Raw genomic sequence first — 144,179 nt, forward strand, 5'->3', positions numbered from 1 at the left:
TAAACAAAATGACTGAGGAGTGACAGTGAGCAGGAGATTTGTGTCTCTATTAAGTAAAATAAAGATTATTTTTCTTGCAAATGGTCTTTTTGGAAAACTTTACATAAATGAACATGGACATTTTTGTCACTTCTTCCTTGAAACCATGCAAATATGCAACTGAAACACAGGGTATGATGCAGGTTAATAATACAAATCACCAAGCTCATTATCACTGAGAGTCACAAAGATGCAGAGAGAACACACACCTTAACCGATCAGAACTACTTAGCATGGTTTTCACAGTTAAATATTCTAGTTCTATGATAAATAGATAAAAAACTTTGATAATAAATTATTTTATAGATTTGTCACTTGTATGAAATAATGCACCTATGCCTTCAATATTTCTTACTGATGACCTCTTTTCTTTTTTTCTGTCAATATGTCATATTTCAGTTTTGACATTTTAAACCCTTTGGTTTGATGAGAGGTTTTTTCACCCTGGAAAAATGCATGTGGTTGGATTCAGGAAGAGTAAGGGGTTTGTTCTTGGGTCCATTGGGAGGAAAATGATAGTGGTGAGAGATAAGAGGAGAACTAGCAGAGGGATATCCTGTAGGCAGGTATGTTTAGGAAAAAGAACATATGGAGGGTAAGGACTTGGATTCTTAAAAATATATATTTAATAAATTCAACTTTTATTTTAGATTCAGGTACATGTGCAGGTTTTTTACATGGGCATATTGTGTGATGCTGAGGTTTAGGGTATGAATGATCCCATCGCTCAAATAGTGGGCATAGTACCCAGTAGGTAGACTTTCGTTCTCTTGCCTCCCTCCCTGCAACCCCTAGTAGTCTCCAGTGCCTATTCCTATGTTTATGTCCATGAGTATCCAACATTTAGCTCTCACTTATAAGTGAGAGCATGTGGTATTTGGTTTTCTGTACTTGCCTTAATTCACTTGAGAACCTGGATTCTTTAAAGACACCCCACACCCCAACTAAAGTCTCTTAGGGCAAATTTGCATGTGCTCTGATATACTCAGACTCTTTTGAAGAGTGCTAGTTTACATTATCTTACATTTGGTAATCAAGCTTTTTAATTGTTTATCCACAATGGGTTAATAGGCATTACACTGTCACAGCCTACAATGTTGATACATTCATTTCTGCCCAGGAAGGCTATTTTGTGTGATTCTCAGTTTTGTGACTTTAAATTAGATGAGACTTCAAATTTACACATTTTCTTCTATCTCTCTGTGTTTTATTACATGGTTAAGCGCTTTAAGATTTATTGAATCCAGGTGTTTTATTTCTCAATAATCACCAGAACTCACCTAATTTGATTATGCCAATCTGTTATTTTCAAGAATTGTGTTTAAAAATTTCGTTTCCCAGTTAATATTGTATTTATGTGGCTTTCTTGATTTAAAAATATATTAAGAAATGTAATTTTATGAAAGATCATTTGAGAAAGTTTGCTGAAGCATTTTTTTCCTTATGATATAACACAGCTTAATAACAAAGAATGTTTTCTAGAGTAATATTTGCAGCAAATTCTAAAACACATTGCTTGCAGTGATCTCCACCCTTTCCTCATGAATACAAAACAGAAACAGTGTGTTTCTGTTTTTCTGGGCATAGAAGTGGATAGCACAATGATGTAACTCCTTATTCACAACATCATTGGAGCCCCACATTAAAAACATTTTTGCTTAAATAATGAGCATTTTTGCTCTTCCATAAAGAACCCACATGAGACACAAAAAATGCTTTTCCCAGATGGTCCCTTTTGCATTAAAATTACTAACCCAGACATCAAAAGCAAACAATAAAAGTGTTGAAATATGTAATTTGGGCCAAAACAACAGAGCCTTGAACTTCCATGGGCTGCGCAATTTTAAGAGAACAGCTGGGTGTGCACAGGCAGTCAGCCCAGCTATGACTCTCAACCTTGTGTTTCTTTTTCTATATAGTCACTATGGGTACAGTTTCCTTCTTTTCAAAATGGAAACATGGTTATAATCATTCTTGAACTTGAGAAAGGCATAGGCATTTCCGTACCTTTTATAAAGGGGGAAAACCGTTTTTAGTATTTATGGTGTAATCAGTCGTTTTTGTTTCGCTATTCATTTGCCTTTTTGCGGGTAAAATAACCAGTATTTTTCTTGGGAAACTACCTCTTTCTCCACAGAATCAACCATGGGTGTTCCAGAAGACATATAGCCTAGATTTCAAGTCCTCTAGGAATCAGCCATATCTAATCTAATCACAACTTCAATCATTTTTTCAGGATACAGCCACAGAGCTGGAGGTACTGATCCAAGGAAGTTTCAGTATCAGCCATGCACTAAGTCCAGAATGAGTGCTCCTCTGTCTGATTAAGGCCCTGACACTGAGTTAGGGTTGTCAATGCAGGCTCTTCTCCCTTATCGCAAATTCTGTCTTGGGACTTAATTGCCTTTGCTGGTCATCTCCACCAGGGCTTTGGAGGCCCATCAGGCCATTTTGACAACTCTGAACTTGAGAGTGGGAGTCTGAGTTGGATACTCACTTGAGGAGGGCTATGAGACTCCATCAACTCAAAGGGTCAGAGCCCTGGGGCTAGAACCCGCAAAGATCCAACTATCTCTCCTTATCAGCTCACATGGATGGTTATTTTCTTTACATGTATATCATACAGGGGACTATTTTGGGATTTCCCCATCCATGCTGGAAAAGAAGCCAGCTCCAAAGACAAGCTGACCTTTCCATCATCAGAGAGAGAAAACTATCAACAGATTTTAAGGAACCTGTTACCAGTTTAAAAGAAAATAGTACTATATATACATATTATTTATAGTGCATCTTTAAAAGAGTAGAGTATAAATATTTAATTTTTAAACTATAATGATTGCTTCCTGCTCTTCTCCTCCTTCACGGGCTCCCTGGAGTCCTTGCAAGCTGGCCAGGATGTCTCAGGCTGAGTCTGAGAAAGCTGTGGAAGATGCTAAGCACCTTAAGACCAAGCCAGGGGATGATGAGTTGCTGTTCATCTATGGCCACTACAAACAAGCAACTGTGGGCAATGTAAATACAGAATGGCTTGGGATGTTGGACTTCAAGGGCAAGGCCAGGTGGGATGCCTGGAATGAGCTAAAAGGGACTACCAAGGAAGATGCCATGAAAGCTTACGTCAACAAAGTTGAAAAGCTAAAGAAAAACACGGAATGTAAGAGACTGGATTTGATTGCCAGCCATGCGTTTATCCTAAGCTGAGACAATGCCTTGCTTTTTCTAATACTGAAGGTGTCGGGAATTAGGGAAAATAACCAGTTAACCCAGCTCTTCAAGGCTGCTCACCACAGAACTCTAACAGATTAGGTGCTGAAATGATTACTGACCTTCCTTGAGTAGTTTTTATCTGAGATCAGTTAAAAGTGTATTTGTGACTTAAAAAATTATAATTAACAGAGGTTTTGGATAATTAAGGAGCAACCTCAACAAGTTTCTGAGATCCATTATTATAGAAGCATGGAGTAACAATAGGACATTCCAGCTAACAGAATCCTGAACACAAGATCATTTGTTGTATTTATTATATATTTGCATGCACACTGCAAGATCTTAATAAATTCACTAAGGAGTCGTAACCTTTGCTTTCTAGGAATCTTGAATACGAAGTTAAAAGAATGGCATTTTCATGATCATCCCAGTGTAAATCTGACACACCTCAGCATTATTAACATTCTTCCAGATAAGATCTGAATTTCCTTCCACTTTCACTGTGGGTATTGGAAGGGCAATGAGTAGAAAACAACAACTTAGGGAATGCGCAAACATGGAATTGGAATTTGTAAACCATATTCAGGAAGAGACAGCTTTGGCTAGAACAATAGTTTTAGTGGTTTAATGGTTTTTAATGTTTTTTGTAAGGGTTCTGTTTGGATGTTTCAGGCTTCTTTGAACTTCCCACTGGCACATGGGGAGTGGGCATCAAGTGGATGGGGCTGTGATGTTCTTACACACTACAATGAACTGAATGCTTACATTTCCCCCAAAACTTATATGTTCAAATCCTAACTCCAAATGTGATGGTATTGGGAGGTAAGGCCTTTGGAAAGTGATTAGATCATGACGATGGAGCCCTCATGAAAGGGACTAGTGCCCTAAAGTAACCCCAGTTAGCTCTCTGGTGCTCCTTCTGCCAGGTGAGGATATAATGAGAAGGCAGCAGTCTGCAGCCTGGAAGAAAGCCCTCGCCAGAACACAACCTTGCTAGTACCCTGTGTTAGTCTATTTTTGCATTGCTATAAAGAAATACCTGAGGCTCAGTGATTTAAAAAGAAAAGAAGTTTAATTGGCTCACAGTTCTGCAGGCTATACGGATGCATGGTGCTGGCATCTGCTTCTGGTAAGGAACTCAGGAAGCTTACAATCATGGCAGAAGGCAAAGAGGGAGCCAGTGTTCTCACGTGTGAGAGTGGTAGCAACAGAGAGAGAGGTCCCAGACTCTTTTAAACAGCCAGGTCTCACATGAACTAACTGAGCGAGAACTCATTTACTACCAAGGGGATGGTGCTAAACCATTCCTGATAGTTTCACCTCCATGATCCAGCCACCTCCCACCAGGCCCCATTTCCAACATTGGGAATCACAGTTCAACATAGATTTGCAGGGAACAAACATTCAAACCATCTAATACCCTGACCTCGGACTTCCAGCCTCCAGATCAGAAGAAATAGATATCTATTGTTTATAAACCAGCTAGGAGGCTGTCAACTTAGAACCTATCTTTTTGGAGTGACCTTGAATACATTTTCTCTTATCTAGAAGGATCTCTACAGTGAGTTGTTTCAAATATGTGGGCTCTAGAACCAGACTGATGGATTCAGATTCTGCGCTGCCACTTACTTGTTCTACTGCCTTGAGTAAGTTAAATAACCTTTCTGTGCCTTAGTTTTCTCATCAGTAAAATGACATTAATATTAGAATTTCCCTCATAAGCTTGTTATGAGAATTAATGCACTAATACAAGGATTGGCAAATTTTTTCTATAAAGAACCAGATAATAAATACTTTAGGCTTTGTGGACTATGTAGTCTCTGTGGCAACTACTCAAGTATGCCCTTGTATTAAATAGAATGGAAGCAACCATAGATAATACCTGAATGACTTGATGTGACTATGTTCCAATAAACTGTTACTTACAAAAACAGGCAGTGGGCTGAATTTGGCCTGCAGGATGTAGTTTGCCAATCCCTGGAATACTCGTGCACTAATACTTAGGCCCATTGTAAGAACTCCAAAAATATGAGCTTTTTAAAAAAAATTATCATGGTCGTTGTCATTATCATCATCATATACATTCACTCATTCAACAAAGGATAATAAATCCTACTATGTGCTAATTTTACAGTGTAGTTCTCAGCGTTTTCGACTTTGCTGTCACTTCTATGCATTTTCCACGCTCAGGGCTCGGGTTCTGAAACCTTCCACTAAAATTCCTCTACTGGCAGAAGGAGTAAAACTTCATCCCATGGTTCTGGTGCTGGCAATAGTCCTAAATGCAGAATCTGCATTTCAAGTGTCAGATTTTATCTTAAAAATCCATGTAGTATTTGCATTTTACTCCATGATATAGTTATGTTTCCTTTAATGCAAAAAATGGTGACTGAAACCATTCATCATTGAGTAAAACTGATCATGTTTACCAAGCATCTTCTGGTTTTCCATCACACGTACATTTACACAAATTTGAGAAACGAGGTCTATGATAACAGGAGCTTAAGCTTTGAGGTAGGTAATTTTCTTAGGGTTTAATAGTCTTGGTATTCTATGTGGATATTCGATCTTTCTAAAACACAAAGAGAGGGAATAAAATTAGGCAACGTAGACACCAAAAAGTTCACTGAAAAATTTAGGGAACTCCATTCATTGCCTTTCACTTGGCAGGTGACAAAGTATGTGTCTGGGTCCTGCAGCTCTGATCTTACCGTCATGGCTCAGGAGTGTGATGACATACAGGAAATCAACATGTGCCCATTAAGTAGTATAAAAAATAAAAGTATGAATAAATAGTAAAGAGAATGTGTGTGAAAGAGATCATTATGAGCTAAAGCATACAAAAATTTCAATATTTGACCATTTGTGGCAGTTTCTATGGTTCAGCCTAATACTTCTCCAAAGCTTGTTAACCAGCAATGTGCATAGCACTGGTTTTTAAGTGAAATAGTACCACTGTAGGTCATAATAAGAATAGCACTTTCAGACTGTTTAAAAAGTGCACCCAGAATAGAGAATGTGGAAATACAAAGCAAAAGTTAGTGGTTAATGCTGAAAACAATCAGAACATTCTGTTTTTAGTAGCCTAAGAGTTTGAATTGTGATCAAGGGTTCATAGAATCGTTTCAGACATTTTTGAGAAATGATCATTGTGGGTGGTTCTTGATCCAGCAGATGCTAAAAAATAAAACATCAGGACCAAAAGACTTAGCCTTGAGCATTGCATGAAAACACTTGGAAAGATGAAGTCACCTGTGTTCTTCATGGCCGTAAGCAAAGTGCATTTATTCAACCATTTTATCAGTGTGAGGTGATGAGAAAGCAGATATTGTTTCACTCTTCCTTTGTTTTAATCAGTTGCCAGACAATGCTCTGAAGACATATGACACATTTCTCTTAGCATTCCCATTTCCCTTAGTAGGCAGCTTAGCACCCACAGCAGACTTTTCAGACTCTTATATTCTAACCAAGACATATTCTTTCCTAACACTCATTTAAATTCCAGTTTTTTTGTTTTCGTTTTTGAGATGGAGTCTTGCTTTGTCACCTAGACTGTAGTGTAATGGCACAATCTCAGCTCATTGCAACCTCCACTTCCTGGGTTCAAGCGATTCTCCTGGCTCAACCTCTGGAGTAGCTGGGATTATAGGCTCCTACCACCACGCCCGGCTAATTTTTGTATTTTTAGGAGAGATGGAGTTTCACCATGTTGGCCAGGCTGGTCTTGAACTGACCTCGTGATCTGCCCAACTCAGCCTCCCAAAATGCTGGTATTAGAGGCATGAGCCACGTGCCTGGTCTTAAATTCCAGTTCTTATCTCAAATCTTAAGTTTTATATAGGAGTGAATAAACTGGTTATTAAACCATACAGAGAAAGTAACCAAACTCAACACCATTGACATATGAAGAGTGTAAGTATGAAATATGCATGAAATTTTGCAAGCTAGGGTAGATCAGCACTATATGAGTCTTCAGATAGTAAATTCCTGAGTCTAGATCTGGAGAAATAGAAGCTCAGAAGTGAGAATTTGGGATATCAAGAGCTTCTAAGCCTATGTGAGTGTTTCTACCTGTGAATTGACACGCTTTATGTAGCCTTGAAGTTTAGATTTGCTGCTTTCATTCTGTCTTAGATTTAATGACTTGAAGCTTCAACTGACAAGGCTGGGGGAGAAAAACAAAACAGTTAAACAATTTTAGAAGAAAATGTGAACAACTAGTCGACATTTTTTGATGGAAATAACTGTCAAGTTGACAAGAAACTTGGCCTTCCTCATATCAGAAATTTGATCCAAATGGAAAACATTTTTTAATTAGAATTCCTAAACATACATACACAGAAATTGAAAGGATAGTTTTAAAAACCCATCTATATTTGATTTTCAAAATGTTTCCCTTTTTGCTTTATCTACCCCTTTGGTTGTTGAGATATTTTAAAGCAAATCGCAGTTGCCTATCATTTCACGCCCATCCGTACTTTGGTTTGCATTTCTTAAAAATTAAGGATATTTTATTTTATAACTATATTGCCACTTGGGCAAAATTTTAAATTATAATTTATCACTAAATGTGTACTGACTTCCTCCTTATTGCGAAAATGCCTATAATAGGAGAAAAAGAAAAATAAGGGTAAGAAAGAAAAGTGAAGCTAGGAATAAAAGCATTGAATATCAGTTCAGTAACTGATTCTATAAATCTACTACATACAGAAGGTCCCATTCTAACCTTAAACCCAGTCGCTTGCTTCACTGGGGCCAAGGCAGGAGGGAAACTCTGGCAATCACAAGATTCAGTGTCTCTGAAGGGGCGCAGCATCATTTCTCTGGAGAACATAGCTTTTCCTGTCTGTAAGGCGTGTGAGGAATTTCTCCTGGAAATCTTCATGAAGAAGACAGTATGAGATAAAATATTGGACAATACACTTTACAAAATCCCCACAATAAATACAAAAGAGGTTTTGTGCCGCTCCTTGTTAGAGTGTCTTCGTTGCACACTAAGGTCTAACACTGAATCCAGCTGAGTAAAAGTCGTCTGACAAGGGGCCAGAGCCGTGTGTCCCTGTGTCATGTCCGCCTGGTGGCTGCCATCCTAAGGTACAACATAAAGCCCATTCATTTCAAATAAGCTTTTAATCTCCCTCTCAGACTCCCAGTGTCCCAATTCCCCCATTAATAATACAGTCCTAATTTTCAAAACTTGAATCCAGCTGTTACTACTTTTAAATGCTGTTTTCCATTGCAAGTCAATGTGACACCAAATGTGTCTTCCACATTCATTCATCATTTGTGAATTTGGCCCAGCCACTGGATTTTTTTCCTCTGTTATTCAGGAGGGTTGCAAATGCCAAAAGCAATCAATCTATGAAGAAAATCAATGTGAACAGCCATCACGGGGAGAGCTAACCCTGCAGCTATCTGGTATTTTTTTTTTAAATAGAAGCAGAGCTTGTCTTTGGATCTAATGACTGGAATATCCATGCACTAAAGGGACTGTTTCCCTTCAGTTTTTAAAAAATTCTCATACTCTGGGCCAGCTTTTGTGTTAGTTTCCAAGCTGCAGGAACAGCTTGAGGCTGGGGGCGGTGGTCCTGCTCTGTCAGTCGTGGGGACCAGGTGGCTCCCGGCATCCTCGGTTCTCTCACCTCCATGCTGCTGCTGCTGCTGCTGCATTGATCCTCGACAAACACTCTGACTCAACACTCTACCACCTACCAGCGATATCTCTGAGGACGGTGCAAAATGCAATTTATTTGTGCCCTTGGTATGTGTAACATAGCTCATCATGCTTTTAAAGATCTCCTCCTGGCTTCTGCTAACAGCCTTTGCTTGCTTCCTGCAGTTCTGTTCATCACACGACTAAATAAACCTGCTTGACGTTGCCATCTCTCAGGAGTCCAAACAGAAAACACACTGAAATCATATACTTAGGTGAGGTGACATCAAGAAACAATGAGAAAAAACAACTCAATAACTAGGAAAAAAATTTTGAATGCACAAATATTTTCTTGTCAAACTTTAAAAAGATAAAGAAAACAAAAATATTTTTGGAAATTTGAACATACCCACAGTGGTAAAATATGTCCTGCTCCCACATTGCATATTTTCCTGGGTATAACATTCCTATTTTAAAATCGTAGCAACAGATCCAAGAAACAAATGCCTTTGAAAATTCCATTTCATGGATGTATCACTGTATGCATTTAAACTTTTTTCCAACTGAAAATTATTGCAAACAGCATGAAAAATGTCAACACAAAGAACAGAATAAAAGTAATGGATGATCTTTAAAAAACAGAGGGATAAAAATGTCCGTTAAATACTATACTCAAATGATTAATGTTAATATTTAGGTTAAATTATTCCCTATAGGCAAGAAAATAAGTAAGATGCCCACAGAGTAATACATAAAATAATAGTAGCAGGGGAAATAAAGTTAGAAAAGTCAGTAACATATCCAGCTCATTTTAGAAATCTGGCAGAATATCCAGCAATAAAATAAAGTTCGTTAATATTGCAAAGGAACAGAAAATTTCAGATTGCTGTTGATTTTTCTACTATATCAAAAAACATTGTTAGGTGTTTTATGTTGCTTTTGGCCTATAATATCCAGATTACATGTTCTATTTCACTTTGCAGAAGTCTTACTTTAATTCCGTCACTCTTTCCAATGTACATACTCATTCACTTATTTTTAGATTTCTATGCATAATTAAACAGTAATCATTGATTTTCCTAAATACAGCCTTTTCTTTGGAATCTTTACCATTAACATGGTAGATGTTGAATTCTCCTTTCCTGCTTTCCTGTAGACATTTGCTTTCCTAGATTCCAAAACAGCAAGTATCTCAAACATGCCTCACCATCTCCATTTTAATTAAAGGCTTCCTTTTAGAATTATGTTCGGTACCCTGGGAGTTACAGTACAATGAACGAAGTCACAATTAAATGAACAAAATTAAAATAAACTGGAAAATATTATTTAGATATTTGTCTGCAGGAGGTGAAGTCCAAGCTCCCTGTTAAAGAACAGGAAGGAGTTAAGTGTAGAGAAAAGGGGAGGCTGTTTCTATGTCCCAAAATATATCACTGCTTATAGTTGCATACAGCCAATTCTCCATATTAATCTCCTTATATCTTTATATGTATATCCTAATAGTCCTGTTTCTCTGGAGAACCTTAACTAATACAGACAGTGAGCTATTTGTCATTAGCAGAAGGGCCTTACATGTCATAGCCTGGTACATAGAAAGGGTGTTACGTATACCACTTAGCCGCAGGGGAGAAACCTGGACACTAGAGGGATGCCTGGAAGAGAGAAGGATAGAAACAGTTTTTCTTTGCTTATGATTGATGGTCATAAAAGCCATACTGCTGACAAAGTCCAGTGCCAGCTCCACAAGCTGTTGTATCCACCTGCCCTCTTTAGTTCCACCGGGGAAAAGCAGGGTCATTTATCCACTAAATACACCCCAAATCACACTAGAAGAAATAGGACCCTGAGGTCAGGGCACATGATGAGCCACTCCAGGGGAGCCCTGGGCATGATGACAGTGTTTGGTAATGAAATGTTCCACACTACTCTAGATGTTACATTGCATATTGACTACCCGACTCTCAACATACCGAGAGCCCTTCTGGAACTCATCAGCACCTCCAACTACCATCGCTGAGTCTTTTTCATTCTAATTAAGGGTTTCCAATTCTTAATTGCCTAAATCTCTCTGGGGAAGTCTCAATACAGAAATCACAGATTGATTTGTTTGTGGTGGGACAAAATTACTGTTTTCCCCATAGTTTTAAATTCTCCTCTAAAGACCTATAAGAACCTATGATTGGGGTCATTCTTTATATAAAGTAGTAGTGTATTACAGGAGGGAAGATTCTGAACAACCCAATCCAACTGTAGACTCACTATAGGTACAAGATACCAAGGTTTACAACCAGGCTCCAAGAGTGGAATAAAGAGAGGAATGAAGATTAGAGAAAAGCCTTAGATTTTCTACTTGATATTCTAAGAAGTGAGGGTGAACATTCACTCTTTCTTTAAAATCAAGCCCAGAATCCTTCATATTTTTGTAGCGGCCATAGAATATGATGAATATCCTGGAAAGTCAGTTGTTCCACGGGCACTTTCTAGATCCTGTTGGCCAGAAAACTGTCTATCTTAAACCCAGAACCACAGCTTCCACTGAAGGTCTGTAGAACTAATTGTCACACAGAAAAACTTTTATCATTTTTTCTGCAATTTTTCCAGCTATCCAAGGTCATTTGCATTCTCCGTTACAATGAGTAGCAGGACATGGGGCTATGATTTTAAATTCTGGGCACCATTCTAGAAATATAGGAATTACGAATAATCTTTTGTTGAAAAATGTCTAAGTATTGCAGGGGTTATTTGGACATCAGTGACTTAGCCTGGAAAGTATTTCTAATTGAAATAGTTTAGAAATCATATACTAGCTTCCATTAGAGTTGGTCTAGCTAGGGCCTAATTTCCATAACCTACGATTTTGAGAGGCAGCAATTCTTTAAAAAAAGATTGGTTCTAAGTGTCAGATATGACAACTCATGTCAGCTACCTGTGTGCTAACTTTGGCAGAATACAAAGTTTTAGTACTAGATATGTTTGAGTCGCACACAATTGTCATGTGATTCGGTCATCCTAATGATTTTTCATTCATTTTTTCCTTCTCTCTCTTTTAATGGTTAACTGATTAAAACAAGATGAACACGGAGCATCCCAGCAATGAGTATCTCCTGGTGCCCTCAGCTCCCTGGCTTTTGCTTTGGCTTATCGTCTAGCAATGCCCCTGACTCAGACTGTCTCCCACCAAGGCTGGATTTTTGGCTGTCTGTTTCTACCACATGATTAAGATATTGGATGTGCCCAGATCCCATGGGCCTTTCGCTGCCCCAGACACTCCTACCTAATCAGTAGGAAAAACGTCCAATGCAGTAAATGCCACTTTAATTATAAGCTTGCTTCAACTGGATTAGAATCAAAATAGCATGCTTAAGACAAAAATTAGATCTGAAAAACAAAATCAGGAAAAGAGCTTCAGGGACAGGAGTCCGTTTCTATTTCATGATTAAGTGATTTTCTTCTCTAATTCTCATTTTAATATTCTCATTTCCACCATAAACCTACACTATCATCCAATCCCATGCATTTTTACTCAAGTAATTGTATTCTTTCTACTTGCCTTTCCGATATTACTTCAGGTATACTGCCTTTCTCCACTTCAGAGCACCCCTAGTTTTGGACGCAGATGCGAAGCATTAAAGCTGTAACAATAGAAGTTAGTAAGCAGTAGGAACAGTGGCTTTAGAGTTGGACTTGCTTTCAAATTCTGGCTCTGACACTCGTTAGCAGTGTAACTTTTCACACCATATTTACCCTTGTAAGCTTCAATTTCCTTAGCGATAGAATAGTAAGAAATAATAGTTATTTTGCAGGGTGATTTTAAAGACAAATCAACCAATGTTGATAATGCCTTTGGCAAGAGGCTTGGCGAATGCAGTATGCCACCTGACAAACGCTACTTGTTGATATGGGTAGAAAGATGCTCACCAAATCCATGTGTAAATCTGGAATCAGGAAGACTCAAGCTCAGACAACATCTCTAGCACTTAAGAGTTGTGAGACTCTAGGCAAGTCTCTTAATCTCTCTTTGTTTTGCTGGCTCTTCTGCAAAATGGCACCTATCTCACAGATGTCATTTCTGGGTGCTGTCTTGATTAATACAAGCTTCTTCCAAAAGATAAGTCTCAGCTGCATTTGTTTATAATGGATAAAGTAACCACCACAGACCTTTAAAATACGCTACTAATGAGAAATAAAACGGGATCATCATCTTCTAAAGCTTTCCAGCAGCAGTTATTCTTGTTCTGTCCTCATGGCCGTAAATGACACCTTCTATTAAACTTGCCCAAATTGTTGCCTGCTAGATTTCTGACTCCAGGCCAGGATCTCTGGCACTAAAACAGGCAGAGTAATGAACAAAGTGTTGTCTGCTTTTTATGCATTCTACAGATTTGGAGTACAGTAGGAGGGCAACCAGTGCTGCTGAGCCCAGGTCAAGGATGGTAAGAGACTCCAATAAACCACAGTGGCCTAATGTTGATAATGGTGAAGAACCAGATACCTCAGTTGTTCAAAAATAGGGTTCCTTTTTCTAGTCAGAGATACAAATGCCATCGAGAAACCAGCTATATTATGACAAGATATATAGAAGACAGTGTGATGGTTAATTTTATGTGTCGATTTGAATGACACATTAAGGGATGACCAGATAGCTGGTAAAACATTATTTCTGGGTGTGTCTGTGAGGGTGTTTCTGAGAGAGAATGGCATTTGAATCCATGGACTGAGGTAAAGAAGAGCTGCCCTTGTCAATGTGGGCAGCAGCATCTAATCTGTCGAAGGCCTAAACAGCACAAAAGACAGAGGAAGAATGAATTTTTTCTCTCTTTCTCCATGAGCTGGACACCCATTTTCTTCTCTGAAATACTGGAGCTCCTGGTCTTCTGACTCTGGGACTTATGCCAGCAGCTCCTATTGTTTCTCAGTCTGAATTACAGTCTGAATTCATAGTTCTCATCATATGCAGATGGCATATGATGGCACTTCTGGCTTCCATAATCATGTGAACCAATTCTCATATTAATCTCCTTATATCTTTATATGCATGTCCTACTGGCCCTGTTTCTCTGGAGAGCTCTAATACAGAGAGTGAGCTGTTTATCATTAGCAAAAGGGCCTTGTGACAGGTACACTATTGTCCCTAATTATTTGCTGTTACTCTCTGTGAGGAGACTGTACTTCACCCCACGGATGGCAGGCTTGGTCACATGACCTGATTTGGCCAGTGAAAAGTGAGAAGTATGCCACTTGCAAACACAGTCTTTGAGAGCCACTGGTAATTCTTCGCTCTTAGATATTTCTTCAAAAACTCTTCTCTAATGATTTCCTTAGGCAGGCCAGGAGTCCCTGTTGGACTTGACCGGACCCTTCTTAAAAAGGTTGCAAAGATAAGCTAGTATTAGCGTTTCACTTTACAATGTGGGTGCACATCATCCTCAACTTTGGTTTTCAGTCAACACAAACTTACACACATACAAATACACACACACACGTATCACTCACACATATTTATATTTATATTTTCTAGACTGTTGAATAAATTCCCTGTCTTTTGTTATTTTCTGTGAGATAATTTAACTTCTTAATGCAGTTGGAAAATACGGTGCAAATGATACTGTCATAAATGAAAGAACTTCATCAACCTCTAATTAGAAATTGAATCACTATGTGAATAGCATAATAAAATAGCCCATTTTAGTAATCCACAACAGAAATTAGTTCAGGGAAGACTTTATTGAAAGGATATGACTAACATGCCCTAATTAAATGCATTTTAAAATATTTCCTTAACTCCTGGACCAACACTGTCCAATGCAACTTCCTGCAACGATGGAAGAATTCTATCTCTGTGCTATATGATATGGTAGCTGCTAGCCACATGTGGACTACTTGAAATGTGGCTAGAACAGCTCTGATGATAAATTTTAAATTAATTTATATTTAAATTTATATAGCCCCACATATGGCTAGTAGCTGCTGAATTAGTGCACCTTAGAGCCTACATTGAAAGAGTATCTTTTCATAAAAACTGAAGTATTCTTTATGTTACTATATTTGGAACTAAGAAGTTTATGTTTGTATATGTATAAGCTTATATCCACATACATATAGGCTTCTTAATTGTACGAACACACAAACACACACACACACACACACACACACACACACACACGCATACCCATGTCTATATCCCTGTAGTTATGTATTTATGCAAGTACACACAACCTTGCCTTTTTTTTTAGGCAACCATACCATTGTAGAGCCAAGAAAGTATTGCCTATTTTATTCCTGACTTCCAGGGATTGTGGGTACTCCCACTGGAGAGCTAATCTAGCTTTAGGGAGAAAATCTTACAGCAACGTATTTTCTCAAGACAAAATTTGTAAAAGTATAGAACCACATCCTAGAATCATAAGTCAAAGATCTTCTTATTCAATCCATTCATTGATCTAGAAAGAATTATTATTATTATTGTTTGTTTTTTTTTTTTTGAGACGGAGTTTCGCTCTTGTTACCCAGGCTGGAGTGCAATGGCGCGATCTCGGCTCGCCGCAACCTCCGCCTCCTGGGTTCAGGCAATTCTCCTGCCTCAGCCTCCTGAGTAGCTGGGATTACAGGCATGTGCCACCATGCCCAGCTAATTTTTTGTATTTTTAGTAGAGACGGGGTTTCACCATGTTGACCAGGATGGTCTCGATCTCTTGACCTCGTGATCCACCCGCCTCGGCCTCCCAAAGTGCTGGGATTACAGGATTGAGCCACCGCGCCCGGCGATCTAGAAAGAATTATTACCAAATTATCCTGACAACTTCCAATACTACATTACCAAATCTCTATACTTTATTTCCTCATCTTTTCACTGGAAATTAGACTCCCAAGTTCTTCAAATAACCAGATTTTAGTTGCCCCTAGTCCTTAAATTGAAATTGAATTATATTTTTATTTCACTATACAATTTAAGGAGTGTATGTACCTCATTTTTAAGGAACACTACTGCCAAAGTATAATATTCTGGAATCTGCTGTAATTTTAGGAACATGGGATTTGGAAAATAATTTGGGTGTGAAGATATAATTATTTGGGAAGCCTGGAGAGCTGGAGGCAGGCCTACTATCAGGAACATTTAGACACTGACAGTCTTTACTGTCTGTGTTTATAAACTTCCTGGTGGACTTTCTCAGGGAGCAGAGGCCAGGGAAATACTTGTTAGTCAGGCCATATTGGTCCTGCCTCAGAGAGGTTTCTTTCTCCTTGGCTAATTAAGACATTCAAACTATTCTTAAATGGGGGTATAGTGTGTTCTTTATATTTATTTCTCATTTCATTATAGAACACTAGAAATAACTGATTCTACTTCCTAGTGTCAGTGAGAGAATTAATTCATTTACAGGATTTAGCATAGCTAATATCATGCCCTCAATAAATAACTACTGATTTTTTTTAACTGAGTTTTAAAACTAAAATGTAATTTTAACTAAAGAACAAAAATGCTTCTAAGAAGCAAAAGATCTTTTGAAATAGTAAAGGGCCATTCATTAGAAAGAGACAAATCTATACCAAGTATACTAGCAAGAAAAGCACCTACAAATTTAAGATTTTAGTTTTCTATTAAAAAATAAAATATAATGGAATGACTTAGTTCAAAATCAGGCTCCCTTCTGCAGATAAGGTAGGAACTAACAGCACTGACCTTTATTAATATGAGAAAAGGAAATTAATGAATATAAAGCAGAAAAGCTGAGACACACTGAAGTTTCCATGAATTGCTTATGATTGCTCACATGCCAGACTCTGGAATATTTCCCCGATTTCATCTCGTGTTTCCCTCGACCCAGTTGATTGTAATTAATAAAACTCTAAGGCATCTGCAAGAAGTTCACAGTATTGTTTTAGGGAATCTCCTCTGTAGGCTAGTGGAAGAGACTGCTAGTTATCAAGGCTTACTTCCATAAAGGAAGTAATGTCGTCAGTAGGATTAGTCTCAAATGGTCACTGTGCCATCTTTCAGTTGGATTTTTCTCAACTTGGAAACTAGGTTGGGCAGTTTTGAAAGTGTATTAACTCGTTCAAAAACAAACCTAAAGAAGGTAGTGACATTTTCCAAAGTAGCCGACCAGCATCACAGCTTTGCTTAAGTAATGAAGAATTCAGATGTGTAGCAAAAGAATATTAAAATGTGACAGCAGTTATTTTACAATGTTTACTGTAAAATGTCTATCAATCTTATATTATGTCTAATGTTAAAGACAGTACATCAAGATTATTTATTTCTCAAAACGTAAATACAGTAGGAATCAGAAAGAGTAGATTTATCAGGAATATGTTTTATATTTGTCATGCCTTTATTCCCTGGGAAAAATATAAAACTCTGTGCAGCTAAAGTGTCTACTTGACTGCTTGATGATGATTAACATTTAAGAATTTGCTCTGGGGGAAATAAGGTGGAAATGTAAGTAATGGTGCAATTTGCTGTTACTGCTATTTTTCACTATTTCCAAATAAGAACACAAGTGAAAGATAGTGGGGAACCTGCATGAACTATATAATATTCAGTCCAATCCTCTTCTTCTCATTGATTCTGTAGATACATGCTGGTTTAACTGCATAGATGGCTTTGTTTTTAAGCTGTTAGTCTTTAAAGAAGCTTTAAAGCTTCCTTATTTAGCAAATGTTCTTATAGGCTTTGGATGCAAAGTGTCTACATGTACATATAGACACCAAGATATATTTTATATTCATCAAACAGAATATCAATTCAGTCCAAGTTGCAGGGTCACATCCTCTAAGAAAACATTGACTCTTCTCATTGCTGATAATATACATCCTTCCTCCCTTGATGGATTATACCTTCTAGTTCCTTTACTTTTGAACCCAGGCAAAAGTCTACTATCCTGTGAGATGAATCTAATTAAATTTTAGGGCACATTCAAGTGCTAGAAATAAACAAAAGTAAGACAAGAGCTCACGTATAATAACAATAGCAATCCCCACAGCAGTCATTTAAATTAATGCTTGTAATCAAGCAACATAAACATCATAATGCAAAAGCAGAAATAAAATCAACATTCCACCTTATAAAACAGAGGGTGAGGGAGAGTGCTGGTAATATTGACAAAGATACTTTTACTTTACCCATGTAAACATCAGACTGTCTTGTTCTCCCTAGGCTTGCTTTTCATTCTTTGGCATGACAGTTCTGATTCTTCAGCTTCCCCATGAAGAAAAGAAAACTTCTCTTGAAGCTGAATTAAATTCATCAGCAAATGAAATTATATTCATTTGATAAAATGCTAAATGGAAAAGGCAGGTTTATTTTAAGCCGTCAACAGGCTGTTTTAGTTAATCATGCACAGTGCAGAAGACAGGAGTTTGGTTGCTAAGAAAATGGTTGGCATGTTTCCATGAGATCCATGTGACGTGGAATGCATCTGTTCATTTCAATAGCAAAATCGAAAAAATAAAATAAACAGTGCAGGGTATATTTGGTGAGTCACTGTGGAACACAGGGCCAAAATAACTTCTGTGTTGTCAGTGTATTCTATACAACCTTACTGTTGCGAAGTTAGCCTTTTCTTAAAATTCAAAAAAATTTTTAATAGTGATGTTTTGTTAGAAAAGTAATACATATTCATTGTAAATAAATCAGAAAATACAAAATAAGAAAATTAAAATCTGCTGTAACACACACCCATACAAATACCAGTATCTATATTGGTATGTGCATAGCAGGAGATGAATATTTATTTGCTAAATGAATTAATATATATTTTATTTATAAATATAAGATCATACTATAATACATTTATAATCTTTTTAAATTAAAAGACATCATAAACATTTTTTGCGTTATTAAATATTCTTCTTTAGCATAATTGTAATAGTTTCATTATTATGGAACAAGTAAGTTATCTGGAAGTCCTGCAAAATTTCTTCAGTAGCCAGGAACTGAATGCAAGCATCTTCCCAGTAAGACTGATACTGTGGTGCTGATATGATGAAATCTGAACATGTTCAATATTTTTTGCTGGGATGTCATACATATTCTCTGATTACTGAGTTAGTAAATGGAATCTTGGTTGTCTTGATTGTGTGTAATTCCATCATTTCTACCACCAGAGAGAGACCATCACTGCTTAGATAGATAACTTGCCATTCACATCCAGGTGTACTAATGTGAGAGAGAATGGCCAAAGAGAGCAACGTGCTTGGCACACCCTTGCATGCCATCATGGGCTTCAGAGTGAAGTAAGAATGGTTATCGACTTCCACAACATCTTCAAGGTTGCTGCTGCGAACAAAGAGGCCAGTCAAACAGAAGAGTATTAAATCACAATGTGGAAGAATATATTATTAATGAAGCTTTTAATTACATAATCCAAAAGGCTGAGAAGTTCAAAACATACAAAAAAAAGGGGAAGCAGAGAAACATAGTTGGTATCTCCTAAGAAAATCCACAGTCTTCACTAAGGACAAGGTGGAAAATAAGAAAATTTAACGTCAATGCAAAGACAGAGGGCAAACAGAAGATTGTTGAAGGTTCAATAAAACTATTAGTTAGCTGAACAAGAACCAGCCTGCTGAGAAGAAGAATCTGAATATCAGAAGAAAAGCTGGAGAAGTCTGCAAGATCATCATCACAAGCAGTTAACAAGGAGCTGAAGACATATCAAGAGAAATGGCTTACCAGGGGCAGAGCTCCTCTGTCACCAAGTGCTCCTCTGAAGCCACTATTAAAGCGGGCGACCATGCTGACCAGAAAGAAAGCACATTTCACAGACCTGCTGCAAAGTTTAAATATGTGACTAAGTCAGTTAAGTGGCAGTTTAAATCATATTTAAACATAAATTAAGCTGTAGATAAATAGATCAAAAGATGTGTAACAGCTCAAACAAAACAGAAGTTTATTTCTTGCTAACTTCACAGTTGAAGGCATGTGTTTCCTGGTTGGTGGATGGTTCTCTCCACATAGCAACTCAGGGACACAAAGTCATTTTGCATTCTCTTTGTTACACTTCATATTCATCATTCGCCTCCAGTCTGTGAAAGAAAATGAGGGCTTGGAGGTGGCACACCTACTTCTTTAAAGCTTTGTCCCAGAAATGGTATTCATTACTAGAACTCAGTCATGTGATCTAACTGCAGGAAACTGGGATATGTAGTCCAATTGTGTACCCAAGAACAGAACATGGTTTGGTAAAGAGGGGAGGAAATAGCAACCATTATCTGAGGTTGCTTAAATTTAGTCATATTATGAATACTTTAGTACACTCTGGCAGTGCTGTAAATAAGCAAAAATTAAAATCCTGCACCCGGATTCCCATTGCCACCAACGTCACGTAATTTTTTAAAGGTATATACAATTTGTGTGTCAATAAATAAAGATCCATTTTAAGTTGATACCATAAAAAACAAGTGGAATTTTTGGGTCAAATGTACCTACAGAAATCTATGGCTCTTCATTAAGTAGTATCTAACTGACCTTGAGAAACTGTTCAATTTACATTCTTACCTGCAGTAGGTGAGAGTAGCTGCCTTCTGTGCTATCATCCACATCATTGTTATCACTGCATACAGCATTCACATTTTAAAGTTTTTTAAGAGGCACATTATGATATGGTAATTGAGACCACAGACTCTAGAGCCATACTGCCTGGTTCTGAATTCCACCTTGTCCTTGTTCTTACTGAGATCTTTCTGTGTCTCAATTTTCTTATCAACAAAATAGGGTAATAATAATACCTACTTCATCAGGTACTATTCATATTTGTGAGGATTAAATGAGTTAATATGTAAAATGTCTTGAATAGCACCTGACGCATAATGTCATATGTTTTGCTGTTATCATTTTTAATCTGTCATATATGTTATGAGCATCTGATGCATAAGTCTTATGTTTTTGCTGTTATCAGTTTTAATCTGTCTTATATGTTACAAACATTTTCTTCTCCATATTGCTTGTCTTTCAGCTTTATTTTTAAATCGTTGCTTTCCATACAGACTTCAAAATGTTTTTATGCAATAAATAATATCTAGACTTTCCTTTATAGCTTTTGTGCTTCCAATTGTATCTTATAAAGGACTCTCTCTCTTTTTTTAAAGTCATTCATGTCACATATATGTTTTTAAAATTTTTTCCTCCTGTCTTAGCCTGTTGGTATTGCTATAAAAGAATATGTAAGTCTGGGTAATTTATAATAAAAAGAGGTTTATTTGACTCATGGTTCTGCAGGCTGTACAAGAAGCAGGGCACCAGCATCTCCTTCTGGTCAGGGCCTCAAGGAGCTTCTGCTCATAGTGAAAGACAGACATTACACAGCAAGTGAGAGGAGGAGGTAAGAAAGGCACTAGGCTCTTTTTAACAATGAATTCTTGTGAGAACTGGTAGAGCAAGAACTCACTACCCCTAAGATGGCATCAAGCTATTCATGAAGGATCTGCTCCCACGACCTTAACACCTCCCACTAGGCCCCACATCCAACATTAGGGATTAAATGTCAACATTAGATTTGGAGGGGATAAATATCCACACTATTTCACTTGTTTTCAGTTATAACTGAGAGCACAGGTTTTGGTGATTGTTTTGTAAAAACCATATCATTACTTTTCCTTAAAGTTTCTACATTATGGGTTTCTTAAAAAAAAAAAATCTTTGCCTCCCAATTACAGTTTAATTAATTTACTAACAATTGACATAAGTAGAGATATAACATTGCTTTCTAAGTTGTTTGTTAATTATCTCATCATTGTTTATTATTCTATGCTCTGATTAAAAGGGCTTGTTGAAGGTTGGTACCTCCATCACTCATCAGATGTTGACTTGACTGAAGCCACACTCCTTGTCTTGTTTTAGAGTCAGTTAAGAGATAGGTCTATATGTAGAGGCAACTCTCAACTACCAGCCCATAGATAACCCACTTTGGAGATCAATGAAATAAAAACCCAGACTGAAAAAAATCATCTGAGCCTGGGCTCTTCACACTGTTTTCTACTGGGCTCTGCTCAGAAATGCCAGCTAACTTTAACTTTACATATGTCAGCTCGGAAGAATGATTTTTTAAAGGTATATATATGTGTTACAGAGCTAATTACAAGTGAGTTTTGAAATTTCTGCCATCTAGCTATCTGTGCATTATGCTCTTCAACGATTACAAGTAATGGAAAGCTGAATGTTGTTTTTGAAAAAATGAAAACCACATGTCATTCCCGGAATCAGACACGGCTATGATTTTATAGAATAGAAATCAGAAGACAGAAGGGACTCAAGGAAATTTAGCGGAAGCAAGTCACCCAAAGTAGATATAGATTTTTGACTTTGAAATGTAGATTTAGTCAATCAACAGCTCATAAAACTTTTTCTATAAGACCATTCCTTGTCATGGGGGGCTCAACTATTCATGAATATTCTGTGAAAAAGGGGTTCAAAGAATCTCAGATGTCATCACAGCTTTTTTTTTTAATACAAAAAAATCTTTACAGAGGTATGTATGGACATTGGATTTTGAAACTTCGTCTAGGTTTGGCACACGGGCTCATGACTATAATTCAGGTACTTTGGGAGGCCGAAGTGGGTAGATCACTTGAGGCCAGGAGTTTGAGGCCAGCCTGGCCAACATGGCAAAATCCCAGTCTCTACTAAAAATACAAAAATTAGCCTGGCATGGTGGCATGCCTATAATTCCAGCTACTCAGGAACCTGAGGCATGAGAATTGCTTGAACCCAGAAGGGGGAGGTTTGCAGTGAGCCAAGACCATTCCACTGCACTATAGCCTGGGCGACAGAGCAAGACTATGACTCATTTATGATCTTCATCAGCTTCTCAAGCTATCTAAGGTGAAGAACCAGGTTTTTTTTCCCATATGAAAGAGAATAGTTCTGTAAAATATAATATAAATTGCTGGAAAGAGGAAATGAAAATATAAACTAATATAAACAGAAGCCCATTTGTTTATTATTAGATTTAGCAAACACAAAATTACTAAGTCAAATTGCTGTAACAGTTTGTAAATCCAACTTTTAATTTCTGCTTTTATTTCCTTGTCAACCTAGCAAAAGTTAGCAGGCTGTTATGGGTCCATGTATCACACTTGGAGCAGCACTGCTCTATGCCATTTCTGGCCCCAAATCAATGCATTTTTCAAAGCTAAAAGCTCCTATGACATTAGAGAATGATGAAGAGAGAACCAATTTAACTGTTGTATATGTATCTAGAACAAATGTTACAACTTCCTTGTTCCTATGCTCTAGTTAGAAAGACAGTTTCAAAAACACGTCTTTTGACCTGATATTTAGTTCTGAATTGATAAAATGATGATACACTTGGAATCTCTTACTTTGTAAGTAATGTCTAAATCATAAAAGTGCTGCTTGAACAGCATATTCCCTTTTCCAATTGTAGTTTATTCAATATTTGTTTTTATGCCTAATAATTTTTTTTTAAAAAAATCAATGCCCATGAGTTTAGTGCCATGTGGGATGGTATATAACATGAAGCTTTACATTCTGGTTTTACTCCAGGTAAGAATTCTTTAGACTCCCTTTGTTCTTTGGTTTCCTAAATGAGGTGCTCTTGGCCTCTTAGGCACTGGCTCAGCCTTTCTGTTCAACACTGAAAAAACTCCTTGGACCCAAATAAAAACATTCATGGAGATAATTTTACTGACTTCCTTCCCTCCACCCCTACTTCTGCCTTTAAGTTTTCAGCGTCTTGGGTTTTGCTTCTGATATGTACCCTTCATGGGATTAGACTGGGGAGGGTACTAATAAGCACAGTTATGTTATCAAACTGTAGGGAAATCCATTTCTCGACTCTCTTTGAAGAATGTGGATTTAATCTCCCAGAGTAAAAAAAGCTTCCATTGTTATATAGTTTATTTTATGGTATGATAACTCCATTTTACTGTTTAGACTTCAAATAGAAATTTTCTTCAGCAATATTGCTTCATGTAACAAAATACTGGCCTTTAGAATATCTTTAAACATTTGTACAGATGAAAAAAAATTAAACCAGTTATTCACCTTAAGGTATAGTTCTTTCAACCACCTTTGATTAAAGCATATTTAGAAAAAGTCAGTTTATGGTTAATATAGTAGGTAAAAGAATCAAGCAAAATTTTAATGTCAAGTTTTCAGTAAAATGTCATTGCACACTGTTAATTTTATCACAATCAATCTTAGCTCATTGACCTTACTGACAGCTCTATCTTAGCATTAACCTAGTAGCTGACCTTGTTTTTTATTAATTGCCATCCTCTTTCACTCCTTAAATTTGTTATATTATTATTTTAAAAAGAAAAATCTGCTAATGTTAAGGTTCACATTTACCAAATAGATACAACTCTGAAAGCATTTGTATGGTGATCGAAATACATACTATGCATGGTTATACATATTAATTAACAACTATAAACAGATAATTTCTAAGCCCTACCCAAGGTAAGTTTTAATCACTCACCAGAAGAATAAATTCCATTAATAATCTTAATGGTCTCTTTTGGTCTGCTTCAGAGAAAAGGTTGTACAGCTGGAAGAAACAAAGTATCTGAATACCCAGAAACAACACTCTCCACAGGGAAGGGGAGAGAGGATGAAAAGACCATGGTGGAGTCAACCACACATACCTGGAGCTGTTAATTAGTAAAGCTTGGCTCCAATGTCAACAATGTTATGGCCTAAAAGACTTCAGGCAAATGACAGGCTTTATGTCCAGCCCCAAGGCATCCTCCTGTTGTCCAGGACCTGTTCTACCACAGGGATGCCTCCATTAGGCATCCCATCCCTTAAAGCCTCCATCCTCATCTGGGACCTTATTCTTTCAATATCTTGGACACATGGCTGCATAGTAATCAAGCCTAGGGAGCATCACCATGTTCTTTTATCCTGTTCATGAAAAAGTGAGAAGACCTCTAAAGCATTTCTAAACAATCCACACATCTCCAATACCTGGAATTTCACAAATGAAAACCTACTTCTCACATTCATTTCACTAATTATCAAAATCTCTTGTGTTAGAGATAAAAACCAAGGCATGTATAGCTGCCTCTGAAATTTAGTGTTTTGATTAAATGCTACCAAAAACCATTGCTGGAGTATATATTTTCAATTAGAATAACTGCCTGCCCTAAGGTCTGGATTAAAATGAAATACAGTAAGTATTTACACATAGATTGTTTGTTGAAGTATTTTAAAGTAAATTACAGACCACAGAACACGTTCCCTTTAAAAAGTCAAGCTTTGTGAAACAGGATTACACTCAGGATGTTCTCTTGCTCATTTCCTGTTCATTCTTAACCCACGGCTTTCCAGCTCCCAACCCTACTATGACCTTGAAGGCTCCTGACAAGGCCCTTTATAACTTAGATGCTAAATCCAGTGTCGAGATCCCAGCACAGGTTCTGATATATACTTTTAAAGTGTTAGTGCTCTTTTCTGTAACTTTAGGCACAATCAAATATGTCTCAATCCTATTTTTCCCTTGCCACATACTCTGAATGTTTTAATTATAATTTTGAGAAACCTTGATTCAGATATAAGACAGAAGAGTCTGGAAAAGTAATTAAGTGGAATACACCATGCTCACTGTTCAGCAAATGAATCTCAACTCCCATGTAATGACCAAAAAAAAAAAAAATCCATTTATTTCATTAAATCCCCAAGCTGTTCTGAAAGTGCTCAGACTGACAACCCAAATACATAAAAGCACCTGAAGATAATGACTAATAAATGTCCCTGGAAAAAACATAGCTAATATAGATGCTCTTATGGGCAAATTAGGTTCCACATTTTACTAGCAAAATTTGTAAAACAGAGTCTACTAATTGTTAACAACAAGATTCTTTTCTGTATTAAATGTATAATATTTTCCTGTACATATTAGTTTTAACTTCAAATCCTCTAGACCAAATAAAAGAATTAGATGTAGGTGATAAGTTCATAGAGGCATTTCTAGGCAGGCAATGGTTATATTATAATACATACCGTTCTGAAGCTGTCTGAGTTTTAATTGAATACAACAGGAAATGCACGCTTTCCACTCAACACATTTGAGTGCTTTCCCTCCCATAGAATGGAATTTTGGGAGTGCTTTTATTTTCATTCAAATGGGTAATATATATGTGCATGAGATGTGGGAAATGCCACTAGTAATAACTGAAAATTTAACTTGAGAAAAGCTTCAATTGCAAGGAAATAAGAACAGATTCAGAGTGGTTTTGGGAAGCTGCCAAATCATGAGTAGAAACATGTTAAAAAAATCCTTCTCCTGTTTTTTCTGACACTCAGAATTTTGAAATCTCCTTTGATTATCTTTGAAGCAGCCCCGCCATTCTCAGAAAAAGCTGCAAGGAGCAGAAAGGATAGCTGTGTGAGTGAAAGATCTTTTAGGAGGGAAAGAGATTCAGATTCAGATTCAGCTAACATTTAGGGTGTTGCTGATAAGTTTGAGACACCATGGTTAATGATTTCTCAAATAATCATATGTTATTGTGTACTATTGTGTACTTGTATTCAAATAACCCAGCTCAGGGAGAGAATAAAGAGAAAATGTGCAAGTGCATATACATTTATATTTTTCTTTTGCATTATGTGTATATGTGATATGGGCAGGAGGCAGAGGAATACTGAGTAGAAAAGGGTGTTTTCCCAGCAAAGGCCCCATTCTCAAGCCTGGAAACCCATGGCACTAAGTGAGAACAGGTTTTTGTGCCCAAATGTTGTCTTTTGTCTGGCTACGTCCCTCTATTCTATATTCATATAAACCCTAAACTCCTGTCTCCCTGAGAAGACAAACAGAAGAGCAGCAGAGAAGGAGAGAAGAGAAGTAGCATCTGAACATCTAGAGGGGTTCAGCTGGGGAAGGTTGGAGAGCAGATCGGCCACAGGACAGTCCAATTTCAGGGGAAGATCATCTTCCCGCTCGGTCCCCTTTCCAGCCCACCATCGATCCCACTGAGCCACCTCCACCACTAATAAAACCCCTGCATTCATCATCCTTCAAGTCCATGTGTGACCTCATTCCACCAAAATTACCCTTTCCAGTTTTCATCCTGGGTGTTTCTGGATAGGAATATATCTCATTGATATATTTACACCTCTACCTACAGACAAGGAAAAGGTTTGGAGCACCTCCATTCATTGTGCCAACAGGACGTGAATGACTTTACAGATCCCCAAGGAGAAGTAAGTAGAAGAGCCCTGGACTTGGATTGATGAGTCCTGCTTTCTACTCTGCTGCTAGAAGTGAGATCCTAGAAGTCAATAAATGCATCTGAGTCTCCAGGTTCTCTTTCTTGAAATGTAGACATGATAATCTACTGCAAGGAGCTGTTATGAGGACTAAGGGTTCATGCTTCATGACAATGAAGCTTTATGCTTCATGACATAAAGTCTTCATGACAATGAAGCTCTTTTAGAGAAAAGATCTTTGTAGATTCAACAATTGTGATAGGATTTGTACAGACACCTATTTTGGGCTCAGTTTTCATCATCACCATTAAATGCATTTGCATTGGATAGAAAAAAAAAAAAAAAAAAAAGAACCAGCAAGAACCGGGCATCAAGAGGGTACTGAACTGTTTAACACTTAAGTTATTTGTGGATGGCAAAGCTAAAGGAGCACTGTAACACGCCTTCTGGGGCTTCGGGAGTCACAGGCACCCATCCCTAGACACTACTGTGGGGCTGGATCCCAAAAGCCCTGGCTCGGCGCCTGCACCTGCTATCTGCGTGCTCCCGCCAGGGTAAGGGGTTTGAGCATGCGCATGACGGCCGAACAGACAAGCCACACCCCTGTTGCACGTTCTGTGAGGGAGGGTCAGGAAACGCTCCCATTTCATACGTATTTATATACAGATATGTATATATGTATGTATATATTCATTTAACAATTCCAATGATTCACATTGTTTTAATAATAAGTAAACACTACTGTGGAGTTTATACCTGGAAAAGGCTTAGTAAAATGTGGTGAAGTCCACTCTCCCTTGGCTAATCTCAGTTCCTAATTACTTCTCATACAGTGAGCATCTCTGTGTACACGGTGACCCGGGTGTTTAAAGAAAAGTATTTTTTTCATATAACATGACCCTTAAACATCAGCCAAATTTCCCTCATATTCTCTACTGAAGAAATAGTAATTTATTGTAATGCTGGAATTAAAACTGGTTGTGTTCAGTAGCCTGGCCTCTAACTAAGAGGGGTTTTTTCCTAACATTTTGAGTTTAGAGCCTAATTTTGATTAAAAAAAAATTTCATCACTGAATTTCTATTAGTCGAATTCTCACAAAAACCTCGTGAGGTTTAAGAGGTCTGCTAACAGTTAATAATCACGTTACTCCATCTGTGGCAGTAGCCTTCCCCTTTCTTCAGGGAACTGTGTCATCCGGACTCCAGCCTCCTGGTTCAGGTAAGGACTGGTCATTGTGGCTTCCTGCTCCCCGGCCATAAGGAAAGTCGTGTGACTCCAGATCACCCGGTGAGAGTGACCTTTTAACCTGGTCCCTGTGACTGGTCCAGGGAAACATATATGAGACTAGGTCCCTCAGTGTCCTCTCCTAGAATTTTTCTGCTTGAATTGACAAGAAAGAGTTTTTCTTACATATCTGATGAAATTCTGTGAATATGTTATCTTCAAGCGTCAGCATGCCATGTCCCCACCTGGTAAAGACATCGGCATATATAAAACCAACACTCAGAGAGGAAGAGAGATGTGAAAAGGTCCTGTCAACATCCTGCATGTAGTCAGCCTGGAGGCCAGATCCTGCCCTGTTCCTGCCCAAGGCTTATCTTGTTTTGTTTTTCATTCTTTATTTCAGAATCCTAATTATCGCCCCTTTGGCCTTAAGCTAGTTTCCTCCATGGATGATTCAATATTGCCTCTGCTTCACTGGAGAGAAGAGGTAGGTAAAATAACTTGCTCCATTCCCAAAGCTAGTAAATGACAGAACCAGTCAGCTACTAGAACCAGACTCATGTGATGTACAACATCAAAGTTTACAAGGCTGAGATTCCCTGGTTATTAGTGGTTTTGTAGAATGGGACATATTTTATTTATTTCTTTTACATGAGAGAAATTTCTTTTCCATTTAGGCACTGGCAGAAAGTCATCTTAGAGAAGATCTTTTTCTGGGAAAAGTCAGTAACGTGAGGCCCCTTCTGTTATGTAAGGACAACAATAAACACTATTTCTGGGGGAACATAAGACAGAAACTTTGGAACTCCACGAGGGCTTAATTTTGTAGACTCTTGTGAACCCATTTACAAAAGGCTAATGCTTTCTGAAAGGAAAAAAATCGAGGCTCAATGCTTGCTCCCAGATATTCAAATTTAGGAAAACTTGTTGGGGTGGATTGGAATGACCCTGGCCAAAATCCTAGTCAGGAAAGAACAACAGGGCCTTTATGTTGCTGAACAACAAGCAATTTCAGCTCTTCCAGATGTGACTAATTAGATGTATTCACTCAGCTCTTTCTCACTGAGATGAAGGGACAACTCAGGACCAGCTCTAAGCAGTGCAGATCAGCACCTAAAGGGAGGGTCATTTGCATTGACTGACACGCCTGCCTCCCTTAGGATTTTAAATGCCACCCACTGAAATCATTTTTCCTGGGATCTTCCATGTTTAGGGAGCTACCCAAACACTTGGATCAGTATAGGAAACCTAATGACAACAATAGACAGTGAGTCCTTCCCTGTGTCAGGCCCTACGATAACAGCTTAACATTAATGTTTGCCACAACCATATCTATGGTATTATCCCTTTCACCCCCAACATTCTCACTCTCTTAACTGTGCTCTATGTTTTTCATAGCATATACCAGTGCTAAAATTGTATATTTATTTGTTTTACTTTTTTTACCTGACTCAAACTAAAATGTGAACTCTATGAAGAAAGAACTCTGTGTTGTTAACCACTCATAGGCAGGTTACTGGCAGATAGTGAGTTTCAATGAAAATCCATTGAATGAATGTCAGTATCATGTGATTTCATCATGAAATCTTTATGGGACAAGTTTTTGATGGGTTAAGTAAATTGTACAAGATAACATTGCTGGCAAGTAACAGAATCAAGATCTGAATTCAAGTGTGTATGACTCCAAAGCCTTCACTCTGAGCCACCAAGTTATTCTGACTCCCAGTAAACAGAAGTGGTGGCTGGAGTACCCAAAGCATTTAGTAAGTAATGGCAGAAAACAATGAGAGGAAGATTAACTTTGCTCATGTTGGGGAGATAATACATTTTCTCCTCATTGCTCATAAATTTGTATTTGGGACAGACTCCTGTAACGAAAGACAGATTAACAAGAGAAAAATAAGCAAACTTACTAATGCCTGCAGTGCACATCACGTGAGAGAAATCCCAATGAATAGTAACTCAAAGCAGTGGCTTAGAACTCTGGCTTATACAGCATCTTCAACAAAGAATGATAAAATTAGAGAGAAATGCTAGAATGAAGGAAAGCAGTTTGGGGCTTCCGAAGGCCAGAAACTGTGGGAGGTAAATATATAAGAAGAAACTAATGAAGTAAGGTTTGATTTCAGATTTCTCTGGCACTGTTTCTAGGCAGTTAAGAGTTGTCTCCTGTAAGGGAGAATATCCATACTGTTTTTAGGCGGAAAAGAAGATAGAGAGAGCTCTTTCTCCGTTGCTATTTCATAGTTACCTTTAGTTCAAGAATAATTTTTGTATCCATGAGGCATATTTGGGGGTGACATTTTCTGGTTTCCTTCACCTACTTCACACCTCTGCCCAAGGATTGGTCTTGCCACCAATATCTACTAAAGCCTAGACTTTGAGGTTAAATTCGAGTTCCATACCTGAGTCTCCCTACCCAGGTGAACTAAAGACCACCTAATTTCTCAGAATCTCTTCATCTGCTGTCTCCTAAGGGTTGTAACAAGATTTAAACATAATAACAATGGCAATGAATTTAAAACAGTTGCTGATTCAATAAATTCCAAATAGATAGCAGCAGTGATCCCAGGGAGAGATATTGGTTGTAACACAAGGAAATGGCCCAGCTCTTTTCTGCCTCCAGCCTGCATTTTGATGGGTTCCAGCCAGTATTGTTGACTGCTTATTTGCTAATTGATCAACTACATTATCCACTTATATTAGATCCTTTTTAAAAACTCTTCCTGTTTCCTGACAATGCCCCTGGTTATGCAATAAGATCCCAAATGTGAATACTTGAAAGGGCCTTGCTTACAATGAATATAATTCAGTCACCACTGCCCAGTGGAAGAACTATTCCTTATATGAGGGAGTGCCAGCCCTGTGCTCTGCAAACCAAAAAAAGTTTTAATATGTACTTTCAAACGTCTATGGAAACATTTGGGGCTTGAATTATTTGGAGTTATTTACTCAGGGCTATCACAAGGAGCCAGGAGAAGCACACAGTCTTCTGACAATTAGGTGGGGAGGCATTTACCACTGTTCTTACATACTGTAACTGAAGAAGTGACCATTCATGTGTCTATTTTCCTTGCTATGTATCTGCTGTAATTTTCAATCATGAGGACCTCTTCTTGAAATCAAGAAATATTACCTAATATTATCCTTCCCCAAAAGCAGTGGTCCATTGACTGAGGAAATGCATTATGAAAAATTGCTATAGTGAATTAACTGAGAATGGAGATTTTATGAATCACATTAACATCTACGCAGATTTGGAAAATGGTAGTGTATTTCTGCATGAAACGTTTTCGCTATCCAGTAAACAGTCATCCAGGAAGCTAAGGATCCCTTGCATTAACATCCTGGCGCCACAGAGACCTACATCTTGCAGGCTGGGAACCAATGTCTAAAGGTATTTAACTGAGAGTTTGCAGAAGAAAGTACCACAAAGTTATGTTGAACATTAGCTTTCTGAGTGGCCTATAATTCTACTAATGACTGCTGAATTTAAAAATTAAAATAATGATAGGTTGCCTGTAAATAGAATTTTGTTTTTGAAACAGGAAAAACATGAATTTCTAGTTGTGGAGTCTAATATTTAACTACAGTAGACTGATCTAAGTCTTGGCAGGATACGAGACATAATTTGAAACCATGAAGGTATAAACCCAGGGGAACAATGTGTATAATGCTTGAATTATGTTCAGACTGATCAGGGGGATGGCCGGGGGATTTCTTTATTAAAATTATTGAACAGGAAAGTGCCTTCAACCACAATATAAAAGCCAATTTGCAATTACTGTTCTACTTTTCCTCTACTTTCCATTTTTATTTTAGTGCACAGTTTGTGGCCAAATCAGCTTTTGCATCTCTTGGACTTATATTTTTGTAGAAAAAGATTTACTTTAGTTTTCATTTTAATGCTACCATGTAACAAATTGCTCTAAACTTTAAAAAACCTGCTTCCCGGCCTCTTTGCTTCCTTTTTGTCATTAAATGATTAGGAAGATAACATTGTTGAGATCTTAAAGATTCTGACGATCAAGCATATATTTATGCTACATTAGGGAAGTGAAGCATTTCTTGAATGAGTATTTTAAAAGTGGAGTCAAATAAAATTTATTTATTTTAATCTCTTTGGGTTGATTTAGCTCTGGGCTATCCAAAAATGAATTTCTTTATATGTGAAAGTGTCAGCTGTTTAAAATAAAATTATGACTTTGAAAATTACTTGCTACAAATCCTAGAATATAGTGGCACTCAAAAATGATTACTTTTCATGGGCCTGGGGATAAAAATGCTACTATTTGTTCATTTAGTATTTTTTTCTTTACTTCAGGACTTTTGTTTTAGAATTAAAATTTAAGTTCTAGAGAAAAAGTTTCGCAGATGAACATGAAGCAAAACAGTGTATGAAAGTACTTTGTGGGGCCGGGCATGGTGGCTCATGCCTGTTATTCCAGCACTTTGGGAGGCTGAGGCAGGTGGCTTACCTGAGATCAGGAGTTCTAGATGAGCCTGCTCAACATGGTGAAACCCTGTCTCTACTAAAAATATAAAAATTAGCTGGGCGTGGTGGTGGGTGCCTGTAATTCCAGCTGCTCGAGAAGGCTGAGGCAGGAGAATCACTTGAACCTCGGGGGGCGGGGGGGGGGAGGTTGCAGTGAGCCGAGATTGTGCCATTGCACTCCAGCCTGAGTGACAAGAGCGAAACACTGTTTAAAAAAAAAAAAGTAATTTGTAAATTAAAAGGTAATATTGACCCATACCCATCAGTATTTTAATGAAAGCCTACATCACAAATAGGTGTTGACATTCATTTATTCCTTCATTTATTCATTCAACAAGCATTTGTGGAATAATAAGAATTCTGCTGTGTTCTTAAAATTCAGCTCTGCACAAGGCAAGAGAGAAGCCATGTATTTTAGGCTCTGGAGCCTGCATTTGAATCCTAGCTTTGTCTCTTATTTATTGTGTGACTTTGGGAAAATTATGTGACCTTTCCATACCTTGATTTTGTCTTCAGTGAAATGAAGATATTAATGACATTTAACTCATAAAGATGTTTTGGAATGGTGGTTTATAACCTACTTTGGATATGTGTTAGAATTACCCAGAGAAATTTTTTAAATTACCAATACATTCTTCAGCCGCTACTGTTCTGGCGAAGTGATAAGAGACTTAGACTCTGACAGCCGACTGATAGTGTCATCATGAGGACACCCAGGTATGGCTTTTCCTGATTCTTTCAAGAGGAGCCCACCATAGGCTTGCAGGTGGAGTTTTGACCAATCATAATTTTCTCTATATTATCCTAAAAGAATATGAAAGGGCCATAATCTTAAATCAGGGCACATCCTATAATGAGGAGCCAAAGAACCTGGTTTGTTTGTTATCCTACCATGAATGATAGCTTGATTCAAGTAGACATTGAAACTATTTCATTGGATATTCCACCAGAGGAGAAACTTACCAAGGATTCAGTGACAATTCCTGTGGAAGATTTATGTCATCAAATTCAGATTGGCACCATGGCAAATATCACCAATGCCGATTCAAAACCCATATTTGGCACCAAGAAGCTTTCTCAGGTCCTCTCTGACACAGAAATTGCATACAACATATCAAGTTCTCTGGACGATGCCACGGATAGAAGTAGAGTGTGAGGAAATTAGGAATGCAAACTCACCTGTGCAACCCCCTTGAATCACAAGTTCAGAAGCAAAACATCCCATAAATTCTAAGCCAAAATTATTGCAGCTGGGGGAGAAAATGGCTCCATCCCAAGCTCTGAATGACCCCTCAGTAGTGAATAATTGATTCCCTAACACTAAATCACCAGAGTTGCTGAGAACTCTGTCAAAGTCTTCCTCCGTTCATGGATATATGATGAGGCATTGAATTTGTTTCCTATGGTTGCTGAAACAAATTACCACAAACCTAGTGGCTTAAAACAAAATAAATCTATTATTTTATGCTTCTAGAAGTCAGAATTTAGAAAAATAGGTCTTATGGGGCTAAAATCAAAGTATTGGCATGGCCACATTCCTTTTAGAAGCTCTAGGGGAAAATCCACTTCTTTGCCTTTTAAAACTTTACAGTCTGCCCACATTCTCTGGCTTGTGGCTCCTTTACATCTTCCAAGAAGCAATAACACCGTAACCTGTGCTTCCATGGTCATGTATCTTTGGATGACTCTCCTGCCTCCCTCTATCCCTTATAAGAGCTCCTGTAATTGCGTTGGGACCACCTGAGTGATCCAGAATAATCTCCCCATTAAAAATTCTAAATCATATCTGCAAAGTCCCTTTTGCCACACAGGTTAACATATCCCCAAGCTCTAGGGATTAGGATGTGGACACTGGTGACATGGGACAGAACACGGAATTACAGAGGTCAAGGCAGAGTTTAACCTTCAATGCTGAAGGAAGAGTAGGGTGGGTGACTTGAATTTCTCCCTTCCCCTCTTTCGCCACGTGTTGAGTTTGGTACATTTAGAATGCATAGCAGATAAAAGAATTGTAAGTCTGTAAACGCCATGAGACATACAGCTTGATGATTTATAGAAAAAAAATTCTCTTAGCCTTTATAGGATTGAATAGTTCTTAACTTTTATCATTGAGAAGCAGGTTAAATTCCTCTTCCTTTAGGTTCCTATAGAAGTACACTTCACCCTAGAAACAAAGTGCAGTGTGTAGGTTATAACCTAGACAGGCCTTCTCTTATTCCTCTGCTTACTCCTGAAGACACTGATTGAAGAAAGGGTTCCCCAACACCTATTTGATCTGAAATACAGTTGAACTCAAACTATATCTGAAAATAATCCTTACCTGAGACTAGGCATTTCCTTTCCTGTGCCTGCCAGCGACACAGGATATTTTCTCGACCCCATCACAGATCTTGCGACAAGGGTGCCTCATTTGCTCAGCTTGCCCTGCTCAACCCCTCTCGGGAGGGAGCTTTCAAGCAAAGGAGTGTGGAACCAGAGTGAGTGAGTGCAGGAACTGGCCCGCAGCCCAGCAGGAGCAAACTCCCTTCACTTGGGTTCACCCGGGCTCCACCCCCAGCGGGAGGGAGCATGGGAGCGAACAAGTGCTGGAACCAGCTGACCTCTTCCGTGCTGGCAGGAGCGAAGTCCACTGGCGGGAGCAAACTCTGTGCAGGCCCCTTTGACCCCAAGGCCGGTGAGTTACAATGCTCTCTTAGCTCTGCCGCCTGCAGATAGCAGTGTGTTATCAGCTCAGTGGGCCTTTTTGTTTGTCACATGTGGTGGCTGCCCTCTGCCAGCAATGGCAAAGAGTCAGTGTGACAGCCTTTTTGGGTACCCATACATGGTGCATCCTAAATTCTTGTCCATTGCTCAAAAAGAATGAGGTCGCATGGAAAAAATTGGAGGATAGTAAATGTGGACAATTTTATTGAGTGATAAAAGTGGCTCTCAGGGAGAAGGGAGCTGGGAGGGGGATGGGAAGGGCAGGTGGCTCTCCTCTGGAGTCAAGCTGCCTGTCTGCCTTTCTCTTCCAAAGTCAAGTTGCCTCAACCAGCCACTGTCTCTGAAGTTAAGTTGCCTCACCCGGACGTCCAGCCACTTCTCCCCTCTGCTGGCTGAGTCCGGGGTCCTTATAGACACAGGAGGGTGGGGCGCAGGGCAGGCCATAGGTAGTTGCGGAAAAGGCAATATTTGGTAAAAAGACATTATTCAGAAAGAACCAATCAGTAGAGAGCAGGCACATAGGGACGGAAATTCTTACTGTGGGCTGTGGTGACTTAGGCTTTTCAGCTAAAGATGGGGCTTTGCCAGGGACCTGCCCCTGTCTACCTAGTTTCTCTGCCTCTGTCACAATTACTAGCACTGGGGAAGTAGGCAAAACAAATGGCAAAGATTTTCCAACCCTTCCATGACTTTTAAATCTGCTGTTTGGATATTCTTAATAAAAAAGTACTGATTTAATTGTTTCGAGCCTTCCTTATGAGTGAATAATTATACCGTGGATTGTCTTTCGAACCAGGTAAATACTGCCCTGAAATAGTCTATTTTCTAATATCAGGCTTTAAATAGTTTTGTTTTGCTTTTTAAATGAATCTTTCTCTGCTGAGCCATAGAGGTTGGGACAGAATAGCTATTTGAACCAGCTATTCTGAATAGCTATTTGAATAGCTTCAGAACTAATGTGTTTTTCTAATGTCTTTACGGAAGCAGTGTATTTTATTCCTTGCATGTGGTAGGTTGTTGTGCACTGTGAAGGCCTGGATTACAATTCCTGATTCTCACAGTGCACAATAATATTTGCACACTGGAATTCATGGTATGTGGGGCACAAAACAGCCAAAGAACGTGGCAGATACCATCCAACTTGTGAAATAAAGAGAAAAATCAACGTAAAAAAAAATTCCAGCCTACCTGTTGCCTATTTGCTTTCTCCCATCCCCCAACATGATTGATCCTGATCCTGATTGATTCTTACTCTGTAACATTGCCAAGCACCTTCCAGCTCTCAACAGCTTGTGAATCTGTGTACATGACCCTCCTCCTCCTAGGTCTAGGAAAACAACTCTTGACATTCACATCATTTCTTCTTTGAGATTCTGAGTTGACCTTGAAAAGTCCAGAACATGGGCAGTCCTCTCCCAGAGCCACTCTGGGTGTCTGTTCTTTGCTGGATAATTCCTTGTCAGTCCCAACCTCCAGAGGAAGCCTTTCAATCCATCCCTGAGCTTGAACCATACTCTGACTTCCCACATCCAGGATCCTGGCCAAAATTATTAAAGGCATCTAGAGTTTTTTTTTTACTTGGAACTCAAGTTGCATGTTTTTCTTATTGGTTTAATGTTTGGTTTCTTCTCCATTCTCAGAAACAACATCATTCTCTTCTGGTTGAAAAATCCCTAATTTGACTTAAAATAATGTGTACATTAAAAGACAATAATAATGGAAGCCAATGGAACAAAAAATGTGTTTGTGCTATCCAAACTTTTTTCTTAGAAACCTAGCTGGGACTATGATTTTCTTAGCAAAGTTAAGCACATGCACAACCGCACAAAGCCAGGGGCCTAGCCCAGCAAGATAGAGGGGGTGTTTTATGGGACAATATTTCAATGAATGACTGGAGCCTTCATGTCTGGCTCCACGGGGTGCAACTACCCCACTAGATAATGTATCTGAGTGAAAGAAGGAAGGCTGGATCCAGGCCTCTGTGTGATGCTCATTGTGGTGTTATTCAGTGGTTACTAAGGAGTACCTACCTGTTTACTCAGGATGTGTAGCCTTCTGGGTGACAGAACCTCCAGGGCTTTGCCACACCACAGCTGCAGAAACGGCAGTGCTTGGAGAGTTGACAGCATTTAAAAAAATTTTAATAGATGCCTATATCTAATACCAAGCATTAAATAAGTCAGAAATATGAGCCAATAAGATTTATAAAGTATATTTTTTAGTCATGGTTTTTAAAAGGGTTTTGAAGATAACAAGGACTGCTTGGCTAAAAATCTTAGGGCAAAGTGCATTGCTGGCCAGCTGGTAATGGCTGAAGAAAGACCAGAGTATAAGTAGGTGTAGCAAATTAACAGCCGGAGTGGGCCTTTAAAAATTTAAAGGACTGCTGTTAAAGCTACTCAACTTCAACTTGAACTTACCTTTAATTCTTGACATAACTTTTTGAAATACTTATATTTTTGCTCTAATTATTCCTTCTTTTCCTTTTTTCCTCTTCTCCCCATGAAGTAATCAGTTCAATTCTTTGACCAAAATTTATATTTTGAAGTATTGTATGTAAATAATGAATTAAAAGAAACCCTTAAAACCAGACAATGCAGTGACCTACGCTTTAAGGAAATCACTGCATATAATTTTGAAATAAAATGCAGGTTCTTCAGGGTAACTGACACCATCATTGAATGATATCTTTATAACAAGTAAATAAAATACCATCTCGTTAAAGAAAATTCATCTCTATTAATATAATTTTCGCAATTTAAAGTCTCAAATTAATATTAGGGTAGAAAATTGGAAAAAAAGAAAAACAGCTCTGTAATGTTTGGATTCTGACCACCCGGAAGAAAACTAGATTCAAAACAATGATTTCCAGGGAAACAAAATTAATTCAAAGTTCTCAGGAAAAACTATTTAAATAGTTGTTCTGTGAGAAAGCCATTATTACATCTTTAAATAAAATATTTTTATTGGAAGTCCGTTATAAATAACTTTAAAAAAACTGATTTTACCAAAGAGAAAATAAAAATATTGATAAGGGTTGGGTGTGGTGGCTCATGCTTGTAATCCCAGCACATTGGGAGGCCGAGGTGGGCGGATCACTTGAGGTCAGGAGTTCGACACCAGCCTGGTCAACACTGCAAAACCCAGTCCCTACTAAAAGTACAGAAAGAATAAACCAGGTGTTGTGGCACATACTTGTAATCCCAGCTACTCGAGAGGCTGAGGCAGAACTGGTTGAACCCAGCGGTGAGCTGAGATTGCACCACTGCACTCCAACCTGGGTGACAGGGTCTCAAAAAAATTTTTTTAATAAGATAGTTATAAGAAATAATCACACATCAGATGATGGAATTCTTTTCCTGGTTTTAAGTTGGGCTTCACATTCACTAACCTCTCTGTTCAGTTGCTGTTTTATGCCACTCTATTCCCAACTTGTTTTTTCATTTAGAATGAATGACACTGTCTGATTATTTAGCACCAAACAGGACTTTCTATCTATTCCTCTGTAGATAAAGTATTCTAAGTACAGACCACTAAAAGTTTTTGTGCATACATATATTGGGAGTATGCATTCAGATAATTTTGTTAAAATTGTTTCTATTGATTCAAGAGTTGTGTGGGGAAAGGTGAAGAAAAATCACATAAGCATTTAAATAATTCTCAAGGATTTCAAAAGAGAAATCATGAGGTTCCTTAACTGCTATGATGGAATTCTGTGTGCATGAAAAAAGTCAGGAAAAATACTGGGTAGATGTGGTACCATATCAAAAGTACTACACTAAATAGTGTAAGTATGGTTTACACTATTAAAAAGTTCAAAAAACAATCATGCTTTATGTAAGGTTTATTGCCGAGTTAAATGAGGAAACGGAGACCGGAGTAAGAAAAGTAAAAGCCAATTTATTCAGCTCCCGGGCGAGGTTCTATGGTCCGGGAAGAGGGGCCAGAGAAGTCGCGCTTCTCTTCTTAGGGCATGGGGTTTTATAGGGAGTGGAGGTAGTTGATCCGCTGCGGGGGAAACAAAGCGGAGGTAGTCTCATTGGTTATGAAGGGACTGGTCACAGGTGAGGTGGGCCGCCATTGGCAGCCAGGCTGGGCTATTGGCAAGTGGGCTGGTTGAGGACGTGAGAAACGGGGCAAGCTGCCATAGGGCAGGTCTTGGCGGGGTTCTTTAACGGCGGGCTAGGTGCTGAGTGTAGCGCTTGGTGCAGGGCGGGGACTGGTGACGTAGTTTCTAGGCGCGGAGAGGGATGGGCGTGTCCCAGCTCCCTGCGAGGCGACCAGCCTTACACTTTATGTTCTTTATTTTCTTCAAAGAGACTTTTTCTCAATTATATTATCATCAATATATAAACATTCACATTTCCATTTTAGAAGGTTTGATAAGTTGCCTTGTGTCAAACATATTTTTCTGGCTTCCAGATAACTAGTGCAAGGCCAGCATGCCTTTTACGTCGCCTCAGCCACAGGTGATCGCAATTCATGAGGTCAGACCTTGGGCCTCGGACTGCACAGTGCCAAGTGGTTATAATAGGTCCTCAACCCGGACTGTGCTCCTCTGTCCCATCTACAGCTTCCTTCAAAATCCTTCCATCAACCTTTCATCTTCTCACAAACTCAGGAATTTTATTGGAGACACATCAAACAAACCATGTAAAGGCAGAATCATCAGTGGTTCTAAAAGTAGGTAGGGAAAACAGCTGGGACTGTTTAATGGCATAAAAAGCCCTGCCTCTCCAGTGCTGGAGCCTCTTCTTCAAGCTAGGTCATGGTGGATGGAGAGCTCGCTGCCTATCTGGGTCATGTTGCCTGGAATTAAGATGTAATTACTATCCTTGCAGACTACCCCTTACCAGAGATAAACAGGTAGGTGCAGTTGGCAGTAATTATCTCTTTTTCTGACTCACAAATAACCTGGCACCTTCCCCACCATGGTTAGCAAATCCCAGAAGCCCTAATCATCAAATAATTGTTTGATTGGGACTGGATTAGTCCTCGGAGCTAGACGTGTCTGATAAGAAAAGGGATATACAGCTCAGAACTAATTATTTTCCTGTTGTAGTTGGCGTTTCAGTAGAAAGAAACCCAGGGTTTTATTAGAATGTTAATGAGGAGACTTTTTCACCTGAGTCTTAATCGGACTATCAGGTTCTATTCTCACACTATGTGTTTCTTTTGTCACACAGCTCTTACCTAGAAATTGGTGGGTATTCACTGTATGGTGAGGACAGTACAGGTTCTGCAAAGAAAGCATGAGAGTTAAACCTGCTAGACCAGGAAAACAAGCAATTATCTAAAAAATTCTGACTGCTAATCTTTTGTATTTGTAAATAACTCAGATAAAAAATGGGGCTTCTCCTAAATTGTCTTAAAATTGCCTCAATTTCCTTCTTTGCTAGTGGAGATTTCCTTTCATTGTGCTTTTTCAGCTGAAAGGCGTTTCAAACAAAAACGAGGCTGGACATTGTTCTGGAGTCAATAGGGTGGGTGTGGGTTTTCTGAAAGATGAGTGTGATTGCATGTGTTTCTCTTCTCACCAATCCTTGCTCTCAAACAGGCCCCAAATGCTGATGCTGGTACTATGGCATTATATCAGCTTGGCCCTAGACCAAACTGTTATGAAGAAGAGAGTCTGGTGAGGAAGAGAACAGAATCTGTGATCAGATAGATTCAGGTTCCTATCCTAGCTCTTCTACCAGTTTCCTATGTGGCCTGTAAATTCATTCATCCCTAATTCAGTTGCTGGTCTGAGAGGATAAGCTAGATAGGATTATGGTGACAGTCTGATATAATAGCATAGATGTAAGCCGCCAAGAGTATCCAGGAAATGTGAGCAATTAACACCTGATTTCCCTTCTTTACCATATGGGAAGGATGGCCAAACGTCCTTGTTTTCCTCTTGCGTTGGAATAATTATTAACAGCGCTCCAGTGTCTTCATTAGGATGATAAATTACATGGTTATGCTACACCCAGGTAAAGTTGGGTTTTGATCATGGTCTTACCTACTCTGTGATAACACTCTCTGCCTTTGTCAGAGAACTTTAGTGGGAAGGAATGAAACTCGTCCAGCCAGTTTAAGCAATGAGTAGAATTCACTGGAAAGGTGCAGAAGTGTTCACAAAACAGTCAGTCTTCATGAGAGGCCAGAACTCAGAAACTAAAGTTAGGTTTTTATCTTCCCAGAGCTGCACGTTCTCCTGATTACTGCTCTCTGCACATCTGATTTTGTCTTTTAAAGACTACTAGCTTTCACTGCTTTAGCAAGCATGTAGCCACCATGATCTCCAGGTTTATACCATTCACAAGTCCATCAGACACTGACTAAAGTCAGTTTATAACTCCAACTCCATACTCCTGAATAGAAGAATGCGTGGGTTGCACAAGTACATTCCAAATACACTGCCTGGAGTCTGGTATCCACCTATGGTTAAGTCACCTGTGACTGGAGAGGAGATGAGGTCTCATGTGGTTTGCTCCTCCTTTCTTAGATCTCTGAGCAGTTTCTCTGAGAAGGGAGCATGAGAAAGTTCTCCAAGGGTATGTGGGGTGAATAAACAGATAATGAAGAAAAAAATGCCCTTTTAGTATCTCTACCCTCACATACAATATTCTGGCATCCCACTGAAGCACTTTCCCACTGTTGTTCAACAAGTGTGATTTGTATACTCCCAGAATTCAATCAAACATATATACTTTTGGGGTCTCATAACTTCAAGTATTTTCTCTGTGCTGGGTGACATCTAAGCTGTTATCTGTCCTCAAGAGCTCACATTTTGCAGTGAATGTAAATGTTCCCTCACCACTGATAGCCAACATGTGTTTCTTTTACCAGAGGCTTCCTGGGACAGGATGCTGGAAACTAGCACTTCTCAAACTTTTCCAATGAAGTGGCCCTTACTGTAGAAAGAATTCATATGCTTAGGGTTCTGAGATTGCAGTGCAAAGTAAATGTGAAATTTCTTGCATTTTAGCTTTTAAACTCAGGTCAATTTGCATCTTATAAAACATTTGCATTTGTTTTGATATAACTTCTCTCAAATTTTGGAATGAAGCCACTGTTCTCAAACAATGTACAGTAATTCTCCTGTGATTGAGTATCCCAGGCACACTGACACATACCTATGGGGCTGTGCAGGCCCTGGTCTGAGACACATGGATTTAACCCAATGAAAGGGAAATAAAAATAGTGGAAATTTAGGCATCAAAATAAGTCAGTGGGGTATCCATTCTAGATTTGAGGAATTTTCTTTTAGCCTCTCAGGTTACCTGATGTTTGAACATCTGGATGTAGGGTTAGGTCTAATCTTTTCTTCCACTTTTTAGAGATAGATGTGGATTCTAATTTTAGTTCTACCTGTGTTCTCTCAATCCTCCAATTGACTAGCTGTGAGATACTGAGCCGTTGCTGGACTTCTCTTTACTTCAGTTTTCTTATTTATGTATTAGAGAGTTTACTAAAGGAATCTGTGAGAATTGAGTGAGGTACTGTATGGTGTCTAGCACATGTTATTTCTCCTCTTATCTTGCATTCCTTTCTTCCATATGCATATAGATTGCTCTTTTTCCTCCCTTCCCAACAACTTACACCCTTCTTTAGTCATGTAAGTGCACTCTTGTCTCTTCAGTTAAAGGCTCTACTCTGGGGCCTCAGGAAAAAAGAGGGACAGGCAGGGCTAAACATCAGGCTGGATTCCCGCATTTCTGAGAGTCCCGCTCCCTCTTTCCAAATGTAAATGAAATATTTCTTGTATAGTCATAGACATCCTCCTCTCTTCCCTCTTCTCCTTTCACACACAATATGAAATCCAGATATGAAAAAGATACCAGAGAAAGCCAGCAGGAACAATATCAGAATTGAAGGCTTTAAAGGAGAAGTATCTGAAAGGCCCATCCAATCATGGAGAGGCCATAGATGACTTAGAGCAAGCACCAGTGACATCTTTCAGGAACCTCCTGGCTCATCCCTCCTGTCTTGTGCCTAGCTTCTGCCTTTCCACCCAGCCCATGGTTCAGTTCCTTTTCCGCATATCTTCATACCTAATCTGGCTCTCACAGTCCCACTATAGTAATTCAGGCTGGTTTCTGCTTGTATGGAAGAAAAACAAAGAGGTGTGGGGAACCCAACCGTGTGAATACTTGCAAAGCGAGTTTCACAAGACGGGTGGTCGAGCCTAGACACAGGGACGCCTGAAAGAGGGAAGTTGAGATAAAGTTGAGTCAGGAACAGAAAAAGGAGAATCCTGTTAAAAGATAACCAGGTGATCGGAACCAGGAAACCCTGCAGTCACAAGGAACAATGTCTTGATGTAAATGTTTTTTATGAGCACCAGGAATGACCATTACCTTTTACGACCACTGATTGTATGTCTGCCATCCTTATTGTATAGAGTATGTGAATTAGTGATCTGTTTTTTCTCTTACACTGACGTAAACCAGAACCTGAAAAATGTATATAATCGAAGCCTTTGAGAAATAAAGTTGTTGTTGGGGCACTGACTCCTCAACCCTCCTGACCCTACTTGTCTGTCATCCTTCTCTTCCTGCGCACCCCCCATTCAGGTTAGAATCCTTTTGCTTGTCGAGAGCTCCCACCAGACAGAGGTGGGTTTTGCCTTTCTTGTTAAAACCCTCCTGAAAGAGTTTCTCATGGTAAACAGTATAACATGGACTCAGCTGTGGGATGCTAAGGGCTGCAGGCCCTAAAAGAAAGAGGCTCTTTCCATAGGCTTACCCAAACATTATTACCTAAGGGCAGAGCAAGAATGATATAAGACCACCTGCACAAAGAGAACCTTGAAACTATAGCACAGTGCCTCCTTCTGAAAATTGTTTTAAAGACATATCAAAGAAAAAAAAGCCCAGTAGTTTCTTGAAGACCTTTGGATTCAAGGCAGTGTAAAGAGGGCCCGTGTATCAGCCGACAGCAACTCACTCATCTCCTTCCTCTGCCCCTACATACTCACATAGGGTGAAATCCTAAGGCATAGGGGTAGCAGGGAGAATAATGACTTTTAAAAGGGCCAATATCACAGCATATGGAGCAAGTGCCTCTGTTAATGGAGAAGCAGGCATTTGTTAATCAGCTTTTGTCACAATAATGCTGCATAATAAGCCACCCCACTGTTCAGTGGCTTACAATAAGAAGCATTTCTTCTCATATTCATGGGTCTGGAGATCAGCTCAGGCTCTGCTGATCTAAGTTCAGGCCAGCTGGGCTTGTCTTCAGGCTGCAGTTTGGGCTGAAGACTGCTCCATATTGTTGGTTCTGAGTTCTAGGTTGAAGAGGCAGTGGCTATAGGGAGCCCCTTATGGTGGATCACAGGGGCTGAAGAGCTGAGCCAAACAGAACAAACACATTTGAAGACTCTACATGAACAATGTCCACTAATATTTCATTGGCCAAAGCTAGTGTCATGGCCAAGCCTGAAGTCAATGAGGCTAAGGAATTATAATCTATCCCAAGAAGGAGCGTAAGTTGAGTGACTGTTTTCTGAACTATAACCCATTCTGTCACACCAGGTTTAGGCATGTGTGGTTCCCACCACCACCAATTCGTTGAACACTAGAAGCTCAGAGTTGGAGGGAAAGTTAATGATCAGCCGGAACAATTTTCCCCCTACAATACAGGGACATTCTCCACAACATTTTCAAGAGGTGGTGATGGAGCTTCAGTTTTAGCATGTCCACTTGACCTAGAACTTTCACTATCTTTGAAAAAGAAGTTTATAAAGTTCCCATTTAGAAAAATGTCCCTTAAATAGTACATAAATCTGCTTCCTTCTTTTATTCATGTAGGTTGTATCTGGATCTGAAGCCACACATAAACATTTGGTCCCTTGTCCAGAAGGTGGCCTTAATAAGGGTCCACATAAGCAGGCCATGGGCTCTGTCGTAGGTCTCACTACGAATGGGATCTAGAATCCAGTTCAAATCCCAGCCCCACCACTTACAGCTGTGCGTATTTACCACGTGTCTCCCTTTCATTCATCCATAAAATGGAGATAATAATATCTGTACTATTAGATAGTGTTAGTCTTCAACAAGGTAACGCCTGGAACACACTGTAGTAAGTACCTGATAAATATTGGCTATTGTATTACAGGGCTGAAAAAAATAATTATTACCTCAGTCTTCTTCAGACAAATAATCTGTGTTTTTTCTACTGTTGTATACATGTTTCCTTCTCCTTATCCTCCAATTTAACACTATTTGTCAGCGTGATTCCATTAGGCACAAGGGACGCCATCCACATCCTCCCTCACTTTTAGGCCAGCCACCTTCTCAGCACATGCAGCCCAAAATAGTGTCAGACCTTCTGCTGCCCGCACAGTGTTAACTCACCCAGTCACTCCCTCTCCTCCAACACTGGGAATTACAATTTGACATGCGATTTTGGCAAGGACACAGAGGCAAACTACATCTTTAGGGGATGTAATATGCAAGTTTAGAGCAGAGAAGAAAGGTCTGGACTGAAGTTAGAAATTTGAGAATCATTGCCAAGCATTAGGTATGGAGAAAATTGATCCAGTGAGAAAGCATAGAGTAAAAAGAGCTAAAAATTGGGAAAGAAACACTACTCACAATCTGTAAATAAGGCCAAGAGAATGACTGCATGTCCTTTCAATGTCATCATGAATAATTGTCAGGCCCACTCATGAATTATTTAATTTTCTAGGAAAATATATCATTGTTTAACTTTGCTTTTTTACTATTAATTAAGGGCTTTGATTCTGTGACATTTCCTTCACTTGTACATCTGTGTTTGGTAGAGATGCAAATGATTTCTAACCTGTAGAAAAGAAAATCCCTAAGGTTAAAGCTAATGAGAACATTAACCGGTTTTGTACCCAAATTGCAATCTTATACTAACTTTCTTTTATTAAAAGGGCTATGTAAACCCCAGTGCCTTATATCTTCTTAAAATCAGCTTTAGCACTTTGCTGGTTCCATCATTAGTTGAGTTGAATAAAACCCTTGGCACATGTTTATTCTCTATTTATAAACAGAATTTATGTTTTGACTTCTGAGAATTGCTCAGTGAAAGAGTGAGCAGTGAAAGAACTGTTCAACAGCCTTGAACATCTTCAGCAGTCCTTGAGACAGCCATTTTCCTGGCTGCAAACCCACTATTACCATGCCTGCTTTTCTCTTTGCTTGCATTTATCCATTCTTTAAAAAGTGTTACTGGAAAACTATTTAGTACAAGGCATCATGTAAAGCTCAGGGTATGGGGGAAAGAAGTTGAAATGTGATAACAATACCATTGAGATATTAATGGGCTATGGAGGAAAACAGACAAATTGAAAGGAAACCATAATATGAAAAATGCCACCCAGGAATAATGCTAGGAAGTATATGAGAAGGGTTGGCATTAGGCTCTGAATGATGACAGGGACTCTGGGAAGTGGAAATGAAAAGAAAGGATGAAAGGAATTAAACAAGGGTGAGACAGAGAAAAAGAAGGTGTCATGAGGGATTTTCTTAATGTTTTTGTGAGATTCAAATATCCTTTGTTTTGGTAGTCTCTACTCTGCCAGTTTAGATTCTGTGGGAATGAATCCTCAGCTCATTCCTTAGCTCAGGAACCCAAGCGGCTCACAGTGCTTCCTGCTGTTTTCCCTGAAGGCACAGAAATGGTTCATGGTCACAGAATCTCTCAATTTGTTACCACCCTCTCCATTCTAGAACACAGAGGAAAATAAATCACATTCAGCCCAATCCCTGCATCTGTCCCTTCACATTGTCGTGGTCATGTCATCTGCTATGGTCTGAATGTTTGTGTCCTACCAAAATTCTTATGTTGAAATCCTAATCCCCAGTGTGATGAAGAAGGGCCATGACAAGGTGATTAGGTCATGCAGGTGGAGCCCTCATGAATGGGATTAGTGCCCATATAAAAGAGGCCCCAGAGAGCTGCACTGCCCCTTCAATCATGTGAGGACACAGCTAGAAGGCACCAGCTATGAATCAGAAAGTGGGCCCTCAACAGACACTAAACCTGTCAACGCCTTGCTCTTACACTGCCAGCTTCAGAACTATGAGAAATAAATTAATGTTTTTAACAAGCTATCCAGTTTGTGGTATTTTGTTACAGTAGCCAGAATAGACAGAGACAACATCCGTATGAGATTTATGGTTAAGAACTAAAGTTTATCTTAACTGTTGAAAAAGAAAATTAATAACTATAAAGACAGAAGTAAAAAAATAGTTAAATCTGGGTTTCTTGATATGTTCTTCTGAGAAGTTGGCTTTGAAACTCACACATAAAATGGACAAGCCAACCAGCCCAAAGTGGGCTTTCAAGATGATGCTCCTAAGTGAGTCTGTGCTAAATCAGCTGAGGCAGTCCTTTTTTGTGCCCTGCTCAGTGCTAAAAGGCTCTTACTTTGTACCAGACATTGTGCTAGCTCCTTTCACCTGCTCATTCTTAATTCTCACAATAGCCCAGTAGGATTGTTCTTTCCATTTTACAAAAGAGCAAAGCAACTTTCATAAAAAGTATGTCGAGTGCCAAAGGTCACGGAACTGGGGTTTTAACCCAGACCTTCCAACTTAAAGTGCACAAAAGTTGTACTTTAAAGCAATTAGACACAAGTGCTATTTCCTGTTCGGGATTTGGGGCTCCATTGGTAGGTTCCTGTGCCTCCACATTCCTCGTATGCATTGGGGATTACTGGCCACATTCTTACTGTGCCAAGAGGAGACCCTGGAGCTCTAGGCCTTTTCCTATTATTTATTCCCTACCCCCAGTCCAGGACCTTTACTCTTAGAACTTCCTACTAATTCCTCGGAGTATCTTATTTAAAAATCTTCATTACTTATTTAAAATCTTCATTGTAAGAAGGCATCTAACTAGATTGCGCCATTAATATAACTACACACTTAGTCAGGTACTAGAAATAGGATTCCAATTTATAGGAACCAGATCAGGGATCTTCCCTAAAACCAAATGACCCTTTCTTTGCCTCCAGAAGGAACCTGGTGTTTTACATCTACACAGTTAATTTTGTTTCAGCAAATATTTATCGAATATTTATTACATGCCAGGCACTGCTCTGTGCTAGAAATCACTAGGGACGCTAACATGTGGCAGATGTAGTCCCTGCCTCAAGATTATGTTTCTTAGCATCTACTAGGGAAGGTCAGACATGTGCAAAGTGCCACTAGTTGACGGTCTGAGGATTCTGTGGGCCTCTAAATGGGCATAGCCTGTTTGGAGGACAATTTGGCAATATCTACCAACATTTAAAATATGTATATTCTTTGATTTAGCAATTTTACATCTCTAAATTTATCCATAGAAATGGTCACATCCATGAGGATATATTTAAATGTGCATAGCAGGTTTGTTTTTAACAATAGATGTCAGAAAACAAATGCCCATCTAAATATTACATTGAAAACAACAAATTACATTTTTATGTACTGACATGAACTTTTGTCCAAGTATAATCTTTGTAGATAATTCCAAAACAATGTAGAGAATGGTTTCACTTATTTTAAAAAGTAACTTCTATTACATGTGTGTACATTTGCATGTGTGTGTGTAAATGTCCAAAGAAAGCTCTAGGTGAACACACACGAAATTGTTGACAGGACTTGCTTCTGGAGACAGAAGTAGGAACAGTGTTGGGGTGAAGATAGCCTTTCACTCTTCACTACATATACGTCTATGTACTTTAAATTATTTTTCATTACCTTAAATATTCATTTAAAATAACTGAAAAGTTGCCGCATGAGAAAAGCACAATGTGCTTTAGGGCTTTGGAAAGGTGAGAGCAGGAATCCTGGAAAAATCTCACAGCAGGTGAAGACGTACATTTAGGTTAGGTGACAAAGAATGGGGAGAAGGGGGTTAAATGAGAAAGGATTCCACGTGAGGAAATGGAGTGAGCAGAAGGCATGCCATGCATTCTGCCAGAGCATTTTGGTGGCAGCTAGCAGAGGGCTTGGGTGCTCAGGTTGTCCTTAATGATCTGGCCAATTGTTGAAGCAATATCATCTCTGAGAAACTTGCTGTGATTCTCCTTTTTTGATCTGATATTTTATGTGTTTGCCCATTGTTTGGATTACTGTAGGTGCCAGATAAGTTTGTGATAGAACAATAGCAAGCATGGAGTTCTGCTTAAAACAAGAAAATCAACCTTAAAACAATTTTTTAAAATGCAAGCGACTTTAGTGGTAGCTGAATTCATGCCCAATTTCCTCAAGAAGTCCAGGTATAAAACAGAAAAGTTTTGTCTTTTGATAACTTACAAAGACAAAGGGAATTGAGTTATATGCTAATTCTTCAATGCATAGTATTTTGTACACATCTCATCATAGCACTTACTAAACTTACTAAACTCCACTCTAATTGTCTCCCCAACTTGACTACATATCTTTTGGCAGCAAGAACGATGCCTCTCCTCCCCTCCCCTCCCCTCCCCTTCCCTCCCCTCCTCTCTCTTTCTTTTTTTCTTTCTTTCTTAAATCTACTGGGTTTAGTAAACAAAATAAATGATCCAAGAAATGTTGAATAAATGAATATACCAATAAATTAACCAATCAAGGTCGAGATGATAAATAAATAAACAAATGAATAAAACATTGATATGGTTTGGCTATGTCCCACCCAAATGTCATTTTTAATTGTATCTCCCAGAATTCCCCCATGTTGTGGGAGGGACACAGGGGGAGCTAATTGAATCATGGCAGCTGATATTTCCCGTGCTAGTCTCATGATAGTGAATAAGTCTCACAAGATCTGATAGGTTTACAAGGGGTTTCCCTTTTAGCTTCTTCCTCATATTTCTCTTGCCACCACCATGTAAGAAGTGCCTTTCACCTTCCTCTGTGGTTCTGAGGCCTCCTCAGCCATGTGGAACTGTAAGTCCAATTAAATCTCTTTTGCTCCTACTTTTGGGTATGTATTTATCAGCTGCGTGAAAATGAAGTAATACAAACATAAATAAGTGAAACAGGGCATGGCACTCAACTGTTCACAGCTGGGAATGCCAGACTAAGGTGCTTGGGCCTATTCTGAGGGCAATGAGAAGTCAGTAAATACTAATATTGTGTAGGTAGCAATATTACTAGAACTGGCCTGGAGGATAGAAAGAAAGACCAGTTAAGGAGCTCTTCATATAGTCAAGAGACGGAGTAAACATGAAATTACTCAAATCAGGTCAGAATTGATTCAGTTGGCAGAAAAAAGCATCAGGGTGAGAACAAATGGGGGTATGCAACATGTTTTGATCAACATCCAGAGTGGGGAGTGGTTCAGCTGTTTTCTTAAGGAAAGGGTGGGAGAGAAAAGGAGGAGAGTGCCATCAAAAGGTACTAAGGGAGAATAAACAGTAATGGTGTGCTGAACGACAAAGATCACCCAGTTCTCTATTTTCCAGGGCAGCTCCTTTCTTTCAGCCCTGCACAAACTGTTGCTGCTCTATATGACTGCCTGCTCACATTTGCTACTTCTCAAGGATACTGGTTTAAGAAAACTATGAAATAACGAAAGAATCTTTCTCATTTATTTTAAAATAATATAAGAAAGCAAACCTTAGGGGGAGCCTTTGTTATTTTAACAATGTTGTCAATGGAAAGAGAAGTGGAAAATTAGAAACATAAATGCAAGCCTGAGCTACTGAAGCACAGAAAGTTCTTCACCAAATAAATAAAATTGGTGCCAAGTGAAATATTTACTGTTTTAACTAACAGGGACATGAATAATTGGAAGCTCTTTATACTAATACATTCTAGGGACGACTTCCTGCTGTCAAATTCCAGTGGTAGCATTTGGCAAAGTCATGCATGAAGCTCTTGTGGCATACTATGGGGTCACCCAAAGAGAAATCCTGGAATACCCAAGGAAATAAAGGGAAGGAAGAGTTACTCAGTGAGCCTGCTTCAGTCAAAGACCTTTTTGACAGAGCAACAGAAAACATTCGCTTTAAAATATGGAAATAAACTTTAAAAACAAAAATAAAAAAATATTTTAAATGCTAGTGACTTCAGGATTAATTGAATTCTTACTCATTTTTTTCTCAAAGAATCCAGGTATTAAAACAGGAAAATATTTTCTTTTCATCACCCAAAAAGACACATTGTTCATGTTCTACTTAGCTCAAAGTGGAAAATGGGTTAAGTATAATTATCAAGTAATGGGATAGACTTTTCAGGCAAGCATTAGAATCTAAGCAGCCAGAATTTAATGGAGTAGCCAGATGAGGGTTCCTATTTTGGGCCACTCATTTCACTTCCTCCTTGCCTAATTCCAGGAATGGGCCATCGCTCAGACCGGGATGGGAGGTTCTCTGTAGGAAATGACTCAAGAGTCAACTTACCAGACATGCCAGAAAAGCAGCCCTGTAGCTTTACAATCCCACTATATGTTTTCTTTGGTTGATACTCTATTTAAATTTTTTGTGAGGGTCAATATGGTTTCCTTGGGAAAGCTCTCATACTGTTTGTGTAGGGCAAAGGGGCAGCAGAAGAAAGGAAAGCAGCATTTAGTTATTGATTCAACAAAATATGTGCTAGATAAAATGCTAAACATTGGGACAAAATGGCAAGCAAACGACATGCTCTAAAGGATCCAGCTGAGGCCCCTTATATGTGATTGCTCTGTAGTGTAGTAAATTCAGAGGAGGAACAGCAATGAGTCAACCAGCCAGTCAGCCTCTAGGAATCAGACCCTCTGCTTCTCTATCTGTGCAGTTAATACAGCAGGCCCAAGACTGCTCTCCTTAGAAAGACCTACTTGCAAGGTTGGCGCTTGGCTGGCATCTGGGAACTTATATTTTGAGAGTGTGTCCATTACTTCCTAACTAATAAGAGTGTTTTAATGAGGCTCAATTGTTTGTACAAACAATGTCATTTATGCAGAACACCTGCTTTCTTTCTGGGAGTCTGGATTTTTGCTATGTGCAAGGCAGAGTGTGCCTAAATGACCAGTGTCCAATACAAACATTGGGCATTGAGTCTCTAATGAGCTTCTCTGATAGACAACATTTCCCATGTGTTGTTATATCTTCTTGCTGGAAGAAGTAAGCATGTCCTGTGCATCTGTACTGGGAAAGGACTCTTGGAAGCTTGTGCCTGGCTTCCTCCAGATTTCACTCACATGCCTTTTCCCTTTGCTGATTTTGCTTTATATCTTTTCTTAGTAGTAAGTTATAGCTATGAATACAAATGTACGCTGAGTCCTTTGAATTCTTCCAGCCAATCAGCAAACCTGGAGATGGTCTTTGGGGATCCACTACTCCATCTTTACTGTACCCTATGCTTATGGTAAAGTCTCTCAAATAAGTGCTATTTTCAGAAGCTCATTCAGTGGGGCTTTCTGAAGGCAATGAGTATCAGGGTAAATTTCGAAACAGAAAAGAAAATGAAGTTTATCCAGACCTCACTAACTCTTTTGGAGTTTAGCATATAAGGCTTTCATTGCTTTTGTGTTGTATTTAGTATTATCTGTTATTACTGTAGTTAAAGTTTGGTGTGTGCTTTTTGTAGTGTCATCGCTTATGTTTCTTATATTCAGAGGGTGACAACTAAAGTTCATGGATCTCCATAATTATTATCAACATTGTGTTTGTCCAAGTGTTGAGTTCAATATCCAGCTGGTGCACTATTCAGTGACACTTCAGTTTGCTGACTTTATCACTAGAGCTCCTTTCAGAGTTATTTTCCCTCATTTCAAATGAAATTTCATTTGTGAATCTCTGCATCTTTATTTTTAACAATAGAGATAACTACAATGCAATTATGTCCTTCTAGAACGTATACATGAGTGCGTACTTGTGTGCACATATACCTACAGGTACGTGAGTACATGAAGAGAAGGGAGCTCTTCATGTTGTTTTAGTTGGGTATTTTTTGCTTTATTCCTTTTATTTAACTTACAGACATATCTTTCTTTTCTACATCTTATTGGTTCCACTATGCCTTCAGATGCACATATGAGTCCTTTCAAGAGGCCTTGAAAGTTTTTGAGCAGGAGGCAGGAAAATAGGGGTCATTATTTGTATTACCTTCAGAGACTAAGCACTTTTGATGACTTATTTTTGGCCATACACGTGGTAGATACTGGTGGTTAGTATTCCCTATAGTCAAACACTTTCTTCTTCCTCCTTTCCTAATAGAATTTGATTGAGGTGAATGGCAATGCACTAAGCTCTAGGAGAGTAATCATGATTGGTCCAAGGTGCTTGCCTTCTTTAGTGATTATTCAGGGATGGTCATGTGACCCAGTTTTGGTGACTATATCGTAAGGGAAGTCTGCTGGAGGCTTCTAGAAAAGACTTTCCTTTCCCTCAAGAAAGATGCATAAGAAGAGAAAGCTCTTTTACTTTCCTCCGTTTCTGTTTTAAACACAGTTAGTCAGGGACTTGATTTATAGAGGTGAAGCAACTAGCTTGTGACCATGATGTTACAAATCTGAGAATGAGAGCTAACATCTCATAAGAGCAGGATGAGAAAATGGAAAGAACTTGGCCTTTAATGACTTTGTTGAACCATCGCATTCATCATGAGGCTACCCTCCTGGGCATTTTTTTTCACTTTCATGAATGTCCTCATCATTTAACCATGTAGATGAGGTTTTCTCTTTTTTGTCTCTGAATATATCTTAATACAATCATAAGTGCGTTTTGACCCAAAATGATATAGCATTGATTCAAAGTAATATAACATTGATAGGATCTTGTGGATCTCTGTCTAGATCTGCTCTTTATGTCCTAGGCAGCCATGCCCCAGCTGCTGGGAATATGAGCTGTTGATGGCTCAAGCTGTGATATGGAATTGCTTCTCCCAAGGATACAACCCCAAGAGCGGGTGGCTGATGTGGAGAGACAAAACCCTGACCCTCCCCCTTCAATTTGAGACAACTCTGAAGGACTATCTACAGGAGAATGGCTGTGCCATAGCATGGATGACTTTTTCTGTATCCATATAGCAAAGGCTTGAACCATAGCTTATCTGAGCCTTGGAGGATGCCTTGTGATTCTCTCATAACAAGAGAGGATGGGAGGCTTGTAAGGAGCTGCTATGAGGCCATCTCCCACTTGCCTCCCTACCTCCCTTGGGAGGCTGTTTTGAGTTGGTTGCTTATTGCCTGATGAAATGCGGGGCTTTCTATCCTATTCCCCCCAAAGTAGGGCTACAGGTGATAAAGTCACTTGGCTGCAATCTAGAATTGGTTTCTCAGCAACTGAGTATCCCATAACCCATGTGTCAGTCATCTAGCCCCTTTCATTTCAGTGCCATCCTTTGTGATGTGTGGGACAAGGGCCATGGGAACTGGCACCTTTGGTTTATTCTTCTTTTTGCTCTCTATGTAGGTAATAAAGTGTCTAAATCCAAGTGGCTCATTGAATTTTAACCAGCGGCAGCATCAGCTTTTGGCCTTTGGCCCTGTGTTATATGTTTGAACTTGACACCCATCATAGTTCCCAGGGTTTCTGCAAGATTGGCTGAGGCCTCAGGAAAAACTGCATTGCAGGCCAGCTTTTCTCTATGCCCAATGTACCTTCCTCACTTCCCTACATGTGTTTCTCCCAAGAGCATTTCTCAGTGAGCCTGCACCACAACTCTTTCAGTGTCTGTTTCCAAACCTAAGGTAATTGGTCCTAGCAGTGGCCCTAGAAAGCACACTGTAAAATATGAGTTTAGAGATGGATTATTCACCTACTAGCAGTCAAGCAGGACCTCATCGCTTGTGGTAGACAGACCTCTGACATGCTGTAAAGGTGCAGTTGTTAAAACTTTCATGAGTGGTAAACTGGGATGGGTGCTTACAGAAAATATGTACTGGATGAAGCAACATTGCTGGTGCTTGAGAGATGAGGAGATTGTAACTAAAAGACTGTGGCATTGGGTGGCTGTTGCTAACTGCTATTGATTTGTTAAGGAGAGTTCATGACAGGATCAGTGTGATTAATCATCAATTCAAGACAAATTATGAAAGCCAGGGGGCCTTCTTAATAAACCCTAATAAACCTTAATCTTCTATATCTAGAGGGCACATCTAGAGGAAGACCAAACCCAGGAATTAATTAGATTAGCAAATTCAGAGGAAGTTGAAACCTTAACCTCAGCAAATCTCCCATGCCAAAGCCAAGACCCTAATAGGACAGGACTGGCACCCTGAGATCTGGGGCTGAGTAAATAAATGCATTTGAGATCTCGCAATGCCAGACTACCCTGCACCCACTGGACTTACAGAAGTGGTTCCTTTTTGGAAGATAGTGACACTTCTTCTTGTGCCTTGGGAAATAAACCCTACAAAGTTTTAGGAGCCTGTCAGGGAAGTTTTAGGAGTGTAGTGATCTGGGCCATGGCAGAATATCTTCTCCAAAGTAAAGAAAAAGTTATTGCATCTTTTTCTTCCTATGACCAAGAAAGATGCACAGCTCTTGGTAGTCTTCATCAGTTCTGGGAGCAACATATTTGGAACTTAGGAATACTGTCTTGACCCTATTACCAAGTAACGTGAAAGGCTACTGGCTCCAAAAGGGGCCCAAAGCAAGCCAACCCAAGACACAGCCCTGCTGCTTTGGCCACAGAATTTGGCAGACCTTTAGGTACTACAAGTATCTGCAGTGGGAAAAGATGCCAGATGAAGTTTACAGTATTCCCTGTTCATAGGTCGGGCAGGCTCAGCAGCAATTAACTATAGGATTAAAGTGGTAGATCTGTAATTGGCCACTAGCAGGGCCACAGCACATTAGTAAGCTGCACTAATGGGGACTATGAGCCCAGGACCACCACAGTGGTCCTGGCATCTCTGCAGCAGCCCACACCTGTGCCTGCAAGAGGGATCGTGAAAAATGCTTATAACTGAGTGTGTTATGTGCTGAGTTGTGCTCCAACCCTCCATTCATATGTTGAAATCCTAACCCTTAGTACCTCAGAATGTGACTGTACCTGTAGATACGGTCAGAGGTGAAATCATAGGGAATCACAATTGTCCTCTTGTGCTAAGTCAGTTCTTGGGTGGGAGCCACAGTACTGGGTGGCAGGTCCCGGTGAAGCCATCAGTTGTCAGAAATGCAAAAACCTGAAAAGACATTTCAAAGACCAGTCTTGGGCTTACAGTAGTAATGTTATCTCCACGAGTGATTGGGAAAGTGGTAAATCTTATGACCTCCAGAATAATGGCTGGTAATTATTTAGAATTCAAGCCCCTCTCATCCTCCTAACTTGGTGGCCTTTCATTAGTTTTACAAGGATAGCTTAGTTTGGGGGAAGGGTTATTATTATTTAAACTATAAACTACATTTCTCCCAAAGTTAGCTTGGCCCATGCCTAGGCGTAAGCAGACAGCCAACCTGTGAGGCTAGAGGCAAGATGAAGCCAGCCATGTCATAATTTTGTAAAGGCTGTTTCACAGTAAGCATTTGTTCATGAGGACAAAGTGACTTTTGAATATTGAAAAATCAGTCCAATCAATGGGCAGATAGGACCATTGGTAGATAGGACCTAGTGGCCTAAGGTAAAGAAAAATTTTCATAACCAAACTCATTTAATAAGAGTAAGTGTGTTAATTAAACATTTTCATCATATTTATAATCCACTGAAAATTTTCAGGTTTCCAATTCATTTTGTGTTGAGTAAGCAAAATCATTTTTACTTTAATATTTAATCAACGCTATTTTAACTTTATTTTCTTCTGAGTTAAGTAGATTCTATCCATGCAGCAGCGTATGGCTAATTTTCATAAATGGGTCACATTCGAATCAACTCTCAATCAAGCTCAGTTCAGACTACAGACCAAAAAAAAAAAGCCACTTAGAAAATAAGCATTAAAATATGCTTAAGATATTAGGATTTCCCAGAAGTTCAGTGATTTTCACTGTGACTTTATACAATCTAAGCTTCAAATATTATACTACCTTGTTTCATTTTGTTTTTGATTTCTGTTTGTTTTGTTTTTAGGTTATGCAAAGCAGGACACATACGGTTTAAATACATTCAGCACAAGAACCGACACTTCTAGTGCCCTATATATATTCTATTCACGTGAAGAATTTTGAGTATTTTTAATTTTTATTTTAATACATATGTAATGAGGAAAATAATTTATATTCATTTAATGCAAAACAAAATACCATGCACTACAGTGTTAAGTACTGTGGTCACTTCCAAAACCAAGCAAAAGCAAATTTACTCAGCATAAACTTAGTTATACAACATAAATGTCAGTTCAGCTCTGTACATTGGTGAGGCCTGAGAAATAATATAAATTAGAAAGTTTTTAAGCTGTCATGTTTATGACATTCTCCATTGTGGAATGGGTAGAGAGAAAGAAAAGTAAGCTGAAAATGCTAAATATTTTGATTGATGTTTATTGTTCACATATATTTTATGTCACAAAGTATTTTCAATTTTATTAAACCAGCTGTAGGAGTGGAAGATAAATGCTTTCTGCTTTACAGGGAGGGTTTTCTGATATAGACACCCACAAATAACTGATGGGCAGTTGAGCATACTCAAGATCAGTTTTTACAGCCTCTGTCAGGAGTTTCAGATTCATATCTTCAATAGCTTCCTCGTATTCTGATTTGAGTTGGGTTTGACTAGAGGTCAGGAAGTAGGAAAGATATCTTACAGAAAGCTTTCTCTTCACAACCATAAATACTGTCCAAGGGAAACTGGGACAAAATTGTATTTCTCTGCTATTGCTACAATTTAAAATTTTATTCCCCGACCCTTTCCCTTCTCCCAAAACACACACACTTGAATAATTTACTCCAGTATGCAGGAGCCCTGTCAGCCTCCAGGCCAACCTTGACCTCTGACCCTAATGTTCTCACTCTTTCTCACTCTTTTCCTCCATGCTCCACTGCATTCAGGGAAACCACCTCCACAGAGTTTTTGCCAAGTCCTTTTTATTTATTTTTTCTTTTCATTGTTGGTATTCCCTCTGTGAATTGTCTGACACTTTGTGTCTCAAAACTCTCTCAAATCTGAGCTCACCTCCAATGTGAAGTTGACTGAAGCACAGAGAACAGCCCTCATACTTGGTCAGTGTGGAGCAACAAAGTAAACACTATCTAACAAGAGAAAGGCTCAAGGTCCAGTCTCAGCTGTCTCTCTTTTAGTTATGTGACTCTAGGCAAGTCACTCAACTTCTAGGGAACTTGGTCAGACAACAATAATTTTACAAAAATATTTATAATTTACAACTTTTATAATTTTATGATTATTGTAATAAACATAATAATTTTATAATCACTGCTAATATTTGTTAATGTATAACAAATTTTTGACACTTTCCTCAAAAATTCTAATTTTTCTTGGCTGTGATATTTCCCCCAGTGGATTTTGTGTTTGAGTTGCAAGAACTATGACTAATTTTCTTTGAATGATTAATACTGCCTGTCTGGCAATTGCTTTATATTCCAATAATATTTGATGAATGAGAAAATGAACAAATTAGATAAATGTAAATAATGTATGTGAAAACAATGTTCCAACATTCAACATGCTATACAAATGCGAGGTGTTATTTTTCAGTCATTCATTAAACTAACAATTCTGGAGTGCTTGCCCCGTGCCAGGCACTGTCCTCGGCAGAGACAGGAGAAGTCTCTTGTCCACAGCAGCAATTCTTAACATGACAGAGTTTATGACTGAGTACTCACAGAAGAGTGACTGTAACTGGATAGTGAAGGATGACTGGAAAGTAAAACATCTGAATAGTAAGAAAGAATACCACTTTGACTTTATGAGATCTCTGATGATTAGTAATGCAAACAACATTCTAATATTTAATTAATAAAATCATTTTCTTGTCTTTTTTTTTTTTTTTTTTTTTACTTTGGAGTGGATAAGTCCACATTTTAATGTTTTATTTTCTTTAAGGAATCATATCAAAATGCATACCAAACATGTATTGAGCCCTTAATTTGTGGATTTCATCACTTTTTTAAAATAAGAAAAGAATTTAGCCTATTGAAACTTCTTCAGTGATAGTCAGTGGGCAAACAGTTCTTTCTATGAAATATATTGATACTAAAAAATGCTGAAAAGGGCTAGTTACACAATTTAATTCCCCAAAATGTATTAAAATTGTACTAAACACTGGACCTGGTTCTGAAGGCCGTACCAAACTGATTTGCATATCACTGCTGCCTTCAAGGAGCTTAACTTTAGTAAAAGAGGTAAAACATGCATTCAAATATTCAGACATAATTGTGGAAAACATATATCATAAGGAACGAGTTAATTTATGCACTGTCAAATATGCAGAGAGAAATTGCCGTTATTGTAAATGGATCATAATGACAGCCTCACAAGGTGTTAAAATTGCCTATAGAGCCTTGAAATAATTAACAAAGTGTCTCCAGTGGAAAATCAGTCATTTCCTAGTTATTACCCAAGTCTTTACCACTTTGATTGCATGCATAATCTCAGAGGCTTTTGTGTAGTAACAGTAATTCATCTTGTACTTTATGTAGTCTTTTCAGGAACCGTTGTTTGTATCTCTAAATACAGTCCACACAGACTCAGCTTTTCAATGCAATATTAATGTGGCATGTGCATAGAAATGCTCTAATTTACCTGTCTTTGCTGCTCTTATTCCAGGAGACATTTGTTCCTCTCATTGTGTGAGATGGGCTTATAGCTCACATACAGTGGAGACATAATAGCTAAACAGTTATTATTTTAGCCTGGAGGATCATAGATCTGCCCCCTGGGATTTATGCAGTAGTTTCAAAGCCCAAGCTAAGTGAAATGTGTATTGTTCAGACTTGCTTTACTATTCTTTCAAATGAAAGTTTAATCAACTTGACATTTACAGTAAGGAGTGTCTTGGTGACAGCGTTTATGTAGCATACAGCAATCTCTATCTGAAAGTAAATATGAAAATATGGAATGAAAAAGGCAGGTTTGAGTGTCTAATTAAGACTCCAAGTCTAAAAACGGTCTTTCAAGGGTTGAGATATAGCTGAAGCCATATCATGATTTAGAGGCCATTCATTTTTCTCCACAGTGTTTTCAGGTTTCATGAGGGAGGAATAAAAAGGATAAAAAGGTCCAATAAGTTTGGGAAACACCTCTGTCAAACAAAGAAAAAATTATTAAGAACTTCTGAGAACATTTAATAGACTAATATATAATTTAAATTTCCTTAAAACATATATTATGCACTTTCCAGAACTTTTCTGATCACAGAAACTTTTTTTTTTCCAGGCAACAACTTTTGAGACAAATATTCCATGGAGGGTGTTTTAGTGCCAAAGAATTTCGCCTCTTCCCTGGGCATTGTTCTACCTTACCATTTTCTCAATGAAGACTGTCTTTCTTTATTTCTCTTCTCTATTTTTCTCATCAGAGCTTCTTGAAGTTTCTTTAAAGCTTTATTTTAAAAAGTATTTATTTCAGAAGTTAATAGGTAAAATTCAGGTAAATTCCTGTTTTATAGAAATTTGATATACCAACATAGCTCTGCTAAATAGGTTTACATGATTTTAGTTAGACTATGGTTATGAGACTTGATTTATCATGCAATATGTTGTTTACAGTTCATGAAAGTGCAATTATTTGAACTAATGATTTCACTTACCTGAGGTACCTAGAGTAGTAAACAAACTCATAGAGACAGAAAGTAGAATGGTAGTTGCCAGGGGCTGTCAGTGGAGCATGAGGTATGGGGAGGGGTTGTTTAATGATTTTAGAGTTTTGGTTTTGCAAGATGAGAAATTTCTGGAGATGATTAGTTGCTCAACAATGTAACTATGCTTAACACTAATGAGCCATATACTTAAAAATGGTTGAGATGGTAAATTTTATGTTATGTGTATACTATCACAGTTTAAAAATTATGTGATTTTCAACATAGTACTTTATTAAACCTCATTAAATGTAAAGACAAAATGGAATTATTTGAATATTTAAAATTATTTATCTCTTCATGAAAAAAGAAAACTGGACTGGTAAAGAAAAAAAGTCTCTACCAGAGATTTTTGACTAGAACAGAAGTCTAAAACTTTTTAAACAGTCTCCTCAATTAAGACAGCAACCAACAATGCAAATATTTGATATTCTGGTAAAACTGCAAAATTTTATGGATCTTAAAATAAGAGTACTTTAAAATTTCAAGTTGTTTCCTCAAATATACATAGAGATTACTATTAATCATTTTGAATGTATATTAATTATACATTTCTAAGTTAACTTCTGTTACCATGAGTTTAGATATTTATCCCTAAATTTCAACTTTTGGTGCTTCAAATTGCTATTACCATCACTAATATGATTTCCTGTCTAACTGATTTCTGGCTAGATTTCTGGTAACATTTGGCATCATTTAGGAAAATGACGTGCCCTGCAATGAGGAAAGTATGTTTCTATGCTCCTTTCTTCTCTAGCTCTGTTCTAGAGAACCATTTGGCTTCTTTGTTCTTATAGGTTGTATTTAGTAATATTATAATTCCTTCAAGAATTTAAGGGCAAGTGGGAAGTAAATACAAACCTCACACAGTACTTAATAATCACATGCAGCTGTGTTAGAAAAACACAATATGTACAGCAGCACAAACCCCTCTCATACCAAGAGCATTTGCTGCCTGCTCCCCTTTTATGCAGCACCAGCCAGGTGCTCCAAGGAAATAGATATGGGGTTTTCAGTTAATGAATGACAACAGAAACATTAATATTCCTGCCATACAACCAAATCTATGGTGTATGAAATAAAACCGTATTCATTGCGTACAAGTAGAGTGGTAAATGCACATAGTGAGGTGATAATTGAAGAGGGAGTTGTAAGAACTCTAGGTGAAGAGAATTGCAGATATATTCCATTTGTCTTTCTTCAAGTCCCTGAATAGAGTTTTAGGAGCTATTTGTATTATAAAGGAGGGAAACCTGTGAAACTGTTACAGGGTCAACATTTCAGGAGCAAGATGAGACTTGGAGGCAGGGTTGGTAAAGAAAATGAGACTACAACAACAGAAAGGCATAATTTAAGAGAACTGAAATTTTCCCTGGAGAGAAAAATGTCATCTCTTCATGATCAGAATGAAAATGTCTCTCTTGAGCCCCAAGGTACTAGAAATTTCCACAGTACCAAAAAGTATGAGTGATCATAATGTTGAAATGTGACCAAATTCACACTTTGTTAGATAAACCTGGATGACATGAGACTTAAGGAGGCTGCAAGAGAGAAATAGAGAAACAGGATACTCTGTGAGTTCCCACCTATTGTCCCACCCCTGAATCTTCAGAATATCCACCTGGAAAGAGAGCCTCATGGGGATGGGAATTGTACCTGTGAAGAAGGAGAGAGGGAGCCTTGATTTTAGCCTTATGTCCAAAAGTGTTTAAAATGCGGAAAATAATCATACAGAGACTTCATCAGAATAATGCAAAGATGGAGTCCATGACGAAGTCTGGAAAAGGAAAGCATCCCTGCATACAGCATAGTATATGACAAGGTAGTCATTGTGAGGCTTTTGCAGAGGTCTTAAAGCTGTCAGTGATATGGGAGAGGAGTACGGAAGTGCTGGGTAGAGAAGGGTGGGGTCCCTAGCAAGGGCTCCACCCTTGGGCCTATGCCCACAGACCCAAATAAGGACAGGCATTTCTGTTTTCACACCCAAAAAGTTGCCTTTTGGTTTGCCACGCCTCACATTCTGTGCCCATAAAAACCCAGGACCGTAGTGGGCATACACACAACCAGCTGAATGTCGAGAGGAGCAGAGGAGCAGAAGAACACACCAACAGACACCAGAAGAAACTGGCAAGCCATTGACAGGGGGATGAAGTGAAATTCAGTCAGGGGTGATCAGAGGAGAGACCGGCCGCTAGGTGGCCTGACTCCGGGGAAGACCACCTTCACATTCCATCCCCTTTCTGGCTCCCTATCCATCTCACTGAGAGCTACCTCCACCATTCAATAAAACCTTGCACTCATCCTCCGAGCCCACATGTGATCCAATTTTTCTGGTGCACTAGGGCAGGAACTCTGGATACAGAAAACCCTCTGACCTTATGATAAGGCAGAGCATCTAACTGAGCTGATTAACACAAGCCACCTGCAGACGGCACAACTGAAAAAACACACCGTAACACACGCCACCTGGGGCTTCGCGAGCTGGAAACAATCAACCCTAGATGCTGCTGTGGGGTATTAGCCCAAAACACTCCCCACGACCTGTCTTTCTGCATGTTCCCCCTAGGGGTTTGGGCAGTGGGGCGCAGAAGAAGCCAGCCACACCCTTGTCACATGCCCTGTGAAGAGGGATAAGGGAACTCCTCCCATTTCATCAGCATCTCGTCCTTCATTGTTTTTACCCCTCACCTCCCACTTCATATAGTATTTAGTGCAAAATTCTAAAATAAAAAGGTGTATGATTCTTCAATTCTGGAGAAAGCTAAGGAAGTTGTATCGTAATTACATATACAGTCTTGAGAGTGAGAGCCACTGGAGAGAAGGGAGGGAATCAGCCACATGCCTGAGACCTGGAGGGCACAGAAAAGCCTGTTTGGGATGGAGCAGCGGACCAGGGGTTTTACCCAAAAGAGATCCCACATAGACCCTCACTGTCAAAGCAACTCATTCAAACTTACATATTTATTATTTTTCAGATGAACCACTACAATGATACTATAACAGAATCATTTCCACTAGATGCCCAGATGTATTGGTACAATTTATTAAGCAAAGCTCTAAGATGAAAAAGAAAAAAAATTTTTTAAAGGTCCTTTGTAAAGCAAAAACAATGGGAAATCTTAGGTCTATTTACTAACTCATTTGGTCGTTTTACTCTAACAGTAAATCATTTAAACTAAGAGTTGTGCCTGAAGAAGTTTTTAAAAATACCCTATTTAAGTCTAAGAAACACCATTAAAATGTGTCATCTGAACTCATAATTTCACAGAATTCAGCCTGGATTCTTTTCTTTTGTGCACACTGGATTTCATATCAGTAGTGGCTCAAGGTTAAATGTCATTATTTTCTTCAGTTCATAGAGTTAAAGTTTATTCTGCTTCGTAGCTTCCTGCTGAGTCATCTTTTTACATTAGTTCTCCCACTGTGTGATTTGAAGGCTCTGCCTCCACAAACAGTTCCAGAACACATCATGCTGCTTCCTGCAGAAGTTCATGCACAAACTCCCAACTGCTTGAAAGTGGCTCTCAAACTTTCCCAAGCACAACAATCGCCTAGACCTTGTTTAAAATACTGACTCCTGGTTTTGCATGTTGAAATCAATTTGCCCAGTGGTTCAGTTGTAGATGATCCTCAGATCCTGCTTTGACAAACATTGTTTTATTTTTCCCTGTGCTGGCGCCTTAATGAAGGCTTCCAAACAAATCCTGTGCCCACAGATTTCTTCCTCTGCCTATCTAGAGTGATATATTGACTTCTGATTGAGCCCTGGATAGTTTATCTTCTTGCATTGTTGCTTATTTCATGTGTTATATCTTAGTTCTGGAATGTACTGAACACACCAGGGAGGAATCCCATGTCTTAAGTGACTCTATAGTACTATATAATAAGCTTTAAGCAATATTGGCATGGACTGTCCATGGAACAGAGAGACTTTAATAGTGAAAGAATGAAGTTAATTATATCCTTGGAGGCAATGGACAAAGAGTACCTGCAAAGGCATTAGATGAAGGACATATTGGCGCATAGGCAGTGTTGCAGCCTAGGCCTTTGGTGCCACTATAGACATAAAAACATGAGGCAATCCACATACAGGGTGGGGCACCACAGAGCCAGGGAGACCCAGGGACAGGCTCTGTCTTTCCTTGCTATGTTTCTTGGGTGTGTCTTTTCCATAAACTTTAGCATGCCCAACTAGAAAATAAAATTGTATTATGTGTTGTCCAAGATTCCTTCTGAGGCTATAGAGTTTAGAAATTTTCTTGTATCTGGGGAAGATACCAACTATAGTAGGAATATTGGTGTTACACAAGTAAAGAATTTTCTGGTTGTGAAGTTGTCACTACCTTTGTTCTCAGTTTTCTTTTTCTAATTTCAAATTATTTTCTATTTAAAAGTCTTTACACATATTTTCTCCACTGTTTTACATCTCTTATAAATTAGAGGCAATGCTATTTGATATTATTCTCATTCTACATGTAATTATGCTGAGGCTTTTTAGCACTCTGATATTCATTTCTGCCACTTCTGTGGGAAATGTCTTCTTGGAAGATTTTTGCATCTGAGAACCTTCCTGAGATATTCTATTTTATTATCCTGTCGTCTTTTTGCTGATATCATCTGTAAAACCTTTTTCCACTTCATCTCACAATTTTTTTTCCTTTCCATTGCGCTGTAAAATGTGCATTTCATAATATAACTACATAATACAAGTCCCAGGCTCCTTCTATCCCTAAAAGAATGTGTATGGTTTTATAAGTAAGGTTTTTGTAAGTTGATTTCTATTTTTTGTAGCTGATACATAGGTATCATTTAAGTACCTTACCTTTAGTTTTACAATGGAAATGATATTAGGCAATTAGATTATTTTCAAATATCCCATATAATTTCTACTACAAGTATTTAAGACTGAATCACTTTTCTATCTTTTGTAGCATAATAAATTTCAAATATTTAGTTTAAATTTCATTTAATGCTAAATAAACATCACTTTTTATTATTTAGGTAAAATGACAAAAGTTAAGAAAAAATTAAAAGGAATATATTAGTAATAATTCTCTTAATAAACTGTAAAACTTTTCATTTATGAATGTTGAATTAATCATAGCCTAATGCCATTTTGTAATTCTTTTTACTTGCTGATATATCATAAAAATTATCACATAATCTTTATAATTTTTAATGGCTGCATAATGTTTCGTCGAGTTAGCTATTCCATCACTCAATGAAGCTCCTTTCTGCTGTGCTCACCCTCCAGTTGTCTGGGTACTCAATTCTTCCTGGAGGTTGGCCAAGAACTTGGGACCTGGAATGTTCCAAAATGTTCCCTGACAAATGGTGGGACTAAAAGATCTGTAACACAAACAGGGCTGAAACACATTCCCTATTCACCATGTTGCAGGCAACGAGAAGGAGAGAAGAGCTACTGCCCTTCAGGGAGCTCAGACCTAGGGGGGCCCCCCAAGCCAGGGCTGTGACACCCTTTTTGGGGTTCTGCAGTTCCTGGTATCTCCAAGCTTCCTAATACCAACTCATTTCCCTCATCCAGATGTGGGTGCCCACAGCAGAAGCTGCTTACAGTGCATCTGATCCAGCCACAGTCTTGCACAGAGCTGGTGCCTGAGCCGGTGCCTGTGCCAGCACCTGGAGCTGTCTGTCCCTCCATAGCAGCTAGCATGCTGGCTGTGAGCAGTGGCTGGACCCCATGCTTGCTCGCTCACAAACCCCTTGCTTCTCTGTGCCTCACTCTCCCTTGGCAGGTGTGGGATCCAGGCCAGTAGCACGAGCCTAGCTCAGCCTGCCAGGACAGGTGGGCAGAACAAGCCCAGCAGGCCCAAGCAAAACTCGGGCAAAGGTGCCACTGGCCACAGAGGTTTCTTGCTGGTAAAGTTACACTTAAGAATCCTGTGATAGTAGCAGCAGAGTTGCTCTGATTGTAACCTAGCCCATCTGGTTCTTCTTAATCTGCCATGATTCCTATGATGCTCTAGACCTCTAGGGTTCTACAGGACAAGATTTGAAAACGACTGGTTTAAAGAAAAGGAGATGTCATACATCATCATAATTTGTGCCCTGGAGAAAATGGCTGACAGTAGCTTAAATAACACTTCTCTTTGAGGAGTTTTACTTGAAATAGGGATCGAAGTAACTGAACCCCAGTAGAAAAATTTCATAAATCAGTGTGAGTGGGAGAATTGGCAGCAGAGGGAGGTGGCAGGCACAGAACCAATTCAGTTGCTCTAAAATCATGTTATTCATTCTGTCACCTACTCCCTGGATGAAGTGATGGCCACAGACAATTTATTGTGAGTCATTGTCATTAGAAGACACTTGATACTTTTTGAGGCGTGCACTGTTCACATGAATTAATCCTAATCCTACAAAATAGGCCACTTTATAAATATACCAAATAATAAATAGGCATTTGAAATGACTCCCAAGAAAGTAGTAGAAAAGAGTAAAATTTGAATACAATAATGGCTAGTTAGAAAAAAGAATTTAAGATTTTTCTCTCAATCAATCAAACCAGATTAACATAGTTAAAGGGGAAATGACAAGTGGTGATTATTTAGTGCCTGAGAGCACGAGGGAGGGTTTTGTTTGTACTTTCAACCAAAGAAGTGAATGTTCCAAAATGTCACTGAAGAACAAAATGTCATCTGGTGGAATTGATGGCTGATAAATTTAGAGCAAGTTGAAGAAACTATTACTTTGTGCCACATTTAGCCAACTTGTGAAACCCACTGCCACAGGAGGTTATGGAGTTGAGCACCATAGTTGGTTTTAAAATGGAACAAATAACTTTATGATTAATAAATGCCAGTGCCAGCTCTTCATGCTAAGATAAAAAGGGTATGTTTCAGAGCACAGGCTAAGTGCTGCAGGGGTTAGAAGTAGGGACCTTTCCCTTGTAAACACTGATGTGTAATTAGCCATACAGAACACAAGAAACATTTCTACCTCTCTGCCAGAACTAGATACTGCCCCCTGCAGAAGTAGGGGTCCGGGAGAAGGGCTGCTGTGGAGTTAAGTGTGGAAGAATCCCAGTAAGGGGCTTGTGCTGAGCTTGCTCAGCCATGAGCTACCAACAAGCAATCAAACCAAAATCGTTGAGACTGTTCTGCCCTCTCCATCACCTCCAACAATTTCATGCTGAGCTTGCATCCTACTCTCTAAAATCAACAGTGGGCCACCACCTTCTTCATCATCTGAGTATCCTGGTGGCCCATTCTGCCCTCCTCTCTTCAGCAAAAGACGTCTCTCTTTCTGAGTGTCTGCTCATAGTTCCCATGTATTCTCCCATCTTGATAATCTGGCCTGGATCATGAAGAAGCATAAAGATCCTTGAACACTTTTCTTGGTGCAGGTGTTCACAGTTCAACAGCTTTGAGGGTCAAAGTAGATATTGTAAGTGTGTGCAGCAGCCCAAGTACAAGAACATTTAACTTCTAGAAATAGAATCAAAGTCTTCATTTTTACTAAATTAAAACTAAATTAGAAGTGAATGGTGTAATGTAAGCAGATATGATATTTTGGATTATATGTTAAATTCAAAATAAAAAGATTAACTGAAAATTGTCAAACTCTAATTCTCCTGATTTATAATTAGAAAACTAACATCCTGCAATTGTGTTCGCAGCCGCCGCCGCGCCACCGTCGCTCTGCAACACCAGCGCCGCCTCTCGCTCGCGGAGCTCCAGCCGAAGAAGGGGGGTAAGTAAGGAGATCTCTATACCATGGCTCGTACAAAGCAGACTGCTCGCAAATCTACCGGTGGTAAAGCACCCAGGAAGTAACTGGCTACAAAAGCCGCTCGCAAGAGTGCGCCCTCTACTGGAGGGGTGAAGAAACCTCATTGTTACAGGCCTGGTGCTGTGGCACTCCGTGAAATTAGACGTTATCAGAAGTCCACTGAACTTCTGATTCGCAAACTTCCCTTCCAGCGTCTGGTGCAAGAAATTGCTCAGGACTTTAAAACAGATCTGCCCTTCCAGAGCGCAGCTATCGGTGCTTTCCAGGAGGCAAGTGAGGCCTATCTGGTTGGCCTTTTTGAAGACACCAACCTTTGTGCTATCCATGCCAAACGTGTAACAATTACGCCAAAAGACATCCAGCTAGCACGCCGCATACGTGGAGAGCGTGCTTAGGGATCCACTATGATGGGAAACATTTCATTCTCAAAAAAAAAAAAAAAATTCTCTTCTTCCTGTTACTGTTAGTTCTGAATGTTAGATAATTTTTTTTCCATGGGGTCAAAAGGTACCTAAGTATATGATTGCGAGTGGAAAAATAGGGGACAGAAATCAGGTATTGGCAGTTTTTCCATTTTCATTTGTGTGTGAATTTTTAATATAAATGCAGAGACGTAAAGCATTAATGCAAGTTAAAATGTTTCAGTGAACAAGTTTCAGCAGTTCAACTTTATAATAATTATAAATAAACCTGTTAAATTTTTCTGGACAATGCCAACATTTGGATTTTTTTAAAACAAGTAAATTTCTTATTGACGGCAAAAAAAAAAAAAAAGGAAAGAAAACTAACATCCTTTTTTCTATGTAACATGTATTAGACTTTGTATTTCTCTTTAAAATAGACAGTACAGAATTTGGCCTTGAATCCCTTAAATGAGAACAATATTTTGTTTTATTTTAGTTCATAATGGAGAACAGATGTTTTCAATATAGGTACTTCCAAACATAGTTTGCTTTTGTGTTTAGAGTAACTACTTTCAAGACATTGAGGAAATCTAATTTTCTAACATCATCCTATTTTGCTATCAGTATCATATTTTAATGCTACTTGATTTATTTGATAAATTTGCATTCATTCTATCAGTATTAATAGCGAGAAACAAAGTGAAAAACATTTGTTTATTTTTTTAAAAAGTTTGAAGTTAGAGAACTTTGTTTGGAATTCGGTCTTCCACTCTGCAATGGGGAATTCCCATAATCATAATATTCTAAAAATTGAGTCTGGTTTAAAAAGTGTGGTAGATTATTTCTTGCCAAAGGAACAATTCTTTCTAAAAATAAGATAATCAAAACATAAATGTTAAACATTTTTATAAGCTCCATTGCATTTTAAAAACTAATCATTACTTTTCATGGTAGCATTACTTATTTGATTTGCTTTCACAAAAGAACACCATTGAAATTTCTGTTGTTTCTCTCAGTTCATTACATTCTCATGATGCATTATCTTTCTGTAGTTTTTTCAAAATGATGACTTTAGTTGCATTCTTTTGACAAAGGCATACTTTGTGTAGTAAACATGAAAGAGTTGTCTCCAATTGTTTTTTTTTTGTAGAGCCTTTCACCTGTTTGGTTAAATTTATTGTTAGGTATTTTTTTAAGCTATTGTAAATGAGGATTGCCTTCTTGATTTCTCTATCAGCTATTGCATTATTGATAAATAGAAACACTACTGAGTTTTGTATATTTATTTTGCTTCTTTGAAAACAACTTTGCTGTCTCTCACTTTTCTTGAATTATATTGTCTTTGCAGTCTGTATGTCATTTTCCACTTTTGCTAGAGATGTGGAGTCACAAAACATTTCTTAACTACAGAAAAATAACAGCACAACTATAATGAAAATGGAAACTGATAACAATCATTGTTAGGCTCATGAGATGTGATTCTAGTAAATTGGAGAACATGCCATTCTAGAGAGAATAGCAGTTACACAGTTCCAACCAAATGCCACCTCGTAAGACTGAGGCCCCAGTGTTGTGAGAACATCTCGATGATTCCAGAGAGTCCAAATACACAGAATTTCTCCCAAGTTTTAAATGTAGCCAACTAATTGGAATATTTTTTATTGATACATAATATTTATGTACTTTTATGGGGTACATGTAACATTTTCTTATAAGCACAGAATGTATAACAATCAAGTCAGGGCATTTAGAGTATCCATCACCTCAAATAGTTATCATTTCTGTATGTTGGGACATTTCAAATTCTCTTTTCTAGCTATTTTGAAACATGTGATACATTATTAACTGTAATCATCCTACTCTGATATCAAACAGAATTTATTCATTCTAACTGTTTCTACGCTTAACTAGCCTCTCCTCATGCCCTCCCCATACATCCTTCCCAGCTTCTAGTAATTATCATTCTACTCTTTATAAGATCAAGTTTTTTAACTCCAACATATGAATGAGAACATGCAATATTTGTCTTACTGTGCCTGGCTTATTTCATTTAACATAGTGATCCCTAGTTCTGTCCATGTTGCTGCAAATTATAGGATTTCATTTTTTTTATAGTCAAATAATATTCCATTGTGTATATATACCATATTTTCTTTATTCATTCATCTGTTGTTAGACACTTAGGTGGATTCCATATCTTTGCTATTGTGAATTATGCTGCAGTAAATATGACAGTGCAAATATCTCTTTGATATACTGATTTCCTTTCCTTTAGATAAATACCCAGTAAAGGGATTGCTGAATTGGATAGTAGTTCTATTTTTAACTTTTTTTTTTTTTTTTTTTTTTTTTTTTTTTGAGACGGAGTTTCACTCATGTTACCCAGGCTAGAGTGCAATGGCGCGATCTCGGCTCACTGCAACCTCTGCCTCCTGGGTTCAGGCAATTCTCCTGCCTCAGCCTCCTGAGTAGCTGGGATTACAGGCACGCACCACCATGCCCAGCTAATTTTTTGTATTTTTAGTAGAGACGGGGTTTCACCATGTTGACCAGGATGGTCTCGATCTCTTGACCTCGTGATCCACCCGCCTCGGCCTCCCAAAGTGCTGGGATTACAGGCTTGAGCCACCGCGCCCGGCTATTTTTAACTTTTTAAGAAATTCCTATACTGTATTCCATAGTGGCTGTACTAACTTACATTCCCACAAACAGTGTATAAAAATCTTTTTTCTCTACATCTTCATCAGCATCTGTTATTTTTTCTTTTTAATAATAATGGCCATTCGAACTAGGGTAAGATTAGATTAGTAATATTGAACCTTTTTATACACCTGTTGGCCATTTGTATGTCTTCTTTTGAGAGATATCTTTTCGTGTACTTTGCCCACTTTTTTATGGGATTACATTCTTTCTTGCTTTTGAATTGTTTTAGTTTGTTGTCTTTTTTGGTTAATAGTCCCTTGTCAGATGAATAGTTTACAAATATTTTCTCCCACTCAACAGGTTGTCTTATCACTCTGATGATTATTTCTTTTGCTGCTCAGAAGCATTTTAATGTATTATAGTTCTATCTGTATACTTTTGGTTTTGTTTCCTGTGCTTTTGAGATCTTAGCTGTAAAATCTTTGCATAGACCAATGTCCTGAAGTGTTTCTCCTGTTTTCTTCTAGTAGTTTTATATTTTCAGGACTTATGTTTATGTCTTTAATCCATTTTGGGTTAATTTTTGTATATGGTGAGAGATAGAGGTCTAGTTCATTCTTCCGCATATGGGTATTCAGTTTTCCCAGAACTATTTACTGAGAGAATAATCCTTTCTCTAGGGTATATTCTTGGAACCTTTGTTGAAAATAGTTGATTGTAAATACCTGGATTTGTTTCTGGGTTCTCTATGCTGTTCCATTGGTCTATGTGTCTGTTTTTAATACCAACACCATGCTAATTTGGTTACTATAGCCTTGCAACATATCTTGAAGTCAGTTAGTGTAACACCTCCAGCTTTGTTCTTTTTGTTCATAATTGCATTGGCTATTTGGGGTCTTTTTTTGGTTTCATACAAATTTTAGGATTGTTTTTTCTATTTCTGTGAAAAATGACTTTGGTATTTTGATTGGAATTGTATTGAATCTGTAGACTTTCAGTAGTATGGTCATTTTAACAATATTAGTTCTTCCAATTCAAGAGCATGGGTTGTCTTTCCATATGTTTGTGTCCTCTTTGATTTCTTGTCTTTTCTTTAGAGACAGGTTCTCACTGTGTCACTCAGGCTGGAGTCCAGTGGTGTCATCATAGCTCACTGTAACCTCAAACTTCTAGACGCAAGCAATTCTCCTGCCTTAGCCTCCCGAGTAGCTAGAACTATATAGACATGTGTCACCACACCCAGTAATTTTTTTTTTTTCCAAGAGAGAGGTTCTTGCTATGTTTTCCAGGCTGGTCTTGAACTCCTGGACTCAAGAGATCCTCCCACCTCACCCTTGACTCCCCAAGTGTTGGGATTACATGAATGAACAATCACACCCCACCGTCTTCAATTTCTTTCTTCAGTGTTTTGTTGTTTTCCTTGAGGAGGTCTTTCACCTCCTTCATTAAATTTATTATTGGTTATTTTTAAGCAACTACAAATGAGATTGCCTTCTAAATTTCTTTTTTTTAGCTATATCATTATTGATAAATAAAAATGCTACTGATTTTTATATGTTTATTTTATTTCCTGCAAATTTATTTGATCTGATTATTAGGTCTAAGAGTTTTTTGGTGGAGTCTTCAGATTTTTCTAAATAAAAGATCATGCTATCTGCAAAGAGGAACAGTTTGACTTCCTGTTTTCTAATTTTGATACCTTTTATTTCTCTCTCTTGCCTGATTGCTCTGGTGAGGACTTCCAGTATAATATTGGATAGGAATGGTGAAAGAGGACATCTTTGTCTTGTGCCAGTTCTTAGAGGAAAGGCTTTCAACTTTTCCCCATTTAGTAAGGTGTTAGCTGTGGGTTTATCATATATGACCTTTATTATGCTGAGGTATATTTCTTCTATGCCTAGTTTGTTGAGAGGTTTTTTTTTTTTTTTTTTTTTTTTTTTTTTTTTTTTTTTTTTTAAATCATGAAGAGACAATGAATTCTAACAAATGCTTTTTCTGTTTCTATTGAGATGATCACATTGTTTTTATCCTTTATTCTGTCTATGTGATGTTTCATTTTTACTGATTTGCATGTGTTGAACCATCCTTATATCCCTGGAATAAATTTCACTTGATTGTGGTGTATTATCTTTTTGATATGTTGTTGAATTCAGTTTGCAGTATTTTGTTGGTGATGTTTGCATCTATGTTCATCAGGGATATTGGTTTATAGCTTTCTTTTCGTTATTGTGCCCTTGTCCAGTTTTGGTATCAAGGTAATGCTTGGGGAGAATTCTATCTTCTTCAAATTTTTGGAATACTTTGGGGAAAATTGTTGTTTATTTTTTCTTTATGCATTTGGTAGAATTCAGCAGTGAGGTCATTTTGTCCTGGGGTGTTTTTGTTGTTGTAGAAGACTTTTTACTACTAATTTAATCGTATTACTTATTATTAGTATGTTCAGGTTTTCTATTTCTTCCTGATTCCATCTTGGTAGATTGTATGTATCCAGGAATTTATTCATTTCTGCTGTATTTTCCAGTTTGTTAGCATATAGTTGTTCATATGATATGTTCATGTCAATGATCTTTGATGATCTTTTGTATTTTTGCAGTATCAGTTGTAATGTCTCCTTTTTCATTGTGACTTTTAAAATTTGGGTCTTCTCTTTTTTTTTTATTAGTCTAGCTAGTGGTTTATCAGTTTTATTTATCTTTTGAACAACCAACTTTTTGTTTAATTGATCCTTTATAGTGTCTCTTTCATCTCCTCTATTTTGTTTAATTCTCCTCTGATCTTTATTATATATTTTATTCTACTAATTTTGGGTTTGGCTTGCTCTGATTTCCTAGTTCCTAAAGTGCTTCATTAGACTGTTTGAAATCTTTTTACTTTTTTGATGTAGGTGTTTATAGCTACAAACTTCCCTTTTAGCATTGTTTTTGTTGTAGTCTACAGGTTTTGGCTTGTTGTGTTTCCATTTTTATTTGTTTCAATTTTTTAAAATTTTCTTCTCCTGCAGCCACGGAGTCAAAGCTGGTTGCTGGCCCAGTCCTGTCCTGCACAACCTGCCTCCTCTTTTTCCTTTCACATGACAGATGCCGCTATGTTCTTCACCAAGGACTTTCTGGCAGGTGGAGTGGCTGCAGCCATCTCCAAGACAGTGGCAGTGCCCATGAAGCAGGTCAAACTGATGCTGCAGGTGCAGCATGCCAGCAAGGAGATCACCACAGATAAGCAATGCAAGGGCATTATAGACTACATGGTCCATATTCCCAAGGAGCAGGGAATCCTGTTGTGGCACAGTAACCTGGCCAATGTCATTAGATAATTCCCCACCCAGGCTCTCAACTTCACCTTCAAAGACAAACACAAGCAGATCTTTCTGGGTGGAGTGGACAAGAGGACCCAGTCTTGGTGCTACTTTGCAGGGAATCTGACATCATGTGGTGCCACTGTGACCACATCATTGTGTTTTGTGTACCCTCTTGATTTTGCCCACACCCGACTAGCAGCTGATGTAGGTAAAGCTGGAGCTGAAAGGGAATTCTGAGGCCTCGGTGACTGCCTGGTTAAGATCTACAAATCTGATGGGATTAAGGGCCTGTACCAAGGCTTTAATGTGTCTGTGCAGGGTTATTATCATCCACCGAGCTGCCCACCTCGGTGTCTATGACACTAGAAAGAGAATATTTCCAGATCCCAAGAACACTCACATTGTATCAGCTGGATGATTGCACAGACTGTCACTGCTATTGCTGGGTTGACTTCCTATCCATTTGACACTGTTTGCCCCCGCATCATGATGCAGTCAGGGTGCAAAGGAACTGACATTATGTGCACAGACTGCTGGAGGAAGATTGCTCGTGATGAAGAAGGCAAAGATTTTTTTCAAGGGTGCATGGTCCAATGTTCTCAGAGGCGTGGGCAGTGCTTTTGTGCTTGTCTTTTATGATGAAATCAAGAAATACACATAAGTTATTTCCTAGGGATCCCCCGCTCAACCCGTGAACAGGTATGTTGTATTATATAACATATCTTAAGCATTCTTGACAGACTCCTGGCTGTCAATTTATCAGTGGCAACTATATACTAGTTGAAAATGAGAAGTAATAATATTCATCTGACTAGTTTTCTCTTAAACCCATTTCTATGATGATGACGATGGGACTGAATTATATTTTGTATTTCAATCACTCCTGATAAATAGCATATTTGGAGAAATAAAAATATCTAAAATTTAAAAAATTTCTTCTTAATTGTTTTCTTGACCCAATGGCTGTGTATTTGCAGCTTCCAAAGTTCTTCTTTTTATTAATTTCTAGCTTTAATTCACTGTAGTCTGAGAAGATAGTTGGTATAAATTTGATTTCTAAAAATTTGTTGGACTCATTTTGTGGCCAAACATATGACCTGGAGAATGTTTCATGTGCCAAGAGGAAGAATGTATATTCTCTAGCTGTTGAATAAAATGTTCTGTAGGTGTCTGTTAAGTCTATTTGAACTAAAGTGAAATTTAAGTTCACTTTAGATGTAATGTTTCTTTGTTAATTTTCTGCCTAGAAGATCTGTCTAGTGTTGATTGGGGTTGAAATTCCCAACTATTATTGCATTGAAATCTATCTCTCCCTTTGGATCTAATAATGTTTCTTTACACATCTGGGGTCTTCAGTGTTGGGTGCATATATATTTAGAATCATTATATTCTCTTGCTCAGTCTTCCCCTTTATCATTATCTAATGACCATCTTTGTCTCTTTTTGCTATTTTGACATAGAGTCTCTTTTATGTGACATAAGTATAGTAACTCCTGCTCATTTTTGGTTTCTATTTGCATGGAATTTTTTTTTTAATTCCTTCATTTTCAACCTCTATGTGTCTTTACAGGTGAAATGATTTTCTTGTAGGCAGCATAGAATTGGATCGTATGTTTTTGGACCCCTTTAGCCAGTCTATATTTTATAAGTGGATAATTTAATCTGTTTACATTCAAGGTTATTATTGGTAAGTAAAGGGTTATTCCTGCAGTTTTGTCAATTGTTTTCTGGTTGTTTTGTATATCCTTTGTTTCTTTCTTTTCTCTTTTATTGTTTGTCACTGTAGTTTGGTGGTTTTCTGTAGTGGTAAGATGAGTCCTTTCTCCTTCTTATTTGTGTGTTTGCTCTACTAGTGAGTTTTATACTTATGTGTGTTTTCATAATGGTAGATATCAACCATTCACTTCCAAGTGTAGGGCTGCTTTAAGCATTTCGTTTCTTTCTTTCTTTCTTTTTTTTAGATGGAGTCTTACTCTGTCACCCAGCCTGGAGTGCAGTGGCACAGTCTCAGCTCACTGCAACCTCCGTCTCCCAGGTTCAAGCAATTCTCCTGCCTCAGCCTCACATGGGATTACAGGCACATGCCATCATGCCCAGCTAATTTCTTTTTGTATTTTTAGCAGAGACAGGGTTTCACCATGTTAGCCAGGATGGTCTCGATCTCCTGACTTCATGATCCACCTGCCTTGGCCTCCCAAAGTGCTGGAATTGCAGGCGTGTAATTCCAGTCTGATGAGGGGGGTCTCTTATATATAACTAGATGCTTTTCTCTTACTGTTTTTAGAATTCTCTGTTTGTCTTTGACTTTTAGCAGTTTGACTGTAACGTGCCATGGTGAGATCTTTTTGGGTTGTATCTATTTAGAGAGCTCTGAGCTTTCTTATCTAGATGTCTAAATATATTGCTGAACTTGGAAAGTTTTCATCTGATATTATGTTAAATAGGTTTTCTGTATCTTTGTCTTTCTCTTTGCCTTGTGGGACACAGAAAATTCAAATATCTGGTCACTTTATAATATACCACATGTTACACAGGGTTTGTTCATTTTTTCTTTTCTTTCTTCTTTTTCCTTCCTTCCTCTCTCTTCCTTCTCTCTCTCTCTCTCTTTCTCTCTCCCTTCTTTCCTTCACTCCTTCCTTCCCTCCTTCCTTCCTTCCTTCTTTCCTTCCTTCCCTCCTTCTTTCTTTCCTTCCTTTCTTTCCTTCTTTCTTGGTTATTTCAAAAGACCTGTCTTCAGGTTCTGGAATTCTTCTGCTTTATCTAGTCTATTGTTGAAGTTCTCAAATGTTCACGTGACTTTTTTATTTCATTCATTGAGTTCTTCAGTTCCAGGATTTCTGATGGATTCTTTTTAATGGTATCTATCTCTTTGGTTCTTTCCAACTTGTTGCTAAAAAATTTTTGTGCTCCTTTGAAAGTGTCATATATTCTGTCTTTTTCATGTTTTTTGTGTCCTTACATTGATATCTATGCATCTGGTACAGCAGTCACTTCTTTTTCCAGTTTTTTGGATTGGCTTTTGTAGGAGAAGACTTTTCTGAAGATGTATTTATGATGTTAGTTTGGTAGGGCACTTTAGCTTTGATTCTAGATATATGCAGTAGTATAATCTCTATATAATTTCTCTGACTGTCAACAGTATCTCTGGTATCTGTGATTTCCTCAGTGGCTTAGGCTGTAGTTGTTAGTTAAGGCTGTGGTGAAGTTTTGCTCGGGATGAGGACACTACATGGGCCACTCCTCAGGCCCCAGTGGTGGCAGTGGCAGACCAAGCATGCCTGTCCTTGGGCCCCCAGGTGATATACATGGGCACAAGTGTTAGCAAGTTCAAGCAGGCAGATTCTTGGGCCTCCAGGTGGCTTTCTTAGGTTTTAGTAGTAGCAGTGAGAGAGTAGTTCCTCATGACCCTGGATACTATATGTGGCATGGGCAATGGAAGTAGTTGTGATGGTATTAGTGGCAGCTCTGATGGGCTATGCAGGACAGTCCCTAGGCCCACAGGTGGCATGTGCAGATAGGTGCTAGCTGTGGTGACAGCAGCAGGCTTAGTGAGCCTGTATTCTGGCCCCCAGAGGGAGTTCACAGATGCTAGCAGTGATGAGTGAGGTGAGGTAATCCCCAGGCCCTGGGGCAATATGCTGAGGCACTAGAACATGGTGCCAGGCTGGGTGCACCTGTACTTAGTCTCCTTGGTTGTGTGCATGGGAGTAGCCTATGGTGGGCAGGATGGGGTGATCCCTAGGTCCTCAGATGAAGTGCTCAAGTGGTAGCAGTAGCATTGGTGGTAAGAAGAGAGAGCCTATCCTCAGGGCACATGCATGTTAGCATGGGTGAGATTGCTGTCAGTGGCAGCAGCTGCTGGCAGGCAGCTCTCAGGCTCTGGAGAGCTCATACTCTGGCCTTCTATGCTGGTGGCAGCAGCAATAGTGGCAATGGCAGCTGGGGAGAACCTAGCCTCAGGGCAGATCCAAGCGCGTTTCAGCCCAGCTACTGGAGGGAGTAGGGTAGCTGTCAATAGCAGCAGTCCCCAGAAGGCAGGTTTCAGGCTCTGGTGAGTGCAAGTTTTGTCTCCCTTTTTCCTGGGGGCAGCCTCCCTAGTGAGCTGCTGCACTGCCCATGTGTATGCTAGAGTGCTGAGGGCTTCGCCATTCAGCTGGGTTCAATTGATGTCACGCCACTCAGCCCACTGGGTGGATGCAGGAGCATGCCAGTGGGGGATCAGCAATGTGGAGATGAAGGGGCTGTTGGGCTCCTGGGCAGGATGCAATCTGGTGGGAATTGGGGTCTGCATATGGTATCTTGCTGTAGCTGCTTAGGACGTGGAGGTGTGTGGGACTGAGTGTGATCTCCCTTTCTGGAGCAATGCTGTCATGTGGTCTCCAGGCAGCTCCCTCTTATAGTTTCAGGGCCTGCAAGAGTTGAAGGGCTCTCCTGGGGCTAGGGTTGCAGTAGTCTGCAGTGAGAGTGTGGGCCTCTGGGGATCTCTCACTTACTCTTTTCTTGTACTGAGGAGGCTCTCCAGGCACCCAGCTGTTCCTGGCCAAACTGACTGCCTTCAAAATTTAAAAAATACAATACATATCACTACACACACACTATAATGGCTATAATTCAAAAGACAAGTTTTGTTAATGATGTGGAGAAACTAGAACCCTGATAACATTGCTTGTAGGAACAGAAAATAGCACAGTCACTTTGGAAAACAACTTAGCAGTTTCTTAAAAAGTGAAACTTCACATAAAATTCAACAATTCTACTACCAGGAATTTACCCAAGAGAAAGAAAACATATGTCCCCACAAAGACATTTATACAAAAGTTCATGGCATTATTCATAATAGCTCCAAACCTATCAATTGGTGAATAAACAAAATGTCAAATATTCATATAATGGAACATTACTCAGTCATAAAAAGAATTATCTTCTAATATATGCCATAGAATGAAATCTGCAAATCATTATGCTTAGTGAAAGAAGCCAAATTCAAAAGAGTATATATTATATGTCTCCATTTATATGAAATGTCCAGAATGGACGAACCTATTAAAACAGAAAATTAGATAAGTAGTTGCTTATTACCTCAGAGGGTGGGGAAACTGGAGGAAAATGGGGAGTAACTGCTAATGCATGAGCAATTTCTTTCGGGGATGATAAATATGCACTAAAATGGATTGTGGAGATTGCTGCACAATTCTATGAGCATACTGAAAACCACTAAATTATATACTTCAAATGGATTAACACTATAGCATGCAAATCATATCTTAATAAAGCTGTTTTTAATTCAAAAATGAAAAATGCAGTAGAAAATGGGAAGCTAAGCTTTAGGAAAGCTAACAAGAAGAAACAGAACAGCATGGGAAGAAGGTCAGGAGTGAGACAAGGAAGCTGGGCATTATATATTGGAGTCTGGTGAGCAGAGGCAAGGTCTGGAGTTGATGGAGTGAATTACTGAGGGGTTCATTCCTGAGTCTACCTAGACCTGAGTGCTTAATGAATATTGGAAGATAATGCTTGATAGCATCATTAGGGGGTGGAAGGAACAGTGTGAATACCAGCGACCAGCTGTGACTAACCAGTATATATATACCTGGGTTTTCTGGATTTATATGATCGCATGGAGAGAGGGAGGATCCCTAATGATTAAGGAAATTAAATGTCCCGTTATTGATGAGAGTGGGATCTCAGTGTGGATTAAATTTAATGCAGATGAATACTGCAAGATAATTGGCTGAAGTGGGCATGATGATTATCTCATTGATATTCATTCTCTTTCTTCCCCTTTGTGTAGTGACCATGAAGTTTGGGGAGATTATCTTCAAGGACATGCCCTGAATAGGATCAGTTACTCAAAGTAAACCCATCTCCTTTGCCACAGTACAGACCTACCTCCCATAAAATGTTCTGTTTTTTGCTATAGCGGTTCTTGAAAAGTCATGTCATTTTCAGACAATTCATTTTTTCCATGTGAGGCTTTTCCTGTTTACTCCAAGACACATTAAATAAAAAAATAGAAGTAATCGAAATAATAAATGCTAAAAATAATAAATATTATTTTTTACATTGACATATTCAGTTTACTCAAAGACATGTTCAATTTACTCAACACAACATTTTCTAGTCAGACAATTTCATATGAATTTAATTTGAATTTTGAACAATGTCTAGCAAAAACAAAACAATTGACTTTGCTTACGTATGCCAAATAAGAGGGATAGAGGTTTGCAGCTTTAACAATGCTTAGTCTGTTGTGAACCTACACTATTTCTGCATCTTTCAAAGTTTTCATTTTCTTAGCTTTTATTTTATCCTAAAAGTATTTTTGTGTGCTGTAATTTTTCAGTGTAGTTTAAGTGCAAGATCACCAGAGTCCCAAGAGGTTTAACAAGCGATGAAGAAAATGGCACAAAAATTAGACTAGGAATAAATCGGTAAACCCTTAGTATATTCTATTTTATGCCTAAATTTGAATTTTTGCTTTCAAATTATTGGACTTTTAAAAATTATGTACACTTATTTGCATAGTTTGTTATATAAAATCATCAGGTACCTTGAGTTGAGACTAAATGCATCACAATTTTTCTTTTAAAATGAAAAAATATTTTTTACACTTAGCAACAGAGGCTCCAGGAAGGAATTGGACATTAAACAAGGAATAAGTGTTTTAAGTTACTCAGGACTGAGTTAATCAAAGCATGATATTTCTCTTACAGGATTTGGTTCAGTGGTTGCCCACTGGGAACCATACAAGTCAGAAAACTCATATGACTGTTAGGGAAGGGACTGGCTCCTTTTCTTCTTGAATGTGGACATAAAGTATGCAGCTCTATGGGTACTGGTACCGTTTTGTGACCATGTCAGGGAGATAGATAGCTTTGGATTGAAGCCGATATGACAGGCAGAATGAAAAGGCAGAAATAATCTATGGCTTTGAGGATGTGATTTACCTACCAAATTAAACTAAGCAGAAAAATCATCATATTTCTCGAGTTTCTAGTTATGTCTCTGCTGTTTACAGCAAACTGATCTGAGTTTTTTAATACATTTTAATAAAAAGTGTCATAAATAGGGTTTTTAGTTTCCAGAAGTATGACGGAATACATGTGCAGAGATATCCTTCCAGGAATAAGAAAAATAATATGAAGTAAATATTTAATTTTTTTTTTCTGGAACATTGCTGAACTGGAAGTAAAGAACTGGAACTAGAGGAAACAAACAATGAGAAAGTATAATTCCATGAGGATTAGCTGAATCCTAGAGGTTGCCTGATCCTTCGGAATATCTGCCAATTGTTATAGCCTGAAGTCTGGATGTTAATTGGCATATGCTTTAAAAACAGAAGTGAAAACCAGGTGCCAGAGTAGAGAAGGTAGGATCAGAAATACCTGCATGAAACCAGGACCCTTCAAAGCATGACACTCACAGTGGGTAAACAAGAGGCAAATGTGACCCACAGCAGGAAGGATATTCCTTCTCTTTGCATGGAGCAAAAATAAAGGAAAAAAGTTCCCCCTGAGATGTCCTAACCACCAGCCATATTCCCATTATTTTACCACTGAAATTAATAATGCCTAAAGAAATTTAACTAGAAATTTAATTTGAAAGTTGATAATACCCCAGATACTATTGTTATGAAGAAATGTATTTTATTTGCAGGCCTCAAATAAAATATTATGAAGTTACAATAGAAACTATTAATACACATGCAAAGAAGCAACCATGAATCAAAAATATAGCATAAATAATAGTTGTAGAAGCATATGTACATTAATAAAAATACAACACTTCAAAACTTTTGGAACAGAAGGGAAATTTAAAATCATAGGGAAATTTAAAGCCTAAAGTGTTTGTATTAGAAAAACCTTGATCACCTAAGAATTTGTCTTAAGGCATTACAAAAAGAACAGCAAAAGTTAGTCATTCTTCCCTTCATTCAATGATGATACATGCTGAGAAATGCATTGCTAGGCAATTTTGTCATTTTGTGACTATCATAAAGTGTACTTACATAAGCCTAGATAGTATAGCACACTATACACGTAGGCTATATAGGATAGCCTAGTGCTTGGAGGCTACAAACCTGTACAGCATGTTGCTGTACTCAGTTTTGTAGGCAATCATAACACAACAGCATTTGTATATATATACATATCTAAATATAGAATAGGTAAAGTAAAAATGCTGCATAAAAGATTTTAAAATGCTACACCTGTTTAGGGCATTTACCACAAATAGAGATTGCAGGACTGGAAGTTTCTCTGGGGGAGTCAATGAATGAGTGGTAAGTGAATGTGAAGGCCTAGGACATTACTGTATCCTACTTTATAGACACTGTATACTTAGGCTACACCAAATTTATTTTAAAATATTTTTCTTTCTTCAGTAATAAATGAATCTTAGCTTATTGTAACTGTTTTACTTTTACATTTTTAAATTTTAAAAAAAATTTTTACTTTTGTAATAACACTTAGCTTAAAACAAAAACACATTGCACAGTTGTACAAACTCTTTTTTCACAGTTTTATTCTATAAGCTTTTTTCTATTCAAACTTTTTTTGGTTTATTTTTGTAACTTTTTTGTTAAAACCTAAGACACAAACATATTAGTCTAGGCCTATACAGCATCAGAATGATCAATATCACTGTCTTCCACTTCCACATCTTGTCCCATTGGAAGGTCTTCAGAACAATAACATACATAGAACTGTCATCTCCTGTGGTAGCAATGCCTTCTGGAACACCTTCTGAAGGACCTACCAGAGGCTGATTTATGGTTAACTTTTTTTTCATAAGTAGAATGAATATGTTCTAAAATAGTAATAAACTGAACAGTATAGTAAATATATAAACCAGTACCATAGTCCTTTATCAGCAAGTATTATGTACTGTACATAATTGGATGTGCCATACTTGTACGTGACTGACAGTAAAGTGGTTTGTTTGCACCAGTATCACTGCAAACAAACGTGTGAGTAATGTGTTATGTTACAATGCTAAGAAGTCACTGTGTGATTGTTCAGCTCTATTACATTACGAAGGGCATCATATACGCACTCTGTTGTTGACTAAAATGTCATTATGTAGCGCACAACTGTAAACCCAGAAACTGTAAGAGTAAGAAGAAATAAAATAATAAAGACAAGAACAGAAAAACATAAAGTAAAAAACTTCATACTTTTGTATCAACAAAACCAAAAATGGTTCTTTGAAAAACTAATGATATTGAGAAACCTCAGGCAAGTTGGATTAAGGAAACAAAAGAGACAGCACAAAAGATTAGGAATGAATAAGAAGGTATAACTAAAGAGGCTACAGAGATCAAAATGACAAGAAAATATAAGTAAATTTAATGTTAACACATTTGAAAAATTAAGTGAAATGAACAAAACACTTATAAAAGTTACCAAAACTGACTCAAAATTGGTCAAGAAATAAAATTTTTGTAGTACATAATGCTCCCTTGAAGAAAACAGCAGATTCACACAATTTTACAGGAGAGTTCAAAGAAACATTCAAAGAAAGTTAACTCCAAACCTGAAATTCCAGTTAACAGAATAAAAGAGGTTTTCCAATTAGTTTATATATTTAATTTCTTTTGTTATCAAAAGTAAAGAGAGTAAAAGAAAGGGGAAAAACAGGCCAATCTTATTAATGCAAGAACAAAAAATTCTAAAAAAGGAAAAGTATAAATTGAACCCAGCAATGTATAAAAAGATGATATATAATTACCAAGTTTGATATACTCTAGAAATGTAATTTTAACATAATAAACATTAAATTTAACATTATAAAATCTATTAAGTAATGTATCACATTAATATATTGAAAAAGAAAATATTATTTTAATAGGTATAGAATATACATTTGATAACATTTAATAATCATTTTTGATACAAAATCCCAGTGGACAAGCTGTAAAAAGGAATTTATTTAACCTGAAACAGTTATGTATGGAAATTTTATAGCAAACACTGTAATCAATGGTGAATCACTATAATCATTCACTATACAACTATTGCTATTCAACATTGGATTAAATATCATAGCCAGTGCAATAAGAAAAAAAAGAAAAAGAAATGCTGTAAGGATTGGAAAGTAAATTATTATTAATCAGAGATAACATGGTTTTCCACAAAATAGGAAATCTGAAGGAATTCTGCCCGAATTGTTACTATTAATCATTTGGGGGATTAATACAATAAAGTTATTAAGGCTCTGTCAAAGTTACCATTACAAGATTAATAACTAAAAGTCAGTGGCATTTTTATATACCAGCAACAAACAGCTAGAAAAGAAAAATTTTAAAGCATAGTATTTACAATAGTAAAAAAAAAAAAAAAGTACCCAACAAGATTTTAACAGAAAGTATGTAAAGAGATGTTTTGTTTGTTTTGTTGGTTTTTGTTTGGGTCGTCTTGGTGTGTTCCTTAAGACAAATCAAACAGAAACCGAGGCTGTCATTTTAGTGGGGTTTCTAAAGGGAGTAGAGATAAAATGGATATTTTAAAAACAGGCTTGCATCCAAGCGTTTTTTTTAGTCCCACCTGTATCCTACTTCTAGAATAATTGGGGTCAAGAACCCTGAAGCTTTGCAGATTCTGCAATGGCAATTAGTGTGCTTCTAAATTTTTTCCACTGATGGATTTATTCCGATTTCATGGATCTGCTAAATCATTTACCACACAACCATCATTTACCACACAACCATCCGCCATTCAGATTCCACTACCTTCTCCCCTCTTGTCCCTTTGCCCTGGAGCATTTTTACTTCCCCCACCATTCTCTCTTCCCCTCAATCCCTTGACAGTTGTTTGAGAGTTTCTGGGAGAATGCAGAGTTCAGTATGTGTGTTTAATTCTCCATTTTTACCACAGGCCCAGTCTAACTTTCTATAAGCATATCTCTGAGAGAAATCAGGTATTCACTTGGAAACCAGGTTAATCAAGTATTCATTTGGTCATGGAAGAAAGACCATGCTCTTTTATCCCAGCAGGGCTGACTGTTCTTGAAACCTCTAACCAGTGGACAGCAATCACATTAATTGGCTTAGCCTATATGCCAAGTTTATTTAACCTGGGTTGAGAGTATTACCAGTGCCTGAGTCAGGGTCAAGTGTAACAAATGGTTCCAGGGGGATACCAAAATGTTGCTCTTTGGGGCCTGCTTAAATGTAGCTTTCCTCTCAAGTGTAGGGTGAGAAGAATCTAAGGCACACTACGAGCTCCGCCAAAAAGCAGAACTTTGATGGTTTTGTGAGGCCAAAATAAACAAGGCATGACAGCCTTGATTTATGTCTTTCCCTCTTCTCGTGACTGAGAAGAAAAGACATACAGTAATGTAATGACATGCCTTTTAGACTTCCCCTTTTGCAACTGATGTTTAATATGCACTGGTTGCTACTGCTGCGCCGTCTCAGGTTTTTCTTATTACGCATGTACCTCAAGGTGATCGTTCACAACTGACATAGTTTTAGAAATACTTTTTAATTATGATTTTAAAAGATAATAGTTATAAGAACTTTACTAATTTAGGCTGTGGATTCTTATCTATAGCTGAACAAAATTACACTCTAATTTCCTTCAAAACTTGTAATTTAGCACAGAATCAAATCTTTCCTTTGATCTTCAGATCTTCTGCCTAGTTTCCAAATCCCTAGAGATCAATCTAATCCTCTAAGAGTCTCTTCCTTTTAACTCTTTCCTTCTAGGGATCTCAGATTATGAACCCTTTTTTCAAAACCTATCATTGAGGGACCGGCATCAAATCTAGGACAACATTTACAATGTTGAACAATTGATCTAATGACCACTGACTTAGGAGATTTTGTTTCTATATTCATCACAGGTGCCCTGTATCCTTGGAAAATACCTTAACCCCAGCTTTTCTGCCCTTTGTAAATGAAAATGACAGTATTTGTAATCGGTGTCTTTATGCAAGGGAAGCGTGTATAGAAAGAAAAATACATAAAGATATCAGTTTGTACTATTGTTCCCAGTTTTCTATGGTTAGTACTGAAATATTATGAAAAAGGGAATACAATAAAAGTGAAAGGGGAAACAAGAAACAAGAGAGAATAATGAGAATTATATACAAGGATATAAAATGATACTTTCAGAGGGAAATGTAGTCATAGACTTCTTCAAGAAGCTTTTACCCAAATAGCGATGTAGGAAAAATCACCATGAACTATATATAAGAAGCTTAACAGAAAAACTAACAAAGCAGTAAATAAAAATAAAAGGAAGACATTGTTATCTCAGTTGGAGAAAATGGGAAGTGAGACGTTTATTTTGTAGGAATATTATTTTAAATAAGGCTTTAAAAGATATTTTTTAACGTTCAGAAAGGAAATGTCATGCTGCTGCGTTTAAACCTTAAAAAATCATCTTCTTGGCATTTTGAAAAATTGAACCTGCACTTGTTTCAAACATTATATCCCCCTTGAAGCCTTTCCCAATTTCCAAAACAAAATTAATTACTCTCCCCTTAAGGTCTCAGAGGACTTTGAAGTTACTTGTCTTGTAGCAGTGTAGTTAACATTTTCTGTTATTCTTCCCCCTTAGGATGTGAGCTACTCTAGGAAAAAATAATGACTTATTCTTTTAACCTCAGTACTGAGGTCCATAATACAAATAAAAGAGATTTTTCTTTTTTATTCTTTTTCACCATGTGTTGCCTTTTTAGAGTAGACATTTAACTGGACATTCAAACTTGATTATTGATAATGTCTCTTCCCACTCATTTACAAGATATTGAGCACTTCTTTTACTTAATTAAGATATAATCCTTCTAAAATTCTAATTCAATTATACAAAATATATATATTATATAAAATAAAATGGCAATAGTATCTATCTGCATTTGACGATGATGTTTATCTTCCATATAAACAGACAGAATTTCTTTATCAGTGTATTGCTATAACAAAGCTAAATATCTTAGTAGAATTTTTAAAAAGTCACCTGTACCTGACTGCAAGTTGTTTCCATGTAGCCAATGACAATACCCTGTTGAGCAGCTTTCTAAATTTGAGGTATATCTGGTCAGAAACCAGCAGAGAAAAAAAACGTAATTATGCCAAACTTTCAAGACACAGTGGACTCTTTTACAGCCTCCCCTTACCCCCCAAATAATTGTCTACATGAAAGGGATAAAAACAGTAGGGTTGTTTTGTTTTGCTTTGTTTTGAAATCCTATTTCACTCAAGGGAGAAAAGAAAGTAAATGATATAGTATAACTCCATTGACAAAAAGACAAAGCGCGGGTTAGGCTATAGATCTTAAGATTTCCTGTTTGGTTACCATTTCAACATTTCTGTCATTAACTGTATACCTTTGTCCATAACATTTTAACCTCTCTTAGACTAAAAAATATGCACGACAATATGAGAGCCAGTCCTTTTTCTGATACTTCTGCAGTGCTCCCACCTTATAAAAAAGCCTTTTGCTATTTCTGTAAACAAAGCACTTCGATTGGGGTTAAATTGTGACCCAAACCATACAGAATTCCAGTATACACCAAGTAGTATTGCAGGAAATCTCTAGCGTGCATGCATGCATAATCATACTCCATGCCCTCAGGGTTGGAAATGTGGTTATATCTGATAATATAAAGCAGCTCTGAGCTGGTGATAGGTTAACATTAAAAGGATTAAGCTTGCTTTGACGTGGACTGACATACAAAAATTAGATTTAATGCTAACAGCTGGAATGCTCAGGAAAATAAAGAATAAGTAAGGGAAAGACAAATGGAGTTAAATTAGAGCAAGTGGGTGTGAAAGGTGTGCCCAGGATGATTTTCAACTCAGTTTTAAAATGTTTCAGTCAAGGTCTAAAAAAGGTAGAGTTGGCATCAATTCTTATCAATGATTATAAAATATAGGAAAAAGTCTCCAGTGGAAATTTTCATTTTGCAAGGTAAGTATCGTACCACTGGAAACCTTTTTTAAAAGAGAAGTGACTAATCCTGGAGCTTTCTAAGTACTTTTCAGCTTCACCACCCTTGCAAAACAAGCTAACATTTTAAAATATAGAAGACCTGTTAAGTCTCAGGAGGCAGATTTTTCTCTCAGCATATTAGTCGGAAAATTAACTTACAAGCCTGAGCCACACAGGTTAACCTTGATTGCAAAACTTTTTGACGGCTGGCAGAGTGCACCTCAAGGTATATTTGCTGAGCTGCAGGTGGTTGATAAGAACCAGGACATAAGCATCCACAAATTCCTTTTCCCCTATACCTCTGTGCTCTGTGGACTACCTGTGTCAGAGTCATGGGGCTAAGGGATTAAAAATGCAATTTTTCTGCCCCCACTCCAGACCTACTGAAGCAGAATCTCTGAGAGTCGTGCTTAGGAATGAGCACCCCGAGTGATTCTCATGCTTACCAAAGTTTGAGAACCATTGACCTATTTTCTGACCATTTTCAATATTCTCTACACCAGATCCCTCATTTTATTTTTACTGGAAAAAAACAAAAAAACAAAAAAACATACTTGCTAAACATTGTCTTTCCCTGGCTTGGGTGGTAGGCTTTACTAAAGTTTGAGGTCTTCACTCTAGAAGGTCTGTGAGATGAGACACACATAAAAACAAAATGTGCCATGCTGTTCACTCTGCCTAAAGTGCCACCATCATCCCTTCTCCTTATAGCCCTGCTAAATTCCTTCCTTTTCATTCTCAAGGCTCAGCTGTTGTAGCTTCTCCTATTAACTCTAAAGCAGAGATCATTATCTCTTCCTTTTGGCCATTATTTGGACTCACTATGAAGTATACAAACCATAGAAATGCTGCGACAGTGTGACTGAAACTGTCTCCCCTGTAAAACTGTTCACTTGAGGACAAGGAGAAAATTTCTTATTATTTTATCCCTACTTCCTAAGTGAGTGTCTGGCACAGAATTAATGCTCCATCATTCTTGGTCAATGAATAAATGATAAAAAGAGTCCACAGGATTTGGGGAGGTGACTAAATTTTGAAAGCAGCATGAATTGTGGTGAGATACTAAAATTAAAACATAATACAGTAATCTTCAAAAGTTATACAGACCCACATTGCCTGTAGCAAACACATTGATAATTTGATAATTGATAATTGATAATTATTGGACATTGATAAATTTGGCCCTTCTATGATAAATTAAAGGGTGAACCTGGGAAGTTCAAAACAGAAGAAAATAGAAGCTTAATTTCCTTCCCTTTGGTGGTTCTGGGGGCTTGATAAGGGTAATTAATTAGTCGTTAGTTAACCCAATTTCTTTAAGAATGCTTATTTTTACTTTCAGCTATTAACATCTTAAAGTCTCTGACAAGTATAAGGATAAATATTTGTGAGTCTCTTTAATAATTTGATGCACATAGCTATGTGCATAAAACATAAAATGTATTTTATGCTTTTAGAATTCAAAGTCTCTAATATCTTTAATTCCAGATGCAAATTTGTCTAGTTTTACAAATTCCTCTACTTCTAACTTTACAGACTATAGATTATATTTTATACTAGTATCATTAAAATTCCAATAAATTGTAATGTCAGTAGATTCTAAGATTTACTTTTTAAAATATTTCACATGGCAGAAATCAGGATTGTCTTAAAACTGATGATGTCTTATTTTAAATGAAATATTGTAGCTTTATTCTTATCAATAGTAGCACTAAACAACTACAAGGGATCTCAAATGCTATATTTAAAGTTTGTAAAATATATAGTACTTAGCACATAAAGAATTTGATTATAAGATAACTGAAAAACAAAATTTAACAAATTTCTGTATTTAAATCCTTGAGGAGTAAGAAAGAAGACACAACACTTTATTTCTTAAGCTAGTCTATGAAACAGACCTCAAAGTTTAATGTATATCTTTATCCTTTTCTTTCACACCTGGTGCTAAGACTTTGTGAATTGTGTATCTTCAGAAATTAAAGAGTGACTGAAAGTTTATTCCAAATCATGCACATAGGGAAGTACTCTTTGGGCTGAGGAATGTAACTTATGCCAGAAATACAAGCGTACCTTGGAGATACTGCAGATTTGGTTCCAGGCTGCCACAGTATATTGCAATAAAGGGAGTTACACAATTTTTTGATTCCCTAGTGCATATAAAAGTTATGTTTATACTATACTGTAGTCTATTAAGTGTGCAATAGCATTATATTTAAAAATAATCTGCACACTGTAATTTTTAAATACTTTGTTACTAAAAATATTCTACTAAGCCTTCAACAAGTTGTAATTTCTTTGCTGGTGGAAATTCTTGCCTTGATGCTCATAACTGCTGACTGTTCAGGGAGAAGTTTGCTGAATGCTGGGGTGGCTGTGGCAATTTCTTAAAATAAGGTATCAGTGAAGTTGGCTGCATTGATTGTTTTTCGTTTCACAAAAAATGTCTTTGTGGCATGTGATGATTGCAGCAAAATGCTATTTGATAGCATTTTACCCACAATATAACTTGAAAAACTGAAGTCAATCCTCTCAAACCCTACCACTGTTTGATTATAAGTTCATGTAATATTCTAAATTCTATGCCATTTTAACAATGGTCACAGCATCTTCATTAGGAGTAGATTCCATCTCAAGCAACTCCTTATCCGTTCATGATTTCTTATGAGATTGCAGCAATTAAGTCACATATTTAGGCTCCACTTTTAATTCTAATTATCTTGCTATTTCCATCAAATCTTCAGTTACTTCTTTTTTTTTTGAGACAGAGTTTCACTCATGTTACCCAGGCTGGAGTGCAATGGCGCGATCTCGGCTCACCGCAACCTCCGCCTCCTGGGTTCAGGCAATTCTCCTGCCTCAGCCTCCTGAGTAGCTGGGATTACAGGCACGCACCACCATGCCCAGCTAATTTTTTGTATTTTTAGTAGAGACGGGGTTTCACCATGTTGACCAGGATGGTCTCCATCTCTTGACCTCGTGATCCACCCGCCTCGGCCTCCCAATCAGTTACTTCTTCTACTGAAGTCTTCAACCCCTGAAAGTCATCAGTGAGAACTGGAATCAACTTCTTCCAAACTCCTGTTAATGTTGGTATATTGACCTCCTCCCATGAGTCACAAACGTTCTTAATGGCATCTAGAATGGTGAACCTCTTCCAAGAGGTTTTCAATATACTTTGTCCAAATCCAACAGCTATGGTAGCTACAGTCTTATGAAATGTGTTTCTTAAATAATAAAACTTGAAAGTCAAAACTACTACTTGATCCATGGGCTGCAGAATGGATGCTGTGTTAGCAGGCATGAAAACAACATTCATCCCTTTGTTTATCTTCATCAGAGCTCTTTGGTGACCAGGTAAGCAATAATATTTTGAAAGAAGTCTTGTTTTCTGAGCAGTATGTCTCAACAGTGGACTTATTTGGCAAACCATGCTGTAAACAGGTGTACTGTCATCCAGGCTTTGTTGTTCCATTGATAGAACCCAGGCAGAATTGATTTAACATAATCCTTAAGGACTTTAGCATTTTTGGAATGGCAAATGAACACTGGCATTCACTTAAAGTCACCAGTTGCATTAACTCCCACCAAGAGAGTTAGCCTATCCTTTGAAGCTTTTAAGTCAGGCACTGACTTCTTTCTAGCAATGACAGTCCTAGATGGTAACTTCTTCCAATATAAGGCTGTTTCAACTCCATTGAAAGTTAGGTTGGGTTTTTGTTAGTTGACTTTAAAGAAGAAGTAGCTCATTTGTCTAGAACTTCACCTTTAACCTCTGTGCTTTACAGTCCTCTACAGCCATTTCCTGTGAACCAAGATAGTAAATTTGATCCGCCTCCAAAGATGAGGAGGAGGAAGTTGTGACTGGTGAATTTTTCTCTTTAATGAAGGCAACAGAGCACAAGTGCAGAACGGGAAAATGAGTGTAGAGACAGAAAGTGTTTCTTGTCAACCTCTCTTTTTATTTTTAAGCCAATAAAAAGAAGCTTGATTGTGGCCTTTCTGTAAGTAGAGGTGTACCCACACTGGTTGAAAATATCTTCAAAATGAACACAAATAAATATCCCTAAAACTCTTCTGGATTCAGCTTGTGGGAAAGAGCATTATGAAGGGAAGGCAACTTGGTAGTTTTATAAAAAGTACTCAGAAAAATAAGTCTTCGTGTCTCAGTTGGATACATTTTAAAACTGATGTTGATAAAATCATATGAAAACAAGTAAATGGGTAAAACTGAGATAATCAGCATACTTTTTATTTTCTATAAAATAAATACAGTTGACTTGAACAACACAGGATTGAAGTGCATGGATCCACTTATATGCAGACAATTTTTCAATAAATATATTGGAAAATTTTTGGAGATTTGCTACAATTTGAAAAAAATAGATAAATCTTGCAGCTAAAATATTTTAAAAATTAAGGAAAAGTTAGATATGTCATGAATGCATAAAATATTAGTAAATATTATTCTACTCCTCATTTACTACCCTAAAACATATACAGATATTGTATAAAAAGTAAAGATTTCTTAAAACATATGCACTTACAGCCTCACAGGTTGCCATTTGCAGTTGAGAGAAATGTAAACAAACATAAAGATGCAGTATGAAATCATAATTGCATAAATTAATGATAGTATATACTCTACTATTGTAATAACTTTATAGCCATCTCCTCTTGCCAATATGGTGAGCTCAAGGGTTGTATCTGCTTAAAACACCATGTGATACTAATCATCTCCACATGAACAGTTCATCCTTCCAGTAAATTTCATATCCCAATAAAAAGTGACCCCTCACCATTTTTGCATATTTTAAATTGTGTTTAGTGCAATCATAAACCTTGAATAATACCATGGACTAATATGAAGTGCCACTAGAGACATAAGAAGTGCTCCCAAGGAGCAGAGAAAAGTGGCATTATAAGAAAAAGTTGAATTGCTTTCTATAGATACCATAGATTGAGTTCTGCCCCTGTGGTTGAAAGCCACTTGAAGACAAATCCAGCAAAAAAACCACTGTAAGAAAAAAAAAAAACTTATGAAACTGCTGCTGCAGCTATTCCAGCAGCATAAAAACTTTGTACTTTTTGTGAAGTATTTTTTACCTTGTATTGAAAATGCAGATTTTATGTGAGTGCAGCATTGCTATAAGAAAGGCATATCTATAGCCTCAAATACAATTCAAGACAAAGTGAAGTCACTATATGAGAAAAAGGGAAAAGAAAGTGAAGGATCTATTTTTCGACATACTCTCCAGCATCTATTGTCTCCTTATTTTTTAATGATCGCCATTCTAACTGGCCTGAGATGGTATCTCAATGTGGAAACCTTGAGATTTGAAGGGAGAAGATAAACACCAGCTGCTAGTCTTTTGTTTGCAGAACAATAAGGTCTGTACACTGAGAACCCTTTCTGGGTTGGTTCCACTGATGTTTTTTCCTGAAGTAAAGAAGCACCTTGCCAGTAGGAGACTGTCTTTTAAAATTCTTTTGATATTGGACAAATTGGACAATGTCCCTGGTCACCCAGAACCCCATAAGTTCAAAGCCAAAGGAATCAACGTGGTCTACTCACCAGCAGTGCCTCCCCGCAACAACACACACAACATCTCTAAATCCAGGGAATCATAAAGACCTTTAACATTCATTACACACAGTAATCTATGAGAAAAGGATTATCAACACTGTGGAAGAGAACCCTGGTATGGAGAAAATCATTAAAGTTTGGAAAGATCACACCACTAAAGACGCCATTGTTGTTACAGAAAAAGCATGAAAACCATCAAGCCTGAAACAATAAATTCCTGGTGAAAAAAACTGTGTCCAGATTACATGACTTCACAGGATTTATTACAGAGCCAGTCAAGGAAATCATGAAAGTGATTGTGGATATGGCAAAAAAAGATTATAGGGAAGGGTTTCAAGATACGTATCTTGGAGAAAATCAAGAGCTAATAGATATCACACCAGAGGAATTAAAAGATGATGTGATGGAGAGTGCTTCCAACCCTGTGACAGATTATGAGGAAGAAGATATAGAAGGAGCAATGCCAGGAAATAAATTGACATTAGACAACCTGGCAGAAGGTTCCTATTATTCAAGACTGCTTTTGACTTCTTTTACAGCCTAGACCCTTCTATCATAGAGGCACTGAGACTAAAATAAATGGTTGAATAAGGATTCGTAGCAGATAGGAACATTTTTAGAGAAATGAAAAAGCAAAAAAGTTAGACAGAAATTACAAAGGATTTCTGTAAAGTTACACTGAGTGTGACCTGCTTCTCCCGCCTCCTCTTTCACCTCCTTCATGTCTTCCACCTCTGCCACTACTGAGACAGTAAGATCAACCTCTCCTTCTCTTCCTCCTGGTCAACATGACTAGAAGGAATGATTGCTAATAGGCTGGAATTTACTTGGGAGGATGAAAATGTTCTGAAATCAGATTGTAGTTATGGATGCACAACCTTGTAACTATACTAAAATCATTTGAGTTTACACTTTAAATGTGTGAATTGTGTGGCTTGTGAATCATATCTCAGTAAAACTGTTTATAAATATACAATGGTATATTCTCAGCCTAGTCAACATGATGGCAAGGGTGAAGACATTTATGATGATCCATAGCAACTCAATAAATAGTAAATATATTTTTCTTTTCCTTATAATTTCCTTAATAGCATTCTCTTTTATCTAGCTTACTTTATTGTAAGAAGACAGTATATAATATATATAGCACACAAAAAATGTCTTAATCAACTATTCATGTTATTGGTAAGGCTTGTAGTCAACAGTAGGCTATTAAAGTTTTGGGGAAGTCAAAAGTTATATGTGAATTTTTCACTGCACAGGGGGTTGGTTCTCCTAACCCCGTGTTGTTCCAGGCTCAACTATAAAAACTTCCAGATTTTTCAAATAGAATTAACTTTGTTCTCTTTTCTGATTCTCATAAAATTTGGTTGTATGCTCATTTCAGCCTTCCTAGTATTAATTATTTAGATATCTATATCCCCAAAAATATGGTGAGCTCCAGGAGACAGGATGTTTGTTTAATAATAATGATAATAGTTATTATAACTGACATATAAATATTGTATAGTTTACAAACAATGCCTATATACATTTTCTCATTTTTCCTTTTTTTTTCTCTCACAAGAGCCTTGTAATAGCTTTGCATTCTTTTCAGCACTGTATAGAACACTTTGCATATAGTAGGCTTTCAAAAATATTTTAGGGCTTAATTAAAATTAAAACTGGATTGTGTGGGTTGAATTAAAATCCTGCCAATTCTCTGAATTTTTATGTCCTGTAAAGCAATTAAGAGAGCGAAAGAAGATTTTGAATAATTTCACTTTTTCATTTGTATACAACCAGTATATCCCCAAAACAAAAATTAAGAAAGTATTCATTTAACCATTAAAATTAATTATGAAAACATCCAAACAAGGCAGGTTTTTAAACATTTACTTATTTATCTATTAGGTCAGAACATCTCTTCTTTTTCCTGCTCCTTTGTTTGTTCACTTGACTCTTGGTCAGTATTCTGTAAGCTCCACATACAGAATGTGGAGCGTACATTGTAATTGTACATTGTACAATGTACAATGTAAGCGTACATTGGGGAAATGAAAGGTCACACCACGCTTCAAGAAAGTGATTCTCTTGGTAACCAGGACCAAGCCAGTTATGCCCATTCAACATATTCTCTTTTAGAAGACACAGTTTCTCATAGCCCTTTGAGGCCTGCTTAAATTCTGACATTTTTCTATTGGAAAATGAACTGAAGTTATCAACCTACTTTCACCACACAGATCACTAGTAACTAGAGCTGAATTATAAGCTTATATGACAACTATTCCGTGAGACAAAAGCTTTCTCACCATTATGCACTTGAAGCAATCTGGTTTCTCTACCAAGACTCTTCTATTTTCATGAGCAATTTAAAAATCACTTACAATTCAGAATATAGGTCACCGCTTATTTAGTTTTTTAAGATAGTTGCAAGCAGTGTCTACTCCATGTCAAAAACTGTTTCTTATTTTCATGGGACTCAAATTGCCAATGGTTCTCTGGAAAAGAAAGGTCATTCAAAAAGAAATGGAACGAGAGAGTGGCTAATATAAAGAACTACACTTGTTTTAAAAAATGAAAAGCAAAACCTGAGAAAAACACTTAGAAGCTAAATACTATTAGAATGAGAGGTAAGACTCCTGGAAAAAGAGTAAAAACAGAATAGAGTTGAGTACCAGAAAGGAAACCAATGAAGTAAGAAATTATTAATGCTATTTGCATGTAGAGTACATGTAAGAAGAGAAATAAAAGTAATGGTCTTGGAATTCCACCTACAACTCAGACTTTTTTCCTGTAGGCATTCAGAACATATTACACAAAAGTAAAACTCTGCCAACAATAGTGGCTATGTTTCCATAGTCCCTTGACAGACCAGAGCTTGTTTTAAGGAATAAGGAACCAACGAAGGTTTTTGTGCAGATGGTGACATGGTCTATTTGTGTTTTAAAAGGGCCCCGTCTGGCAGCATTATAGAAAAATTATTGGAAGAAAAGAATAACAATAAAGAGTTAGAAGATACTGCAATATTCTAAAAATGAGAGAAGAGTCCAGAATCCAAAACTGACATTGAATTACAAGGAGATAATGAATAGGAAGGACATTAGGAGGTAAATTCAGTTTGACTCAGTAATTCCTGGGCTAAGGAGAGTAAAAAGGAATAAGGTGGAATTAGAGAGTTCATTATTTCACTGCGCCTTGAATAGACGGTAGGATGGGTGTTGACTATATTAATTAGGAAATGAAAGAGTAGATAATGCCTTGAGAAGATGAGCACAGTCAATGGAGTTGACCCGAACTTAGCTGCAAATCACATCTGCATGAGGCACAGTTGAAATAAAAGGAGTGGCCACAATGTATTAGAAAGAGTAACACTCCTAAAAATCTGTGGGAACAGATTTATATTGACAGATTGCTCTTACAACAATACAATTGATTTCCATTCTTCATTAAGTACACAATTAACTTCAGAGGCATTAAGATATAATGGATAGGTGTGTCCTGCTTTACCAGTTTAGAGCACAGGGAACTTCTAACATTTAAAATAATATGGCGAGCACCTTCCCATCCTTCTTACGACAAGAATGTCTATTTTCCTTCCTCACTACTGAGTTCTAGGGATCTGTCCTTCTTGCTAACCTTCACTAGGAAAAAAATAAAAGCACCTCATTAATTTAACCGAGGCCCCCTTCTCTGCCACACCGCGTTACTCTAGAAGGCTACAGTAGTTATGCATCCTGGGCAGGCCTCCACCATGGAGAGGTCCCTCAGAGGCTTTCCTGCTTATCTGAAATGAACTAAGTTGAAGCTTCAGGCCCCTCACCTACAAGGGCCCCCTCCATGTCTCTGGAATGGGTCCTAGCAACTGTATATTCTGAATTTTGTTTTCTTTTATTTTTAAAGAAGGAACCCAACATGTTATAAATTCAGGTTCAATAACACCTGAAGTGGCCCTTTCCCATTCTGTCACTGCTGGTCTGAGAACAGCTTCTCCACACTGGGGAAGGAAGAAGCAGCCTCCTGACTCTCTCTGTCCAGTTTATGGTTGTGTCATACCATGGTAGGCTAGGGTTATCCACTAACCAGGCCAAGCCTTTATGGTTCTGGGACTTATAACATTCCCTTGAGCTCCTAAAATATTGCTTGATTTTATCAAATACACAGTGGAAATCTCTAATTGTGACTATACTAAACAAAGTCCTTTTGATGCTTCTGTGAACCTAACGGAAACTAAACTGAAGCTACCACCTGGATTTAAAACTTTGGAGGAATGTGAATAATTAAAGAGGCATATTCAGGATTGAACTTTATTTCAGAAGGATAAATGTCTCACATACTAACTTTTCTTCTTAATCAATTAACTTAAATAATGTAAGAGTTCATGTTTCACTGAAATATGATTTTTTTGCACTATTTTGATTTTTCAGAAAATTCCAAACATTACAATATTCCTCTTTTTAGAAAATTAATCTAGCAGAAATTTTATCTTTTATTTTTCTACCTTTAAAAGGCCATGTTGGAGTTTATTTTATGCATTATTTAAAAAACTTGGGGATAAGTAAATTTTAAATGAGATACCAGAAAGACAGCAAAAACCTCTAAGAATGTTTTAAAAATGAGAAGTGAGGGAGAGGCTAGCTCTACAAACTATTAAAACATGTTGCAACATTAAATCAGGAGCAGTGTGAAGAGGTGAGAATGACTCCAGGGCCACCCAAAACCCACACCCAGCAACTATGTCCTGCCACCACACCGAAGAGAAAGGTGAAGGGCTAACCACAGAGAAGATCTATGAGGCTGTCTGCTAAACCTGCTTCCTCCCAAGCCAGAGCCCAAGCCTAAAAAGGCCCCTGCAAAGCAGGGAGAGAAGGTACCCAAAGGGAAAAACGGAAAAGCTGATGCTGGCAAGGAGGGGAGTAACCCTGCAGAAAATGGAGATGCCAAACAGACAGGGCACAGAAAGTTGATGGTGCTGGAGATGCCAGGGAAAGTGTGTGCATTTTTGATAACTGTGCACTTCTGGTGACTATACAGTTTGAAGTAATCATTTTTATCAACTTTCATAAAATGCAGAACTGTGTTTTACCTTTTGTTTAAACTATCTTGTTAGCACACAGAACAAACATTTCATTGTTGTTTTGGGGGAAGGGGTATATATCACTCATAGAATGTCTCTGAAGCTGGATTGATGGATAACACCTTTACGTTCTAATTTTGAGAGACTTCCTATTGGCTTCCAGGAAGAGGGATTCCCTGACTTTGACACACATGGCCACCTTGGCACACAAAAGCCTTGTGATATGGAAAAACAAATTCGTTTTTATTCCATCTTTCAGCATAGACTTAACTCCCTTAAGCCCAGACATCTGTTGGGACCTGACCCCCAGTAGTGTGTCAGGCAATCTGGACTTTCCAGTGATGCCACTGAAATGGCACCCCTCAAAAGAGCAGTGGTTCCCTTTCTAGATTGTGGATCTTCAGATAAATTCTGCCATTTTAATGCCACTTCCTGAAAGTCAGGGTCAGCTCATGAAAAGCTGTTAAACAACATATGAAATGTGAAATGTGAAATGTCAACTCTCACTCTAAACTGTTCGGAGCATGAGATGAAGACTTCTTTGGCTTTTATGGTGGCTTTCTGATTTTTGGTAGTCCATTGAAGAAGGGAGTTTGAAAGTTGTATACTATTAGAGATTGCCTACCCATGTCCTGCCTGAAATACCATGACTGTTTATGGAAAATATCTTTAATAAACCTGGATACAGTTTGACTTGGGGAAAAAAAGTTAAATCAGTGTGACAGTAACAAAAGCATATCATTAACTAAATACATACTGGCTATTATTTTCAATGATAATGTTGTTATAAAGACTTCTTATACCCACCCCAACCCCCAAAGCAGTAGTTAGTCACCTAAGGTATCTGAGTCTCCCTTGTCAGAATTCTCAGTTTACTGGATTGCATGTTTGCTTTTACCCAGGAATAAATGCTTGAGTGGCCACTCCTGACTCAGCTTTGGTCACGTGTCCACAGGTGGCTCCTTTGCTAGGATCCCCTTGAACTGCTAAAATATCGCTTGATATTATCAAACACACAGTGGAAATCTCTATTGTGAATATATTGAATATAGCCTTTTTGATGCTTCTGTGAACCTAATGGAACCTAAAGTGAAAACTACCACCTTGATTTAATCCTCTGATGTAACATTCTTTTGCAGTGCTTCTGAGGAAACCACTTTTAGAGGAACTGCTTTTGCTTCTGTATCAGTCCCTCACCTCTGTCGTCTCATCACTGATCTGTTTGCCTCTGCTTTCTATGTTCCAGAAACCCTTGCTGTCCTGGCCTGCAGGTGGGGTCCTCCTGGATTTCCAGAGTTGCTATGTGTTTTATTTTTAAAATTTATACTGTCATTTCAATGGGACCTGGGAAGATGGAGAGGAAATGTGGATATAGTCCACTTTGTTGAATAAATCTTTTATGTTTGTACTCAAATCAGTTATCTCCCAAAATGAGTTTTTTCTTTGATACTTACTTCTGTTTTTCTTTGGATAATATTTGGTATTTTATATCCAATTCTTCAATTAGCTTGATTTTTTCCCCAAATATGTAACCTATTATCCTAGGAACATTTACAAAATTACTAATCATTTCCTCTCTTTTTTCCTTTAAGAAAACTCATATATGCACATTTATATAAAAACAGGTCTAAAATATAATGATTAAAAAATAAGTTGAGATAAATTATGTTTGAAAAGAGGGGAGATATATAGGTCACTATATGTTATGCATTATATATACTTGTGTATAAATAGAAACATTATGGGAGGCTGGAAATCAAACTGTTAATTTCTTTTGGAGAGTAGAAATGGGAGAAAGTCAGAGGTGAGGGATTCATAATTTCAAGAGCAGAGATAGTGTGGACCAAGACCAACAACAGCCAACAGGTGTTTGGCAGAAAAAAAAGGGCTGGGGCCAGCTGACTCTAGAGTTTGCTGAAAAATACAATCACTAGTGCACATGTTCATAAATTGAACATTCAAAAAATAGCTAACATGTATCAAAATCTTACTATATGCCAGGTACTGTTCTCATAGCTTTATATGTACTGATTCATTTACTCCTCATAAAAAATTTATGCAGATGAGTACACTCATCGCAATTGTAAAGACAGGGAAACTGGAGCACAAAGTGGTCAGATAAATTTTTCTGTATACGCCATGGATGGCACAGCCAGAATCTGACCCCAGTTGAAGTGGTATTAGAGCCCTCCTTAATTGCTGTTTTCTATTGCACAGACTTAACTATCACCTCCTGAAACTTTTCTCACACCCTTCTTACAGTCACCAGTGCTCCCAAAAGCAGAACCTTCATTCCAACAATAGAAATGAAAAGCTTCACTTTGAAGAAATGAAATATACTTTAAAGATAAATACTACGTTATTTAAACATTCATTTAAAAGTATAGCCTGGAAATGAAGAGTCAACAAATATTTGAGAAAAATCTAGGGCAAAGAAAACATAAGTTCAAACAAAGAGATTTAACTCCCAAGAAAACAGAGTTAACACAGAAAGTAGAATGAAATATCAAAACAAGTCTACTTCCTATTTTCAGAGATACAGGGGTTGTGTTCACACATACTATATACAGATTGGAGTTCTTGATTAAAACATGGTTACTGAAATTAAAAATGGATTATGTAACAGAATGAACATAAAAGATCAAGTTAGTGAATTGCAAGACTAAGGAATTCTCTCAAGATATCATGTGAAGGCAAGATCATTAAAGTACAAGAACAAATTTTGGAATAGAATCAGAAATTCTGTAATAGACAGAATAATGATCCCACAGCAATGTGCCACATCCTGCATCCTAATCCCTAGAACCTGTGAATATGTTACCTTACACAACAAAAGTGACTTTGCAGCCGTGAGTAAATTTGGGATCTTGATATGGGGAGATTATCCTGGATTACTTACCTAGGCCCAGTGTAAGGGCTTACATAGGTAGGGTCCCCTGTGTAGGGTCCTTTTATGTGAAAGAGCAAGGAGGATCATAGGCTTAAAACAGATTTATTATCTTAAAGTTCTGTAGTTCAGAAATCTGAAATGGGGTTCACTGGGATAAAATCAAGGAGTTGGCAGGGCTGCATTCCTTTCTGGAGGATTCTCTAGGGAAGGATCCATTTCCTTGCCCCTTCCAGCTTGTAGAGGCTACAGCCGTTCCTTGGCTCTTGGTGTCCATCTTCAAAGCTAGCAACAGTGAGCAGGGCTCTCACATCACATTGTTGACCTCTTCTTTTGACTCCTTCATCCCAAGAGTCCATCCCAAGAGTCCAGAACAATCTCCCTATTTTAAGGTCAGCTGATTAGCCACCTTAATTTCATCTACTATCTTGAATTCCCCTTTGCCACATGATGTAACATATTCATAGGTTCTGGGAATGGGCGCATGGACATCTTTAGAGGACTGATATTCTGCCTGCTAATCTCACCCCTACTCCTAATTTTAGATGCCTCCCGTCTTTACAATGTAGATCATTTCACGCATGCCCATCGTCTACCTTTAAACTTTCCCATTCCAATATAGTCTTGGAAGATGGGGTTTGGTGGGAGGCAGAGGGTTGTTTTTTAGTGTACAAAGACAAAAATATACTGGGTGTCCTGTCCAGTGCACCCTTCAGGGATTTTCAGCCTTTTGTGATCTTTGAACTACTTTGCAATTTTTTAAGTTGTAGAAAACTGATAATAATGCAAATGACTTTGTTTATAGAAATGCAAGTATTGTCTAGGGGAATACAATTGATTATTACCCTATTGATATTGACCTGTTTTGCCAGTTTGTATTCATTTTCATATTATTCATTTCATTTTGCCAGTTTGTATTCATTATAGTCTTAGCATGTCTATATATTTGTTTTCTCTTCGAATATTCCTTTGAAATGAGTTGTAACATTTTATCGATTCCTTCATTAATGAGTTAAATAAAATTTTGGTCACCATTAATAATTAAACTCCTTTAAAAATTTTGCCTTTAACAGTAAAACTTTTATTATAAATGTATATTTAGTCATTGAAAAAATTCTTAAATTCAGATGTCCATGGAAATGTAGTTAATTATTTGTTAAAATTTCTCTGATCACCTTTGCCAGAGATCCCACCTACTCACTGTGGATGGAGTGGTGAGCAATCTAATGTTAACCCAATCCAGATGAAAATTTAGTCTTACCCAATGATGTAAACTCAGGTTTAACCCAGTCTTTTCCACTCAATCTCTCAGTTTCCCTCCTACTTATTTCCACTTCTCTTAATGTTTATAGAGAACAGGGTAGGACTATAATGGCCTAATTACTTCCTCGCTGGATTCTCAGTGGCTCTGCAGACCACTCTCTTTATTCCATCTTGACATGGCCTCCAGCCTAGAAGTCTATGCTAAAACTTCATTTCTCTCCAGCAGTCTTTATGAGGGGCCCAATGCTTCTCAACTCAGTGTGGGGTGCCACACATACACCCAGAAACGGTTGGGAGAGCCAACTAGACCCTCTTTTGCCAGATCACATAGTTTGTCTGACAGGAAGAGTGTGGGGTTAAAATGTGTAAAATATACTTAAGTATATTTTTAAATTTTATCAAAACTAGCGATGTTTAAAAGTTGCAATTGAAAAAAGTAAAAATATCTGGAGCTTTACACTCATAGACAGTGGATTCCTCTAGACAGTGGATTTATGGTTTTTAAAGTTCATTTTTCTTTTTTATATTTTCTGATTTTTAATAAAGAATATATAAAACTTTTTGCTTAGGATTGTTCTGGCTATTGGGGCTTTTTTTGGTTCCATATGAATTTTACAGTAGTTTTTTTCTAATTCTGTACAAAAATGATGCTAGTAATTTGATTGGAAGACTGTTAAATCTATAGATAGCTTTGGGCATTATGACCATTTTTAATGGTATAAATTCTTCCAATCCATGAGCAGAAAATGTTTTTCTATTTGTTTGTGTCATCTATGATTTCTTTCAGCAGTGTTTTGTAATTCTCCTTGTAGAGATCTTTCACCTCCTTGGTTAGATGTATTCCTACGTATTTTACATATTTATTGGCTTTTATAAAGATAACTGAGTTCTTTATTTGACTCTCAGCTTGAACATTAGATTGGAAGAAGAAAATATGGTACTATATGTCATGGAATACTATGCAGCTGTTAAAAAGAATGAAATGATGGCCTTTGCAGCAACATGGCTGCAGCTGGAGTCCATTGTCCTAAGTGAATTAGCATAGGAACAGAAAACCAAATACCACATGTTCTCACTTATACATGGGAGCTAAACATTGGGTACTTGTGGACACACAGATGGCAACAATAGACACTGGGGACTAATAGAGGGAGGAGGTTGGGAGGGAAAGTTTGAAAAACTACTTATTTGGTACTATGCTCACTACCTGGCTTATGGGATCATTTGTATACCAAACCTTAGCATCATGCAATATAGCTATGTAACAAAACTGTACATGTTACCCTCTGAATCTAAAAGGTGAAATTATTTACAAAATAGAATATATATAAAAGTGGTGTAACAAAAGTCATTTTAAAGCAAAGTACAAAATTATATGAATAATGTGCCCTTAATATGTTATAGAAGTATATAGAAAAAAGACATAAATTACACTGAGATGTTAACAGTGATTATTTTAAGATTGTGGACAATGTTTTTGTGTATATGTATCTATTAAAATGTAGGGATACACCAAAACCGTTTCTGATATTGGTTGGGCTCAGCCGTTTTGAGCCTAGTGTTTTTTTTGTTGTCATTGTTTTTTAAATTTCTCCAATGATTGAGCCTAGTGTTAATGAGTCTAGACTTCAGTTGAGTTAGTCCCTTCAGAAGTATTGTGTTCCACAGATACTGACTAAATTTCAATGTATTTAATATGGTCAGGCTTTGGGTGCCCAGCAAATCTCATCTTAAATTGTAATTCCCATAATCCTCATAAGCCCCACCTGTCAAGGTGGAGACCAGGTGGAGGTAGTTGAATCATGGGAGCGGTTTTCTCCATGCTGTTCTTGTAATGGGGAGTGAGTTCTCACGAGATCTGGTGGTTTTATAAGGGGGGGCGGGGCAGGGTCTTCCTCCTTCAATCTGTACTTCTTCGTGTTGCATTGTGGGAAAGTCGCCTTGCTTTCCCCTTCACCTTCCGACATGATTTTAACTTTACTGAAGCCTCTCCAGCCCTGCTGAACCGTGAGTCAGTTAAACTTCTTTCCGTTATAAATTATCCAGTCTTGGGCAATTCTTTACAGCAGTATGAAAATGGACTAATACCGTATTTATCAAGGTTCTACAAAGGAACAGAACCAATAGCAGTGTGTGTCTGTGTTTATGTGTAGCGTCCAAGTCTGGTTTCTTATTTAAGCAAGAATGATCCTAGTGTTTTGTATTAAATATGATGTTTATATATATGTAGTCTCTGATGCATATACTTAAGTTGAGGAAGCGTCTTTCTGGCCATAGCTTAGTGATAATGTTTTAATTTTGTTGGTACTGCTGTTGTTTCAAATCAGGAATGGATGTAATAAGGATTTTTCTTCCAAAATGCTTTCAAAGATTTTTTTTTTTTTAATTGCAAGGCATCCTTCACTTACTGAGCTAGGTCTTAGCCATGATATATCCCTCTTTTTAACATGTGTCAGAATTTTGTTATTTATTATTGTTTTTTTCTATCTATGTTCATGACTGAGGTTGGCTTGTGGTTTCTTTTTTTCTACTACCCTTGTCCAATTAAGGTATGAAGATCATATTAGCCTTACAGAATAAGGTGAGAAACTTCTCATGATTTATACATATATATATATATATATGTGTGTGTGTGTGTGTGTGTGTATATGTGTATATATATATAAAAATGTATATATATGTGTATATATATGTGTGTGTATATATATATATATATATAATATGTACATAGAGAGAGAGAAATTTATTTTTTTAAATTGGCTCACACAATTGTAAGGCTGGAAAGTCCAAATTTTGCAAGGCAGGCAAGCAAGCCAGAGACCCAGGGGAAGAGTTGACATTCCAGTCTTACGTCCAAAGTCAGTCTGAAGGCAGAATTTCTTTTCTTTCAGGGGACCTCAGTCTTTGCTCTTAAGGCCTAGATGAGATCCACATGCTTTAAGGAGGGTAATCTGCTTTACTCTGTGTCAACTGATTTAAATGTTAATCACATCGTTAAAAATGCAACCACAGTAAAATCAAGACTGGTGTTCCACTAAACAACTGGACACCATATTCTAGCCAAATTAGCACATAAAATTAATCATCACAGTGTCTATTTTCATAATTCTTTCTTACCTGATTGTAATCTCTCAAAAGATATTCTGCTTCTTTGTTAATGCTAAACCCTTCACATGAGCTCTCGATCTCCCCTGCTTCTGTCTCCTCCAAGAATTTTTCACAATGATTTTTTTTCTCTTTTGTGTTATGAATCGCTTCATTCTTGCTCACCTCTCCCTCTAGGTAAACATGTTCAAGTCTGCCCTCATTTTAAATAATATTTCATCATTGTATTACACTCTCTAGCTACTACACTTTGGTCTGGTTAACATCATTAGCAAATATCTTCCTATAAAATTTATTATTTTAATTGTCTTTTGTTATGCTTCAAAGTAATTCATAATTATAGGGATTGTCTGAACCTTACAGGTTTCCTAGAATTCTTCATACAGGACATGAGACTTTTAAAGTTAGATCTTCAACTGACTACTTAATTTCTTCTATTATGGCTTATTTATTTAGGTTTCTCTTTAGTTTTGCTTGTGTATGAGAGTAAATTTATATTTTACAAATATATCTGAAATTCTGTTAACTCTAAGGTAAGATGCAAAGGAATCATGCTCATTTACACATTCAGATGATCACAGCTTTAATGAAGCTCTTATTTAACAATTAATTTTGACACCAAAATATAAAAATATATTGAATCTGCTGTTATTCTAGCTTATCATACATATCAACCAAAATCTGGCTTGTGTTGAGACCGGAAAACATTTTTGTCAGTTAAAAAAAAGTGTTCACTTCCATTTTAATCTTTTAAATGGTTTTTCTGTAGTGTTTCTGTTTTTACCGCATCCTTTATTTCCAAGTAGTTTTTATTTATTTTTATTTCGTTTGTTTAATGCTGAGAGTTTATTTCTTGTCTTTTACCCACATCAATATGTAAGGATTTGATATTTTGTTTCTTGAATTCTTTTTTTCTACCTTAAAGTTATCTGTTTATACTTGTGTTTCTCTTTCATTTATCAGAGTTGATTTATTTTAACTATTCTCTATTCAACTTTGGCAATATATATTTTTCTTAAAAATTAGACATGTAAAATGTATTGACTGATTTCTAAAAATCATCAATTTTATCCATTAAGTTATTGGCACAGTGACTAACAAAGCAGTATCATATTTTTAACAGTTACTTTTGCTCTATAATTTTGGTCCTTTTTCATTCTTTTTTTTTTTTTTTTTTTTTTTTTTTTTTTTTTTTTTTTTTTTGAGACGGAGTTTCGCTCTTGTTGCCCAGGCTGGAGTGCAATGGCACGATCTCGGCTCACCGCAACCTCCGCCTCCCGGGTTCAGGCAATTCTCCTGCCCCAGCCTCCTGAGTCGCTGGGATTACAGGCACGCGCCACCATGCCCAGCTAATTTTTTGTATTTTTAGTAGAGACGGGGTTTCACCATGTTGGCCAGGATGGTCTCGATCTCTTGACCTCGTGATTCACCCGCCTCGGCCTCCCACAGTGCTGGGAATACAGGCTTGAGCCACCGCGCCCGGCCCTTTTTCATTCTTAATGTGGTTGATTTATATATTCTCTTTTTCTTATTTTTTCACCCTTGCCTACTTCTATAGATTTTTTTCAATATCTTTCAAAACACTAGCTTAGGTTTTATTGATAAAATTAACTAGACCTGCTACTCTCATCCTTATTTATTTTCCAGTAGTTGATATTTTATTTCCTCTTAAGTTCAACTTTTTAGAGAGAAATTTTTAAATGTCCAAGACATTTTAAAAAATATATTTTTTCATTATTAAGTTGAATTCTACTGCATTATTTTTAGAGATCACAGTTCACTGGTACAGTTTTCTCCGTTTCACTATTTTCCAAGTTTCTTTGACATATTGTTCTGGATAAACATCTTATAAACAATATCACAGGATTTTTTTTTCCAATTTAAGCATAGAAAAATTTAACTCATACATATTTATTATTAATATGTTTCGGCTTATTCATACAATCTATATTTTCTACATAGTATTTTTTTCCTTGTTCTAATTTGTGTTCTTTTGTTATGCAGATAACATTAAAAAATTCTATTTACATTTCTCTGGCGCAAGCATCATTGGTAAACATTTTCTGTAAAAGGCCTGATAGTAAGTACTTTTGTGGATCATGCAGTCTGTCACAACTACTCGGTTCAAACATGAAAGCAAGCCATAGACAATACATAAATGAATGAACATGGCTGTGCTCCAGTAAAACTTCAATAAAAAAAAAGGAGGCAGCAGGCCAGATTTGGCCTAAGGGCTTGTTTCAGTGGGTTCTACTGCCATACCAGAATACCATAGACTAGGTGACTTAAACAACAAACATGTATCTCTGACAGTTCTGGAGGCTGGAAGTCTGAAATCAAGGTGCCAGCACAGTCAGGTTCTTGATGAAGGTCCTGTTGCTGGTTATGCTCTTGAGCAGCATAACTGGCACAGTGATAAACAGAGCAGTATCCTATTTTTAACAGTGCCTTTAGCTGTATGACTTTGGTCCTTTTTTATTCCTAATGTGGTTGATTTACTTCTTCTCTCTTTTTAAATTTTTCAGCCTTGCCTACTTTTGTAGTTTTTTTCACAGTCTTTTCAAAACACTAGTTTGGGGGGAGGTATTGATATAATTAGTCATTTTCTTGGTGCATGCACAGAGAGAAATCTTGTGTCTCCTCCTCCTCTTATAAAGACATTAACCTCATCATGATGGCTCCACCCTCATGTTCTAATCTAAGCCTAATCAACTCTCAAAAGCACCTTCAAATACCATCACATTGGGGGTTAGAGTTTCAACATAAGAATTTGGAGGGAAGTGTGATGTTCCCCTCCCTGTGTCCATGTGTTCAACACCCACTTACGAGTGAGAATGTATGGCGTTTGGTTTTCTGTTCTTGTGTCAGTTTGCTGAGAATGGTGGTTTCCAGCTTCATCCAGGTCCCTGAAAATGACGTGAACTCATCCTTTTTTATAGATACATAGTATTCCATGGTGTATATGCCCTACATTTTCTTCATCCAGTCTATCATTGATGGGCATTTGGCTTGGTTTGAAGTCTTTGCTGTTATAAACAGTGCTGCAATAAACGTATGTGTGCATGTGTCTTGATAATAAAATAATTTATAATCCTTTGGGTATATACCCAGTAATGGGATTGCTGGGTCAAATGGTATTTCTATTTCTAGGTCCTTAAGGAATCGCCACACTGTCTTCCACAGTGATTGAACTAATTTATACTCCCACCAACAGCGTTAAAGTGTTCCAATTTCTCCACATCCTCTCCAGCATCTGTTGTCTCCTGATTTTTTAACGATTGCCATTCTAACTGGCGTCAGATGGTATTTCAATGTGGTTTTGATTTGCATTACTCTAATGACAAGTGATGATGAGCATTTTTTCATGTTTGTTGGCTGCATAAATGTCTTCTTTTGAAAAGTGTTAGTTCACACCCTTTGCCCACTTTTTGATGGGGTTGTTTTTTTTTCTTGTAAATGTGTTTAAGTTCTTTGTAGATTCTGGATATTAGCCCTTGGTAGGATGGGTAGACTTCAAAATTTTTTCCCATTCTGTTGGCTGTTGGTTCACTCTAACAGAAACAGATACTTTCTTTTGCTGTGCAGAAGCTCTTAAGTTTAATTAGACAAATTAAGTTTAATTTGTCTATTTTGGCTTTTGTTGTCGTTGCTTACGGTGTTTTGGTCATGAAGTCCTTGCCTATGCCTATTTTCTGAATGGTATTGCCTAGGTTTTCTTCCAGGGTGTTTAGTCTTATGTTTAAATCTTTAATCCATCTGGAGTTAATTTTTGTATAAATTGTAAGGAAGGGGTCCAGTTTCAGCTTTCTACGTATGGCTAGCCAGTTTTCCCAAACACCATTTATTAAATAGGGAATCCTTTCCCCATTGCTTGTTTTTGTCAGGTTTGTCGAAGGGGCCTGTTGTGGGAGGGGGCTAGGGGAGGAATAGCTGGGGTGGGGTGATTGGGAAGGGATAGCATTAGGAGAAATACTTAATGTAGATGATGGGGGAATGGATGCAGCAAACCACCGTGGCACCTGTATACCTACCTATGTAACAAACTTGCACATTCTGCACATGTATCTCAGAACTTAAAGTATAATTTAAAAATAAAAATAAAGAATTTGGAGGGCGAACATTCAACCCCTAACAGGGCTATCATTTCCTACCCCTGCTCTAGTGCTTTGTGTTGTAAGAACTATTTTAAAGCCATCTGGTGGAAGGCCTCCCTTCAATTTTCTTGTGTCTTTCTGGAAATTCTGTTAGGCCTATATTGGTCATATCTCTTAATTCATTTCTCACATTTACAAATTTTTTTTACTCTGTCTCCTGAAGCTTTTTCTTTTTGTTAATGGTAGTAGTACAAGGACAAAATAACAAAAATATTAAAGGAAAAGTGATGCTCTCCCACCTTATCACTCTGTCCCTACCTACAGGCCCTAACCGCTCACTGAATCTTTTTTAAAAAAATTTTCTGGTCATAATGCCAAGTAATATGTTTATACCACTATTCCTTATCTCTGATATGAAAGATAGAGATTTAGTTCAATTATGTTGCCTTCCTCTATGTTACTATGTTCTTTCCTCTCTTCCCCGAATTTGATATCTGTAACATAGCTTTAGCTCTGCTAATAGTTATCTTAATCCAATCAACATTGGCAGGTTTTTAAAAAATAGGTTTTACTTTTTGGAGCAGTTTAGGTTCACAGCAAAAGCAAAATTGAGCATAAGGTATAGAGATTTCTTATCTCCACTTGAATACAGTATTTTTTAATTCCACGGTTTGTAAGAAGGAATATTATTATAATAATGATCCTAAAACCAAAGACAAAAGGATTATTGTTTTACTTTACACTCATTGTTTAAAATTGTGCCTTATTTTCCTTTTAATATTCAGATCATGGCTTTCTTACTCACCTTTCTTCTCTCTTTTTGCTTCTGTCTTAGTCTGTTTGGGCTACTATAATAAAATATAAAGTGGGTGGCTTATAAACAACAGAAAGTGATTTCTCACAGTTCTGAGGCTAGGAAGTCCAAAATAAAGGTATCAGCAAATTCAGCATCTGGTGAGGCCTCTTGGTTCACAGACAGCTATAGTCTTGCTGTATCCATGGCAGAAGGAAAAGGTTGCTCTCTGAGCCTCTTTTATAAGGGCACTAAACCCAGTCATGAGGGCTCTTCTGTCATGAACTATCCCCTCCCATTAATACCTTATACTGGGAGTTAGAATTTAGCAAACATTCAGTCTACAACAGCATCATATCTTCTTATTACATGATGCTCTTTTTTCATAATTTTTTCATCATACCACCTATTCTCGAGTTCCCTGTCATTTTCCTGAAGATGCCTCTCCTGGGAGTCTATCTATATCCATCTTCTTTCTGCTCTGCCCTGGTTGCTCTTCAGGCCTGTTCTGCAGTTGTTTTCCAAATATCTCCCTTCACAGCCCTCCTGGGCCAAGGCTTCTGTTTGCTGCATTTCATGGTATCTTCCTCTTGGTCATTTTGCCCCTAACTGTATTGGACTACATCCTCAAGGGCCATTACATTTTTAACTTCTAAAAGTATTTTATGTTATCTAATTGTTCTTTTTCCTAACAACCTTTTATTGACTTTTCTTTGCAATATCCCCATGAGAATATCACGTAGAATATTTTTTAAATTCTCAGTCCTTACATTTTTCTCTGCTACTTCTGTAGTTTACTTGTTCCTATTGGTCCTCCTTTTCATTTAGTTGCTTTTCCTCAAATATTTGATGATCTTTTGATGTTCATTCTTGTCTATTAATGAGAAACTTAATTGACTACCTAGTAGCTGGTATAGGTTTTTGCTCCCATGAATGGCAGACTGGACTGCAGAGCTTATGTAACTGGGTGCAGCCTATTTATTGGAAGGCTTCATTTCAGGGCACTGGGCATGGAGCAGGCAAGCTAGCTGGAGTTCCCAGTTGCTAAATTAAGAAGGGATTTTCTGGCCTGGCACGGTGGCTCATGCCTTTAATCCCAGCACTTTGGGAAGCCAAGGCAGGTGGATCACCTGAGGTCAGGAGTTTGAGACCAGCCTGGCCAACATGGTGAAACCCTGTCTCTACTAGAAATACAAAAATTAGCTGGGTATGGTGGTGCACACCTGTAATCCCAGCTACACAGGAGGCTAAGGTAGGAGAATCGCTTGAATCTGGGAGGCGGAGGTTGCAGTGAGCCAAGGTCATGCCACTGCACTCCAGCCTGGGAGACAGCAAGACTCCATCTCAAAAAAAAAAAAAAAAAAAGAAGGAATTTTCTGTGACAGTGGCTATCTTTAGTGTTCCTCGCTCTTGGACAGCAGGACTTTTTTATTCCTTTAGTTTGACTGCATTTCTCTCTCAGACAGCTGTGCCCTCCTTAGAATTCTACCCTAGGTGGTATATACATTTTCTTTGACCTGTATCTTGAGGATCTTAGCTTTAGGTTAGTGATGCTTTTGCAATTCTGTTGTTAGGGCTCCTGTCCTAATGAAATTATTAATTATCTCTATTGCACAGTGCTCTGCCCAGTTCCTGGTATTTGTTCACTCTATTTTTAGAATTTAGTGGATTTTGTCTTATTCTCAGAGGTTTCCTCATGTACAGAATGTATTTTGGGTTTCCTCAACTCTTGTCAATCCAAGCCCATTGATTTTTTTTTTCCTTTGTGTGCACTTCACAATTTTTGGTTTGCTGATAGTTACTTTTCTTGTTTGCCAGTGCCATTATGGCTACACATTACACACATTCTGTAAATGTAAGGGATTTGGCTGGGTATCTACTTAGACACCAAATTCATTCCCCTGGTTTATTTATTCTTATTGAGGTTGCTTAAGCTAGTCATTTGCTGGGACAGTTTAAATTTCTTGCTTCAAGCCACAGTGTTATTAGCCTGCCCTGAAAATGTTACATTGACCTTTTTTATGGGAGCAAGTGGTTCCTACTTACTGGGCAATCATACTTTCCAGAAATTTTAAGTGTCTGAACCTTTATATTTGCACATGGCTATTGCTCTATGTGTAGTTGTATTTTATGTCTGTAATTAATAAGCCACCAGCCCATGATGCTAAATTCTAAGAGCAAAGATGTCTTTAAAATGAAACTGAATGCTTTAGCTTTCCTTTGTAGCACTTTGTGTCATCATAGACTCCTGAGTTGTTTCAGGACTCTATGTTAGCCTTCGACCAAGTAAACATGTGATACCTACTAACTACATTTATTTTTCCACTTTGGAGAGACCCATCATGATAGAAGGGGATCTTAATAGACTTACCCAGTGGAGCTTAATAAGTTAGTTCTTGAAAGAGGAACTGAATAAAATGATAACAACACAGATTTCAATAACTCAATGGCCCTCCCCACCAGAGAAAAGGCTGACCTCATTTCTGGATCACACTATGACATAAATTTCTCAGTCACAGGATATTTCAGAGAATTTTACATGAAATGCAGGAAAACCACATTCCACCCACATTTGGTCTTGACAGAGACTCAGTTGTGAGATATATACTTTTCTATTATGTATACTAGAAAAGAAAAATCTCAAAATGGAAATTTGGGAACTTGCTGGGCTTACCAAAACAGAAAATATAACTGTGGTTGGGTTCTTGTAGAACTGAGTGATAAATAGTCTTTTACAAGTTTCAGAGAAGAGATGGTATTTTTATATGGGTGACCTTTGAGAACCTGCAAATCACTAACTTAGAAGATAACCGAATTCCCCATGTTAAGAATATAGCAGGAGTGTAATTTTAAGATGAAAATGCAAGTCCACACTTATGTAGATAAGGACACAAGCCCTCTAAGATGAGCCAAGAAAAAAAAATTCGTGATGTTTGACTCAGTTAGCTATTCTTTCTGACAGGAGATTAAAGCCGCCTGTGAGATTTCTTTGACTCCTGACTCATTTAATTCGTTTAGACATTGCCAGCAGAGCAAGCTACGACAGAGCAGATCCATTTTAACAAGCTCATTCCTGGCTGTTCTAATAAAGAAAAATAATTGAACTGCTGATTTTGATTTTTCAAAATGCACTCAGCATTTGAGTATTTGGCTTCACACTCCACACAAACATAGAAATATTTATTACATCATCTTCCCCAGAGTGAATGGAAAAAAGCACACACGGAGAATTAGCTCCAGGTAGCCTTTAAACAAGTGTAGCATTAAAGTATGTTTGCTATATTTAGTTTATTATAATTAAATTTTTAGCTTAAAAGCCTAGTGTCTTATTTGGAAGAAGCACCAGTTCAAAGCACATAGGTCAGCGTGGATAAATGAATACTCTGATGTTAAGCACATCTATTATGAATGTTATTTCTCAAGATACACCTGTAGTGGAGAAGAATCAGTCCTGGTCAAAGTGAGTAGTAGGTAGAGCTGAAGCAGCAAGCTGTGGTCACAGACATATTTACTCAACCTGAACATTGTTCTTTAAAAATGCATAAACATTTGAAAATCAGAAGACTCCACATAAAAATTCAGACACGCGGTTCCCTTGCAAATGTACAGGAACTAGCAACAGGAAAGCTCATTTCCAATCCTCAGGTGCTAAGTAGCAGTAGATTCCTCCACTGCTTGCAGTATGTGCACACGCACTTCACCAAGCTGGCATCATTCGCATTCGCTGCCTGATCCCTATACCACAGGATTAGGACCACTGATAAAGACAGTAAAGCATAAAACTTAGAATTAAAAGACCTCTATACTCATTCCACTGTTAGCACCAAGAGAATCCTCATTTGGATGTGGCTAGGATCTAGACAGCTAGATCTTAACCAAATATACTGATGATGGGTTGTGTATCATCATTAAGAGGCAGCTTTACCACAGCTTTGTCCAATGCACAGCACGTCAAAGTGGATGCTCTCCGTATCTTGACTAGGATTGGAGGGGAGATGGTTATCATTAAAGTCATATCTAGAACCTGGAACTTTAGATATTATCTAATTTAAACTTCACAATAAGGTCAGAAGGCTGGTGTTTTACAGGATAGAAAAACAAAGTTAAGGAAAATAAACTTACTTGATGTTAAACAATTACTAAGTGGTGGACAGCTATTCAAAGCCAAGTCTGTGTGACTAAACAAAATCTATATTTTATCAATATTACAAAATCTCTTTGGAGACATATCCCCTCTCAATAAAATGAGAAGAATGTTAATCCTTTGACTCTCAGACGTATGCACTATATTCATGATATCATTTTTATGTTTGTGATTCTATGGGGGGATATTAACTTATAATACCAGTATTTTGAGCTTAAAATACATAAAACTTTAAACAGAACCCTTTTATACAACCTCCCAATGAGCAGTTATCTTCCCTTGTATGAGTTTGGCAGCAGCTGTAATAGAGAGTCAAATTAACAGTGGCTCAAACACATTAGAAATGTATTTCTTGGAGTTTCATACTTCATGTGACTCCCACCTGCTTGCAGGTTAATAAATTTGTATGCCTTTTGTCCTGTTAATAAATATATTTCTCTTGACACAATAGTCTGAGAGTAAGCTTTTCATAGCCGGTGTTATGAATTTCAAGTGGTCAGGACTCAAGTTCTTTTTAATCGTGTTCCACTGCCCTAGAGTGATGCTCTCATCCCATGATACAAGATGGCTTGCTACCACTTTAACAGTTTAAGCAACGGATATGATAATTACACACATTATTTTCACTCATATATCATTAACAAGAATATAATGAAGTAGCCACACCTACATATAAAGGAGTCCGGGGAATGTAGTCATTGCCTAAGGCACCCTGTGCCTGGCTAAAATTTTATTATCGTGGAAAGAAGAGGAAGCTGGTACTGTAAGACAATGATTTATCTCAGGCACACCCTTTAAAACTTACTCATAAAGTACAAACAAACCACACTTCTCCCTTTTGATGTGGATGCCTGTCTCTGCTATTAACCACTTGACTTTTCCTTCTTTCTACTTTTGTGTCACTATCAAAGTCCTGAGCCTTTTTTAAAAAGTCCTTCTATTTTGTGTGATTAAAATTAGGAGATGATGAAAGTATGGTTTCATGAATCACATGATTTATTGCCACAGCAAGATAATTTTTTTCCTTAGGTTAGCAATGCTTAAAAAGGGAGGGAATAACAAGAACAAATCTCAGAGACAATATGCTTGATAAGCATGGTACATTAGCCACATAGTGAGTGAGTTCCAACATTGTTAAAGAGCTCTCAGTCTTCAGACAAGTGGCTAACAAGAGTGCAGCCCTGTGGTAGACTGAACTTTTCAAGTGTCTGTCAAACTCTTGGGCTTTTATGTATTTTGAAGTCCAATGGTTGAGGTCAATAACTTGTATATGGGGTCTCATAAGGTGTGACATCCCATTCTCAAGGAGAGGGAGAATTCATTCCAAGTTCTTGTCACAGCAAAATATATGTTACTCAAGTTGCAAGTGTTGGGAATCATTTCACAGCTACCTAATACCTCCCTAGGTTAGACCTTAAGTCCACACTTGATCACATCAGATTTCTTCCTGTTCCATTTGTCAGTGTTTCCCTCTCCCAACTCTGCACATTTTATGGTGGTGTTCTCATTTGAGAATTACTAGTCTCCCATGTGTCAACAAGTGTCAATCTTCCTCTAGATTAACTTTAAAATACAAATTTCTAATACATCTTGGTGGAGGTAGGATGATTTTCCTAGGTAGGAATTTATTTTCACATTTAATGGTGTACTATTTTGACTGAAAAAGGGCAAAACAGTATGTTTACATTTCTTTGGTAGTATCATGTATATAGACACATTTAACAAGTAGCAATCAGCTATAGTCGTGATTCTCGTGTTTTGTAGAGCCATTGGGTATGTATTAGGAACAACTGCAATAGTCATCATCAGCAAATAATAATCACTTCATAAATTGACCTGTAGATTCAATGCAATCCTAATTAACACCTTAGCAAGTTTTTTGTTGGCCTTCACAAGTTGATTATGAAATTCAAATGAAAATGCAAAGGACCCATAATAGCCGAGACAAATTGGAAAGTATTGGAGGACAACTAATACATAATTTCAAGTCTTACTAAGGTAGAGTAATCCAGACAATGTAGTACTAGCATTAAATAGATCACTGAAACATAACAGGGAATCCAGAAATAGACACATACATTTATACTGTTTTTCAACAAAGATGTAAAGGAATTGAGTGGACAAAGAATAGTCTTTTCAATAAATGGTGATGAAGAATTGAAATACATATGCAAAAAAATGAACACTGATCTATACCTCACATCATATACAAAAATTAACTCAAAATACAGACTTAAATGATCAAAAGCATGATCCATAAAGGCGCAAAATGATAAAATGGACTTCATGAAAATTTAAAACTTCTGCTCTTCAAAAAACACTGTTAAGAGAATGAAGAAACAAGGCATAGACTGAAAGAAAAATATTTGCAAATTACATATCTAGTAAAGCACTTATATCCACAATGTATAAAGAACTCTTGAAACTCAGAAATGAGAAAATAACCCAATTTTAAAGGCTGGTGTGTTGGGGGTGGGGGCAATGTGGGGAGAAAGCCAAGCAAAAGATTTGAACATATTCTTCACCAAAGAAGATGGTAACTAGGCTCATGAAAAAATGCCCAACACCATTAGTCACTAGGGAAATGCAAATTAAAACCACAGTGTGATATCCTTATGAACCTATCAGAATGGTTAGTATTTAAAAGACTGACAATAACAAGGATTAGTGAGGATGTGGAACAACTGCTGGTAAGTATATAAAATAGCATACTTTGGAAATGGCTGTGTAGTTTCATTAAAAGTTAAGTATACGCTTGCCATATGATCCAGTCATTCTACACCTAGATATTTTTTTAAAAGAAATGAAATCATATCTCACTTGTACATTAAGGTTCATAGCAGCTTTATTTGTAAGAGTCCCAAACTACAAACAACTCAAATGACCTTCAAGAGATGAGTGGATAAACAAATTGTGTATATCTATACAAAGGAAAACTGTCTGCAACAAAATGAGATGAGCTATTTATTGATATATGCAACAACTGATGAATTCCAAAATACGCTGAATGAAAGAAGTCAAAGAGTACATGCTATATAAGTCTATTTGTATAAAAGTCTAGAAAATGCAAACTAATGTAGAATGACAGGAATTAGGTCAGTTCTTGCCTGGGGTGGAATTAAAGAGAGGAACTCAACACAAAGGGGCAACAGGAAGAAATATTTTGGAGTGATGGAACTCTTCTGTATCTTGATTGTTGCAGGGGTGATTACATAGTCTATTTGTCAAAGCTCACAAAACTATATTGCCACTAGGATAATATAGCTTAGGATTACCTTTTAATAAATGAATTGATAGGCTCTTGGCATACACCAGAAATAAAATAGATTTTAATAAAGAAAAAAGAATCTAAAATATCCATGAATTTTTCCTCATTGTTTTCCTCCATGCTGAGCTGTAATATAACACGAAGTATAACTGTTGTTTAAAAAATTATTCATTGTTTATTTAAAATTCACATTTAATTGAATGCCCTAGTTATTGTTTTTGCTAAATTTGGCAACCCTAATATATCTATAATCTAGATCTATATTCTATCTGGCTGGCTGGCTGGCATATGCTATATCTATTTTTAAGTAATTTGTGAAGAAACTTCCAAGATAAACTGTGTGCAAACTATTTTCCTAGGTAATAAAACACAATGATCAGTGATTTAAAGTTATTTGATATAAATCAATCAAGCGCTGGAGGCCAACTACCAAAAATGATGATTTTCATTTAAAGTAATTAAAGCATTACCATTGGCAATAATAGGCTGTCAGACCAATTTTCTCTGAGGCCACTGATGATAGTTCAAGAATATAAAACATCATTAGCATATATTGCAAAGGAGTTTATACAAAAGTGGGATAAAATCACTACGCCACAGGGTAAAAAAGGAAGAGATTAGAACAAAAACATTTCCCTGTTTTACTCTGCTAAAACTAATGTCTTGTAAACTAAGATAAGATTCTAGGAACTGATTGCTGCTACCCATATTTCTACTAACAACTCCAGGATACATGTCTATCTTGAGCCAAATAGCAGTTTAAACCAATGCAGAGCTCGGTGTTACCATGACCTTGGGTTCTGAGGGTACCCAGGGGAGAGACTGAGGTGAAGGCTTCCACTGGGGCTGGGCAAGAGCCTGAGACTTACATCAGATTACCCAGGAAGAGGATCAGAAAACAAGATTTGGAAAGAGCTTGCCCCCTAAGGATCCACTTACCATGGAAATAATGTAGTAAAAAACCCATATTAAAGTGACTGGCTCCCTACCCCCTAAAAAAGCCACGAAATTGGTGAGTAGGTATGCTAAGTCTTCTGATTCTTGAGGCTAGAGGAAAAGTTTGGGAACCTGGAGCCTTCTTTTGGTAGCTCACCTAGAGACTAGCAACTTGCCTGCCATTGCATTGCCATTCTGTATGGTGGAGTGCCACCATCTATCACTTAAAACCACCCTGCCAGGAGCTCCTCAGTGCTTCCTCAGTCAGCCCAGAACATGTCAATGATGTAACAACCCTGCTAAGGGCTGGGCACAGTGGCTCACACCTGTAATCCCAGCACTCTGGGAGGTTGAGAGGGGTGGATTGCTTGAGCCCAGGAGTTTGAGACCGGCCTAGAAATAGCGAAATCCCATTTCTACTAAAAATACAAAAATTAGCCAGGCGTGATAGTGCACACCTTTTATCCCAGCTACTTGGGAGACTGAGGCAGGAGAATCACTTGTACCCAGGAGGCAGAAGTTGCAGTGAGCTAAGATTGTGCCACTGCACTCCAGCCTGGGTGACAGAGCAAGATACTGTCTCAACAACGACAACAACCAACAACAAAAACCCTGCTAAGGGCCCATGACCCAGAGAGACAAAGATCACTCCGGGCAAATACAACATTCCTGGTGAGAGAGAACTGCTATAAGAGAAAGATGAGGGAAAAGTGTTCAAGAAGACGTAGGTGATACACACATGCGCGCACACACACACATTTTCTGGTGCTAAAACAAGCCGTAATTTCCCTATGAAAGAACTTAGCACATGAATTGAAGGAGAGGATGGTCATCACAGAGGTTTAAAAAAATGGCCTGAAAGACTACAGAAGAAATAGCTCAAAGGACAGTCATGTGAAATCATAATAGAAATCATGAGAGGACAGAGAAGATTTGGGGATAGATTTAATAGACATAACGTGTAGTAGAAATACCTTAGAAATAAATTACAAAACTGATAATACAAGAAAATTTTGGGGGGCTGAAGAGCCATGTCTACAGACTAAAAGAAATTGTAGAGAAATAGGCAGGGTTAGTGAGGAAAGAACACATGCTTAGGCATATCCAGGGAAATTTTTGAAGCCCAGAATAAAATAAAGTTGTACAAATTTCCACATAGAGCAAATTATCTACATGTAAATTTTTGTAGTATAGGAAAAGAAAACAATTCATGAAATTAATTAAATGTAATGGAAAAGTAGAGAATATCTACATTAAGAAGGGAGGATATTGTGGGGTGTGGAGGCTCATGCCTGTAATCCCACCACTTTGGGAGGCTGAGGCAGGTGGATCACCTGAGGTTAGGAGTTCTAGACCAGCCTGGCCAACATGGTGAAACCCTGTCTCTACTAAAAATACAAAATTAGCCGGGTGTGGAGTGCTTGCCTGTAACCCCAGCTACTTGAGAAACTGAGGCAGGAGAATCACTTGAACCTGGGAGGCAGCGGTTGCAGTGAGCCGAGATTGCGCCATTGCACTCCAGCCTGGGCAACAAGAGTGAAACTCTGTCTCATAAAAAAGAAGGGAAGACACGGCACAAATTGTAAGCTGATCAAGTCAGCATAAATCAGGAAAAGGAAACAGAAGAAACAATGTAAAAAAGTAGACGTAAAATAGAAAACAAGTACTGTATATCAATCATTATGTTAAAGAAAAATGGGCTAGTTTCTCACATTGTCAGAGATTGTCAAATTTGTTAAAATATAAAACCTAACTGCAAACAACTTAGAACAAAGTGGTTAAAAAAAAAAAAAGATTAAGACTTGAGATCATCATACTTCCTGTTCATTGGAGAAAGGAGAGAAAGGAAAGCATGAGGAGCCACTGTGGCCACCAGCACAGCTCTGCAGAGCCCAGAGGAGCCCTGCGGAGCCCAGAAGAGCCCAGGGCCCACACCCACCCCTGCCCTGCTACTCACCACCACCACTGCAACCTCTGACCCGTTCCCACCATCTGTTAAAGCATAGGGGTTACTGTGAAGTTCTAGGCATTCAGACCTGCCTGCCCCAGGATATTAAAAAGGCATATCAGGAAACTAGCATTGAAGTGCCACCCAGATAATCCTGAAAATAAGAAAGCAGCATGAAGAAAATTCAAGTAGTGAGGTGTATGAGGTGTTACCAGATGCTAGAAAAAAAGAGACATTTATGACAAATATGGCAAAGAAAAATGGTAGAGGAGAAGGTGGAAGTCATTTTGACAGCCTGTTTGAGTTTGGCTTAACATTCCATCTTTAGGGAAGTTTTTGGTGGAAGGGATCCATTTCCATCTGATTTCTTTGAAGGCCTATTTGAGGGCATTTTTTTGGGAATTGAAGAGATTCCTAAAGAAGCAGAAGCCGAGGGATAGGGTCATTTTTCTCTGCCTTCAGTTTACTTTTAGAATTGGATTTTCTTCTTTTGGAACATGATTTATTTCATTTGGGTCCCTCAGTCATGGAGGTCTTATTTCATTCTATTTAAAGTCATTTGATGGTAGTGAGATGGGCAATTTCAAATCTATATCAACTCCTATTAAAAAAGTTAATGGCAGAAAAATTAGGAAGAGGTTAAGAGAGAGTAGAAATTGAACAAGATGGCCAGTTAAAGTCCTTAATGATAAGTGGTAAGAAGCATCTGCCACACTTGGGTAACAAGTCTTTCAATGCATGTATATAATAAAAATGTTAAACTTGAATAAGCACCATTTGAGGATTAACAGTGACATATTTTGAAGACATTGAATGAACTTGATTTTCAGTATAATTGTACCTAATCTGAAGTATTTATAAATAGGTCATCAGAGCTCCTATTTGTCATATACTTTTGAGTTTATTGTTGGGACCATATAACAGGACCAGTTTGTTTTTATCTTTAAAAGTGTTGTAAACCTCTGTATGCACTTTGCCTTTTTATTAAACCTACTCCATGGTGAGCAGTGACTCTCTAGTAACGGTTAGACAAGATTGTACACTAACACCAGCATGGATCTGCTTGTCCATTGTGTCTGAAATGTGAGCCAAGCAGTTTCGGCCTGCTATTAAGTTAACATTGCCAGGTTGAGTCTTCTACATAAACAGTTTCAGTTGTTTTGGTATTTCACAGTGGAAGATGTAAATGCATTAATGTTAATACATTTCTAACTTAGTATAAGTTACAGGTGTTTTCTAGTCATGCATAAATGCTGGCAACTTAGCAAGTTTTAACAATTGTTTAAATATGTAATGTTAAGCTTGGATTTAAAACATAAAGCTGGTAAACTGGGGGTTTGTGATTTGCTTAGAAAATAAATACACGTGTTTGGTGAAAAAAAAGATAAACAGAAATAAGCAAATGCAATTGAAAAGAAAGCAAGAGGGATGGTATACTGTCCGACAAGGTTGACTTGTAGTTAAAGACACTTATGAATAAAGGACATTATGCAGTGATTAACGTTTCAGTATGATGGTGACACTGGGTTTTGGTATGCAGAAAATTTATCTGGGCAGAAGACAAAATGAGAAAAATGAAGATGTCCCAAACATGTTTGGAAGGAGCAAAGAAAGCAAAAGTTATTAACCAGTCAAAGAGAATGAAGGTGCAGGTCAACACTGCACAAGAAGAGGTGAAGAAAGTGCAGATAGAATAAAAGGACCAGAACAGCCTAATAGAAGCTGTTGCCTTCAGAGAATGAAGAGTCAGAAATTTCCAAGTGTGCAATGACAAGTGTGACAAGTGGTTTATGGAAACAAGAATGCTTAATATTTAAGCATTCTTCACAATCACTCCTAAATTTCACAGTTAGCCCCAAAACTTTAGAGGAAATCAGCCTTGCATAATATGGCAGCAAAAATATACAGGAATACCTGTTCTATTGTACTTCACTTTAAGGTTTGTGGTAACCTTAAAGCAAGCAAGTCTGTCAGCACCATTCTTCCAACAGCATGTGCTCACTTCATGCCTCTGTGTCACATTTAACAATTCTCACAATGTTGCAAACTTTATTATTTTTATATCTGTTGTGATTTGTGATTAGTGATCTTTGAGGTCACTATTGTAATTATTTTGGGCACCACGAACCATGCCCATGTGACACTGACCAGGACTTCTCTCTTTTCCTTTCCTCAGGCCCTCCTATTCCCTGAAACATAAAATAATTTGAAAAATAGCTTAATTAATAACCTTAAAATAGCCTCTGTTTATGTAAAAGGAAGCATCTCACTTCTCTCACCTTAAATCAAAAATTAGAAATGATTAAGCTTAGTGAGGAGAGCATGTTGAAAGCCTAGATAGCCCAAAAGCTAGGCCTCTTACAACAGTTAACCAAATTGTGAATGCAAAGGAAAAGTTATTGAAGGAAATTAAAAGTGCTATTCCAGTGAATACATGAGTGACAAGAAAGTGAAACCGTTTTATTGCTGTAATAGAGACAATTTAAGTGGTCTGGACAGGAGATCAAACCAGATACAACATTCCTTTAAACCAAAACCTAATCCAGAGCAAGTCCCTAACTTTCTTCAATTCTGTTAAGGTTAAGAGAGATAAAGAGGCTGCAGAAGAAAAGTTGTAAGCTAGCACAGCTTGGCTCATGAGGTTCAAGGAAAGAAGCTATTTCCATAATATGAAAGTGTAAGGTGAAGCAGCGAGTGCTGATGGAGAAGCTGCAGCAGGTTATCGAGAAGATATGGCCAAGATCATTGATGAAGGTGGTTAAACTAAACAACAGACTTTCAGCATAGATAAAACAGCCTGCTCTTGGAAGAAGGCTCCATCTAGGACTTTCATAGCTAGAGGAGAAAAGTCAATGCCTGGCTTTGAAGTTTTGGAGGACAGGCTGACTCTTGTTAGGAGCTAATACAGCTGGTGACTATAAGTGGGAGCCAATGCTTATTTACTAGTCCCAAAGTCCTTTAACCCTTAACAATTATGATAAATCTACTCTGTCTGGGTTCTATCAGTGGAACAACAGAGCCTGGATGACAGCACATCTATTTATAGCAAGGTTTACTGAATACATTAAGCTCACTGTTGAGGTCTATTGCTCAGAAAACAAGATTCTTTTCAAAATATTACTGCTCATTGACAAGACACCTGATCACTCAAAAGTTGTGAGGAAGATGTAAATGGAGATTAATGTTGTTTTCAGGCCTGCTAACACAACATTCATTCTGTAGCCCACAGATCAAAGGATAGTTCTGATTCTCAAGTCTTATTATTTAAGAAATAAATTGTATAAGGCTATAGCTGCTATATGGAGTGATTCCTCTGATGAATATGGGAAAAGTAGATTGAAAACCCTGGAAAGGATTCACCATTCTAAATGGCATTAAGAACATTTGTGGCTGGGTGCAGTGGCGCTCATGGCTGTAATTTCACTTTGGAAGGCTGAGGCAGGCAGATTGCTTGAGCTCAGGAGTTCAAGACAAGCCTGGGCAACATGGCAAAACCCCATCTCTACTAAAAGTTCAAAAATTAGCCAGGCATAGTGGTGCATACCTGTAATCCCAGATACTCTAGGGGCTGAGGTGGAGGGATTGCTTGAGTCTGGGAGGCAAAGGTTGCAGTGAGCTGAGATCACACCACTGCACTCTAGCTGAGATCACACCACTGGACTCTCACTCTGAGGAACAGAGTGAGGCCCTGTCTCAAAAATATACATATTCATGATTCATAGAAGGTAAAAATATCAACATTATCAGAAGTTCAGAAGAAGCTGATTCCAACACCCCTTATGGATGATTTTGAGTGTTTCCAGACTTCAGTGGAGGTAGTAGCTAAAGATGTCATGGAAATAGCAAGAGAACTAGATTTAGAAGTGGCCCTGAAGGTTTGACTAAATTGCTGTAATCTTGTGACAAAACTTGAATGAATGAGGAATTGCTTTTTATAGATGACCGAAGAAAGTAGTTTCTTGAGATAAGATCTACTCCTGGTGAAGATGCTGTGAACATTGTTGAAATAACAACAAACGATTTAGAATATTACTATGAACTTAGTTGATAAAGCAATGGCAGGGTTTGAGAGGATTGATTTCAATTTTGAAAGAAGTTCTATTATAGGTAAACTGCTATCAAACAGCATTGTATGCTACAGAGAAATCTTTCATGAAAAGAAGAGTCAAATAATGCAGCAAACTTCACTGTTGTCTTATTTCAAGAAATTGCCACAGCCACCCCAGCCTTAAGCAACCACCATCCTCATCAGCCAGTAGCCATCAATATGGAGGCAAGACCCTTCACCAGCAAAAAGATTACAACTCATGGAAGGAACAGATGAGGGTTAGAATATTTTAGCAATAAAGTATTTTTAAATTAAGGTATATACATTACTGTTTGTAGACATAATGCTTATTTCCAAAGTATGCCTGTAAAGCAAAAATATGAAAAATGCAAGGAGAACTTGATAAAAATATAATCAGAAAGAGAATTAAATAGATGTCTCCCAGAGTTAAATACATATAGCAGACAAATCAGTAAATTCAATTTACTAGATTTCTCCCGTTGATTCAAGAAACATTTACACCAGGCATGGTGGCTCAAGCCTGTAATCCCAGCACTTTGGGAGGCCGAGGAGGGTAGATCATGAGGTCAAGAGATCAAGACCATCCTCAACAACATGGTGAAACCCCGTCTCTACTAAAAATACAAAACCTTAGCTGGGCATGGTGGTGCGTGCCTGTAATCCCAGCTACTCAGGAGGCTGAGGCAGGAGAATTGCCTGAACCAAGGAGGCAGAGGTTGCGGTAAGCCGAGATCGCGTCATTGCACTCCAGCCTGGGTAACAAGAGCGAAACTCCATCTCAAAAAAAAAAAGGAAACATTTACAAAATCAATCCTGTATTTGGCCAAAAAGGACATCTTAGCAAATTAAAGTTGCCAAAAAATAATAATAATAAAGAAAAATGCATATTTTACGGTTATTTTCCTAATCACACTTCAATAAAACGAGGTATATATGATAAAAGTTTTAATTTTTGGAAAGTTAATCCATGAATCAAAAAGAAATAAAAAGTGAAATTACCAACTATTGATAAAGCAATGAAGTGGAACAGCAAAAGCTACACTCAAAGTGAACTTATTGCTTTAAATGTCTTTGTTATTAAAGGTAAAAGAGAAAAAATTAAGAAACTTAGTACTCATCACCAGAAACTAGGAAACAAATGAGGAAAGGGACTAAAAAGGACTGGTTTAATATAAATAGAAGCTGAAATTAATAAAGCAGAAAACAAAAGGAAGCCAAAATAAAGCAGAAAGGATAAATAAATCCACAAGTTGTTTATTTTTATTTTTTGAGACCAATGAAGTAGAAAAACTCTCTGTGAACTCTCTGAAAGAAAAACTCTCAGAATGCAGATGGCAAACACGAGGGCATAAGCAGAAGTATGCAAGATTAAAAACAAGAAGGAGACAGAAACATAGATACAGACATGATTCAAAGAATTAGGAGATTATAGTTTGCAATTCTATGGCTACAAATTTGAAAACAGGAAGTGAATGATTTCCTAACAAAATATAAATTACCTTAAATTGCCAATCACTATAGAAGATGTCGGGCTGGTGATTAAGAATCTATCATGAAAAAAGGCACAAAGACCAGATGGGTTTAATTTTTAAAGAACAGATGATTCCAATGTTATTTAAACATTTCCAGGCCATGGGGGGAAAAAAAGGGAAAAAATCCCCTCAATTCATTTTATGAAGCCAGATTAATTTTGTTTCCAAAGTCTGATAGGCTATGCTAGACCAATCTCACTTAAAAATGCACATACAAAAAATGTAAATGTTACCAAATGTACCTTATGCTTCTGTCTCAGCTTACGTTCTCTAGTTAGACTGTGAAGTAGAGATATGTATATCCAAGGTTTATTGGGGAGTGCTCTCTTCTTACAACACCTGTAAGAAAGTAAGAGGTGGGGGACTAGTGTAGGGGATTTAAACTGTAGTACTGCTACAATAGTGGCTTGTAACTATCCTATTCCATGGATAACTCTGAACCAGTCATAGGCTGTTCTCTAAGAAGGAACCCTGCTGTGCCATCAGCAGTCCTCAACACTTGGGACAGCCGTGTCAGTAAAAGTCTCCTGTTAAAGGTGGCATCTGGGTAGCACACCACAGCATCCATCATACTTGAGTGATAAGAGTTTCAATTTATACCTGATTACCAGTGTGGTTACTAATATGGTTTGCTATCAAGAAAGTGAGCATTATAATAATTTTTTTTGTCAACAAACTTTTAACAATGTATTAAGACCACATAATAGTTAGATGCTGAAAAGGTATTGATGAATTTGTTAATGCATCAGACATTTCTGATACCTCTATAGTTTTACATAGTTCAGCTATATAAATATATCATACATTCTGATGTGAGCATGTATAGTCTTCTTTTCCTTTCTCTTTCTTTCTTGGCTTTCCTCTCCCTGTCTACTGACATCAATCCCAGTACAGTAAGCAGAATAAATAACTATAATATACTGACCCTAAATAGAAACAGATTTAAATTGCCCCAAATTTGTTTCAGGAAAAAGCAGCCTGTATTACCAGGTTCCCTTTTACACAGGCATGTGTTGGTGAATTTTTAATTGAACACATATTTCTCCAGAGCTGTTCCCTAGCTCTTCATTGAACACACCACCAGTATTCCCTAGAGACTGTTAACTCTGACAGGATATAAATAAATAAAAGCCAAAAAGTCATCAAAGTGTGACCATGTGTTTAAACATAAAGCATACTTCTTGGTAGGAGGACTGTAAGTGTAGAAGTAAATCAACACCTGTTTGTCAGGGAATTGAAACGGATCCATTCTGAAGTTCCCAGCTAATCTACCTTTATTTATGGCAAATACTCTGAACAGACAACCCTCCTCCCCTGTCCATAATCAGAGATTTAAAATTAAAAATCTAATTTTAAACGTATAAAACTTTAAATTTAAAAAGTTTAAAATTTTAAAATTAATAAAGGTATAAAATCTTAAGGATGAAACAAATTATAGGTTCTAGGTCTCTTTCAGACATACCACATATCTGAAATTAATATAGACCCCTTCCTTTGCAGATCCTGCCTGGTGGCTTGATAGGTAAAGAATCTCAAATCATTGGGAGGACTCAATCTTTCTAAGACTGAAAGGCAGGTCTGTTCTCAATAATTGCTGGAACCGTGGGTCCTACTCTGTAGAATTCACCAACTCTGGGCACTCACCCACTCTAGGGGCACCTCAGAGGCACACTCCTGGAAAGAGAGTAATGACTCAAAGACTCTTAATGGCTGAGTAGTTTAGTATTTGGTTCCCTGAGGCACATTTGCACATGCCCCCATCCAGGCGGGGAGCTTTGGGAGCATCAGTTACAGTTAGGGAGTGGAATTGGCAATACCTGTTTCCCATGCAATACCCAGAGCCAAAAGAATTTCTAGAGGTTGCTCTCCCCTACATTTAAGTTCTCAAAAGGACTCCAATTTAGAATTTTATTCTCTGATTTGAGTAATGCTTATTTTATTGTTGCAGGCAGTGTTTCATGGAAATACAGATAATAATAATAGAAGTTATCTTGATACGTATTTGTAATGGAAATGGCTGCGCTTTAGTCAGGAGTAGGCCAAGGTGGACTTCCAGCACAGCATGACTTAGCGAGTTTGGAGCACAGGTGCACAACCCTGCACATTATGTAACCATGCCATGTGAAGTGCATTAGGTAGCCACTCACATGAGTTCATGCTTAGCCCGGAGCCATTATTGTCTGTAAAAGGTATAACTAGTTACCCTGCTGATGCCGTAATACAGCTCACTTGTGCCCAGAGATAGACTAAAGCCATTTTAAAACTGTCTACAATTCCTCAAGTGCTTTTCCAGCTACCTGCCACTCGCCCACCCACCCCCCTCAGACCTCAGAACTTGACATTTGGCATCATGGACAGGATCCTGAGGTGACTGAGTCTTTGGTCCCCACCGATTCTGGATTGGCCATGTGGCTGCAACATGGGTTGTGGTACCGGGTGGTAGCTGTGGTATTCAAATGGGCTTCAGTGGAAACCTGGGCAGTGGTAGATGGGTTCCCCCACAAGCATGGAGAAGGCGCTGAAGCAGCTGGAAGCACAGAGCACCAAGAAGGAGTGAGCTTTTGCCAGCAGAGTTGGATGGGCATTTTGACTGCCAGTCCCTGAGGGATGCAGCGCAGGTGAGAACCCTCCAGGCACAGGTGGGGCATCTGGAGGCCCAGTTACAGAGCTTGGAAAAAGAATTAGAGGCTGCTGTGAATGAAGGTCTGGGTTCACTGTCTCAGCCAGAGATCCCCACTTGGTCTGATACCGAGAAAGAAGAAACCCCATTATGGGCTCGCCCAGTTGTCCATCAGCAGGTAGATCATGAACAGCTGTTGGGGCCCTAAGGGCAGGCTCAGGGACCACCCCCCACCATAATGCAACATACATCATATACTGCCTATACAGCAACTGAGTTGTGGGAATTAGGCAAATAGAACTGCTAGCATCTAGGGGAACCTCTAGACCCCCTCCACTGCGGTCTTTCAGGCACCACTGGGTGCTAGGGTTAAAGCTGTGGGCAGGGGAGTGGGCAGTATGAATGGTGGAAACTACCTAGCTGTCCTGCAGAGGTGGGGACACTCCCGCCCTTCCCCTTGGAAATATGGGAGGAGCAGGCACAGTGCAGGGAAGTGTGGCTACACTGGAAACTGGGACATGCAGGGGGTAAACTGATGAATCAATTCAGTAACTGTTGAGGTCTGTCCCTCCCCAAGCAAGACATTTGGGAAGCTTGTCAGAAATGCCAGCGTGCATTCAGGCATATCCTAAAAAAAGGCAGCTGCTCAGTGTTATACAACAAGTAATGATAGAGTGAGTGCACTTGACTGGGTGGCAAGTAGACTGCATTGAGCCACTGCTGAAGTTGTGAGGGTTTACGCATGCACTATTGGCTGTGGACAAATTCACAGGCCTGTTGTTCACCTACCCTTGCAGGATGGCCAACCAACAGAACACCATCCAGGCCCTGCAATACTGTGTGGTTGCCCACTGGCCATTGAGAGTGATAAGGGAACACATTTCACTGGACGAAAGGTACAATGATGGGTACAACAAATAGACATAAAGTGGGGATTTCATGTGTCATACAACCCACAAGCTGTGGTAAGATTGAGTGATGTAACAGGATCTTGACGAGTGGGTTACACTTGCATGTCACACCCCTGTCTTTGTGGAGCTGGAGTTCCAGGCTGGACCTGGTGCTTTACACCTTGAATGAATGACCACAGAAAGCTGGCCCGGCCCCAGTGGAGGTTTTGTTTCACAGGGCCACCACCCCAATTCAGTTGGAGATATATAACAAGGATGACCACCTCCATCTGTTGTTGCCTGCCCCAGCATCCCTGAAGGCAGGGAAACAGAAAGCCTGCTGTGGCCATGGACCTTCCAAGCTTTCCACTGCTGGTGGTTGGCCATCTGAGCTCCTTGTAGGGAGGGCCTACCATATGACTTAAATGTCACTTTTGAGTGTTCAGTACATGGCTGCCAAGGTTGACTGTTTGTAGGGGGAGGACCAGGGATGGAACCTTCCTCCAGGGGATATACCCACTATCTGTGTGGCCTATTATGAACTCCCCTGTGACTTTGGCATGGATACAGGACTCAAAGGAACCATGGAGAGCTGAGAAGTTGTGGTACCATCACCCAAGGCAAAAGCCCTTGGCAGCTGCATTGTTATCCAGGGATGGAAGTTTAGCCTGTATTTTGCCTGAGGCATATGATTTACCTCTCTTAGTACCTGTTCCTGTTCTGTCATTTCAACCATAGATTAATATGTTCCCACTGCATTGTGGACTGGGCCCATACCTATGCTGAGGTGACCAATGTTTCCAGTTGTTGGGTCTGCACCACCTTTTCAGCAGCAACTGCAACAGCTTGCCCTGGCACATACATCCCACATCTGCAGAGAACTGGACATGGCTGGAGACTTGGAGGTCCCATCGCTGATGCCTGGAACACAACGTGGCAAGCATGCCACAAGACCCATGGCTGGTCCATAGCGTTTATGATGAGTGGGGCTGGCTAAGTGGAACATGTAGTATCATAAGCCCAGGCACCGTGGTACATAGAGCAACATTGGGGTAACACCACTGTGGCATGGGTACCAGTCATGGCGTGTGCAAACATAACATGTGTCACCACATTGAAGATAGGGTGGATGAAATGCCCCACCAAGGTTGGGCCCCGATGAACTTTGTGCCCTCTGGGAGTTTATACAATGGGGACACAGCATGGCCTTACCTATCAGCAAACTGGGCTGGAGGTTGTACCTGGGGGTGGCCTTATGTACCTGTCACTGTTATCCCACATTGCCCAGATGCCCATATAACTGGGAGGCACTATGCTCTCAGTTTTTGCAGGTGTGATGAGCCCCCTGGAGGTTCTACCCTTTGGCAATGACCATCCCTGGAACAGGTGTCGTAACTGTAGAAGCACAATTTACTGCTCCTGCATCACACACCACTCAGGCTCTGAATTACACCTCAGTGGCTCTCCTGTTCATGAATGAGGTTGATCAGATCAAAAAGGTGGTGTAATGGCCTTAGACATAACTGCTGCCCGAGGATCCACCTGTGCCCTTTTAGGAACACAATGTTGTACCTTTATTCTTGATAATCAGCAGAGCATAACAGCAGCCCTATAAGGATTGTTACAGGAGATTAAGGCAGTTGAGAGCCCTACTGTCAACCCCCTACAGAGATGGTGGGCATCCCTAGGCTCTGGCCAACATTGGGCCCTAATAGTCTTAAGTAGCATAGCTGAGTTCCTAGTAGTGAGCTGTTGCTCTCTGTATGGAGTTATGGATTCAGGGCTCAGCCATACAGGCACACGCCCCTATCTGGAGGATGCCCTCAGCCTAGTGGGTGCACTGTAAGGTAAATGGCTGTGCTTTAGTCAGGAGCAGTCCAAAGCAGCCTTCTGCCATGGTATGACTCAGAGTGTTTGGAGTGCAGGCGCACAACCCTGTACATTATGTAATCATGTCACATGATGCATATAAGGTAATCACTCACATGAGCTCATCTTGGCTCAAAGCCACTATTGTCTGTAAAAGATATACCCTGCTGATGGTCTACATACAGGTCACTCATCCTCAGACAGTAAAGCCATGTTGAACTGTCTACAATTCTTAGAGTGTTTTTTCAGCTACCCGCCACTTGCCCACCAACTCCCCTTGGACCTCAGTTGGAACCTGAGTGTTGAATCAGAGCCAGGGGCCAATTGAATTTCAAGTTTAATGTCTACAAGCTAAGTCCTCCTGATAGACTGTTCTCAAAACAGACATGAGATGCCCAGTGTGATTTGAGTAGTTCAGGCTTGGCAACTAAGACTCTTTTCTTCCTGATGGCAACTGAATGAGCACCACTCAGATTTTGTTCTGTCATTTTCCTTTTTCACTGCTTTCAAATCTGACTAATCCTCTTTTAAGTTGGCCCATTCTTGTGTGTGTGCGTGTGTGCGCGCGCGCGCGCGCGTGTGTGTGTGTGGTGTGTATATATATACACATATATACACACACATACACACACACACACATATATATGTCTGGGCTGCGTGTGGTGGCTTATACTTGTAATATCAGTACTTTGGAAGGCCAAGGCAGGTGGTTTACTTGAGGCCAGAAGTTTGAGACCAGCCTGGACAACATGGTGAAACCCCAACTCTACTAAAAATACAAAAATTAGCCGGGCATAGTGGCACATGCCTGTAGTCCCAGCTACTCGGGATGCTGAGGCATAAGAATCACTTGAACCTGGGAGGTGGAGGTTGCAGTGAGCTAAGATTGTGCCACTGCATGCCAGCCTAGGTGACAGACCACGAGTCTGTTTCAAAAATAAATTATTTAATTGATTGATTAATGTCTGTTGGGAAAATTTTAATAAAATGCTGCTGACCCAATCCTTATCTTAGTATCGATATTATGTGGAATAGAACAAAACAGACCTCAAACTGTGTCTGAAATACGTAATTTCTGAAGCAAAGTTTTCTTCAAAGAAATCTTAAGAATCAAAGAGAAAAACAGATCTTTATCTTTGGTTTTGTTGTTTGCTTATTTTTAGAAGGAAAAAGGAAAAGAAGAAAAACATCTTGCAAGGTAGACAAGAACCACTTTATTTTAAGCAGTTGAGGTAGTCATCTGGTTAGACACAGAGGACCAGGAAGGATGAGCTCTTTGGACTCTTCTAACTCTGTTACGTGGCTCGTGTGCCACAAGATACCTCTTCACGTGATGTTCTTCCATTGACAGCGAGAACATTTCTCAAGAAATGTAAATAAATCTGAAGTGCAACAGATCTCTAATTCTTCATAAGAAACATTTTTAGAGAGAATTAATTTCATATTTTCCGTCCATTTGATGCTGTTTTCCCCAAGCCTTTATTTCTTTTCATTTTAATTCTTCACAAATTCTTTGGTGGAAAACTGCAATTACACTTAACTACAGAGAGTAGTTAGATGAGGTATGTATATATTTTATGTTTTAATGATTCTTTTATCCTCTTGTGAAATCAGAGTCATATATCTCTATTCAACTGGTCTAATAACCAAGGTCAGTTCAGTTGTAATGTTAAAATAACCAAAACCACATTATATTGAATGCTTCTCATTAACAACATGATTGCCTTTTTTCTATATTTTATTCCTTTTTATACAAACAAAACACACACATACACAAATAATCCCTCACATTCCCAATTAGAAGAATAATTTTGAGTGGCACTGAATTAAGAAAGAATAATCTAGATGGAGATTTAGCAATATCAACCCGCAAACTTCCCAAATGCAATTTGGCACTAACAAGGATATATACTTACTATGTGTTCTGGTCTCCAACAGCAGTCCCATCCTAGGAGTGATTCTGTGGCTTTACATCAACAGCCATAATGAACTAGAGAGTAAGATAATTTTGAGTCCTGATTACTCAAAACTCATCAATGGTTGGGTTTTCTCTGCCCAAATTGACCACTTTTTTTTCTACTTGTGCAAATGCATTGCCCTGTTCTTTTCATTCAGCACCTATTCCTTTCACTCAAACTACAGATTTAGCAGATTTCTTCTCTTTGGGAGTGGCAGAATTTTTCTGAAACTTATGAACAGCAGTCTGCTTGGAACTGGGAATGGCGAGGGCAAAACACTCGCTTTAGTTAGTTGTATGTTAATTGAAGATAGGTTTATGGGGGTGATTGAGTTTATGTTGGAGAATGCTGAAGTAAACGACCTCACAAGCTACAAATCAAGATTCCTGAAGAGAAATCATATCATACTTTGAGATGAGACTACTAGGTAGACTTTAACTAAAGCTAGGGTTATAGACAAGTAAAGGAAAAAGCAGAGCATGGGGTATGGTTAATGGGAAGCACAGGGTTCCAGTAAATACCTCTGAGTAAAGTGCACCATTTTGGCAGATACTGATGCCCATTAATACTACAACTGAGTACCAGACCAGGGCAGTATCACAAATAAGGAATTCTAAGCTTCAGTACTGAGAAACATATCTGCTTGAGTTTCTAATATTATCCTAAGGATCTGCCATGAAACTGATGTGTTACAGGGTCCTCTATCCATTTTAGTAATGACATGCAAATGTTTATATGATTTCCAAGGTGCTTTACCCCAAATCATGTTGCATAATTGACAGTAAAATAGAAGCTTCCAGTGTTAGAGAGACATGAAGAGGTGCCCTTTCTATATCCCTTTTTCATGTGGTTTCCTTCAATATGATAGCTGCACCATTAAGATGCTGAAAATTTGCTGCTTTCCTTTTACTTTTCTTGAATATTTCTCTTGCAATGTGTTCAGAGCTGTGGCCTAGAAGATATGTAATGGGTCCAACCTGCCTTACTTTACCTTTTAAGAGGCAATATGATATAAGAGATACATGTCCTTGGACTGAAAATCAGCAGTACTAATTACCAGTCCTACTTATACTATTTTTTAAATGTGTAACTTCAAACAAGGCAGTTTACACTCTAAGCTCCATTTATAAAACAGAAGAGTTAACTAATTCTCTGGTTTTCCAAGGCTTTCTTTTTTTTTTTTTTTTTGGATTAGAATCCTTATTTGCCAGTGGAATTTTATTTTTAAAAACCCTAACATATAAAACAGAGCAAAGTGGAATTCCTTAATTTGAATAAGGGTAGGTGGCATGTTGAACCCTGTCCATTTGATCCCATGTTCTCCTCTCCACTTCCACTGTGTTGGCCTCTGAGTCTCTTCCATGGAGCCCAGGAGATTAAACGCACAACTCTAGATGAGTCTTCTGAGTCCTAAATTCTGTGATTCAACAAGAAGTTACCTCACTCTTCTCTGCTTGGATGCAGAGCATCTGGCTCAGTTTCAGTTCGTGTGTGTAATGTCAGAGAAAGGGAAAGTCAGGAAGTACAAACTTTACAAAAAAGAAAAACACAGCCAGCAGAAAATAGACTTTAAGTCTATGTAGGGACGTTTGTTAAATTGGTTTGAATTCCACTGTTATATCTGCTGGCATCACTTACTGGGTTTGGATCTATAAACCTAGCTTTGTGGAGTTGAGGTTCCCTCTCATTGTGAATGCAAGGACAACCTCTCCCTACAGACTTAGACTTGCTCCAGTTCCCAAGCTCTCCTCAATGGAGGAGGAACCCTTACTGACAAACTTGCCTCACCCCTACCTGCCATTTCATTATGCAGCCTCGAAAACTGTCATCCAGAATCCAGTGCCCATGTGTCTCCACAGGCCTTCTCTATGGCCAGCCAATAAAGGGTCAGGAGCAGTATGAGGTGGGTGGATCACTTGAGGACAGGTGTTTGAAAACAGCCTGGCCAGCATGGTGAAACCCTGTCTCTACTAAAAATATAAATAAATTAGCCCAGCGTGGTAGGGGGTGCCTGTAATCCCAGCTACTTGGGAGGCTGAGGCAGGAGAATCTTTTGAACATGGGAGGCAGAGGTTGCAGTGAGCTGAGATCACACCACTGCAATCCAACCTGGGCGACAGAGCGAGACTCTGTCTCAAAAAAAGAAAAAAGAAAGAAATCTCTGATGCAAAGCAATCTTAAGCACTAACTATATGGCAGGTATTATGCTAAGAACTTTATTACTATGCATGTTTTCTGAACAATCTGGTAAAGTGATTTTATTATCCCCCTTCTCACTAATGAAGAAACTGAGACTCAGAGTTTTGTTTTTAGAAACAAGAACAATATCTAGCACACCAGCAAGAGCCCTGAGCACCTGCACGGTCTTCTTTGCAGCCCTCCATTGTTACTTAGGATTGACACACCAACCTGCTCAGCTGAGACCCAGAAATTCCTGCAGACCCTTGCAGCTCTGGTTGACTGGTCTAGGGTAGTTTACAATTGATTACAGGAGTCCATTAATCAATGTAGGTCACTTACTCATAAAATAATCTAATGTTTAAAATACCACTACATGTTTAGAAAATATTATAGATCACTCACTATGGTGGAATGTAATTTATATTATGGAAGTAATCATTTAATCATTGCAATTTGCCAAGTTATTACCTATTCAACTAATTATCTTTTAATTATGTAGTTTCAAAATTTAAACATTATATGATTTTAGCCAATGTCAAAATCTCATTTCATAATTTCCCAATGAAAAGTATAATTTACAGTACAATGTAATTTCCTATAGAGATTAAGTTTCATTTAATTCTAATTACAGGATAAATTGTCCAACAATTGCCATGACCTGTACATAACCAATGAGGAATCTTGGCCTTTTAGGAAAATGCAGTTGTAGAATTGCAGAAGGTAAAACAAAAGCAGTCAAATGGGTTTTTCCAGAGATGTTAAGAAAGCACTGACTTTCCATACAAAAACCACTGATCAGCAACCTAAGAGTGGTTTTCAACTGGCTGCACAGTTAGAATACTCTGGGGAGCTTTAAACAAACAATGTAATACTCAGGGGTCACCCTTAGGGATTCTCATTTAATTGTTCTCAGTCTGTGTGTGTGGGGTTGGGGTGAGGTGGGAAGGTAGGTTTTTTGAAAAATCTCTACAAATGACCCTCCTGTGTGGCCAAGGTTGAGAACCACTGAAAAGGTGATTTTAGCCTGTGCTGCCTTTAGCTTAGTTTGTTTGGAAGGAAGTTGCTGGTAGACACTGAGTCAAGAAGCATATGTTGGGCATGAAGGGAGCAGTAAAGCAGGAGTTTACAGTTGGAAGTAAGAAGATCCAGAAAACTATCCTGACTATAGGTTTATAAACTAGAGAGTTAGGAGTTTGTAGAAAACTATCCTGACTATAGGTTTATAAACTAGAGAGTTAGGAATTTGTAGTGTAGAAAGGTGAGATGTAGGGTGCGGGCCAAGATTCTAGGTACTCACACTCAATTGCTAAGACGTAACAGTATCATTTGTCAGGGACTTGCAAAAGGTCAGGAACTTGAGTAGATAATTTACCTGCTATGACTGTGGACCTTGGATCTGAAAGCCAAAGTAACCTGAGTTACAGGCTCCTTATAAAATTATAGACCACCTTACTTTGAATTTAAAGTAAGAATTTAACAATTCTTACTTTGAGAAATTTAATATATGAAGTTTTCTATGTTTTTTTTCAGCTCTCATAGAGAAAAAAATATTTGAATAAAGTGAATGGCTTTGTGGCTTTGTTTGCTGGGACAAGGTCCACAACCTATGCCTCTCCTCTTGACCCCTACTTTGCATTAAGAGAATGTATTTAAAGATTTAATATATCTAACTTTCCTTGATTTCATCTCAGTTCTCACAGAGATAAAAAGTAACTTGAATCAAAAGATTTTGGGCCAAAATAAATGTGTTAGTAAATACAATAGCCGTAGTTTAGAAGACTGTGGGCTGAAGTGAAGGTAGTAAGTTATCTCCATTGATTGTGCACAGTCAGTTACAGATTGAACTCCTTTTTCTACTCTTTCCCCTCTTTTCACTACTGAACTTGACTAGTCCAAAAAAAAAAATGTGATTCCACTCATTTCATTTAAGCATACAAATATATACTTGACACACCCAGTCTTGGGTAAGATACTTCCAGGATCACAAAGTTGAATGATAGCTATTTTCTACTCCATGGGACTCATAATCTTTGATTTCTTGTACTTGCTGAAATTGCCAAATTGGGGTGGCATCACGGAGTAACAAAAATGGAACCTCAGTGGCAAAAATGGGAGAAAGGATAGAGGAGCCTTGGCTACAGGTGGGTTCAGTCCCAAGTGAGCATGTTTGGAAGGCTGTCTTCAGCCCCAAAGATGTTTCTGTGATGAAAGCTCAAAGATCATGGTATTCCACACACTAAACACTTAACTGAGGACTGAACTCTGACCTTTTCTTTTTCTTGCTCAAATTCCAAGGAGCCTGGGTAGTCATGCCTTACAAACCATAAATCTTGTTAAACAGGTTTTTTTGACTCATTATATTGTGGCTTACTCTCCAACCTTACTGTGTATAGCATCACATGACAGATAACAGACATTTTTTATCTTAATTTAAGCATTCCTTTCTACTGACTGCAAGTTTTTAGACAAAGCTTAAGTCTTTCAAACAATTGCCAAATAAAGAATCTGTGAACGCACCTATGACTTGTAAGCCCCTGCTTTGAGATGCTCTGCCTTTTTGGGCAAAACCAGTGTATACTTCCAATGTGTTGATTTATGATTTTACCGGCAATTCCGGTCTCCCTGAAATGTATAAACCCAAACTGTAACCTGACCACATTAGGCAGACTTTCTCAGAAGTTCTTGAGACTATTTCCCGAGGCCATGATCATTCATCTTGGCTCAGACTAAACCTCAAATATTTTGGCAGAATTTGGTTTTTCCATCATCATAACCAACCCGACAGCTTCAAAGGTAGCCATGTGTAAAACCTGAGCCCACATTCAAAAAGGTATTTTATTCTCTTTGTAGCCATTGTGAATGGCAGTTCGTTCTTGATTTGGCTGTCTTTAAGTCTGTTATTGGTGTATAGGAATGCTTGTGATTTTTGCACATTGATTTTTTTTTTTTTTTTTGAGACAGAGTTTCGCTCTTGTTACCCAGGCTGGAGTGCAATGGCGCGATCTCGGCTCACCGCAACCTCCGCCTCCTGGGTTCAGGCAATTCTCCTGCCTCAGCCTCCTTAGTAGCTGGGATTACAGGCACGTGCCACCATGCCCAGCTAATTTTTTGTATTTTTTTAGTAGAGACGGGGTTTCACCATGTTGACCAGGATGGTCTTGATCTCTTGACCTCGTGATCCACCCGCCTCGGCCTCCCAAAGTGCTGGGATTACAGGCTTGAGCCACCTTGCCTGGCAACACATTGATTTTTTATCCTGAGACTTTGTTGAAGTTGCTTATCAGTTTAAGGAGATTTTGTGCTGAGACGATATGGTATTCTAAATATACAATCATGTCGTCTGCAAATAGAGACAATTTGATTTCCTCCTTTCCTAATCGAATACCATTTATTTCTTTTTCTTGCCTGAATGCTCTGGCTAGAACTTCCAATTCTATATTGAATAGGAGTGGTGAGCGAGGGCATCCCTGTCTAATGCCAGGTATCAAAGGGAATGCTTCCAGTTTTTGCTCATTCAGTATGATATTGGCTGTGGGTTTGTCATAAATAGCTTTTATTATTTTGAGATATGTTCCATCAATACCTAGTTTAGAGTTTTTAGCATAAAGGGCTGTTGATTTGTCAAAGGCCTTCTCTGCATCAATTGAGATAATCATGTGGTTTTTGTCTTTGGTTCTGTTTATGTGGTGAATTACATTTATAGACTTGTGTATGTTGAACCAGCCTTGCATCCCCGGGATGAAGCCTACTTGATCATGGTGGATAAGCTTTTTGATGTGCTGTTGCAGTCGGTTTGCCAGTATTTTATTGAAGATTTTTGCATCTTTATTCATCATGGATATTGGCCTGAAGTTTTCTTTTCTTGTTGAGTCTCTGCCAGGTTTTGGTATCAGGATGATGTTGGTCTCATAAAAAGATCTGGGGAGGAATAGCTTCAGAAGGAGTGGTACCAGCTCCTCTTTTTATGTCTGGTAGAATTTGGCTGTGAACCCGTTTGGACCTGGGCTTTTTTTGGTTGGTAAGCTATTAATTGCTGCCTCAACTTCAGACCTTGTTATTGGTCTTTTCAGGGTTTTGACTTCTTCCTGGTGTAGGCTTGGGAGGGTGTAAGTGTCCAGGAATTTATCCATTTCCTCCAGGTTTACTGGTTTATGTGCATACAGTTCTTTGTAGTAATCTGTGATGGTAGTTTTTATTTCTGTGGAGTCGGTGGTGATATCCCCTTTTTCATTTTTTATTGCATCTGTTTGATTATTCTTTTCTTTTTTATTAATCTGGCTAGTGGTCTATTTCGTTGATCTTTTTCAAAAAAACAGCTGCTGGATTTATTGATTTTTTGAAGGGTTTTTTTGTGTCTCTATCTCCTTTAGTTCTGCTCTGATCTTAGTTATTTCTTGTCTTCTGCTAGGTTTTGAGTTTTCTTGACCTTGCCCCTCTAGTTCTTTCAATTTTGATGATAGAGTGTCGATTTTAGATCTTTCCTTGCTTCTCATGTGGGCATTTATTGCTATATATTTTCCTCTAGACACTGCTTTAAATATGTCCTAGAGATTCTGGTACGTTGTGTCTTCGTTCTCATTGGTTTTGAAGAACATCTTTATTTCCGCCTTCATTTCATTGTTTATCCAGTCAACATTCAAGAGCCAGTTGTTCAGTTTCCATGAAGTTGTGTGGTTCTGAGTTAGTTTCTGAATTCTGAGTTCTAATTTGATTGCCCTGTAGTCTAAGAGACTGTTTGTTATGATTTCTGTTCTTTTGCATTTGCTGAGGAGTGATTTACTTCCAATTATATGGTCAGTTTTAGAGTAAGTGTAATGTGATGCTGAGAAGAATGTATATTCTGTGGATTTGGGGTAGAAAGTTCTGTAAATGTCTATTAGGTTTGCTTGGTCTAGGTCTGGGTTCAAGTCCTGGATATCGTTGCTAATTTTCTGTCTCATTGGTCTAATATTGACAGTGGAGTGTTAAAGTCTCCCACTATTATTGTGTGGGTGTCTAAGTCTCTTTGCAGGTCATTAAGAACTTGCTTTATGTATCTAGGTACTCCTGTATTGGGTGCGTATATATTTAGGATTGTTAGCGCTTCTTGTTGCATTGATCCTTTTACCGTTATGTAATGCCCTTCTTTGTCTCTTTTGATCTTTGTTGGTTTAAAGTCTATTTTATCAGAGACTACAATTGCAACTGCTTTCTTTTGCTCTCCATTTGCTTGATAGATCTTCCTCCATCCCTTTATTTTGAGCCTGTGTATCCTTGCATGTAAGATGGGTTTCCTGGATACAGCACAGCAATGAGTATTGACTTTTTATCCAGTTTGCCAGTCTGTGTCTTTTGATTGGGGCATTTAGCCCATTTACATTTAAGGTTAATATTGTTATATATGAATTTGATCCTGGCATTTTGATGCTAGCTGGTTGTTTTGCCCATTCGTTGATGCAGTTTCTTCATTGTGTCGATGCTCTTTACCATTTCATATGTTTTTGGAGTGGCTGGTACTGGTTGTTCCTTTCTATGTTTAGTGCTTCTTCCTGTACCTCTTGTAAAGCAGGCCTGGTGTTGATTAAATCTCTGAGCAATTGCTTGTTCATAAAGGATTTTATTTCTACTTTGCTTACGAAGCTTAGTTTGGCTGGATATGAAATTCTAGGTTGAAAGTTCTTTTCTTTAAGGCTGTTGAATATTGGCCCCCACTCTCTTATGGCTTGTAGGGTTTCTTCTGAGAGACCCGCTGTGAGTCTGATGGGCTTCCCTTTGTGGGTAACTCAACCTTTCTCTCTTGCTGCCCTTAGCATTTTTCCCTTCATTTCAACCCTGGTGTATCTGATGATTATGTGCCTTGGGGTTGCTCTTCTTGAGGAGTATCTTTGTGGTGTTATTTGTATTTCCTGGACTTGAATATTGGCTTGCCTTGCTAGGTTGAGGAAATTCTCCTGGATAATATCCTGAAGAATGTTTTCCAGCTTGGATTCATTCTCTCCGTCACATTTAGGTACACCTATCAAACGTAGATTAGGTCTTTTCACATAATCCCATATTTCTTGGAGACTTTGTTCATTTTTTTACTCTTTTTTCTCTAATCTTGCCTTCTCGTTTTATTTCATTGAGTTGATCTTCAATCTCCGACAACCTTTTTTCTTTTTTTCCCCCCATTTATTTATTTTATTGCATTTTAGGTTTTGGGGTACATGTGAAGAACATGCAAAATTGTTGCATAGGTACACACGTGGCAGTGTGATTTGCTGCCTTCCTCCCCATCACCTACATCTGGCATTTCTCCCCTCGCTATCTCTCCCCAGCTCCCCACCCCTCACCGTCCCTCCCCTATTTCCCCCCAACTGACCCCAGTGTGTAGTGCTCCCCTCCCTGTGTCCATGTGTTCTCATTGTTCAACACCCGCCTATGAGTGAGAACATGCATGCGGTGTTTGATCTTCTGCTCTTCTGTCAGTTTGCTGAGAATGATGGTTTCCAGCTTCATCCATGTCCCTACAAAGGACCCAAACTCATCGCTTTTGATGGCTGCATAATATTCCATGGTGTGTATGTGCCACATTTTCCCTATCCAGTCTATCGTCGATGAACATTTGGGTTGGTTCCAGGTCTTTGCTATTGTAAACAGTGCTGCAATGAACATTCGTGTGCACGTGTCCTTATAGTAGAACGATTTGTAATCCTTTGGATATATACCCAGTAATGGGATTGCTGGGTCAAATGGAATTTCTATTTCTAGGTCCTTGAGGAATCACCACACTGTCTTCCACAATGGTTGAACTAATTTACACTCCCACCAACAGTGTAAAAGTGTTCCTATTTCTCCACATCCTCTCCAGCATCTGTTGTCTCCAGATTTTTTAATGATCGC

At 38.1% G+C, this 144,179-nt stretch overlaps 2 long non-coding RNA genes and 4 pseudogenes across 3 annotated transcripts; all 6 read left to right on the forward strand.

Moving 5' to 3' along the window:
• Window positions 1-4,332, forward strand: part of LOC116549688 — a 10,989-nt pseudogene extending 6,657 nt beyond the window's left edge.
• A 31,048-nt stretch (window positions 4,333-35,380) lies between these two features.
• LOC116549689 lies at window positions 35,381-93,436 on the forward strand. Its single transcript, XR_004268004.1, has 5 exons — window positions 35,381-35,465; window positions 80,976-81,038; window positions 82,270-82,553; window positions 92,907-92,985; window positions 93,091-93,436. It is a non-coding gene; the product is annotated as an uncharacterized LOC116549689 (long non-coding RNA).
• On the forward strand, window positions 68,757-69,559 carry LOC116549686 (annotated as a pseudogene). The gene has a single exon (XR_004268002.1). The product of XR_004268002.1 is annotated as a histone H3.3-like (transcript).
• On the forward strand, window positions 74,529-75,978 carry LOC116549683 (annotated as a pseudogene).
• Window positions 93,437-96,567: 3,131 nt separating the features above from the next.
• Window positions 96,568-103,694, forward strand: LOC116549691. The gene is made up of 2 exons (XR_004268006.1): window positions 96,568-97,317; window positions 100,901-103,694. It is a non-coding gene; the product is annotated as an uncharacterized LOC116549691 (long non-coding RNA).
• A 15,739-nt stretch (window positions 103,695-119,433) lies between these two features.
• On the forward strand, window positions 119,434-124,609 carry LOC116549120 (annotated as a pseudogene).
• The last annotated feature ends 19,570 nt before the right edge of the window (window positions 124,610-144,179 follow it).

This window comes from Sapajus apella, unplaced genomic scaffold (genome assembly GCF_009761245.1).
Source record: "Sapajus apella isolate SASKATOON/1434 unplaced genomic scaffold, GSC_monkey_1.0 scaffold6, whole genome shotgun sequence".
Lineage (NCBI taxonomy): Eukaryota > Metazoa > Chordata > Mammalia > Primates > Cebidae > Sapajus > Sapajus apella.